Source organism: Balaenoptera physalus (genome assembly GCF_965194825.1).
Source record: "Balaenoptera physalus genome assembly, chromosome: 9".
NCBI lineage: Eukaryota > Metazoa > Chordata > Mammalia > Artiodactyla > Balaenopteridae > Balaenoptera > Balaenoptera physalus.
The window spans coordinates 103334856-103479034 of record NC_138888.1 but is presented as its reverse complement, the minus strand read 5'-3'; positions in this window follow the sequence as shown (position 1 = coordinate 103479034).

Sequence of the window (144179 nt, the reverse complement as noted above, 5' to 3'; positions counted from 1 at the left end):
TGTGTCCCTACCTAGGGGATTTGGTGAGGAGTTTTCCAGCAATGGTTCAAGGGTGGGGTTACTGATAAGGATCAGGATGTGTGCAGGGCCTGCACTCCTTCAATCTGGTCTCAGGTGGTCTCCTGATGAGCTTGCGTGGTTCTAGAGGTTATTAAACTGTGACCTTCTCTCTGGAATGAATAATGCTTCATCAAGTAGTTAACATTTTCCATTTGTTGGGGGTTTTAATTCTGCAGAAGAGCTTAAAGATTTTGTTAAGTGTATCCCTTGAGGTGGAACCAGGACCCTGCTCCAAGGCTGCACTATTGTTTCTTGACTGCTCCTCCCTTGCCTCTGTATCCCCTCCCTTCCCTGGATTAACAAATGTTTGAACCTGCCCTTTGGAACTCAGGGAAGGTCATGGAGGCTGAAGCCTACTTCTTACAAACAAGAAACAGGAGACACAGAAAGGCTTCCATGCCCAGGACTCCCACAGTGCTGTTCAGTTTCATCCGCAGTGCTTTGCAGTGATATATAGTAGATGCTCAATAAATATGTATGACTGAATGAATATATGTCTTATTTATATTTATTTTTAAAATTTGAGTACTGCTTCAGAATTAAATTCAGATTTCACTCTCTTTATTCAGACCCTTTTATGAGTCAGGTAATTTTTAGGTACAGTCACATACCTTTACTCTTTAGGTCTCCCAAATATACTGTATAAGGGAGGGGAAAATTTCCCTACACCTTTCTAGGTCCTTCTGGCTGGTCTCGAAATAAATTGACTTGAGATAGATTAACAGGAGAAAATCAAATAAAAGTTTAATAACATGTATACATGGGAGAGACCCAGAAAACATGAGGAACTCACCAAAATGGCCAAAGCTCTCACATTAAATACCATCTTTAGTTAAAAACAAAAGATGTTGAGGGTGAGGAGAGTCAGATATGGGAGGTGACTAGGAAAATCAGAGTAAACAATGATAAGGTTGTTATGCAGATTTGTCATTGCTTTTTCCGTTGTTAAGAGGAATTTTGTCATCCTCCTCTTCCTGGTATAGAGGGAGACACCCTTACAAATAGAGATTTCCCTTACAAATGCAAATTTTTCTTACAAAAGTGTAACTCCTGCTTGGTATTCAGAATTTTTCCCATATCTGCTCTTAGAAAATAATCAGCTTAAAATAATTAAAATGCCAGATATATTTTGGGGTGGCATATTTTGCTCCCCTACAACTACAAGGAAGGATAATTTTCAGTTTAAGATTAAAAATATGAAGCACAACTATACTATGTGATGACCTCAAGTAGCCATAATCAGGATACAAACCCAGGTTTTTAAAATCAGTGGTTCATAATCAAACCATAATGTCTTCTATAAGGAAGATAGAAAGTCTAGAACAGACACAGATCATTATTTTATTTAATTCTATTGTGGACTGAAAAAAAATGCACAACCTAAAAGCTGAGAATTATGTTCTATTCAACGGACTTTCTGAGGACTTAAGCCCAGAAGGTGGCTTCTCACATCGCTCTGAGGGACTGCTCCAAAAAGGTAAGGGGGGAGCCAGGACATACAGGAGTTTTTGCAACAAAGACCAGGTAGTTGGAACATCAAAAGATGACTGTTACCAAACTTATTCTTGTGCCTGATGCAGTGAGGCCAAACAAACCAAAATGTCAGAGTTTGGAGTAGAAAAAGGTTTATTGCAGAGCCAAGCAAGGAGAACAGGTGACTCATGCTCAAATATCCCAGACTCCCCAGTAGTTTTCAGGGAGAAGTTTTTAAAGGCAAAATTTGGGGTGAGGGCTGCAGAGTGTGTAACTTTCTTCTGATTGGTTGATGGTGAGGTAACAGGGCGGTGCTCCAGCAATCTTGTGCTCAGGCTGAAGTTACCATCCTCCACCTGGGTGGAGGCCTTAATTCCTGAAGAAGAACTCAAAGATATTGTTATGTGTATCCCTTGAGGAGGAACCAGGGCCTTGTCCCAAGGCTGCACTGTTGTTTCTTGACTGTTCCTCCCTCGTTTCTTCATTCCGTCCCTTCCTTGATTAGCAGCTGTTTGAACCTGCCCTTTGGGACTCAGGAAAGATCAAGGAAGCTGAATGAATCCTATTTCCTACAGACACAAAAATGGGGGACACAGAAAAGCTCTTGTGCCCAGGAGGACCCCACAGGGTCCTGCTCAGTTTCATTAATGAAAGAAAAGCAGACGTCTCAAGTTAAGGAATTTAGTGCTTCTCTGTATATGGGAAAATGTAAGAGTCTGGGCTCATTGAAATCATTCCTTTGATACGCACCTTAATTTTCTAGAGCCAATATCCTATTTTTTTCCATCCTGAATCCCCTGAGGGTGCACAATCTGGGAGGCTACAGTGGCTGATGGTGTGATGGCCACAACATCCTTTGTTTCAATACAGTCATCATACTTCCTCCACATTATTAAGGAAGTAATGAAGTAGTGATGCCAAAAGCTCACCTTCTATGTACACTGGTGCTGAATCGAATCTCAGAGACAGAGCTTTGGGTGGAGAAGAAAAGGATGGTTTTATTGCTTTGCCAGGCAAAGGGGGACACAGAGGGCTCCTGCCTCAAAAAACTATATGTCCCAACCCAGGAGGACTTGATGAGGAGTTTTATACCAATAGTTCAAGGGTGGAGTTGCTGACAGGATTAAGGTATGTGCAGGGTCTCAGGTGGTCTCCTAATCTTGATGAGTTTCTCTGGTCTCTTTAATCTTGCCTCAGGTAGTTTCTTGGCTGCTCCTTCCTTGATTAACAACTGTTCCAATCTGCTTTTTGGAACTCAGGGAAGGTCATGGAGGCTGGAGTCTTGTCTACAAGAAATGGGGGACAAAGAAAAGCTTCCATACCAAGAAGCCCCACAGGGTCTTCCTCAGTTTCAATAGTATGGCTAAGTTAGCAAAAGGAGAAAACCTTGATGGGGTTAGGTTTTGAACTGGAGAGAGAGAAGTAAAGTTATGATGACTGCTGTGTGTTGCACTGCATGCTGTGTGAGAACTCCTATAATCTAATACGCTGATAAATTTCACGTTTCAAATTATGACTTTACCATTGCCTAGGGGTTTAAATAGGACACTAGAGAATGTGCCTGGCTCAAATAACCTTATATTATAGTCCTAGCGACCTAAACTTTCAGGCAAAATAAAGGGAGTACCATGAGTATTTCCATCTCCAATAGGGCCTCAGCTTCTCTGCAATGTGGTTGCTTGGCCTGGATGCTATACCTCCAATGTAGGAGAATGTCACAGCATTCAGTGAATAAATCAGGTAGAGATGCATGATGGAAATACTAATGTTAGAGGCAAATAAAGTAAAGGGACTCAGAAACACCATAAAAATTATAAGAGGTAGTAATGAATATCAAGGAATTATTTTATTGTGGTCTTTCAGAACATTATGTAAAATCTTGCCACAAATGCTTCTCCATTTCAGGATCTGAAGCCACTTTAGAAGATTTTTAAAAGTATATTTCTAGGAATTGGCTGACAAATACCTTGTTGCTGTTATAGATTCACAGTTTCTCACAGATAGAAGAACCTACATATGTTGTAACTGACCTGGACAGTCCCATTGTACAACTCTTGTCCTGTTGTCACATCAAGTGTAGAATTTTTTATAGATTCTTTTTTCATGTTTAACAATATACTTTCTTTTATAGTAATAGTTGAGTTTTGTAAACTTCCACTTTGTGCTTCCAACTTCTGCCATGATCCTACTTATAATGTGAGACATTTGTACACTGAACAAAGTTCTTAATTCTACAACCAGTCAAAACTGAAAGATAAACAAAAATTATTGGTTCCACTTTTTCTAACTCTTTCTAGACATAACATAACTAAAACACCTCTCTTTCAAGAATGACAAGAAAGATTCTTACTCATGAAATGATTTCAGCTCAGATGTGAGACACTCAGTACACAGCTAGGGGCTTCTATTCTCCGGGCTAGTGGGAGACGTATTCTCTGCTGTGGCCACTGCAGGAAATGTGCTGTACCAACCAGCAAGTGTATGGCGCCTGACTTGGCATTTGATATACACGAAGCCACCAGGTCCACAGTTGAGAGGGTCGGGGGAAACATGAGGAATTATAGAACAGATGTATATGGAATATATTTGGGAAATATGGCTTCAGTAGTCCTGTCTTTGAATCTCTAAGAACCTAAATACTTAAAACCTGAATACTGTTGCCTCAGGGGTTTTGTCTTTTACTAAATGATATGAGATTACTCATTTATTTCTACTCATTATAAAGATTTTTTTAAATGTTACAATAAACTTGTTAGATAGTAATATTACTAAAAACATGAATATGCAAGTTTAATGAAAAATAACACACGGAGATTTTTTCTTAAAAAATGTTGAAGATAAATGAGTAACTCTCTCCAAATGTATGCTGAAATTTATCGTCCACCATGGGAACCAAAGTGACATCACTGATCACAAGAAGATCACAAGAAATAAAATTCCTAAAGTGAAAATATTAACATCTAATTCCTATTAAACATTATTTTAAGACTACTGTACTCAGGATTTAACACATGCAGCTACAGAAGTTGTATATAGGGAAAGCATAACTTTTCATTGGGAGCCAATGACTGTTCTTCTAAATCAATTCTATATATTTTGATTAACAGTTTTTTAATGAATTGACAAAATGAGAAGCGATGGCTACTAAGTTGTTAGCTTCATGAGCAGCAGAATACTTTTGCAAACAGTTAAATGATGACAGACATATCCATATTATCACATAGTTAAGCAGAAAATTAGTGATTTCTAGTATTGGCTAGATTTTAAATTTTGAAAGTCAATGCAGTTAATAAAACCTTCAGGTATTATTGTGATAATGCAATTGTAAAATAGTTAAATTTGACATTGAAGATAAAAGGATCTTTATAATGATTATATGAAAACACACTTTAGTAAGGTATACTGTACGTAATAGTAAATGCAATGATACTATTGAACTAAGAAACCTCCAGAGCAGAAACGTACTTAAAATTAATAAATAAGTAAATACTCAGATAATATACCATTTTGTGTGTGTGTTTGTATATTATTTTATTTTTATTTATTTATTTTTTTAACATCTTTATTGGAGTATAATTGCTTTACAATGGTGTGCTAGTTTCTACTTTATAACAAAGTGAATCAGCTATACATATACATATAGCCCCATAGCCCCATATCTCCTCCCTCTTGCGTCTCCCTCTCACCTTCCCTATCCCACCCTTCTAGGTGGTCACAAAGCACTGAGCTGATTCCCTGTGCTATGCAGCTGCTTCCCAGTAGCTATCTATTTTACATTTGGTAGTATATATAAGTCCATGCCACTCTCTCACTTCTTCCCAGAATACCCTCCCCCTCCCCATGTCTTCAAGTCCATTCTCTACATCTGTGTCTTTATTCCTGTCCTGCCCCTAGGTTCTTCAAAACAATTTTCTTTTTTTTTTTTTTTTAGATTCCATATGTATGTGTTAGCATACAGTATTTGTTTTTCTCTTTCTGACTTATTCACTCTGTTTGACAGACTCTAGGTCCATCCACCTCACTACAAATAACTCAATTTCATTTCTTTTTATGGCTGACTAATATTCCATTGTATACATGTGCCACATCTTCTTTATTCATTCATCTGTCGATGGACACTTAGGTTGCTTCCATGTCCTGGCTATTGTAAATAGAGCTGCAATAAACACTGTGATACATGACTCTTTTTGCATCATGGTTTTCTAAGGGTATGTATCCAGTAGTGGGATTGCTGGGTGGTATGGTAGTTCTATTTTTAGTTTTTTAAGGAACCTCCATACTGTTCTCCAGAGTGGCTGTACCAATTTACATTTCCACCAACAGTACAAGAGGGTTCCCTTTTCTCCACACCCTCTCCAGCATTTATTGTTTCTAGATTTTTTGATGATGGCCATTCTGACTGGTGAGAGGTGATACCTTATTGTAGCTTTGATTTGCATTTCTCTAATGATTAGTGATGTTGAGCATCCTTTCAGGTGTTTGTTGACAACCTGTATATCTTCTCTGGAGAAACGTTTATTCAGGTCTTCTTCCCATTTTTGGACTGGGTTGTTTGTTTTTTTGATATTGAGCTGAATGAACTGTTTGTATATTTTGGAGATTAATCTTTTGTCAGTTGCTTTGTTTGCAAATATTTTCTCCCATAATGAGGGTTGTCTTTTCGCTTGTTTATGGTTTCCTTTGCTGTGCAAAAGTTTTTAAGTTTCATTAGGTCCCATTTGTTTATTTTGTTTTTATTTCCATTTCTCTAGGAGGTGGGTTAAAAGGGATCTTGCTGTGATTTATGTCATAGAGTGTTCTGCCTATGTATACCTCTAAGAGATTTATAGTGTCTGGCCTTGCATTTAGGTATTTAATCCATTTTGACTTTATTTTTGTGTATCGTGTTAGGAAGTGTTCTAATTTCATTGTTTTACATGTAGCTGTCCAGTTTTCCCAGCACCACTTATTGAAGAGGCTGTGTTTTCTCCGTTGTATATTCTTGTCTCCTTTATCAAAGATAAAGTGACAATATGTGTATGGGTCTATCTCTGGGCTTTCTAACCTGCTTCAGTGATCAATATTTCTGTTTTTGTGCAGGACCATACTGTCTTGATTACTGTAACTTTGTAGTATAGTCTGAAGTCAGGGATCCTGATTCCTCCAGCTCTGTTTTCCTTTCTCAAGATTGCTTTGGCTATTCGGGGTCTTTTGTGTTTCCATACAAATTGTGAAATTTTGTGTTCTAGTTCTGTGAGAAATGCCATTGGTAGTTTGAAGGGGATTTCATTGGATCTGTAGATTGCTTTGGGTAGTAGAGTCATTTTCACAATGTTGATTCTTCCAATCCAAGAACACGGTATATCTCTCCATCTGTTTGTATCGTCTTTAATTTCTTTCATCAGACTCTTATACTTTTCTGCATACAGGTCTTTTGTCTCCTTAGGTAGGTTTCTTCCTAGGTATTTTATTCCTTTTGTTTCAGTGGTAAATGGGAGTGTTTCCTTAATTTCTCTTTCAGATTTTTCATCTTTAGTGTATAGGAATGCAAGTGATTTCTGTGCATTAATTTTGTATCCTACTACTTTACCAAATTCATTGACTCACTCTAGAAGTTTTCTGGTACCATCTTTAGGTTTCTCTATGTATAGTAACATGTCGTCTTCAAACAGTGACAGTTTTACTTCTTCTTTTCCAATTTGGATTACTTTTATTTCTTTTTCTTCTCTGATTGCTGTGGCTAAAACTTCCAAAACTGTGTTGAATAACAGCAGTGACAGTCGGCAACTTTGTTTTCTTCCTGATCTTAGAGGAAATGGTTTCAGTTTTTCACCGTTCAGCATGATGTCAGCTGTGGGTTCGTCATATATGGCCTTTATTATATTGAGGTAGATTCCCTCTATTCCTACTTTCTGGAGATTTTTTATCATAAATGTGTTGAATTTTGTCAAAAACTTTTTCTGCATCTACAGAGATGATCATGTGGTTTTTATCCTTCAGTTTGTTAATATGGCATATCTTCTTAATTTATTTACGTATATAGAAGAATCCTTGCATTCCTGGGATAAACCCCACTTGATCATGGTGTATGATCCTTTTAATGTGCTGTTGGATTCTGTTTGCTAGTATTTTGTTGAAGCTTTTTGCATCTCTGTTCATCAGTGATATTGGACTGCAGTTTTCCTTTTATTTATTTATTTATTTATTTTTATTTTTGGCTGTGTTGGGTCTTCGTTTCTGTGCTAGGGTCTTCTCTAGTTGCGGCGAGCGGGGGCCACTCTTCATCACAGTGCATGCACCTCTCACTATTGTGGCCTCTCTTTTTTCGGAGCACAGGCTCCAGACGCACAGGTTCAGTAGTTGTGGCTCATGGGCCCATTTGCTCCGCGGCAAGTGGGATCCTCCCAGACCAGTGCTTGGACCCGTGTCCCCTGCATTGGCAGGCAGAGTCTCAACCACTGCACCACGAGGGAAGCCCCAGTTTTCCTTTTTTTGTGAAATCTTTGTCTCGTTTTGATATCAGAGTGATGGTGACCTCGTAGAATGAGTTTTGGAGTGTTCCTCCCTCTGCTTTATTTTGGAAGAATTTCAGAAGCATAGGTGTTAGCTCTTCTCTAAACGTTTGATAGAATTCACCTGTGAAGCCACCTGGTCCTGGACTTTTGTGTGTTGGAAGATTTTTAATCACACTTTCAATTTCAGTGCTTGTGATTGGTCTGTTCATATTTTATATTTGTTCCTGGTTCAGTCTCGGAAGGTTGTGCATTTCTAAGAATTTGTCTGTTTCTTCCAGGTTGTCCATTTTATCAGCATATAGTTGCTTGTAGTAATCTCTCATGATCCTTTGTATTTCTGGAGTGTCAGTTGTTACTTCTCCTTTTTCATTTCTAATTCTGTTGATTTGAGTCTTCTCCCTTTTTTTCTTGATGAGTCTGGCTGGTGGTTTATCAATTTTGTTTATCTTCTCAAAGAACCAGCTTTTAGTTTTATTGATCTTTGCCTTTGTTTCCTTCATTTCTTTTTCATTTGTTTCTGAACAGATCTTTATGATTTATTTCCTTCTGCTAACTTTGGGTTTTTTTTGTTCTTCTTTCTCTAATTGCTTTAGGTGTAAGGTTAGGTTGTTTATCTGAGATTTTTCTCGTTTCTTGAGGTAGGTTTGTATTGTTATTAACTTCCCTCTTACAACTGCTTTTGCTGCATCCCATAGGTTTTGAGTCATCGTGTTTTCATTGTCATTTGTTTCTAGGTAATTTTTGATTTCCTCTTTGATTTCTTCAGTGATCTCTTGGATATTTAGTAGGTTATTTAGCCTCCATGTGTTTGTATTTTCTACAGTTTTTTTTTCCTGTAATTGATATCTAGTCTCATAGCATTGTATTTAGAAATGATACTTGATACAATTTCAATTTTTTAAAATTTACCAAGGCTTTATTTGTGACCAAGATATGGTCTATCCTGGAGAATGTTCTACGCGCACTTGAGAAGAAAGCATATTCTTTTGTTTCTGGATGGAATGTTCTACAAATATCAGTTAAGTCCATCTTGTTGAATGTGTCATTTAAAGTTGTGGTCCTTATTTATTTTCATTTTGGGTGATCTGTCCATTAGTGAAAGTGGGGTGTTAAAGTTCCCTACTACAATTTTGTTACTGTCGATTTCCCCTTTTATGGCTGTTAGCATTTGCCCTATGTATTGAGGTGCTCCTATGTTGGGTGCATAAATATTTACGATTGTTATATCTTCTTCTTGGATTGATCCCTTGATCATTATGTAGTGTCCTTTTTTGTCCCTTGTAATAATCTTTATTTTAAAGTCTATTTTGTCTGATATGAGAATTGCTACTCTATCTTTCTTTTGATTTCCATTTGCATGGAATATCTTATTGCATCCCATCACTTTGTTCTCAGTATCTGATGAAGAGCAAAACCTGGGTCTTCTAAATTGGTACCAGGACCTGAGGGTCTGTGTTCACATGCCAACTTATGAGCAGGAGAAAAAGACCAAAGCGTTTTCTTTGCATACCTTGAATCATATTTCTTTCAGGAATGCAAGCAGACCCAACATGTATCAAGTTTACTTCAACATCTGGAACTGCAAAACTATATTTATTCACTTAATCAATGAATCCGCATTGACCAGAGCCAATGTGAAATGATTCTACAATATGGTAAACAAAGCAGACATGGTTCCTGACCTGTAGCTTTCAGTCCAGGCTGGGAGACAGCTAATATGCAGATGAATGAACACAAAAATACCTAGTGACAACTTAGAAAATAAACTGAGTAGAAGGCTAGGAGAGAATGGATGGGCTGGGGACCTACTTTAGCTTGGATGGTCAGAAAGAAAGTCTGAGAGAGAGACATTGAAGTTGATACCGAGGATGGGAAGAGCAAACAATGGTCAAAATGTCAGGGAAGATGCTCCATAAAAGGGGTTGGTCTTCACAAGGTCCTGGAGAAGAAGGAGCTTGGCCTAGTGGAGAATCTGTGTGACTGCAGCAAGTGAGGGAGAGTGGAAGTGATGTGAGAAAAGATCAGAGAGTTGGTAAGGTAAGCTCCTGAGGAGGTTTTGGAGGAAACGCAAATCAATGGAGATTTATTCTAAATTCAATGGAAAGTAATGGACAGTTTTTAAGCACAACCTTCATTAAAAAGACAGGACGTTCTAATTAAAATTCACAAGAATTGTGAGTAGTCAATGTGAAACTTGAAGAGTGACGATAGAAGTGGAAGAGACTTTAGAAAGTATTTTTTATATTTTGATCCCAAGACTTAGTGAAGTACCTTGCAGTATGTATTAAATGAATATGTGGTGAATGAGGTAAAGGAAGGAAGGAAAGGAAGGGAAGGGAAGGGAGAAGGCAGGGAGGGAGGGAGGGAAGTAATAAAAAAGAAGAGTTATTTCTAACCACAGATAGGAAAGAAAAGCTTTAACATAAAAGTTAAATTCAGACAGAGGTAGAGCAATAAGGCAATATATCTTGAGCTATTCACTACTGCAGGAGAGGAATGGAAAAGAGAGAATAAATGTAAATGTAGGCAAAGAAAATCCTGTGTTTGTAAAAGAGATTGAACAGCAGACAGAATATTCATGTCTTGGCTTCAATATGTAACATACATTTGATATTAATGGGAAGTTATTTAACATTGTTGAATATTAGTTTCATCATTTATTAAATAGGATTGATAATAGTACCTACCTCACTGGGTTTATCTGAGTAATAATGGATAATAGCATTTGTAAAGTGGTTAATGTAGTGGTAAACACAAACATTATCATAAAAATAATGAGGATATTAATAAATGTGATAGAAAATGAAACTATCCCTTATTTTTCTATTTAAAGAGATATTCTTTTCACAAAAAGAATGTTTAGTTTGTGTCCTTATGGCATAAAAATTCTAGTCATAATACTAATGCACCTCCTTTTATAGCCTTCTGCTTTGGTTCCTGCACTCATTCAACAAATATTTACCGGACATTTAATAAATGCCAGATACTATGTTGGACATATCCTGTCTTTAAGATGCTTACAACTTGGAAAAGAACCTTATACATACAATAGCTGTTGCAACACTTCTCTACAAAGGACAAATCAATGGCATTATGACTATCATGAAGGAACTGAATGGAGAGGGGAGAATTAGCAACAAAGGTAGGTTCTATGTAGTGAAATGTCAGAAGTCTTAAAGCCACATTCATGTTTTTCTTTTAATCTAAGAGAGAGGATTTAAGAAGTGAAGTAATAACATCACATTTGTTATAACTTCGGCTCTGGGGGTTGCGGGTGGTACTGAAATTCTAGGTGAGAGAGTGAGATACTGATGCTTTGAACTGGGGTGGTGGCCGCGGGGACAGACAAAAGTTAGAGCATCCAGGTGAGGGAGAGGGAGGGTCGTGGTTTTTTCTTGAGCAACCAAGAGGATAAAACGTGCAGAGAAAACAGGTTAAATGGGTGCATGCTTAAATGTGTTGTTTGAGGTACCTAAGAGTAATCCAGGTGGATGCGTCAAGTTTAACACATCAGGAGGATGTCCAAGTAGCAAATATAATTTAGTGAGGTCTCAGCAGAAAAAAATAAAAAGGAAGTTGAAGCCATACCTTGGATTAGACTTACCATAAAGGAAATGTAGAATTAAATGAAATTAGGGTTTAGATCCGGCCCCTGAGACCCATCCGTTTTTCATATTTTCATAGATAAAGTATTAGAATAGTTGAAGCCATAAAAGGACACCCAGAAGAGCTGTAACTGGAATATGAGAAAATGCCAGGGAGCATAAGTTCTTAGACATCCAAATGAAGAAATATTTGTAAGCAGAGATGTGTGGTCCAAAGGGTTAACTGCCACTGAGTAAAAGATAAAGATGTTAATTGGATAGAAATTAGAGAAAAGGAGGGAAAGACATATTGGAATTTTAGATGGATGAAATAACACGTACAACAGCTTAATGATGTACAAGTTACAACATACTTGGTGGTAAAATAGGACCAGAGGAAAGAAGAGCTGGAAAATGAACTGGAGGTGTGGCCAGGAGCCCATGTGCTAGCGCAGTGGCTTTTCTAAACATCAAATATGATGACACTGTTAAAGTTGGGATGTGTCACAATCATACTTGTATTTTAGAAAGATTACTCGGATTATTCAGACAGCATTTTGGAAAATTATGTGCAGTGAGAAAGGGTGAAGGCTAAGTCCATTTCAGTGAATCAGGTGAGTAGTTAAAACAGCAAAAATAAGTCAAACATGAAAGAAACGGTGAGGAGGGGTCAGAGTGGAACGTTAACACTTCTGGACTTGGTGAACGACTGGTTGAGAGAATGAGGCAAAGGAGGCAGGGCTGTCAAGGTTGAGTCTTGCATCTTTCAGTTGGTTCAGGTGAGGATGGAGCGTCAACAAGGCAGTAAGTCAGGAAAGCAGAGAAGAATATTGTCCATTCACTTATTGAGCTGCCACAGTGTTCAAGGTATTGGCAATACAACAGTGAATAAAACAGACAAGATTACTAGCCTCATGTTTACATGCCATAGGCAAGAAGAGAAGTACCATTTTAATTGCCTCATATTGGTAAAATAACATCTCTACTTTGATTAAATCTCAAAATGAAAGGCTCTTTGGGAGAGATTTTTTTTTTTATTTTTATTTTGTTATTTATTTATTTTTGGCTGTGTTGGGTCTTCGTTTCTGTGCGAGGGCTTTCTCTAGTTGCGGCGAGCGGAGGCCACTCTTCATCGCGGTGCACGGGCCTCTCTCTGTCGTGGCCTCTCTTGTTGCAGAGCACAGGCTCCAGACGCGCAGGCTCAGTAGTTGTGGCACACGGGCCCAGTTGCTCCGCGGCATGTGGGATCTTCCCAGACCAGGGCTCGAACCCGTGTCCCCTGCATTGGCAGGCAGATTCTCAACCACTGGGCCACCAGGGAAGCCCTGGGAGAGATTTTTGAGATTGAGGATTTCTCTCACACAGATGAAAATTTTAACATGCAAATCATGTGGAATAATTGCAAGGAAATCAACTTTAAATAATAACTGAAAAATGACAGTTATTATATAATGGAATCACTTTGCTGTACACCTGAAACTAACAAATCATTGTAAATCAACTGTATTTAAATAAAATTTAAAATAAAATAATGATGAACAAGAAATACTTTAACTTCATCATGATATTCATGAGGCCCTCTCCCCTTGCATTTCACTTTCCTCCTGGTTCTTGATACTTAACTTAGTCTCTCATTTTACTTTTGATTCTGCCCATAGAGCATCACATTGGTATTTGCTTTCTATATTTTATTCTCAATGCTTTGCTTCCTGCACAGTTTGAATCAGTTTCACCATTCCAGCTCTTACTATAGTTACAATACCCTAATTCTTCCATTTTAAGGTCAAACCTTAAGAATTCCAAGTTCCACTCTCCTTAATCCTTCACTAAGGAGACTTCAGGCAAGTAGTGTCTGTGTAAATCACAGAAGACATTTTCTTCTTAACTCCAGCACTGGTCAAATATTTCTTAGCATAGTGGGTTTCATTTGACATTTCTAACTGAATCATTATAAAGAGAATTGGGAAAGAGACCAAAGAGGAGTAGTAAAAATGACTAACAACCGGAGAAATGGGCCCGAGGAGAAAAAGCCAAAGAAACTAGGTTAGTGAGGCCTGAAGACAAGAATGTTGGCGCTCAGGGCAGAGAGAGAAGCGCCATCAATAGTGATGGAATATAAGTGTTCTTTCCAGGAAGTACAGTGGGGACAGAATTCATGGCAAGTTGTCTGACCTGAGAAAGGATGCCTTGATTTAATGGATTGTGAGGGTTAGATCTCTTCTTTGTAGCTTCTTAGTGAGACTTTGATCTTTTCCTCATTAGGGCATATATCTCAACAGACAATTCTCAATTCTCTCCTGCAATGTGTAAGGAAAGGCAAAGAGAGATATGGCAAATATTTGTAACCTCTGAGAACACACTAAAAAGGACATTCACAGCCTAGGTATCCATAATATTTCACTGAATAGATGTGTTTTGGCAACTGGTATGAGCAGAAATATTCTCTCAGTAAAAAAAAAATAATGTTTGACTGCTCTTATTTAAATATCTTGGGCTTCAAATCATCTTGAAGTTATTACCCTGCTATAAAGGCCATAAGCTTCATGACTTTAAAATGTCTCTCATGTGTTCTTAACCTTAGGGAAAAATTCAGTTGGGATCAAATGGCAAAATGTTTGAAAAAGGCAATGAAGGACACCTTAAACCTCAAAATTGTCTTTTTTCCTATATAACATTATGAAAAAATATTCAACCTAGTACTTTTCTTGTCTTGACCCTTGGTTTTAAATATGGGAGTTTCATTTACTCAGTGTCTACTTAAAGAAAACATATCAATATACTTGCAATCCCAATCTTAGTGCCACATATTAAAATACCTGAGCAGCAATTTGTGCACAGAGAAGCACAGAATAATATTAAACATTTTACTTATTGATTTTTGAAATTACATTAATTCCATACTCAGCATATTCATGATGCATTTTTGCCATTTATGAACACATAATTACAGCTATTTGCAAATTTTTCTAACAGACCAATTAATATCTATATTTTCTTTACAAAGTATTCCTATGAGGATATTTTATGAATTTTGTCCTAGGTTATAGAATCAGAGATCACATGAGTATTGAGCGTTCATGTAATTCACTCCATGCTCAAATCCACTTTATGACAGTCAAGGTAATGGAACAATACTGAAGGAAGCAACTGCGCAAAACCAGTTAGTTACAGAAATTCTGCTTGATGTTAACAACATCTTTTTCTAGTACCTCTACCCTTATTACCACCATGTAGCAATGCTAGCATTAATCCATTAAGAATGTTAGTCTAGTTGTACAAGAGTCCTGCCACTAAGGAGTTAGAAACAAGTAAGAATCTGTCTCCTCTTAAAGATCTAATACAAATTCTTATAAAATGTAATTTCATAAAACTCTCCAATGCTTAACAATATCAGATTCAAGAAAAATTCTCCTCAATATTACAAAGTTAATTTTCTCTTGCATTAACTTAAATGGAAGATGACAACACCTATTGACATTGGTAAATGTATACTTGGTAGTCATACATATTTTACCCAAGCCACAAAATCCCTGATGTTGTAGTTATCGTTTAGTTATGTTTAGTTAAGGTATGAGTTTTCAGCTGGTAAGTGAATGCTCTTGTAAGCTCTCAGGTTCTCTGTGTCCTTTGTGAACAGACTTTGAATAAGAGGATAACAAGAAGAAACATAAATGGAGACAAATCTACTGAAGAATTATGTATTAAGTGCTTAATATGTAATGATTGGGTTAGTTGATGAGAATAATACAGTGAAAAATGTAAAAATACTACTAAGAGCTTAGACGAGTGTACACAAGTTAGGAAAAGAAAACATGCACAAAATAAGCCATCATTTAGTTTCTAACACCTATTGTGTACAAGGCAGTGTGATAGAGAAATCACCTCCGTTATCTCATTGAATCTTTGCAATAACATTTTGGAGTATTTTTAATCGTTGCCATTTTAAAGATTAACAAGGTTAAGACTAACTTTGTAAGATCACAAAACCGATAATTAGCGGATTAGTTTTTTAAGCCCATTTGTGTCAAGTGCCTGGGCTCTCTTTAGAAGACTACACAGTTCTCCCTTGCCAATTAAGCAATAAACGTCACAGAAATTATAGAAAAGGAAAGGACAATCCTTCCAATAGTAGATGATTCAACTCATCTTACACATGAGTTCTATTTACGTATATGCCTAAGGACAGGATTGTTGCTGGGTGTTCATGAAGTTTCCTTTCATTTCTATAGAATTTAGTAATTCTACAATTCTATGGTCCTCACATAGACCAGATTGAGTGACATTTTATTTCTTAAAGAAGCAAGAGCCAACATGATTCTTGAAGGGTGGGGAGTACTAGGACTGAGTGAGGAAAGACCATGGCATTCTTTTGTGGTTTGGGGGAGAGAAAGGATCCAAGTTCAGCCACTGAATGCATGGGAAAGAGGCACATATACCTTGATCGGCATGTACATGTCAGAGCAGAAGCTGATACAGTCGGCTAGGTAATGTTCAGTCACACTTAAGAAAGGTTTGGAAGCAAGAATGTGGGGTCCTAAGAGCAAACAAAAAATGTGAGTAAGGTGTTTGGCATTCATGTGATCAATAGATATTACAGTCCTCATAGTGAAATGGAGAAGATTTGAGACAATTATTCCTCAGTCAAGTAGAAGGAAGAAGAGGAATCAATATAAGGCCCTTAGATTTCATGTACAGAAATTAGTAGTGACTCAAAGTTATACCTCAGAACTCTGTGCTCTGCATTCTGTTGTACTTGTGTTTTTATGTTTTGCTCAATTTAATAATCGTATATATATATCATAAAATATAACTAGCCTTCCTCCAAAATTCCGTTTCTGATATTATTTTCATCTAAGTTCGGTGCAACCTCTAACCTGTATTTATTGTTCATTTTCCCCCATTGATGCAGATCACTGTTCAAGTTTTCAACAGTGACTTTCACTGTGGAGACTGCCTTTTCCTCAGCCTTCTTCACACATCTTCAGGTGATTTGTAAACTTAACTCATCCTCAGTACTAATGAAAATTCTAACCACTGGTGTTTCACAACTGCCTTCTCTAAATCATATTTTGTTCTATGTCCCCATTGACAGAGATCCTTGAATAAACAGTTGTGATTGTAACTCTGCTTAATCATATACCATCTTAACAGCTGTGTCATTTCAAACTGATAAATGCTGATGTCATCATAAGAGGCAACTGAGCATTTTCCTATGCCAAGATAAATGGATGTCATGTATTAACCATAGCTTATATACAATGACCTCACATCTAAATACAGTTGTTTGAGAACTGCTTCGTATTTTAAATTTGACAATTCACAACTTGTATTTCACTTGTATTTAGGAAAAATAGTTGTTGAATGAAATTTTGTATTTTATGTGCACTTAAGAAAAATATTTTAGTAACTACCAAAATATTTGACATGGTATCTCGTTTTGCACAAATGAATTTCATTTAGACTATGTTTTTCATTATTTTCCTAGATTTTTCAAGTAAGCTTTTAGGATTCTCAGATAATGACAATAGCATGTCACTCTCAATAAACTACTCTTAAAGCAGTTGAGTTCTCTCTTTTATCTTGAGATACTCAGAGCATAAAGCAGAAGGTGTCAGAAATAATTAAAATTAATGACTTTTTATCCAATCAAATAAAATTTATCTTTTGGAATTTTGACATTTTTCTTATGCTGTTCATGATTCTAATAAGAGCAAATCAATTGTACATCCTCTCAACAGGAGTGGAAAGAATCTTAGATATGATAGTTTAGAGTAATTAGTTGCTAAAATAATGTAGGGGTTTCAAATCCTTAACAGCCCCTGTGTAGCAGCTGTTACTCAAAGTTAAAGTTTATGACCCTAGATATTGGCAGTTAGATAATTTTACTAAGTGGAAAAAATTTTCTGTCACTTTTATGAGCACAACACTGAATTCCTCTGAAAAGTAACGTTGTTGAGAAGCAAAAAAAAAAAAAAAAAAAAAAAAAAGTTTTATAATTTAAATTATGTGCTACAGCTATCTACTTGTTGAGGAAATCATACATATGTGTAGTACCTTCAGTCAAAATGATCTAGGTACTTCCAGAGAATAAGTCACTTCATTGACTAGAATAAGTTTATTATCAATATTTTATTGATTGATACGTTTTCTGAAAATGGTTTCCCGTAACTACAGTTTCCAAATATTTAATTTAGCTGTATCATTTACTCATTCATTCAATTCTCCAAAAAAATCAGTTGGTATACATAGCAACATTACTTCAAAGCGTATGTGTTGATATGTATTTAATACAGGATAACCATTTCAAGGTTACCAAGATGGTAATTGTTTTACCCATTCTCAAGATACATCACTAATGCCTTACTATACTCAGAATTTTTAAATTCTTTTAAAATTGAAAAGCTTGTGTGTTCATGTAAGTATTCTAAAGCTGTGTTATCACTCTAATTTGATGTTATCCAGCCCTCTACAAGGTCTAACAATATGCCCTCAGGGAAAAATCTGAATCCTGAGAAGGGGCTACTTTCCAGCAAATAGTGAAGGCAGCCAAACTGTTCTTGGTTTTCTGAATTTCATTTCAAATGATCTCAGCTGTCATGTATAGAAATTACTTTTCCAGTTTCAAGGAAAAAATATTGTGTTTTTATCAGCATAGAAAATTGCACCCTGAGTGCACACCACATTTAGGCAGAATTTGACATGGAGCCCCTGATTCATTTCCCCCAGATTGGTGGCACTTCTCTAATTAGATACATGTGCTCATCAAACACCATTAAACTATGTAATGTATGTATATAATTAGTAGAGCCTAGTCAGAGGAAATATCTAGGGAAGGACTTGACAGGATGGGGAATACACTCTTGCAGCTGCTTTCTGAAATCACAACAAGTCTTCATTTTTAAAAATGTTACAATAGTGCTGGTTTGAGCCACTATTACAATACAGAGAATTTAAATGATGTCAGTAGCATGACTGGTGGTGCTGAGTAACTGAATTTCACTTTCCTGATTTCAGTATGAATTGATGTAACATATCATAGCATTGTGTAAAAAACCCTCTCATAAAAATACATTTGTTCTTCATCACAGCAAGTATTTTAACAATTAGCAATAGGTACACTGCAGAGTTTGGTATCAGACTTAAATTCAATGCCAGCTACTACCTAGTTATGTGACCATAGGAAACATAGTTATTCTCTTTTCTTGTTTCATTGGTTAAATAGCAACTATGTCAAAGTGATATAAGGATTACCTGACTTAATGCTTTACAGTGATCTAGTACAATGCTGGCCACTTCTGAACCACTGAGCAAATCTTAGCTAGGATTATACATATTTGGTCTTGTTCCTCAAAATCCGTTTGCAAGGCTCCTGTTTTCTGGCCTATAATTTTCTATTCCTGATACACATGACTTCAAATTTCTGTTACTTTTAGGGCAGCAGGATTTTGTTATCAAATTTGCCACAAGAGTGTTACAATGAAGATAAACTCATCTCTTTTACTGGACAGGGATGTACAACATATTAACAAAAAAAAAAATTGGTCTAGAATAGTGGTCAGCATACTTTTTCTTTAAAGGTTCTTCCTTACAGTGAATATACTCAGTTTGGGGGGTGGGGTCATGCAGTCTGTGTCACAACTACGCACATCTGACATTGCAATTCAAGTGTAACCATAGACAATGTGCCCATGAAGGAGCACGGCCATAGTGAGACTACAGGCAGTCGTCTGCATACCCCTGGGCTAGAAATAATCTGAGAAATGGAAAAAAAATATATTAAAATTGAGTAAAGAATCCAAATACATTATAAATAAGATGTTTCCAACAACAGTTATCATAACAAAACAAGATGAAATAGCCCAACTCTTCAATTTTTTTAAAATGACTTTACCACCAATCAGACATTTTTTCAGGAAAATAAAATACATTCTCTGTATTTCAAACAGGAGGGGATTTAATACAGGGAGAAAGAGATTTTGAAAGGGTTTGGGAAGTGAAAGCCAAAGTAAAAGGCCCCTGACTTTCCAATAATCCAGGAACGACAGAATCATAAAAGATAATGGTTCCTAATCTCAGCTGCATGCAGCATCTAAGTAGCCTGATTTACAGGGGGATACCTGGGCCAGTGCACAACCTCTTGTCTGCCTTCTGCTGAAATGCATGTATTTGCTTAATTCCTTTCTGCTGCCACCTTCCACATTTTAAGAAAAAGCCTTTCATTAGTAGAATCCAAGCCAGATATCTGCTGCTGAGAGAATATGAGAAATGCAGTTTCAATGATTCTTACTCCTGATGTACGGAGATGATCTTAGAAGTATAAAAATATTATGAAGTAGGGATAGGTAATAGCTAGCCCTATATTAATCACAGGTAAAAGGAAGACAACTGGTTTTGAAGGTAATGGATGCTTTGAAACTGATAAGATAATGGCTTGAGAATTTGAAGCTGGAATGTGTAAACATTAAAAGTCATTTCAAGTTAGATAATCGGAAAATGAAATTATAGCTGAGAACAATACACTTATTTTTTCTGAAAACAAGGAATATATTTGTCATCACCAAGTGGAACCAAAATCCTTTGTTTTTGTATTTAAAATGGCCATGGTTATGAGAAAAATAGATAAAAATATTTAAAGGAATTGTTTCATCTTGTAGACAAAAAGAGTTTTCCAAAGTTAAAAAAAAAAAAAGGTAGATTAAGAGGTCAATAAATTAAAGAGTGTTCTGGGGGGGTGGGGTGGGGGGAAAGATATGAGATTGAGATTAATAGTTTATTTGGAGATGATCCCAGAAAGCTAATGTGAGAAAGCTGGAAAAGTGAGTCAGAGGAGGACAAGTAAGCAATACAAGAGTGCATTTTAAATTTCCCTGCTGTGGGCAACAGGGCAGGACTCAGTCAAAATGTCCTGAAAAGTACAGTGTGCTTTGCAGAACTGTCTGCTTGAAAGACTACATAATCCATCAGTTCCCACCTCCTACTGGTCTAAGACACCCCCAAGGGCAGTAACTCCAGAATCCCCAGGCTCAAGTGCATTTGGGCCAAGTAGGAGAAGGGCCAGAGGCAGAAATACCAGTGCCTGAGGTGTCATGCTGTGAATTCTGGATAAGCCTGCCTTATCTGACTTGCACAGAGCCGTCCACCATGGCTACTGTTGAAATCAGAGGTCCACAAAGGAGATTCGTCTCAGAGATGTAGAGAGAAGATTGTACCATTCACCCCTCACACTGCTCAAATTCACTCATGCGGGAATGTTTACTGTACATACTAGAGGTAGCCAGTTTCTGGATCTGAAAACTGGTGTTGATCTGAAAATTGACTGAAGAATCACAATTTTACACTATGGTATCTGACATCAGTTAATTTTTATCAATATAATACATGAGAAGTAATATCTCAGTGTCGTTTACATTTTATTTCTCTTATTATGAATATAATCTAGAATAAAGGCTAATTTTATATCTGTTCCTGTGAATTTTTTGTTTGTGGCTTTTGCCTGTATTTTAAAATAGACTTTGGGTTCTTTTTGCCAACAAATCATAAGGATTTTTTTTTTTTTTTTTTTATGTTGTAGAGATTGCCACTTTGCCTATGACCTACAACAGCAAATATATTCTCCTAGTTTGTCACCTTTCTTTTGACTGTTTATGGTGTTTTTTGACACAATGCAAACACCTAAAAAATATAAGTAAATTTGTCAGCCTCATTTTTCATTGCATTTGGACTTTGATGCACAGTTTTCCAAGCTTTCCCAATACATTGAATAGTATTTGTGCACTTGACCCATCTTGAGCTGAGTAGTTAAAATCTATTGTTAATGTATTCTGTCAGTTTCTCACTGTACTTCCTATATCATCTGTTTATAAGGAGCATTCTTCTTCGTTTGGCCCACAGATCTTCAAAATCATTATATCCTCTGTAGAGTGGGGCCTTCCACATTCTAAAGTTTCTTTCTTTCTCTTTCATTCATTTTGGCCTCAACTTTGCCCTATATGAAAATAGGATCACAACCTGTGCTATTTTTATTGTCTCCAGTTGCCTGGATGCCTTTACCCACAGAGCAACATCTCTGGCCTGGATTCCTGTAACAGTATCCTAACTGGTCTTTCATGTGCCACCCTCGGCTCCTACAGTTTGCTTCCAACACAGCAGCGGAAGCATCCTTGTAAAAGGTAAATCGCAGTGTGTCATTTCTCTGTTCAAAGGTTTACAATGGCTCCCTGTGTCACTCGGAGTAAAACTCAAATTCCTTACAATGGCTTACAATGTCCTAAGTGCTCTTGACTCCAGTACCTGTAGGGAATCTTCTCTTCTCTCCCTCCTCCATCCACACCAGACATGCTCTCACCTCAGAGTCTTTACACCAGTTATGCCTCTCAGCTGAGATGTCTCTCAAATATCTAAATGGCTAACATCCTTGATAACTCAAGTTCTTTGCTGCAGTATGACATTGGAATCCTTCCCTGGGGACACCAGTTTAGATTACAACATAACCCCCAAGCTCTCTTACCCTGCTCTACACTCACTCATTTATTATGTTTATTGTTAGTGTGCCTTTCCCTACCAGAATGATAGCACCATGAGAACAGGCATCTGGTGTGTCCTAAGAACCTAGGATGATGCCAGCACACAGTATGACCTTCATATATTGTTGAACAAAGGTTTTTGTCTTTCTCTCTCTAATCTTGCATCATACAGATACATTCTCTTCAATAGCGCCAGAGAGATCTTTCAAAATATAATCAAACCACCCTATAAACTTTGCTTAAAGCCTTTTTAGTGACTTCTCAGCTCCTTCAAAATGAAACTTAAACTCCTCTCCCCCCAGGAACAAGGCTCTTCATGCTTTCTTCCCAGACTCTCTAATCTTTCACAATTCCCCTCTCACATCCTGAATTTCAGCAGAGATAAATCGCTTACATTTCCCCAGATATGCTATGGTCACATCTCTGTGTCCCTGCCCTTAGGTAGGGTGGCTATATAATTTATCGTCCAAACGAGAGCACTTCTGAGAGTTAAAGGGGATATTATTAATAGGTGTAAAATGAGACCGTCCCTGATAAACAGGAATGAATGGTCAGTCACTTTATCCTTAGGCTTTCTGCCTGAAATGCCCTTCCTAATTTCCTTGCCTGATTCTTTCAAAACATCTTTCATGTTTCAGTCGCTAATGAAATCCCCAAGTAGGCCTTGTCTTATCCCTGGTCCAGACCGTTTCTCCTTCCTTCATACCTGATGATACCAATCACACCTTTATCCTCATCACCATACTTCTCCGGGTGCCCGAGACTGTGAGGGTACTCACTGAAGCAAGAACCATACTAGTTACGCCTCTATCCCTGGCACTAGGTACACTGTATCCAAATAATAGTTAACAATCGCATAATATTGCAAGATGGTAAACTTAGGAGTTGAGTTTTGGGCTGTGAAGCCAAACCAGTGGGTTTAGATTGTGGCTTTATCAAATACCAGCTGTGTAATCTTAGGCGATTGTGGAGATCAAATGAGTTAGTCCTGAAATGAGAAGTCAAAGTAATGTAAGGACTCAGTAAACCTTAAATAGTCCAGCAGTAATTCAATAAAAAATTCACTGTATGAGGAACTTCCCTGGTGGCTCAATGGTTAAGAATCCACCTGCCAATGCAGGGGACACGGGTTCAAGCCCTGGTCCCGGAAGATCTCACATGCCACGGGCAACTAAGCCCATGCACCGCAACTACTGAGCCTGCGCTCTAGAGCCCGCAAGCCGCAACAACTGAGCCTGCTCTCCACAACTACTGAAGCCTGCACGCCTAGAGCCCATGCTCTGCAACAAGAGAAGGCACCGTAATGAGAAGCTCTGCACTACAATGAAGAGTAGCCTCTGCTCGCCGCAACTAAAGAGGACCTGCACACAGCAACGAAGACCCAACACAGCCAACAATAAATATATTTATAAAAAAGAAAAATTCACTGTATGAATAACTGGCTTACCAAAATAAACATGAATCATACTAATATTATAACTAATATTCTCCCTGGACTCTAAGGTATAAAAATACACATAACATTTTACTTGATTCCTCCCTCCAAGAAACCCATCAGGAAGAAATAGCATATATGTCTCATTGTTCTCAACTTAGAATGAGGAAACTTGTTCACAGGGTTGAATGAGCTGCCCAGAAATGGGAATTTCTATGTGGATTAGATGCAACTCACTCATATGTCTCCACACTTGACCACGTGCTCTCTCTGCTGAAAATCTTCTCCCCGTCCTCCTGCCAATCTCCACAATGCTTCATATGAGACACCACCTCCTCCAGACCTTCTTTGCCAGTTTGCCCCTGCCTCGTCTATAGCCCAGTCAGGTGACCCTCCCCTGGGCAACTCGGTAAGGGGGTTGATTACTTTGCATCACACTCTGCTGGTCTACCTGCTCACCTCTTTACCTGTCAGGACTATGGGCCTCTCCAGGTCAGGAATTCTGTCTCAACAGGATGTGACTTTAGGAACTAAAGTAGGAGCGCACCACCATGCTTGATATATAGCAGCTGCTCAAAAGTATTCCTCAATCCCAAACACAACCCTAAATCTAGTGACTTTCCAATATTCTCAGTGGCTTTTGAAAATCAGCCTTAGAAATTTTTGCTACAAATTAAAACAAAGAAAAAAAAAAGCATGTTGAAACAAAAGCAAACTAGGTTTTAATGAAGAAACATTAATTTGAAAGCTCATACTGGCATTTATTACATGCTTGTTCTGTACCAAGCACTGTGCTAAGGACACCATATCAGATGATTTTCCATTTCTGACTAACAGTAACCCTATGGGCTAAGTTCTAATTCCCATTTTACACAGGAAGAAAATATATTTAGACCATTCTTCATATTTTGTGTGTTGTGTACCTACAAAACTTTAGATCTAGATAATAGAAAATACCAAAAAATGCAGTCCTTATATATATATCTTATAATTATATCTTATATATTTATCTCAGTAAAGTCAACTGATGATACATATAGGAGAATATCAGAATGAAATACAAATCCGTGTTATTCCTAGTTTCTTATTTACATAACGAAAAGGTTTATTTTCTACATAGAACATTACAAAATAAATTCCTCCTCAAATTATTTTATATAGATGGTTCACTCATAGAGTTTTGCTCTCCAAAATTATTTTTTAATATACATTTCCCTAATAACTAGTATCAAATACACAATTTTTCTTTTCAAAGGCATTGTTTTGATCTTTCCATGATTCTTAGTCTACTCCTATAGTTTTATTCTTCTAAGATTTCAAACACCAAATTAAGTTTTCCTCTTTTTTTACAATATAAAACATCTGAGTTCCTGAAAATAGAAACATTATTAATTATATATTAATTGAGCATTTATTTTCACATACATTTCAGCATGGTCCACCTAATACTCTTGGCATGAACAACTTCATGTCTGTTTGTAAGATTTTATGAAATGTGTACATGCCTCAGAACACCCTTAACATGTTTGCCCTCGGCTCACGTGAAATTTGAATCTGCTTAGATAAAGCCATATGGGTTGCTGCCAGCAGATACAGAAGGCTGTAGTAATCATCTTTGCTGAGTACCATGACTATTACTATTACAAGAACCAACTTTTCTTGCATTGCAATTAGTTAAAAATGCTTCTGGAATTTAGTTTGAACTTGACATCTGACTGTTCTTTCTTATATGGATTTAAATTACTTGGAGAGTCTTCCTGGGGCAACAAGTCAGCCTCATAATTTCCTCCTTGGTTTGCTGTGGTTCTCTCTAGCCTTTCCCCACCACCCCACCCCCTTCAATACTGTGAATAAATTTGGGGCTTCCAGGAAAAGGGAAAATTAAATACTAGCATTTCCTATGGCCTCTGTCTCTGTGTCTTTGGTCTCTTAGTTCTTATATTCCAGCAGTTTGATTGTTTAACGATATTTAGAAAACATAAATTAATTTTGAAAATCCAAAGTATTGTCATGGCTTTATAAATCCTTCAGAAATCCAGGACTAATGCTGTAGCTACTGCTGCTGCAAGAACTTCTGACAATTAGAAAATGAGAAAAACAAAGAGGAAAACAAACCCTTTGTTCCAAAACGTAAGAGTGAAGACAGGAAATTCTGTTTTGGTGGTTCTTGAATTTTATGTACTGTGGTTTAGGTACAAATTTATTAAGAAGTTGTAGAAGTTATTATATATATATATATATATATATATATATATATATATATATATAACCTACAAGTATCAATTAACTAACATGCTATATGAAATCTCACAAAAGCATAAATACAAATTATGTGAACATTAATTAAATAGATTTAAAAAGTGTCATTTTTAATCCTTTGAGCACATGTGCATGCCCTTACGTTAGGAAAGACTTAAACCTGTGAAGCTATGTGTGTCTGTGTGTGTGTGTGTATAATTAATTTTGATTTGTTATTCTAAAGGTCCATCTCTGGTCATTGTTTACTAATTAGAAAGTTATGTTGATTATTATTTCTTACTCGGGAGAGGGATCTATTTAAAGGTCCCATCTTCTTATATTTCAGGGAAGAATATTTATAAGAGCATATTTAAATATTTACAAAATGCCAAAACACTATAAAATAAAAGTTATTGCATCTCTATTTGACAGTAATAATATTTAAGTCATACTAAAACTGACTTTCTAACTGTGTATGTGTATGCTACCAGTTTAACTGCCTTATTTTCACTCTTCTATTAAACAATTGTCCAATTCTGTTAACTGGCTTTTAAAATGTCTTTATAAAATTCGACCAATGGGATTACTGAAATGTTCAATGGCTGAGAAAACTTGGTAAAACAATTTTTGTAGCATCACTATACAGTATGATCTCATACTGCATAATAAATTCAGTAGATGAACCTTTCAATGCACATTTCAAAATAATTTTAAGAAACAAAAGAAAGTTAGATTTATCTAGCCAGAAAATGGCAACCATAGAGAAAAACATAATGAGTTTTTTTTTTTTTTTTTATGAAATGGAACCTGCACTTAAAGTGGAGGTTTTGAATATTTCACTCATTCTACAAATGTTAATTAATTATAATCATATTGTTATCATAGTAAAATATTTATTAATGACCCATAGAATAATTTCTTTAATACAAACTGTCTTAGGTAAAAGACCAATCTATAATTCAGATAAAAGCTGGGTGAGTGAAAGGTGGACCGAAGTGGCCCTACATTATAGGGGGTTTCCTCATTCCCAGACACAACTGCACAAAACTCCAAAAAGTCAAAATTTTTAAATCACATGTGAGTCAATATTATTGACCATTGATAAGATCACAGATATTTTCAGTTTTAAATATTAAAAAATGTATAGTCCAAATATGATACAACGTAGACTCCCTTTGACTTGATGTGCAATTTTATACACCTCCTTTTTCTCCAGTAAAATATATTAAAATAGTGCATCATTTAAAATATAAGCATAATTTATTTATCCATCTATCAGGAACTAATCATTTTTAATTAAAGTTAAAACATTTTAAGTGTAAACCTGAATAAATTTGTATTATCAAACACACTCAAATTGTATACAAACTTTTATAGAAACTCACTGTAAAATATTTACTTTTCTGTCACTTGTAAGTGAAAACAATGTAGATAATTACATATAGAAAGATATCACCTTTCTGAGACACAATATTGAGATCACCTGGCATAAATTTTAAAATATTACAAGTCAATAACTGATTGGCATATATGAAAAAAATATTTCATAGTGCAATATTTCCTTGACCACACCTAGATGGATTTGTTCCATAAATATAAAATATTTATTTTTGATATTGCTATCATTTTTGATATTGTGTTTTCATGAGGAAATCTATAATACTATCACATTTAATTTTGCAGGCTTATGAATTTCAAGTTTGTGATGTTGGAAATGGCAAAAGGAAGAGACCTCTGGCTAATTTTGATTTGAATTTATATTAAAAAATATTTCTGGGCTTCCCTGGTGGCGCAGTGGTTGAGAATCTGCCTGCCAACGCAGGGGACACGGGTTCGAGCCCGGGTCTGGGAAGATCCCACATGCCACGGAGCAACTGGGCCCGTGAGCCACAATTACTGAGCCTGCGCGTCTGGAGCCTGTGCTCCACAACAAGAGAGGCCGCGATGGTGAGAGGCCTGCGCACCACGATGAAGAGTGGTCCCCACTTGCCGCAACTAGAGAAAGCCCTCGCACAGAAATGAAGACTCAACACAGTCATAAATAAATAAATAAATAAATAAAAGAACGTGAATTTCTTTTAAAAAAAAATATTTCTAATTGCATATTTACTGTCATTTTTTTTGTGAGATAGAACCTCTCGAATGTCACTGGAGAAAGTAAGCTATATTCTTGGGGGTTTTCAATAGTTCTAAGAAAGAAAAGAAAGGATAAGAGAAGAGAAGGGCTTCCATTCTAGGAAAGAGACAGCAGAGGAAAGAAAGAAAGGGCACAGAAAAAGAAAGAATGAGATTACATTAAGGATGTTTCTTCCTTGCCTCAGATCCCAGGTATATTCAATCTCCTGGGATGCACATGATTAGAACCTTCTTGAAGCATAAAATGAATGCTTGAACATGATCATCAACTTTATGTGAAAAAAGGAAACATTTTTTATAAATAAAAAAATGTAAAGTACTATCCCATTAGGAAAAAAAAATGTCTGACTAATAGACCACATACGAAGTACACAGGAAAAAGTTAAAATGTAGAGAACCCTTCTTCATGGACTAAGATACAGAGAAAGGAACAGTAAAACAACTCAGTGTGAAATTCTTAATTTCCTTTAAAGATGAATGAAAATGTACACTAGTAGGTGTTGGTGGATTGTTAAGTATTAATTCAATGATTTATTTTAATCTTAATGAAATATTATTTTAAGCCACTTGGATTGGCAAGGCTTTTTAAAAGTCAGAAAATATTAACATCGGTGAGTAAATATAGCAGTGGGGAATCTCATACACTGCTAGAGGGAGACTAAATTGATACAACTACTTTGGACAATTTTATGTTATTCTGTAAAGCTCAAAATGAACATACTCAAGATATAACACTAGTAGGTATACATTCAAACAATACGATGGTACAAGTGTACCAAAAGTCCTTTAAAAGATATATATTCACAGGTTTTGAAAATAAAAGTTGTTTGTAATGAACCCCAAGATTAAAAAAAGAGATAATTAAGCAATCTACAAATAGTAGAATGAAAAAACACTTAATGTCAATATTCATACAAGGGGATTTTATACCATAGTGAATATGAACTATGGCTTTATGCCTTACTATGGATGAAGTTCAAAGTGAAAAATCCAATGTACACCATTTACACAGAGCTCAAAAATAGAAAAGAACCTAGTTTTAAAGTGTTTATTTATATACACTTTTATGTCCTAATACTCTATTTAAAATTAAGGAAAGGGTAAACACAAAATACAGAATAATATTTACACTTGTTGGAGGAGGGAAAGGATGATATTGGAGAAGGGTCTACAGGTGTTGTGAACACTCTGTATCTGAAGCTGGATGTTAAGTACAAAGAAGTTCACTTTATATTTTTACCACAAAACATGTTATGCATTTGAATTTGTTCAATACTTCACAATAAGAACAGATTTTTTAAGAGGAACATATTATTTTTTTTTTTAATTTATTGGAGTATAATTGCTTTACAATGTTATGTTAGTTTGTTTTTTTAAAAGTACAGGCATTGAGGAAGCCCAGCTCAATATCTTTCAGTATTTGTATGTTTTGAGGAATGAAAGGTGTGGTTGGACCAGGCTGAGTTAGCAGTCAGCCGCTCTGGTGACTGAAGTTCCTCATCCTAATGGCTCATCCCAATGGTCCAAGGAGTTTTAGGAAGTGCAGATTGCAGGCTCCACTCCAGCCTGCTACATCCTGCACTTCAGAGATAGCCCCAGGGCCAGTATTTCTCAGAAGCTCCCCAAATGATGCATGTCAGCAGTCAGATCTGTAAATTGCTTATTTTTACTACCAAGGTACTGCTTTTACATCTTTAAATTTTACTTGTGTGAATCTGAAATGTGTATAACAGCGTGTTAAATACTACAAAGGAGAGTAGGATGAATTTAGAGTAACACCTTTGTTTGGAAACAAAGGACCCAAAGACAAGTATGAATGTATTCAGGAGTGTTAATGAGTGAGAATAAGATTATTCTTTTTTTTAAGTTTAAACTGTATTATTAACATTTGCCACAGCAATTTCTATTTTTTTTTTTGAGGCCAAGTTGGTATATAACACTACATTAGTTTCAGGTGTACAACATAATAACCACAATAAGTCTAGCTGCTGTCTGTCACCAAACAACTGACCCCCTTCACCCATTTTGCCCACTCTCCAAGCCCCTTAACCTCTGATAACCAATTTGTTCTCTGTATCTAGGAGTTTTGTTTTGTTTTGTTTTGTTTATTGACTTGTTTGGCTTTTTAAATTCCACCTTTAAATGAAATCACATGATATTTATCTTTCTCTGACTTATTTCACTTAGCATTATACCCTCAAGTTCCATCTATATTGTCCCAAATGGCAATATTTCTTTCTTTTTTATGACTGAGTAGTATTCCATTGTGATATACATATATATATATATATATATATGTCACATCTTCTTTACCTATTCATCAATCAGCGGGTACTTAGGTTGTTTCCATATCTTGGCTATTGTAAATAATGCTGCAATGAACATAGCTGTGCATATATCTTTTCAAGTTAGTATTTTTATTTTCTTTGGAAAAATACCAAGTGGAATTGCTGGATAATATGGTATGTTCTCTTTCAAATTTTTAAGGAATCTCCATACTGTTTTCCATAGTTGATGCAGGAATTTACATTCCCACCAACAGTATATGAGGGTTTCCTATTCTCCACACCCTTGCCAACACTTGTTATTTCTTGTCTTTTGATAATAACCATTCTAACAAGTGTGAGGTGATATTTCATTGTGATTTTGATGTGTTTTTCCCTGATTAGTGATGTTGGACATCTTTTCATGTGCCTGTCGGCCATCTGTATGTCTTCTTTAAAAATGTCTGTTTCAAACTTCTGCCCATTTTTTAGTAAGTTTTTTTTTTTTGCTATTGATTTATTTGTATCTTTACATAATTTGGATATCATCCCCTTATCAGATATATAATTCACAAATATTTTCCCCCATTAAGCAGGATGGCTTTTCATTTGTTGGTGGTTTGGTTTGCTATGCAGAAGCTTTTTATTTTTATGTAGTCCAACTGGTTTATTTTTGCTTTAGTTGTGTTTGCTTTGGGGGTCAGATCCAAAAGTTCCACATCAACACCAATGTCAAGGAACTTACTGCCTATTTTTCTTCTAAAAGTTTTATGGTTTCAGGTCTTACATCCAAGTCTTTAATTCATTTTGAGTTAATTTATGCATATGGTGTAAGATAGGTATCCAGTTTCATTCTTTTGCACATGACTATACAGTTTTTCCAATACCATTTATTAAAATATCTATTATCTATCCTTTCCCCATTGTATACTCTTGGTTCTTTGTCATAAATTAATTGACCATATATGTGTGGGTTTATTTCTGGGCTCTCTATTCTGTTTTGTTGATCTATGTGTCTGTTTGTATGCCAGTATCATACTGTTTTGACTACCGTAGTTTTGTAGTATAGTTTGAAATCAGGGAGCATGTTTCCTCCAGCTTTGTACTTCTTTCTCAAAATTGCTTTGGCTATTCAGGGTCTTTTGTGGTTCCATACAAATTTTACAATTATTTGTCCTAGTTCTGTGAAATATGCCATTGATATTTTGGTATGGATTGCATGAAATCTGTAGATTTCTTTGGCTAGTATGAACATTTTAACAATATTAATTGAAATCTATGAATACAGACTACCCTTTCATATATCTGTGTCTTATTCAATTTCCTTTACCAGTGTTTTATAGATTTCAGTATACAGGTCTTCTACCTCCTTGGTTAAAATTATTTCTAGATATTTTATTCTTTTTGATGAAATTGTAAATGAGATTTTTTTCTTAATTTCTCTTTTGATATTTCATTATTAGTATATAGAAAATAAACAGATTTCTGTATGTTTATTTTGTATCCTGCAACTTCACTAAATTCATTTATTAGTTTTAACAGTTTTTTGGTGACATCTTTAAGGTTTTCTACATATTGTATGATGTTATCTACAAATAGTGACAGTTTTCTTTTTTCCTTTCCAATTTGGATGGCCTTTCTTTCTTTCTTCCTTCTTTCTTTCCTTCCTTCCCTCCTTCCTTCCTTCTTTACTTTCTTTCTTTCTCCCTTCCTTCCTCCCTCCCTTCCTTCTTCCTTCCTTCCTTCCTTCCTTTCTTTCTTTCTTTCTTTCTTTCTTTCTTTCTTTCTTTCTTTCTTCCTTCCTTTCTTTCTTTCTTTCTTGTCTAATTTTTGTGGTTAGGATTTCCAATACTATGTTGATTAAAATTGGTGACAGTGGACAGTCTTTTTTTTTTTTTTCCCCTGATATTAGAGGAAAAACTATCAGCTTTTCATTGTTAAATATGATGTTAGCTGTAGCTTTGTCATATATGACTTTTATTACGTTGAGGTATGTTCCTTCTATGCTCACTTTGTTGAGAGTTTTTATCATAAAGGAGATGATCATATGATTTTAATCTTTCATTTTGTTAATGTGGTGTATTGCATTAATTGATTTATTGATGTTGAACCATCCTTGTATCCCTAGGTTATATATCTCACTTGATCATGGTATTTTATCCTTTTAGTATATTGTTGGATTCAATCTGCTAATATTTTGTTGAGGATTTCTGCATCTATTTTCATCAGGTATATTGACCTGTAATTTCCTTTTTTGTGGTGTTCTTGTCTGGTTTTGATAACAGGTTAATGCTGGCCTTATAAAATGAATTTGGAAGTGTTCCCTCCTCTTCAATTTTTTGGTAGAGTTTGAGAAATATAGCTATTAAACCTTCTTTGAATATTAGTAAACTTCACCAGGGAAGCCATCTGTTCCTGGACTTTCATTTGTTGGGAAGTTTTTGGTTCAATACCCTTACCAGTAATTGGTCTATTTAGACTTTCTACTCTATCATGATTCAGTCTTGGAAGATCATATGTCTCTAGGAATTTATCCCTTTCTTTTAAGTTGTCCTATTTGTTGGTGTATGATTGTTCATAGTAGTCTCTTATGATCCTTTGTTTTTCTGTCATGTTAGATGTAATTTTTTTTTCTTTCAATTTTGATTTTATTTGAGCCCTTTCTTTTTTCCTTGGTGAGTCTCACTAAAGGTTTCCCAATTTTTGTTGTCTTTCCAATGAACCAATTCTTAGACTCACTGATCTTTTCTATTGTTTTTTTTCAGTCCCTATCTCATTTATTTCTATTTTGATCTTTATTATTTCCTTCCTTCTACTAACTTTGGGTTTTGTTTTTTTGTTTGTTTGTTTTTTTCTAGTTCCTTTAGGTGTAATGTTAGATTGCTTATTTGAGATTTTTCTTATTTCTTGAGGTAGGGCTGTATTACTATAAACTTTCCCCTTAGAACTGCTTTTACTACATCCCATAGATTTTGGAATGTTTTGTTTCTATTTTCAATTGTCTCAAGGTGTTTTACAACAGCAGGAATGTTCTCTTTCTCTTCTTGATGGATGGTGGGCACCAGACTGCTGGAAAAGCTTCATCTCACACTCTCTTGAGGACTCATTGTGTGAGGACAGAGCACCCCAGGTCTTTTACAGCAATGATCACCTGGCTATGGCTAAACCCTGGGGGTCGTGATGGGAATCAGCTTCTTCTCCTTAGTTTCTCCATTGCATCTTTACCATCCCTAAGATCAAGCCCTGGATGATGGGAGTGTTGGTATCCTGGGTTTGCACTTCAGGATACCACTTTGCACAAATATCTGTAAATGACGCCAAACTCATAAGACAAAAGCAACTAAGAATACATTTGTTTACAGATAGGATAGGGACATAATCTGTCATAATATTCTTGTCCAGCTGTATCCATAAACCCAGATTCACCAGTTTTCCATCTGCTATAACTTTTCCAGAATCATTGTCAAGAAGAGTGGGGATATATTCTCCAGGAAATGCACTGGTTGTGTAACTGATCAGTAGGCAAGTCTTACCTGCAGCTCCAGCCTCCGACCTCCACACACTTCACGGCCTCCCTCGGGGTTGTGGTGGCTGCTGGAGTGCTTGGATGCTGAGGTGAGAAGCGGCAGGCCCTGATGCCGGGACCACTGTCCATGCTGCTTCCCTCTCCAGCTGACATCAGAAAGCCTAAGCTCAGCAGCCACCACCAATCAAATATGGGTAGAATTGTTCTTTAACTGTGAAGAGATAGGTTGCTTATTCAACTAAATAATAAGACTAGCTGTGATCATGGGAGTCACTTAACCTCCCTGAACCTATCTTTCTTCTTATTTAAATGCAGGTATTTTGCTCTATCATTTTTATATTTGAAGATAAAAGCCATATGGTTAAGCAACAGAAGTAAATATAAAGTTCATAGGTTATTGTTCATTTAAATTCCTTATCTTTGTGGAATTTATGGATCTAATTATGACTTTCTAATCTACACTTTCAGAATATTTAGTCTTATTTTTGAAACAAGGTTGTCTAGGAACAGTGTCTTTTTATTTTCTTTAAAAATGGCAAATCTTTACTAGGTTATATATTATTCTGAATAACCACAGTAGACTAAAACACATCATTTCACAATTCACCCAAACACCATATCCTTTGTACTGAGGATTGCTGGAGTGGCTTTTCCAAAAGTTTTAGGATTTTCCAGTCATTTCCATGACAGTATATTCAGTGAAGAAAAACCACAGCCCAAAAATCAAATACAATCAGCCATTAATTTTTGTGAATCAAGTTTTATTGGAACTTACCCATGCCCATTCATTTGGGTAATGCCTATGGTTGCCCTACAGTGGCAGAGTTGATTAGTTAAGATGGAATCTATCTGACATGCCAAGACTAAAATATATGTGGCCTTCTACAGAAAAGTTTTGCTAATCCTGGAATTATCACTGTTCTCATAAACTGATCTGTCAAAAGGTAGTCAGGATTCTCAATCAAATTCTATTACAATTAATAGTGCATTAAACTAAATAAAAACCAGGTACTTAAGAAAAACAGTCTGGGGCTTCCCTGGTGGCGCAGTGGTTGAGAATCTGCCTGTTAATGCAGGGGACTCGGGTTCGAGCCCTGGTCTGGGAAGATCCCACATGCCGCGGAGCAACTAGGCCCGTGAGACACAACTACTGAGCCTGCGCGTCTGGAGCCTGTGCTCCGCAATAAGAGAGGCGGCGATAGTGAGAGGCCCATGCACTGCAATGAAGGGTGGCCCCCACTTGCCGCAACTAGAGGAAGCCCTCACACAGAAACGAAGACCCAACACAGCCAAAAAAAAAATTAAAAATAAATAAATAAATAAATAATAATTAAAGAAAAAAATGTACGCACATCTGTATGATCGACATTTAAAAAAAAAAAAGGAGTCTGCCAAATGCAGTATTTATGATACAATGTGTGAATACTCATCATCATGTGATCTTCATGGAGCCTACTTAAAAAAGTAAATGTAATTTTATATGTTGAAATACCTAAATGATTAAAAAACGTAATTATCTTTGCTTATTCTTAAATGTTTTAGATTTTTTAATTAGGATCTTGATTAAAGGATGTTGATTGATAATTTCAATGACAGAGAAAATAAGTTGAAAATTTTTAATTATTTGAAAAGTTAAGTGGTTTTTATTGGTAGTAGAGACATAAAAAGATCAAAATACTTTCTCCTTTAAAATAGTATTTAAATTTTTGAACATTTTATTAAATTTAACATGTATATAGAAAAGTGCATGAATCAATAAGGTGAATGGATTTTTACAAACTGAACACACCAATGTAACTAACATCCAGATTAAAAACAAGTTTTTTTTGTTTCCCAGTGTATATAAAGTTATGTTTACTTTATACTATACTGTATTAAGTGTGCAATAACATTGTGTCTAAAAAAATCCAATGTACATACCTTAACAAATCCTTTATTGCTAAGAAATCCTAACTGTCATCTGAGCATTCAACAAGTTGTAATAATTTTGCTGGTGGAGAGTCTTGCCTCCATGCTGAGGTCTGCTGATTGATTAAGGTGGTGGTTGCTTCAAGTTGTGGTGGCTGTAGCAATTTCTTAAAATAAGACAACAAAGAAGTTGCCCGCATCAATTGACTCTTCACTTGAACACTTAGAGGCCATTGCAGAGTTATTAATTGGCCTGATTTCAATATTACTGTGTCTCAGGGAATAGGAAGGCCTGAGATAGGGAGAGAGATGGGGAACCACCAGTTGGTGGAGCAGTCAGAACACACAACATTTATCAATTTAAGTTCACCATTTTATATACGTGTGATTCGTGGCATTCCCAAACAATTACAATAGTCACATCAAGATCACTGAATCACAGATCACCATAACAAATATAATAATAATGAAAAGTTTGTAATATTATGAGAATCACCAAAAGGTGACAGGGAGACAAGAAGTGAGCAAATGCTTTTGGATAAATGACCCTGATAGATTTGTTCAATGCAGAACTGCCATAAATCTTTAATTTTTAAAAAACACAATTCTGCAAAGAGTGACAAGGCACAAATTGCAAGATTTCACATTTATGTGAATGTTCACCCTAACCATCAGTCTAACATATAATCAATGTTTCCATCATGCATATGCAGTGATCTTTATTTTTCCACATAGGACAGAAATAAAAACTAAATTCACTTGCCTTTAAATATATTACAAAATTTTTACTTTTACTTTTAAAAGTCAATTTCTACCTTTTTAACTACCCCTGTTTTATGGCTGAATCAAGTGATAAGGTTGCAATCGCATACATTCTGAAAACTTTACACTGACATATTTATAAGCACTCAATAATCCTCTCATTCAGTAGATCCAGCAATAATTTTGTAAAAATTATTAGTTAAAAGTAGAGACTCAACCAAGAACACTTACATAATTATCCCTAACTAAGTCAACCCTATGTTATTGGTTGGATTAGTTTGACACCATTAAAAAAGTGAATAAATAAACAAACAAACAAACTCCCAGTGAGTGGTAAGTAGAATAATCTCTTGGCTAGGTTTATGTTGGTAAAGAAAAATAAAAATAAGAAAAATGTATCCAAATAATTCAGCAAAATAAAATAAAATAAAGAATCCAGTTAGGTCTGAATAGTTATGCAAATATTTCCTAGAAATTCTAAGGAATACCTGGTTTAATGTAAAGGTATTTCAATACCTGCTTACATCTTGCTGTACTTTGAACTTGACCTTGCACATAACCTCAGACATCACACCAGAGCCAAGACTCCCCTATGGACAAGATACTACACTGCATACTGAGGTTCAGACATACTACAGGCAGTGGCAGAGTAATCCTGTCTTTGTCTTAAAGAAAACACTAAATGAATTTCTGATAATCCTAAAGTAACATGTTCCAGAGATTCTCATTCAGAGAAACAAGTCCACTGGTGTTGGGAAAGGTATTATGAATTCCAGGACACAACTTATACAATTATAGGTGAAGAACAATTATTTATACAATAGGGAAACTTCAAAAAGATTGCCTTGCGTGATTCAAATATAATACATAGACTACTGAGACTCAAATGGGAAGGTTTTTTATTTTATTTATTTAATTATTTTATTTTATTTTATTTTTTAATTGAAGTATTGTTGATTTACAATGTTGTATTTGTTTCAGGTATACAGCAAAATGATTCAGTTTCATATATATTATTCCATTATAGGTTATTACAAGATATTGAATATAGTTCCCTATGCTGTACAGTAGGTCCTTACTGTTTATTTTATACATAGTAGTGTGTATAGGTTAATCCCATACTCCTAATTTATCCCCTTCCCACCTTTCCTTTTTGGTAAACATAAGTTTATTTTCTATGTCTGTAACTCTATTTCTGTTTTGTAAATAAATTCATTTGTACCATTTTTTTAAGATTTCATGTTTATGTGATATCATATGATATTTTCTTTCTCCATCTGAATTACTTCACTTAGTATGATAATCTCTAGGACCATCCACATTGATGCAAATGGCATTATTTCATTCTTTTTTATGGGTGAGTAATATTCCATTGAGGTGTATGTATCTTTTCAAATAAATGTTTTTGTCTTTTCCAGATATATACCCAGGAGTGGGATTGTTGGATCATATGGTTATTCTATGTTTAGCTTTTTCTAGGAACCTCCTAGTGTTCTCCATCATGGCTGTACCAATTTATATTCCCACCAACACTGTAGGAGGGTTGCCTTTTCTCCACATCTTCTCCAGCATTTATTATTTATAGACTTTTTGATGATGGCCATTCTGACTGGTTGAGGTGATACCTCATTGTAGTTTTGATTTTCATTTCTCTAATAATTAGCAATGCGGAGCATCTTTTTATGTGTCTGTTGGCCATCTGTATGTCCTATTTGGAGAAATGTCTATTTAAGTCCTCTGCCCATTTTTTTGATTTGGTTGTTTGTTTTTTTTGATATTGAGCTGTATGTGCTGTTTGTATATTTTGGAGATTAATCTCTTATTGCTCACATTGTTTGCAAGTATTTTCTCCCATTCTGTAGGTTGTCTTTTCATTTTGTTTATGGTTCTTTGCTGTGCAAAAGCTCTTAAGTTTAATTAGGTTGCACCAAATGGGAAGTTTTTTAAGAGTACTATTTCAGCATTTCTGAAATGACTGTAGGGAAGTAAACTAGATCTTTATAGTTACTAAAAGAAAGTTTACGTTTTTAAATGTTGCAGAATATTGACCTCCCCCTTGCCAGCTAATTTCTAGATAATTTGTAAACATATCAAAGCAATCAATCAATAGCATTCCAACTAGTCACAGATTAGACATTTGAAAAATCAATATCCTCTGTTATGGTTTTTCAGTGACCATAATTAAATTGCTAATTATGTACAAGAGGATGACAAGGGATTAGAAAAAACAAGAAATAAATATGACAATAGATTTATGAAATATATAATGTAAAGAATATTTAAACTCAAACATGTAAACAGTAATCTTTTCATTTTTTGAAATTTTGAGTCATATTGATTCCCTAAAATCAGGGAAATCACAACAATTGTGTTAAGTGAGATGGAGGAATAAACCCTTCTGGAGGCAACAATTCCCAATACCAGTTGAGTTTTTGTCTTGAGCTGAAGTCATCTTTCTACCTGCCATTCTCTTCAGAGTTCCATGAATTTCTCCTCATAGCAAGACCTGAAAGGGTCACTTTAAACAAGAAATAAAGTCAGACCCAGGATGAATTTTCAAACTGTATAAAAGCCTGGTGTTTTTCCTGATGAAGATATTTTGAAACAATCAAAATCTTATTTAAGTATTTTTGAAGTTAAATATTAATTTCCATGGGTTTACTCAGCTATGGTAATTGAAAATATCAAAGTTTTTTAAATTAAGAAGTTCATGACCAAGAAAACTATATCCAGAATTTGTTTAAACAAGATAAGACTTGAGATAACTAATAGATCTTGCAATCATTTTTATGAACTCAACTTGCAAAAATTGAACTAAAGAAGCACAAAGTTAAAGAAACTGGAGAGGGGAGAAGACAAGGGTATTGCTTTATAAGAACTAAGGAGAAAACAAAGAAGCTGGCTGTTCACTACGCATTCAGATTCTCAAAGGATATTGCTGTCATCTGAGACAAAAGAGATAATTCACACCACACATACTTTTAGAGAACTTTCAGAAAAATTCTGCATTGGAGTTACTATCTGGGTCGCAGAAACAGGAAATAAATTGAAAGTTCAGAATATAAAGCTGAATGGCATAAAGAAGTTATCACAAATACATGCTGAAAGCAATGATGTCTCAACCTAGAAGCTTTATTAAGAAAAAAATAACTACAGAAAATGTCTCCAGATAACTCTTTCTCTGTTTGTTAGTTTGGATCTCTGTGGTGTTACCCTGCCTGGAACTCTGTGTGTGTGTGTGTGTGTGTGCACACGCATGTGTGTGTGCACATGCTTGCACACGTGTACCTGGGCACAGTGCTAACTTATTACATTCATATGCTAATGCAATTTCATATTATAGAAAATAATGTCTGTCTAATCAAGATCTTTCATGCATTTCACTTTATATTTATTATTCTGGGTTTTTTTCTTAAATATCTCAGGCCACCCCTTCCCACCCTCTGTGCAGTGAGTTCTTTACATTTTTCAGTGTAACTGCTCTTCTGGTGTTGACACTTACTATAGTACCTTAAAGAGACTAGTGAAAGAGACTAAAGTGACCCATAAAATGGGAATCTTTGATAGACTGAGCTCAAATCAACTTTGGCCTTTGAAATGTACCTTAGGACATGTCTGCTTATATGAATTTCATCTACAGCCAGCAGCTGAATGTCACCTCACCTGATCACACCTGACCAGAATAATCAGAGAGGGTGGCATGGTTGCCATGTAAGGGTTCCTGACTTATCAAAATTTCTCTAGGCAGAAGTTTTCTCTTTTACCCCTCGATTTGTTGCAGGTAATATATAACAATATACCAAGCTCTCAAACAGCACTTACAAACATCTGAAGTTGTATCAAGCCCTGAGTATACTAACACAATTTAAGTCAAGAAATTGTTTTGTTTTGGGAAAGAAAAAGTTTAATCTAATAATATATGAATCTCACTGGCTAGATGCAAATAAAAATCTCAACGTGTTTTTAGGCACTGCTGCCTACATATAACCAAAGCTAACATAAAAAAATGTTCTAAGATGAAAGTGCTTGGAAATATGTAAAACAATTAATTAATTGACAAGTAAAAACTATTTTTGAAGATAAAAAAGGCAACATAAACATCAGGTTAATTTGTTTAATTTTTCTATTTTAGGCATAATTCATTGTAATAGGGTATCTGGTGTGTGGTGCTATTATAATATTTGGTTCTGTACCATATTTTAGATTTTTTAATTAGTAGTCTTTATTTTTTAGAGAAGTTTTACATTTATGAAAAACTGAGCAGAGTACAGAAAGTTCCAATATAATCCCTGACCCTCACACACACATAGTTTCTCCTATTATTAACATTTTGTATCAGTGTAATATATCTGTTATAATTGGTGAGCTGATATTGATACAGTATTATTAACTAAAGTCCCTAATTTACATTAGTATTCACTCTTTGTGTTGTACATTCTACTAGTTATAACCAAAGTACAATGATATGTATCTATCATTACAGTATCATACAGAATAGGTTCACTGTCCTAAAAATACCCTGTGCTCTGCCAATTTATCCCCACTTCCTTTTCCGCAAGCCCCTGGAAACTGCTGCTCTTTTTATTGTCTCTCTAGTTTTACCTTTTCCAACATTCCATACAGTTGAATCAGACAGCATGTATCCTTTGCAGATTGGCTTTTTTTCATTTAGCAATATGCATTTAAGTGTCCTTTGTGACTTTTTGTGGTTTGATACATGGCTCATTTCTTTTTAGCTGAATAATATTCCATTGTATGGATGTACCTCAATTTGTCCACTCACCAATAAAGGACATCTTGGTTGCTTCCAAATTTTGGCAATTATAAATAAAACTGCTATAAACACTTGCATGCAGGTCTTTGTGTGGGTAGTTGTTTTCAATTCATTAAATACCTGAAGTACAGCTGCTGGATCATATAGGTTTAGTTTTGTAAGACTATGTAAGACTATGTTTAGTTTTGTAAGAAACTGCCAAAGTGCCTTACAAAGTGACCATCCCATTTTGCATTCCCACCAGCAAAGAATGAGAGTTCCTATTGCTCCATATCCTTGCCAACATTTGGTATTGTTTGTGTTTTGGATTTTAGCCATTGTAATAATTGTTATGGTATCTCCCTGTTTTAATTTGCATTTCCCTAATGACATGTGATGTTGACCATCTTTTCATATGTGTGTCAACCATGTGTATATGTTCTTCGGTGAGATGTCTGTTGAGGTCTTTGGCCCACTTTTAAATTCAGATGTTTGCTTTCTCATTGTTGAGTTTTAGGAGTTCTTTGTATATTTGGTCCCAGTCCTTTATCAGCTATGTATTTAGTAAATATTGTCTCACAGTCTGTGGTCTCACAGTCTTTGCATTCTTCTAACAGTGTTTTTGCAGAGCAAAAGTTTTTAATTTTATTGAAGTCCAACTTACATTTATTTTTTTCTTTCATGGGTTGTACTTTTGGTGTTGTATCTAAGAAGACATTGCCAAACCCAAGGTCACCTAAATTTTCCCCTGTGTTATCTTCTAGGAGTTTTATAGTTTTGTGTTTAACACTTAGGTCTATGACACATTTTGAGTTGATTTTTGTGAAGGATGTAAGGTCTATGTTTAGATTCATTTTTACATGTGAGTATACACTTGTTCCAGCACTGTTTGTTGAAAAGACCCTCCTTTCTTCGTTGTGTTGCCTTTGTTCCCTGTCAAAGATCAGTTGACTATATTTATGTGGGTTGGTTTCTGGACTGTCTATTCTGTTCCATTGACTTGTAGCATATTTTAGTTGTTATTATTATTTTTTAAATTTCTGGTTCATTGTATAACATTGTACTATGACAAGCAAAATTTTTCTTTTAAAATTATTTATAGAATATTATATGCATTCTTATATAATTAGTCAGAAATCAAGAACTTCATTTTATTCTTTTTAAATTAAAAACTAATGGGTTTCTTGGGAAAATAATATTTGCTAAACACAAATTGGCTTTATAGAAAATCTTGGAATTGTCTAATCCAAGGACATGTCTATAGATTAAGATATTTATTTGCAGGTACATATACAGTACTATAAAATAATCCAGAATAATGAAAAAAGATTTTAATTAATAGTAGTGATAACAGTAAAGTTTTCAAAATATTATTAGGTATATAAATTTTTTCTAAGATATTTATTTTTTTAATCCCTTAAGAATGCTTTTTAGTTAATGGGTTTTCAACATTTAGAGTCATAGACATTTGATAATAAATTTAAAAATCTCTATTTATATGAAAACATTGAAATTCATTTGAATTGTCTATAAAATTTGAGGAGTTGATGTTTCTTTTGAAACACATCCATGGATCCTAGGATCAGAAACAATCATACCAAGCACTCATAAAGTATATTCTCAGAATTCAACAAAATATTATTAAGCATTAAGTGATTTTTCTGGTTTCTGTAGTCAAATAAATTTTGAAAATTTCAAAATTAATAAAATTCAGCAAAGTTGAGGCTTTTCTAAGGTAGTACCTCTCAGATCCTTAAATATACTAAGGTACATCATGGCTCTTCAAGGGGGGCATAAAGTACATAGCACTTGAAACTAAATTGAAAATGGAATTTTCTCCCTTTCTTTCTTTCCTCAGAGCATCTTGCAGGAATAGTGTCGTCGAGAACACTCTAGAAACACTGAACTAGTCTAATGTTCTGTAACGTCTCTGATGAAAGCTTTGTTTAAAATTACATGATGTGCAATCATCCTATTTGTATTTCTTCTTCCTATAGCCCTTTAGCATTTCTAGAACTACTTTAAGTTCTAATGTATATTAGGGCAATGTGGCATTTGAATTTGATAACCAGGGTTCCAGTGTACCCTGGAGCTGGTGATCCTAAGGATGAGAGATAAGTTTCCAGTCCTAATGCAATACCACTGAGGTAGCCTAGAGTGCGCCCAATACCTCAAAACATTGACTTAGTATCCTTTCCTTACATCCTCAATTCTTTTTTTTTCAGCATTTTATTTATTTATTTATTTTTGGCTGTGCTGGGTCTTCGTTTCTGTGTGAGGGCTTTTTCTAGTTGTGGCGAGCTGAGGCCACTCTTCATCGCGTTGCGCGGGCCTCTCACTATCGCGGCCTCTCTTGTTGCGGAGCACAGGCTCCAGACGCACAGGCTCAGTAGTTGTGGCTCACGGGCCCAGTTGCTCTGCGGCATATGATCCTCCCAGACCAGGGCATGAGCCCGCGTCCCCTGCATCGGCAGGCAGACTCTCAACCACTGCACCACCAGGGAAGCCCCTCAATTCTTATATATGAAAGATAAGCTATCTTATATATGAAATCTTCTCCTGATTCCCCAACATGTACCTCTTCCAACAATCCTTGAATAATTGAGAGTGAATTCATTTTTTCTCCTGTCCTCTATGGACTTCTGTCATTTCTCTCAAGTTGTCCCTTATGGCATACTTTTTCTGTTCTTCTGCATAATATCAATTTAGACACAAAATTAAGTTTTCATTCATTCAATTGTCCCTTGACCTTATTTCATTCAACATCAGTGTTTCAGCTCTGAGATTTTGAGCTCCTAGGCAGAAAGTGTCATAGCAATTTAGCTTGATTTTTAGAGCAGTCAATATTTCAACACACATATTTAAATAATTTATTATGCAAATTATTTTAAAAATCGATGATGCATGTCATGACCCGCCCCAAAATATTACATGAGCTATTAAATTTATTTAGATATCTTTCAATCATTATGGCTAGAAATTATGCTAAGATGATTTTTAAGTTCACAGGGTAGGCACTTGAGAAGTCTTATTTTAAGACCACTTTTTTGGGGGGGTTAGTTTTATATAGGAAATTATTTGGGAAGCTAAGAGGTGGGTCCAGCATTTTACCTGGTGGTAAAATAAAGAGGTGGGAAGAAAAGTTTGTGAAAACAGTTTAAGAATATTAGGCGAAATAAAGACCCATTTCTCCTTCCTACTCTGTATTACATCATCAGGAATACATCAATGTAGCTTAACATGTTTATCTTTTAAAATACACATAATGCCTGAGAGAGAGAAAGAGATTTGTTTTTCATGTGTTTAATGTCTGTTCCTGTTGGTTTACCTGCTTATCTCATCCAATAACTGAACATTCCTTGATGTGTCTTTTGAATCTTTGACTATAAATAACTCAATGCATTCACTGAACAAATGTTTCAGTGAATGAATGAATCCCTGCCAGCTAGTTGAAAGGAAGGTTATTTGAGAATATAAATATTGAGAAGTAGGATAATTTTGACTTGGTTGATATGTACAATGTGAAGCATGAAGGCACTGAAGTCCTCCCCTACCCCACAAAAAAAGCAAGCTATTGCCCTGTCACAGTGGCTTGGACTATTAGCCACTTGGTAAAGCTCAATAAATGTCTTTTAGACTATTTGAGTAGACATGGAAATCTCAAGTTGCTCATATTAAGTTAATAAATATAATTATGGATAGAATAAAATGTAATAGATATGAGGGTCCAAAGGAAACAATGGAAAATTTGTGGGGAGAAGAATTTTAAAAACATAAATTGTTTTGTTTTAAGAGCTTTTGGAGACTTCTGACAGCCTATCATTATGTGAGGGGAGCAGGTGTTTTCATTGTTTCTCCAGCTCTTGCCTTTCGTCATCTTTCAAACTTTAAAAGTGAATTACTTCACTTTAAGCTGTGTAATAAAAACTCCCGTTTGAATGATTAAATAATTAGAAAGAAATATATAATTGGGCAGATCTTGAAAGATATATTCTGAAATAACTCTTAAATTGTACAAAATAATGTCTATAAATGATAAATGCTTTAAAAATGTCTTCAGTATATAAGCAAGTTTCTGGTGATTCCACTAAGGCATCTTGTCAGTCCTCTCAATTTGAACATATTCCAAAAAAAAGTTGGGAAATTAAATCAGGTAGATGCAAAATCAGTATATGAACACAGCTATAAAGGAGCAAAGTGGTGTCTGTCCAAGAAGTTCATCACTCTAAAATTATTCCTTTATTGAAATTACTCAAAACACTAAACCATGGGCTATTAAGTATATTCTGTAGGGTGCTATATAAAAGGCATTCTTATAGTAGGGATAATGCTACCCACAACATACCAGTCTATAAATTCCAACCAAGTTAGCAAACTATTATGTGACTTGGGAAACATGAATTCATGCTGCAATGAATGAGTTATCTCCTTTTTACACTCTTGCCTCGGAAGGAGCAAGTGAAATGTTTGACCATAAGTAAGCAAGTTCAGGACGACGTCATTGAATGAGATGTGCCAGATTTTCTGAGGAATAGAAAATTGCTAATGTAACAAACCAATAAATTCCCTGTAGAGCTTTGTTACATTTTTGTTTTTATAATTTAAGGACAATTATTTCAATAATTTAGACTTTTGTTGAACCTAAAGCTTTTATTCTGGTAATAATTTTTAAAGCATATAAAATAAGTTTATCGTACCTATGTTCAAATGTACCTGGATATTTCATATAAGCACCTTTCTCCTTGTAACATAAATTATAAATTTTTTCTGGTTTGACCACTGGTGTTAAACTTAATTACATGGTAAAGATGTATAAAATGGATTCCAGAATTAGCTGAGTAGACATGGAAAACATATCCTTGTCCCAGTGTTTAATTATTTCACAAATAATCACTAGTATTTAGCCTTTTTTTGTACCTTTTTGAATAGACATTTTGTAAAATTTTTTTTTTTTTTTAATTTTTCACTGAGTTACATTTTTGTTTTATTTCCTGATTTGGAAAAAAAAAGAAAAATGTATTCTTGCAAAGTCTTAAAGCATGAGTTTCCAAAAAGAAAATTCAATCAAAATCTTTGACCATAAGAATCATTAGTAAAAATGGTATAATTTTATATTTAACCACTTTATAGCCTGTTTTAAGCTAAAAAAAAAAGTAAAAAATAAAGCAACCCCCCCGTTTTTTTCTTTTCTTGTTTGTATCTTCTGGCACACCATCTGTTCTTTCCAATGTCCTAGCTTACCGAAAATAGACCAAGATTTTTTGTGTCACATATTCCACATCTATAACATCAGGCATATAGACGAAATTTTTTTAACTGTGTTTGAAGGTCAAGAGAAGATTCATGTTCAGTACACCTATAATATAGTATCACTATACATATAACTGATGGTATCCAAAGGACAAAAGTTTGTCCTTCTCAGTGTCATAAACCTGAGACAATGTCCACTAATGTCAAGTATGCTGTGATGTCTCAAAATATCTAGACCTTCACCTTTAGATTGGCTTCCACATCACATTAAAAACACAAGAAACAGAATCTTATCATTTTAAATATAATTTGTTTATAATATTATTACGTATTTTGACATCACCTCAATACAAGAATTACTTTTGAAAAAATGTTTGCTTCGTGGCAAAAATTAAATCCAGCCCCAAAGAATGAAGAGTTTCTATTTAAAAGCAATTCAGATATATCTTAAACAAAAGTAGTATCAGTGGTTTAAGTAGCTACTTTGACTAATACCTGTTCTAATAAATAAATTCTAATTTGTTTAAATTAAGCCACCTTAAAGATCACTCTTAGAGATTATATTTTGGAATGTAAAATAAAACCAAAGGGAAAAAGACATAGGTTTGGGAAATAAAAAAGGAAGTCTCATAAATATGTGATCAAATAATTTGTATCATTCTTTTGAAAAGTGATCTTTTGTAAAGATCTAAGAGGCAACAGAGTCCAGTGGCTGGGAGAGCAGAGTGAGGCCAGGCTACCTGTGTTTGAATGTGGGCTCTGATAGGTAGTAACTCTATGAACTTGGACAAGTTACCCAAACTATGTGCCTCAGTTTCCTGATCTGTAGTACAATGGATGTACTGATAGCACCTATTTTGTTGTCAGAAGGATTAAATAAGTTAATAATTAAAGCATTTATATATGCTCATATAAGGGCAATTCCTAGCATAAGAGTAATTCTTCTTTTTTCTTTTCCATTATAGTTTATTATAAGATATTGAATATAGTTCCCTGTGATATACAGCAAATCTTTGTTCTTTATATATTTTATATATAGTAGTGTGCACCTGTTAATCCTACACTCCCAATTTATCTCTTCCCCCCGCTTCTTCTTTGGTAACCATAAGTTGTTTTCTATGTCTATGAGTCTGTTTCTGTTTTGTAAATAAGTTCTTTTGTACTATTTTTTAGATTCCACATATAACTGATATCATAATATTTGTCTTTCTCTGTCTGACTTACTTCATTTAGTATTATAATCTCTAGTTCCATCATAAGGGCAATTCTTAGCATGTATTAAGTACTTAATAAATAAATAAAATAGACTTGAACTCATGCTCAGATGCTGATTCTCATAGCCAGATACATAATTTCTCCATCAGTTTGCATGCTTGTTATATGAGGAGATATGATTTGTTGAATCCTATTCCAATTAACCATCTTAAGATTCTTAAAATGTTCATTGAAATGAGATTAGAAAGCAAGGAATCAGGACACAGAAAATAAGGACTGGTTTTTATATGCAAGAACTTCAGAAAGAGAATGAAACCCATTATTCAAGGAAAAGATATTTCTTACTAATCCTGAGTAAATACAGGAGAACAACCCCTAAAAAGAGAAAATAGATTAGGACTTTATTCTTAAATTACCAAATGAGAACTATAACAAGTTCATAGGAAGAAAACTGTATGAATTACCATGAGTCAATGTACACTAGTATCCTTTCTGCTAAGCTACACATGTTGAATTTCTAGGTATAACTACATTCAGGAAAATGATCCTTAATATAAATACCTAAGTTACAGCACTGTGTATTTTTTTTTTTCCTATTAACTGTATCACTATATTAAATGTTATGACCATTAGGAATTGAGGTAATAATGTCATTTATGTTTCTTATTATAATTCTTTTATTTATTATTGGCAATAAACACTAGACACTTGATTTATTATCTCTTATATTAATCCACATATTTGGTTGCAAAATATAAAAGCCAACCCTGGTTAACATAAGCAGAAGAGAAATTCAAAGAATGTATGCTGAGTAACCCATCAAAGTGATGGGGAAGTGAGTAGAGAACAGCTTAGACAACCAGACACTGAAAAATCAGAGCAACAAAGGGAGGTGGAGAAGCAGAAGCCTGGACACTCACTGCCCCTGCTACTCAGGGGCAACCATAGACCTTCAGACTCTGGATGGCAGTGCCTGCCACTGACACAGAGGTAAATTCTGAACTCCCCTTGCTTCTTGTGATATTCAGAGAAGATTGGAAGCTGATGGACCAAATCTAGGTCATGGACCCTGATCTTGTTGTCAAGGGTTATGAAGAACAAGTATCTGAACTTTCCAGCATCCACTGTGCAAGGCAGAACAATACTGTTATTGTATTCCAGAAACATATGTTTAAATGCAGGGTGACCCAAACCAGTAAATATCCACTACACCTGTCATGCTGAGTTGGACAAAAGAGCATGTATTCTGAAATAGACAGGCTGGGTTTGCATTCCAAATGGGAAATTACTACCTGTGAGGTGGTCCACAGCATACTAACATCTTAGGGCTGTTATTTTTGCCACATATAGACCCCCATGTAAACGATATCGCACACCATATGAAAGTTTGTTGTGAGAATTAAATGAGATAATTTATCTAAAGGTGAAAGAGTCAAAGAAGTTACATAATGTGTACTATTTAACATTCCCAATCCACTTCCTTTTGTTTTTACCAAAAAATTAAAATAAAAAAAGTTCTTGATATTGAGAACTCTACATCTGCAACTGATATGGAAACTTTCTATTTTACATAAAGCACATCAAGCTAGTGTGGGTGGATATTCCTTCCTGTTGGATAGAGAACAAAACCTTCAACAGGGAGCAGCTGCAGACAAACACTGGAGAGAAGAAAAGCAGAAAGTGTGGCAAGGCTTAATCATTTAAATCACAAATTAAGCCAACATAATAGCAGAGAAAATGCAGAGTTTTAAAATGTGTGACTACAGTGGAAAAAGCTCACGGGGTCTTTTCATTGGGATCAACAGAGGAAATGAACTAAATGAACACAATTTCATATCTCCTGAGAAAAAATAAAGAAAAGGATTCATAAGTAAATGGTTTATTTTACACTATAAATTTATTAAAATTTTCTTTACATGCAAGCCCTTATACAACAGAATACAAGCATTAACTGCATGAAAAACCAATAATAAGTAATAAAAGCTATTAACTACTAAACTTTCTTGAGATCTCACCATGTACACATCCAAATTAATCCAATTTATAAAAGGCCCTTTTCCCCCCATCATTGAAAAACTAAAGTAGAAAACAAAAGCTAAAAGCTTTAAGGAAGGTGATATTTTCCTCAAAGAATACAATAGTGGGCAAGAAAGCAGGGACCATCATATATCATTTTATACAACTGGGAAGTGGATTGAAGACAATCTTTTGAAACTGAGTTTTTCAAATGCCACCGATTCTGATGTACCAAAAATATAGTAAGTTCACTACTCAGCTGGTGCTACCACAGGCTAATACTACTTTAAAGTTTTCAAGTTAATGGTTCAAAGGATCACAAGCTCTCCATCTGTCAACATGAAGTCAAGCTGCATAGGGTGATGAATATCTGATACCTTGCTGATATAAAAGTTTCATCTGAGACTCTTTCTCACTGGTTAATTAATGCGGTAGGGAATGGAGAGGGCTCTGGAGAGAAACCTTCGCTGTGCATTACAGGAGGGGGTCATCTCTACTTCAAATGAATCAGCCCCTCAGTATTTTTAAAATTTTATTTATGAATGTATGAATGTATGTATGTATTAATTCTTTATTTCCTCCTTTTTTCTAGGAATGATATACTACGCTTGCTTACAGGGCAATGTGATTGAGGGTTTCACCGAAGACAGTCCATTCTGCCACTGTGAAGATATTTTTAAGAACGAATAGTTAGCATTTTCATACCTGTTATAAGCCAAGAGTAATGGAAGTTCCAAGTGATAGATCATTTTATTTTTCAACTTAAGACAAGGATAGAATGGAGGTTATTTTTGTTTATGTTGTTTCACAGCTTCAACTGAGGCAACACTTCAAAATGCTTAGGCTCCTAGAAGATCTGAATCTGTGGCATATTTGGAACACCAGGAGTAAACTTCCTGACAGCATCATCAACCCCACTATTTGGTTTGAATGGAAACATACAGTACATGTTAAAGGAGAAGTTAAGTGTGCAGGTTTGTCTGTGCCTCTTGGACTCCAAAGTTCTGAGCAGAATGCTCAATAAATAGTGCCCAGGACAGGCTTGTAGATTACTTTGTCCTTGAACTAAAACCTCAAAACCAGAGACCTAATGACTCTCAATTTACATTCCAGACTTCATTTTCTTGTATCTGGAAGTCAATGACTTGGTTCACCTGACTTTCTACCTCTTTTCTCGACTGCAGCCTCAGGCTGTCCAAATAGGTTGGAAGAAGACAGACACATGCATCTTGGGCACAGTGTTGGATGTATTTATCACTTCTTAGATACTTAACATATTGAGCAGATATTAACTGAAAATTTATCAGCTAAAATCTGATGTATCTGGAGTGGATAAATCATGGAGTAATTTAACAAAGGTTAACATTTATTAACAACATTTTCTATCAACTTTCTATAAACTCTCTTCTTTATTAAAGTTAAACTTCAGAAGGAACAACACTTTCAATATCATTTTATGAAGTACTATTAACATCGAAGACAAACATTGTAATAGTTGTACTCCAAAAATAATACAAACAAATCTCACGTGTGAAAATAACACATCATGAACCAGATTTATTCTATGAAGACACATGCAGTTGAATAGTGAAAAATCAATTATTATAATGTATCATATTAATAGACCTAAGGAAATAATTACACAATCATATCCAAAATTACTCAAAAACTTTTTGAAAAAAATTTATCAAAACCTTGATTTAAAAATTAAATATACATTTATTGTTATTAAAATAACATGCAAAATAGGTATATGTGCTTGTGTACTTAGTCCTAAATTCAGCATATTACATAAGAGAACTTTTAAGGTCATTTCCACCAATGCCAGGAAAAAGACAAGTTTGACCACTATAGCTAGCATTGTATTGGACATATCTGCAAATGTAATTAAATAAAGCAAATAGAATCATAAAAATTAGAAAAAAAGTAAGATTATTTCTAGGAAAAAATGTAAGACAGACTTTAAAAATAACAATAAGATAATTTAAAAAATAATAGGATATAAAATATTAATAGTTGTCATAAGAACAAATAACAACCAGCTAGATCATATCGTGGATATAAAGATACCATTTAAATAACACAAAATATTTTTAAAATTCTAACACATAAACCTAAAAAGAAATGTAACTACTGAAAAATGACAACGAAAAATAGATTTGAACAAATTGAAAGACACACCACCTCATGGATAAAACATAATTAAACATCCAAAAGCTGCCAATGCTTTCTAAGTTAATTAGAAATGCAATGCAATTGCTCTACAAACAAAAGTAAAGTCCTTTACTTAGTAAGTATAAAATGTTATTTAAAAGTTTCTATGGAATAAAAGAATAAAAAAAAAAATTTCTCAATAAACATTGATCTAAGAAAAGCAAAATATGTGTGTGTGTTTATGTGTGGGTGATAAGGAGGTGACGGTGGAGCTAGTGTGTCAGATATTTAAGCATATTAAGTCTCCATAATTAAATGAACATAGTATTGATGCATGAATATGTACACAGACCAATAAAACTGAATAGAAATTACAGAAATAAATCCATGTATATAATGAAATTCAGTATATGATGAAAATGGCATCTCAAATCTGTAGAGAAAGGATACACTTGCTAACAAATTAGATATTTGAAGAAAAAAGATAAAATTAGATTTGTACTTATGGAATATATTCTATATATCCCAATATAAAAATATTAGTACTCTAAATAGTAAAGAAAAATAAGAAAATAAATAATCTATAAGAGCATTATAGTGCTAATAAAAAATAGAGGAACGTTTGTTTAAAACCTGAGAGTAGGGAGAACATTCCTTTAATAGTTTATAATTTTGTAGGATTGCTGGAACAACCTTATCACAAACTGGGTAGCTTAAAAAATAGAAGTGTATTATCTTTCATTTCTGGAGGCTAGAAGTCCAAAATCAAGGTGTTGGCAAGACTGGGTCCTTCTCAGGGCTGTGAGGAACCACCGGCTCCAGGCTTCTCTCCTTTGATGGCTATCTTCTCCCTGTGTCTCTTCACATCACCTTCTCTCTAGGTGTGTGTCTGTGCTGAAATTTCCCCTTTTGATAAAGGCACCAGTCATACTGGAGCAGGGCCCATCCTAATGACCTCATTTCAACTTGATTACTTCCGTAAAGCCTGTCTCCAAACAGGGTCATATTCTGGGGTCCTGTGGCTTCCGACTCTAACATATCTTATTTCGGAGAGTCAATTAAATCTAAAACAATTCCTAAGAATAACTCAGAAATCCAAAACCATAAAAGAAATACACAATAAAGACTACATAAAACTATAAAAATTCCATGTTTAAACCGTTGTAAAGCAGAGAAGAAATTCCATAGCAAATGGCACATGACAATCAGGAAAATAATCACTAATAAAAGAAAATGGTCCTTAAGAAATGAAAAGAAAAAGATACAACATTGGAAAAATAGCCAAGAATATGGTAAGACAGATTACAGAAGAAAAAAAAAAAAAAAAAGGCTCTTAAGAATATGAGAAGTTAATAATAACTTTTAAAATGTTCTATCATTTCTCACTTATTAAATTTGTCAAAAGTTTGACAGCATTCTTCATGGATGAGGTTGTGGAGGGAAAGGTCACTTTTTACCTTGAATGAGCAAAATGAAAAAGTCAAAGGGATATGGCAGAATAGGTAACCACTCTGTATATCCATTTATCCATTGAGCCAGCAATCACACTCCTAGAAAACTAGCCCCAAAACACAGGGGAAAATATGAAAATTTTTATGCACAAGATTGTTAGTTGTGGCATTATTTGTTAGCAAAAGAATGGAAAGAACCCTAGTATCCATCAGAAATATATTATAAAAACAAATTTAATTAGAAGGAAATCGTGAATTCTACTGAGTAGTCTTATTGGTGAAAATATGGCAAGAAGCTTCACCCCAGCTGCCAGCCTCCTGCCTCAAGTGTAAGTCCACACCTTAGGTCTTCTCCTAAGCAGAATGACTGCAAAACCATCACATCACACTGCCTGGAAGCAATCGTGTGAGTGAGTGTCAAAATCACCAGAAGCAAGCCTCAACTGGAACCCATATCAGGAACCCATGGATACATGCCTCAGTGACCCCATATTTCAATATCATATTGAGTGCATTCTGTACTTTTCAGGTGTCCTGCAGAATCCAGCTCCTTTGCCCACCGCAGCAATGCTGATAATGGCCCTTATTTTGGCTTTTCCTCCTTGCTTATCTCACTTTCCCTTTTCCCCCACTCCTGTTCCCTTAGATTACCTCCCAAATAAACTACCAGAACCCAAATCATTGTCTCAGATTCTGAACTGGAGCTAACCCAAACTAAGATAAGAGGAAAATTTACGATGGAGGGATCAGGCTACGACCGCCTGAATATACTTACTGTATTTACCGTCACTAAATATGAGATGGTCAAATACCAAATATGTGTGATACAATATTCATCTCACATCAATGTCAGTAAGGATTCCTGCCCAATCCACCCCTCCCAAACAAATTACACTTAAGCCTGTAGAGCCGCGGTCTGCAACCTTTTTGGCACCAGGGACCGGTTTCGTGGAAGACAATTTTTCCCCAGATGGTGGGGGGGAATGTGAGCGATGGGGAGCGGAGCGATGGGGGCAGCATATGAAGCTTCTCTCGCTTGCCCGCTGCTTACCTCCTGCTGTGCGGCCCTGTTCCTAACACGGACAGGTACCAGCCTGTGTCCTGGGGGTTGGGGACTCCTGTGTTAGAGCTTATTTCCATATTAGAACAACACAAACAAGACCACAGTGCAAGAAGCCAACAGCTTAATAAGGTGAGACATTCTATAAGGCAGCTGGCCTGACTTCTTCAATGTCATGAAAAAAAGTGGTGACAGACTGCCCTAGATCAAAACAAATTTTAGAGATAACAAAATTCAGTGAGTGAATCATTTCGATTCTCATTCAAACAACCTACAATAAAAAGACATTTTTGAAATAAGGGATGTCTTAGTCTGTTCCAAATGCTATAACAAAATACCACAGACTGGCTAGTTTATAAACGACAGAAACTTATTTCTCACAGTTCTAACAATACAAACAATGGTCCTCTCTTCAAAGAACTTGTATGTGACCAAAATAATAAGAATTTCAAGGAGTTATAAAGGCAAAGAAATAAATTAAATAAGAAACATTATAAAGAGTAAATAAGGTGGAGCAGGCAGCTGGTAGATTTCATCCAGGCTGACCAAGCAAAGGCACTTTGAGGAGTTGTAATTTATATGAAATATGAGAGGTGATAAAACAATCAGGAGAAAATTTGGTGAGAGAATATTCCGAAGAGACAAAAACTAAAAAGAAAAAGAAAAGTTTCTGAAATGGAAGTAAGTTTAGTCTGTTCTAGAAATATGCTGTCCACTAGAAATAATAGAATATGCAAAATAATAGGAATAATGTGACACATAATTTTAAATTTTCTAGAAGCCACATTTAAAAAGTAAAAATAAAGTGGTTAATTACATTATTTAATTTTGCTTTAGTTTACCTAATATATCCAAAATAATAGCATTATGAATATTAGCAATGACAAAATTAATGAGATATTTTACATTAAATTTTATACTCCCGTTGAAATATGGTATGTATTTTACACTTACAGAACAAATGCATTTAGCTTAGAATATGGTAAATATGGTATCATATTTTAAGTGATTGGTAGTCACGTGTGACTGGTAGCTACCATACTGGACAATGCAGCTCTAGTGACTGAAGGGTGACCACTGTCTCTGAAGGTGCCTAAGGAAGAGAATGGATCAAGGTGAATTTAGAGAGAGAGATAATATACAGATCAAATAATGCTTTCTAGACAGTGGCAGGAAATTTGGACCATATCCCAACTACAGTAGGAGTCACTGGGGGGTTTTCAGCAGATTGAGATGATGTGATCACTGCTTGTTCTAGTCTAGCTGGGCTGTTATATCAAAACACCACAGAGTGAGTGGCTTATAAACAACAGAAATTTATCCCCACAGTCTGAAGCTGAAGCCCACGATCATGGTGCCAGCATGGTCAGGTCAGGGCTGTCTTCCCAGTCACAGACATCTCATTGCATCCTCACCTGAGGGAAGAGGGTAGGGAGCTCTGTGGGATCACTTGTTAGAAAAGCACTAATCCCATCAGGAGGGCTCCACCCTCATGATCTAGTGACTTCCCAAAGGCCCCACCTACTACCATCACCTTTGAAGGATAACATTTTAACATGAATTTTGGAAGGACAAAACATTCAGACCACAGCAGAGAGAAAATTTGAATAAGATCTAGACACTGTTAGGTAGGTTACTAGCATTGTGGTTATATAAGAAAATGTTCATGGACTTTGAAGACATTGAAATGTCCATATGTCTCAAAGATGTATACTGAAGTGCATAGGGTATAGTTCTGTGTCGTGGATTTGTTTCAAAGTACTTCAACAAGGTTAAAAACAAACAAGCTAGTAATGAAAGGGTGAGATAGATAAATCAAATATGGCAAAATATTGATATATCCTGGAACATGGGTGATGAGGATAAGGAGTTATATTGTTCTCCTTAATTTTACATTCATTTGAAAATTTTTCATAATAAGGTAAATAAATGTGACGTGCTTGCTTCTGAGAAAGAATAGCCAAGCAGGGATGGGCAGACAACATGAATGGAAAGAAGTCCTACACACCAAGAAGGAAGACCTGCCTTTTCACGTGTACAAGACATGCCAAGAGTGAAGAATAAAAGGAAACTACAGGACTGGTCCAACAGGAGGGCACCAATACACTGTGAGTCTTCCTAGTGGAGGGCCAGAGGTGAAAGCTGTGCTGCAGGGGATTGAAGCTGACAATGTAGTGGAAAAGCAATTTAGAAAATAATAATTCTAATAAATTAGAATGAGAATGCAGTAGGCTGGTTGGTAGCCAGAGTGAGAGGAAAGGACCAAAGAAACATCTTTTAAAAAATGATAATAATACCCATTTCATAGTATTTGAAACATTGAGGACTATATTTACCTTTTTAAAATTCCATAAAATATACTAAAATATCTCTATATTATATATCTATATATCTACACTCTATATTATTTATATCTATATACTAGCGTGTTTTTATATACATATATGTATGATTCTATATATAGTATATAAATACTATAAATACTCTCAGACAAATTTATTTATCCTACCCCTAAATCATTCATCATGTTTTCCATAAAGCAGAGACACATATATGCCTTAGTGAGAAGCACCAGGCTGTGAGCTATGAAAACCGGAGGTTTAAATCAACCAAGAGACCTTAGGAAAATTAATCTTTTTGAGCAGTGATCTTTTTCACTTATAAAATGGACTGGTAGATATAGACAAGATATAGATGTAAAGATGTTGTGTCAATTGTACAGAAATTTCCCTGAAATACAGAAAGTATACAAACAACCCATAGCATCTAAATTTCATCATTATATTATGGATCAGGTAAGGGTAATAAGAATAATAATAAAACTAGTGGTAACAGGTACAATATTCTGAGTAACTTTATATAGATATTTTAATTTGCTATCTAATATACTTTATAACAGCTTGATAAGATGGTACTAAGCTACCGATGGACATTAGTACATTATCATGCTCATAGCATAGCTACTTATGAAATAACTTACCAAATCACCTTGGTACAGCATCTTGCGCAGATGAGTTTTGGCAATCACTTTATTGGTGAACATAGAGAACATGAGCTGCATACACTGAAAGCTGTGCTGAAGATGGTCAGCGTATTGTTCAGGGAAAGTATGTAAATATGTAGGTCTGTATACCTTCAAAGAAACTAGGTCAGACTATTGAGTAATTCTTCCTTTTGAATTTATGATCAGCCTATTGAGTTTGAGAAATGTAGATAAGCACTTTAGGAGATATTGTTATCATTTATTTTACAAAAACGCAGAACAAAATGTTAATTTCTGAAATGTCACATTGATGAAATTAACTTAAAAATTCTGCTTCTAAGAATTTATTATAGGCAAATAATCATTCTTATACAAACATATAGATGCAAGACAGTGAATGGCTGTATTCTTTACGTTGGGGGAAATGTGCAAACATGTAAATATCTCTTATTAATAAGTAATAAGGAACACAAGTTTAAAGATTAGTCCACTTGGGTTCAACTATTGGCTCTGACAATTGCTAGCTAAATGATTTTTGACAATATATGTGATCTTTCTGTGCCTCAGAATCCTCATTATAAAATGTGAAATGGTTTCTTTATATCATAGGGTTGTTGTGAGTATTTGAAAAGTGTTTGGATAATAGAAAGTATTCAGTAAAGACAGTCTCTCATTATTATTCTTTACCACAGAGGGCCGTGACATGGAAATAATGAAGACATTAAAAATAAGCTTGTACATGACAACTAAATGCAAGGTGGAACTTCAGATTTGACTTCGGAAAGGAAAAAGAGTGTTAGTGAGAAAAACTGGTAAAATCTAAAAAAAGCCTGTTGTTTAGTGAATGGTATTGGTCAAGATTAATTCATTAGTATCAATAATTTTACTGTAGCTATACATGATGTTAACATTGAGGAAGTATATATGGGAATTTTCTGTACTACTTTTGCAAATTTTCAGTAAGACAAATATTAGTTAAAAATAAAAATTTCTTAAAATCTAATAGACAAATATATAATGCTATGGAAATATGCTCATGATATAGATTTTTAAATCAATTGGGCAGGTTATAGAATATATATATATGATTATGCTGTATTTGTTTTTTAAAAAAATCTATGTTTTAAAAAGCCAGAAATGAACAGAACAATAGGTTCACAATAGTTCTCTTGATAGCATGGGAGTGTGAGTGATTTTTTTAATTCCTCTTTTTGTCTGTATTTTCAAGGTTTTCTACAATATTTTTTCTTTATAATAAGTAAAAAGTTGTAACTGAAAGTAATTATTTTAACTGATGAGATATCCCTTTCATGAATTTAGTAGAATCATTTGGTTTCAATTTTGTTCCATTCAGATTACATTTGTTTATATGGATAATATATTTTTTAACATCTTTGTTGGAGTATAATTGCTTTACAATGGTGTGTTAGTTTCTGCTTTATAACAAAGTGAATCAGCTATACATATACATATGTCCCCATACCTCTTCCCTCTTGCATCTCCATCCTTCCCAGCCTCCCTATCCCACCCCTCTAGGTGGTCACAAACCACCGAGCTGATCTCCCTGTACTATGTGGCTGCTTCCCACTAGCTATCTATTTTACATTTGGTAGTGTATATATGTCCATGCCACTCTTTCACTTTTCCCCGCTTACCCTTCCTCCTCCCCACATCCTCAACTGCATTCTCTAGTAGGTCTGCATCTTTATTCCCATCTTGCCCCTAGGTTCTTCATGACCCTTTTTTTTTTTTTTTTTTTAGATTCCATATATATGTGTTAGTATATAGTATATGTTTTTCTCTTTCTGACTTACTTCACTCTGTATGACAGTCTCTAGTTTCATTCACCTCACTACAAATAACTCAGTTTCTTTCCTTTTTATGGCTGAGTAATATTCCATTGTATATATGTGCTATATCTTCTTTATCCATTCATCTGTTGATGGGCACTTAGGTTGCTTCCATGTCCTGGCTATTGTAAATAGAGCTGTAATGAACATTTTGGTACATGACTCTTTTTGAATTATGGTTATCCCAGGGTATATGCCCAGTAGTGGGATTGCTGGGTTGTATGGTAGTTCTAGTTTTAGTTTTTCAAGGAACCTCCATACTGTTCTCCACAGTTGCTGTATCAATCCACATTCCCACTGACAGTGCAAGAGTGTTCACTTTTCTCCACACCCTCTCCAGCATTTATTGTTTGTAGATTTTAATGATGACCATTCTGACAGGTGTGAGATGATATCTCATTGTAGTTTTGATTTGATGATTAATGATGTTGAGCATTCTTTCATGTGTCTGTTGGCAATTTGTATATCTTCTTTGGAGAAATGTCTATTTAGGTCTTCTGCCCATTTTTGGACTGGGTTTTTGTTTGTTTAATATTGAGCTGCATTAGCTGCTTGTAAATTTTGCAGATTAATCCTTTGTCAGTTGCTTCATTTGCAAGTATTTTCTCCCATTCTGAGGATTGTCTTTTCGTCTTCTTTATGGTTTCCTTTGCTGTGCAAAAGCTTTTAAATTTCATTAGATCCCATTTGTTTATTCTTGTTTTTATTTCCATTTCTCTAGGAGGTGGGTCAAAAAGGATCTCGCTGTGATTTATCTCATAGAGTGTTCTGCCTATGTTTTCCTCTAAGAGTTTGATGGTGTCTGGCCTTACATTTTGGTCTTTAGTCCATTTTGATTTTTTGTGTGTGTGTATGGTGTTAGGGAGTGTTCTAATTTCATTCTTTTACATGTAGCTGTCCAGTTTTCCCAGCACCATTTATTGGAGAGGCTGTCGTTTCTCCACTGTATATTCTTGCCCCCTTTATCAAAGACAAGGTAACCATATGTGCGTGGGTTTATCTCTGGGTTTCTATCCTGTTCCATTGATCTGTATTTCTGTGCCAGTACCATACTGTCTTGATTACTGTAGCTTTGTAGTATAGTCTGAAGTCAGGGAGCCTGATTCCTCCAGCTCTGTTTTTCTTCCTCAAGATTGCTTTGGCTATTCGGAGTCTTCTGTGTTTCCATACAAATTGTGAAATTTTTTGTTCTAGTTCTGTGAAAAATGCCTGGGGTGGTTTGATAGGGATTGCATTGAATCTGTAGATTGTTTTGGGTAATAGAGTCATTTTCACAATGTTGATTCTTCCAATCCAAGAACATGGTATATCTCTCCATCTATTTGCATTATCTTTAATTTCTTTCATCAGTGTCTTGTAATTTTCTGCGTACAGGTCTTTTGTCTCCTTAGGTAGGTTTATTCCTAGATATTTTATTCTTTTTGTTGCAATGGTAAACGGGAGTGTTTTCTTAATTTCACTTTCAGATTTTTCATCATTGGTGTACAGGAATGCAAGAGATTTCTGTGCATTAATTTTGTATCCTGCTACTTTACCAAGTTGATTGATTAGCTCTAGTAGTTTTCTGGTAGCATCTTTAGGATTCTCTATGTATAGTATCATGTCAACTGAAAACAGTGACAGCTTTACTTCTTCTTTTCCAATTTGGAGTCCCTTTATTTCTTTTTCTTCTCTTATTGCTGTGGCTAAAACTTCCAAAACTATGTTGAATAATAGTGGTGAGAGTGGGCAACCTTGTCTTCTTCCTGATCTTAGTGGAAATGGTTTCTATGTTTCACCATTGAGGATGGTGTTGGCTGTGGGTTTGTCATATATGGCCTTTATTATGTTGTGGAAAGTTCCCTCTATGCCTACCTTCTGGAGGGTTTTTATCATAAATGGGTGTTGAATTTTGTCAAAAGCTTTCTCTGCATCTATTGAGTTGATCATATTGTTTTTCTCCTTCAATTTGTTAATACGGTGTATCACGTTCATTGATTAGTGTATATTGAAGAATCCTTGCATTACTGGGAAAAACCCCACTTGATCAGTGTATGATCCTTTTAATGTGCTGTTGGGTTCTGTTTCCTAGTGTTTTGTTGAGGATTTTTGCATCTAGTTCATCAGTGATATTGGCCTGTAGTTTTCTTTCTTTGTGACTTCTTTGTCTGGTTTTGGTATCAGAGTGATGGTGGCTCGTAGAATGAGTTTGGGAGTGTCCCTCCCTGTGCTATATTTTGGAAGAGTTTGAGAAAGATAGGTGTTAGCTCTTCTCTAAATGTTGGAGAGAATTCGCCTGTGATGCCACCTGGTCCTGGCGTTTTGTTTGTTGGAAGATTTTAAATCACAGTTTCAATTTCACTGCTTGTGATTGGTCTGTTCATATTTTCTATTTCTTCCTGGTTCAGTCTCAGAAGGTTGTGCATTTCTAAGCATTTGTCCGTTTCTTCCACGTTGTCGATTTTATTGGCATAGAGTTGCTTGTAGTAATCTCTCATGATCTTTTGTATTTCTGCAGTGTCAGTGGTTACTTCTCCTTTTTCATTTCTAATTCTATTGATTTGAGTCTTCTCCCTTTTTTTCTTGATGAGTCTGGCTAATGGTTTATCAATTTTGTTTATCTTCTCAAAGAACCAGCTTTTAGTTTTATTGATATTTGCTATTGTTTCCTTTATTTCTTTTTCATTTATTTCTGATCTGATCTTTATGATTTCTTTCCTTCTGCTAACTTTTGGGTTTTTTTGTTCTTCTTTCTCTAATTGCTTGAGGTGTAAGGTTAAGTTGTTTATTTGATATGTTTCTTGTTCCTTAAGGTAGGAATTTATTGCTTTAAACTTCCCTCTTAGAACGACTTTTGCTACACCCCATAGGTTTTGGGTCGTCGTGTTTTCATTGTCATTTGTTTCTAGGTATTTTTTGATTTCCCCTTTGATTCCTTCAGTGATCTCTTGGTTATTAAGTAGTGTATTGTTTAGCCTCCATTTATTTGCATTTCTTACAGAATTTTTCCTGTAATTGGTATCTAGTCTCATAGTGTTGTGGTTGGAAAAGATACTTGATACAACTTCAAATTTCTTAAATTTGCCAACGCTTGATTTCTGACCCAAGATATGATCTATCTTGGAAAATGTTCCATGAGCCCTTGAGAAGAATGTGTATTCTGTTGTTTTTGGATGTAATGTCCTATAAATATCAATTAAGTCCATCTTGTTTAATGTATCATTTAAAGCTTGTGTTTCTTTATTTATTTTCATCTTGGATGATCTATCCAGTGGTGAAAGTGGGGTGTTAAAGTCCCCTACTATGATTGTGTTACAGACAATTTCCCCTTTTATGGCTGTTAGTATTTGCCTTATGCATTAGGTGCTCCTATGTTGGGTGCATAAATATTTACAATTGTTATATCTTTTCTTGGATTGATCCCTTGATCATTATGTAGTATCCTTCTTTGTCACTTATAATAGTCTTTATTTTAAAGTCTATTTTTTCTGATATGAGAATTGCTACTCCAGCTTTCTTTCGATTTCCATTTGCATGGAATATCTTTTTCCATCCCCTCACTTTCAGTCTGTATGTGTCCCTATGTCTGAAGTGGGTCTCTTGTACACAACATATATATGGGTCTTGTTTTTGTATCCATTCAACCAGTCTATGTCTTTTGCTTGGAGCATTTAATCCATTTACATTTAAGGTCTGGTGGGTTTTTGCCTTGCTCCTTCATCTGCTGTGTGTTTCTCTGTCTTATTCTGCTTAACTTACTGTGTTTGGGGTCTCCTTTTCACAGGCTGCAGGTTTGTAGTTCCCGTTGTTTTTGGTGTCTGTACCCAGTGGCTAAGGTTGTTTCAGTGGGTTGTGTAGGCTTCCTGGTGGAGGGGATTAGTGCCTGTGTTCTGGTGGATGAGGCTGGATCTTGTCTTTTTGGTGGGCAGGTCCACGTCTGTTGGTATGTTTTGTGGTGTCTGTTGCCTTATTATGATTTTAGGCAGCCTCTGTGCTAATGGATGGGGCTGTGTTCCTGTCTTGCTAGTTGTTTGGCATAGGGTTTCCAACACAGTAACTTGCTGGTCGTTGAGTGGAGCTGGGTCTTGACGTTGAGATGGAGATCTCTGGGACATTTTCACCGTTTGATATTACTTGGAGCTAGGAGGTCTCTTGTGGACCAGTGTCCTTAACTTGACTCTCCCACCTCAGTGGTACAGCCCTGACGCCTGGCTGGACCACCAAGAGCCTGTCCTCCACACGGCTCAGAATAAAGGGAGGAAAAAAGGAAAGAAAGAAAGAAGAAGATAAAATAAAATATAATAAAGTTATTAAAATAAAAAGTAAAAAGTAATTATTAAGAAAAAAAAATTTTAAGTAATAAAAAAAAAAAGGACAGACAGCACCCTAGGACAAATGGTAAAAGCAAAGCTATACAGACAAAAATCACACACAGAAGCATACACATACACACTCAGAAAAAGAGAAAAAGGGAAAAAATAATATATATATATATCATTGCTCCCAAAGTCCACCTCCTCAAATTGGGAGGATTCATTGTCTATTCAGGTATTCCACAGATGCAGGGTACATCAGGTTGATTGTGGAGATTTAATCTGCTACTCTTGAGGCTGCTGGGAAAGATTTCTCTTTCTCTTCTTTGTTCGCACAGCTCCCGGGGTTCAGCTTTGGATGTGGCCCCGCCTCTGTGTGTAGGTCGCCTGAGGGCATCTGTTCGTCGCTCAGACAGGACGGGGTTAAAGGAGGAGCTGCTTCGGGGGCTCTGGCTCACTCAGGCTGGGGGGAAGGAGGGGTACGGATGCGGGGTGAACCTGCAGCGGCAGAGGCCAGCGTGATGTTGCAGCAGCCTGAGGCGCACCGTGCGTTCTCCTGGGGAAGTTGTCCCTGGATCACGGGAGCCTGGCAGTGGCGGGCTGCACCGGCTCAGGGAGGGGAGGTGTGGAGAGTGACCTGTGCTTGCACACAGGCTTCTTGGTGGCCGCAGCAGCAGTCTTAGCGTCTCATGCCCATCTCTGGGGTCCGTGCAGATAGCCATTTCCTGCGCCCGTCTCTGGAGCTCCTTTAGGCGGCGCTGTTAATCCCCTCTCCTCGCGCACCAGCAAACAAAGAGGCAAGAAAAAGTCTCTTGCCTCTTCAGCAGCTCCAGACCTTTTCCCGGACTCCCTCCCGGCTAGCTGTGGCGCACTAGCCCCCTTCAGGCTGTGTTCACGCCACCAACCCCAGTCCTCTCCCTGCGATCCGACCGAAGCCCGAGCCTCAGCTCCCAGCCCCGCCCACCCCGGCGGGTGAGCAGACAAGCCTCTCGGGCTGGTGAGTGCTGCTCAGCACCAATCATCTGTGTGGGAATCTCTCCGCTCTGCCCTCCGCACACCGGTGGCTGCGCTCTCCTCCGTGGCTCCGAAGCTTCCCCTCTGCCACCCGCTGTCTCCGCCCGTGAAAGGGCTTCCTAGTGTGTGGACACCTTTCCTCCTTCATAGCTCCCTCCCGCTGGTGCAGGTCCTGTCCCTATTCTTTTGTTTCTGTTTTTTCTTTTTTCTTTTGCCCTACCCAGGTACGTGGGGAGTTTCTTGCCTTTTGGGAGGTCTGAGGTCTTCTGCCAGCATTCAGTAGGTGTTCTGTAGGAGTTGTTACACATGTAGATGTATTTCTGATGTATTTGTGGGGAGGAAGGCGATCTCCGCGTCTTACTCTTCTGCCATCTTGAAGCTCCTCTCTATGCATAATATTTTGAACTAAAACTAAAAATTACTGAGTATAGTTTTGTTATTTTATTTCAACTCACGTGTTTTATTTTTTAAAAATTGAGTTATTGCTTAAAATGCTGAAAAATTTAAAAATATATGAATGTCTAAACTACGTACAAGTTTCAGTGTTCATTAAGGTCTAAGAAATAGAAAGGGATCAAGATTCAAGTTATTATTTTAAAATATTGAATATAATTATATAGTTGATTTTGCTCTAAAGTTGAAAGTCTAAATAAGTCCCTTAATAAAAACAATATATTTTGAATCAGTGATAAGCAGTAACCTTTTTGTTTTTTTAATTTTTTAAAATTTTATTTTTATTTTTTTTGGCTGTGCTGGGTCTTTGTTGCTGCCCGCGGGCTTTCTCTATTTGCGGCAAGCGGGGGCTACGTTTTGTTGTGCTGCATGGGCTTCTCATTGTCGTGGCTTCTCTTGTTGTGGAACACGGGCTCTAGGCTTCAGTTGTTTCAGAAAGTGGGCTCAGTAATTTCAGCTTGCAGGCTCTAGAGTGTGTGCTAATTGTTGTGGTGCACGGGCTTAGTTGCCGGTGGCATGTGGGATCTTCCCAGACCAGGGATCCAACCCGTTTTCCCTGCATTGGCAGGTGGATTCTTAACCACTGGACCACCAGGGAAGTCCAGCAATAATATTTTTATCCCACATTTTCTCCTAGAAGAAATTATTCAAAAATGAATAAAATTGATTCCTACTTACAAATAACTCTAATAAAATATATTTCCATGTAAATGAAGAATTAGAAAAGAGGCAAGTGGTGGTAGGAAATGATTCATTTTCCCAGTGTTGTGGGGAGATCAGAAAGAATTTCACAAGTCTCTTGACAACTGAGTTGAATTTTAAAGTATAGATGAAATTTCTTAGGAAAGACAAATAGAATTGCATTCTAGGCAGAGAGCATTACACCCATAAATTCACAGACACAATGGTGCACGAATCATTTAAGAGTCTTTTCAGCTACAAATAACAGAAAGTCTGACTAACAGAAATTTAAATCATGTGGTCATTCATTGTTTGCATAAAGAAGTATAAGCAGTTGTACAGTTGGTTCAGCAACTCCACAAATTTATGGTGTTGGATTAGTATATTTATTGTTTTTTTTGTGTTCCTCTCTTGGTTGTAAGATGGCTACCGTAGCCCCAGACACCATATCCAATTCTTCCCATGAACCTTTGTCTCTTACTAGGAAGTAAACATCTTTCACATAAACCTCAGTAAAGTTCCAATTAAGAGTGCAAAAGGTATCAGGAGTATATTGTTATTTTTAGGTTCAAAGGAATTTAGAAATAAAAATAACTTTTTTTCAGCCTCTAACTAATGATAGTCAGGGAGAAAGAGAAAGATGTTCGTATCATTTCAGAGAGTCTCCCAGCAATGCATTAAGGAAAATTAAATAAATCAGTACTGCTGGGCAATAAACTATGAAGTGGAGAGTATCAGAGGGTGATGTTGGAGAGCTCAATGAATTTCAGTGTTTGAACTTTTCTCAAATGGGGATATCCAAGAAGGAACTTAAAATTATATTATCATATATTAATTTTCAGAGGCACACTGAGATATTAGTGTGAAGAATGAAAACAGAGAAATCAAAGATATTTTAAATAAATGGAAAGCTATTCCATGTTCATGGATAGGAAGACTTAACAATATCATTAAGACATCATTCTTCCCAACTTGATCTGTAGATTCAATGCAACCTCAATCAAAATCTCAGCAAATTACTGTTGATACAGTTTATATGGAAAGGCAAAAGATCCAAAATAGCCAACATGATACTAAAGAACTGTCGGAGGACTGACTCTACCTGATTCCAAGGCTTACTCTAAAGCTACAGTAATTCAGACAGTCAGTGTGGTTACTGGTGAAAGAATAGATCTATGGAACAGAATAAAGAGCATAGAAATAGACTCACACAAATATCTCCAACTGATTTTTGACAAGGAAAGGCAATAAAATGGAAAATGATACTTTTCAAAAAATGTTCCTGGAAAAAAAAAAATGTTTCTGGAACAATTGGGCATCCACATGCAAAAAAATCTAGACACTGACCATATGACTTTCATGATAATTAACTGCAAATGGATCATAAAATTTACTGTAAAATGCAAAACACTGAAACTTCTAGAATATAACGGTTTGGCAACATTGGGTTTGGCAATTTTTTTTTTTAAATACACCAATAGCAAGATCCATATAAGAAACAATTGATAAATGGAACTTCGCTAAACTGAAAAAGTCTGCTCTATAAAAGACACTGTTAAGAGAATGAAAAGACCAGTCACAAACTGTGAATAAATATTTGGTATATCTGATAAAGGGCTTGTATCCAAAATATATAAAGAACACTTAAAACTCAAAATAAGGAAACAAACAAAAAGTGGATAGAAGTCTTAACAAATCTCACCAAAGAAGGTATACAGATAGTCGGTGAACATATGAAATGATACTCAATGTCATACCTCATTAGGGAATCGCAAATTAAAACAATAAGGAGATACTAATACACTGTAATGGCTAATATCCAAAACACTGACAACATGAAAAGCTGATGAGGATGTAGTATATTCATTGCTGGTGGGAATGCAAAATTGGACAGCCAATTTGGAAGACAGCTTGGCAGTTTCTTAACAAACTCAACTTACTATTACCACAGGATCTAACAATCACACTCTAGGTATTTACACAAACTAGCTGAAAGCTTACATTCAAGTAAAGCCTGCACTCAAGCATTTATAGCAGCTTCAATCATAATTGCCAAAACTTGGAAGCAACCAACATGTCCTTCATTGGTGGATAGACAAACAAATAATGGTACATCTGTACAATGGAATATTATTCAGTGCTATAAAGAAAGAAGTTATCAAGTCACAAAACTACATGGAGGAACCTTAAAATGCAAATTGATGAGTCAAAGAAGCCAATCTGAAAAAGCTACATACTTTATGATTTCAACTATATAACATTGTAGAAAAAGCAAAACTATAAAGATAGTAAAAACATCAGTGGTTGCCAGGAAGGGAGAGAGGGAGGGATGAATAAATAGAGCACAGAGGATTTTTAGGTCAGTGAAAATACTCATTAGGATACTGTAATGGAGGATACATGACATTGTGCATTAGTCAAAACCCAAAAAACTTTTCAACACAAAGAGTGAGCACTAACGTTAACTATGGAGTTTAGTTAATAATATGTCAGTATTGGTTCATCAGTTGTATCAAATATGACACAGCAATGCAAGATGTAACCAACAGAGGAAACAAGCCTGGGAGGAGTATATGAGAACTCTGTACTTTTTGCTCAATCTTTTTTTTTTTTTTTTTTTGTGAATCTAAGCCCCCCAAAACAAAGTTTATTAGTAGAAAAAAACTAGAATGTTGGCAAGATTGAAGGACACGATAGCAGTTGGAAGTACTAATGTAAATCAATAATAAAGTGCAAACTAGGACAAAGGTAATGAAAATGGAAAAAGAGGAATGACTTGGAAGATACTTAAATGTAGAGTCAACGTCACTTAGGGTTAGATTGGATCATAAGGTTTGGGGACAATGAGGTAAAGGGAAGAATCTAGACTAACTTTCACAAGTTTGAGTTGGGTGCCTGGGTTATGTCAATCATAGTCTGGAATAGCATATTATTGTGGAGATCAAGTCCTGATTTCATCTTTGACTTCTTGAGTTTTACATGATAGTGGCAAATGATAAAGGAGTTGTCCTATAAAAAATAATATGACCGAAAATTAAAAACTTAAAGATGCTCTCTTGTCGAAGGTTTTGAGGTGCTGTGTTTTTAGAATAGACTTTCTCTCTTTACTAACGTCTATAACTCTGTAAGCCAGTTTTAGAATGGAATGAGAAAAGAAGATTTAAAAACCTGTTTAGACCATGCTAATGAGTGCAAAAGTTAAAGGGGACTGATAGAAAGAGTCAGATACTGTGAAAGAGCAAGTACTAAGAATTATTTCCAAATTATTAGGCAATCCATTTTTGCATGACATCTACTGTGGAGGGAAGCTGACTTAGATATGAAAACACTACAAACCCCTTAGCATGAGAGGCTTCAACTGTGTCTCTGAAAATGTTTTGATTTCTTTGTGTAAGTGCTTCTGCATATCATTGCCTCTAACTACACACTTACTCTGAAAAGTGAGCTGGTAATTTAGATAGCATATCACAACAAGTGTTGCAAAGCAGGAGAATATTAAATGGATATGCAAATTGACTCATGAATATGAATAGCATCTGAAGTGACAGATACTGTCATAGCATCATAAAATTAAAAATAGGATTTTATTATAAAGACTCAGGTTCTGTAGAATAAATTACAAGTGCCTCACTTTCCTTAGGATTCTTAGTTTCTTGAAAGGCAGACAGCATTCTCCTATGCCGTTTTTTTTTTTTTTTTTTGTAAATAAGAAAACGAGGAGTATGCTAAACGCTGATAGAGCAGTCTGAGGTAGAATATAGAGTACTAACTTGGTTTATAATATCTAATATTAGTGTTAATATCTTTATTAGTAATAATATCTAATATTTTTGATAATCTATGTTTTTTCCCAAGAACTTTCATAGAAATGTGTCATGGGCTTCTTGCATGGTAAGTAGAGCAGCTAGTAATCTGTTTATTTATAGAGAAGTAAACTGTGGCTCAGAGAATTTAAGAAAGTTGTTCCAATCAAAAGCTACATTGAGTTCCAAGTCTGGTGACCAAAATCCAGGACATTTTATATCAGATGAGTTTCTTAGAGTCTGCCAGAGTTGAAACACGTGGTTGTCATTTTGGTTTTGTTTATTTTTGTTTCACTGTACGTGAGGAAATCTCTCTAGTGATCTGGAAGAGGGCAAACCACTTTGGAGTCTGAAGTCCCTTCTTTCTGAAGAGGAATTGTAGGCATCCTTGAGGTATTGAGGAGAGCTGCCTAAGGAGAAGTGAGTAGATCTGAACTCATGGGTTGCAATACTTTTTGGGTGCAGAACATGTCAAAGGAGAAGTAGGTACAGTTTCTAGTATGTGCTGTGAGTGAACTCAGTGCCAGCCCCAGCAGAGCATGCTGGAGGTGGTCCACACCAAGCAGGATTTACACAAATAAGTGAAAAGTTTTGTTCTTACAGAAATGTGTAGTGGCATCAACCTAGGACATCCCTGTCCCTTCACAAAAACAGAATTTACAGCCAGCAAGTGATCAAAGGATCATACCATTCCCTAACTCATTTGAGTTATTTAAAATGATTCATGATTATTTTATGAATTTGTTATTTCATTATTAAGAAAATGATTTATCCATAATCACATGTAATTCTAATGTAAATATATGTGAATTCACATATTCTATTTGTTTATTTTATGCCAGAGTAAACTTAGATTTCTTTCTCAATTTTTAGCCATAGAAATGAGTAAGAGTTATCTCAAGTAATTTTTGAAATTGTTTTCAATTATCTCAATAAGTTTGTTTTGCCAGCCAGCTAAGAATTTGACTTTCTGGAGGCTTCTATTTGAGATGAATTGGCTTACCAATGCCTAAGCCTGAAAGATAATACATCAAACCAGATATTTTTTCAAGTTAATGTGGGAAAAAATGACTGCTTCAGCAACGGCAGACAATGAACTTGACAACAGGCAAACTCCTTTATTCCACGGTACAAATTCAATAAACATTTACTGAATAAAAAAGGGCCAAGCCCAGGCAGGTAGGTAATAGCAATACAAGGATGCCTGACATAGTATCTGAACACCAATGAAAATATTGACATTCTCTTCAGCAAGTACAGAATTCTTTATTCCAAGTCTCACGGAGAGGACCCACTGATTTATACGGTTGAGTTGAGATACAACTAAACATGAAGAAGATTTGAACATACCCTGTGGCTAAGAGATACTGTAATTATAACAAAAGCAATACAATTTATTACAGTTGGCTCTAATGATGTCACTGAAACAGCTTTTGCTATTCGTGTTATTAAAGGTAATGCATAGTATTATTCTCCTATTGTGTTAGATCTCCTTGCAGCGTGTAATGTGTTTACCACCTTATCTACCTCAAAACACACTTTAGCTTTTGCACACACTGCCTCAATTTACATTTCTCGTTGTCTCCTCACAGCCTAACTTAGAGGCTCCCCTTCTTCTACTAATAGAGCAGCACATAGTTGTGTGTTGTGGAGTCCAGAATTCAACAGCCTAGGCCTTACACTTCTAGAGTTGCACCCCTTACCACAAGGCAAGGGATGGCAGGAGGGCGAGGGTGGAGTGGGAGGATGAAGAAATAAGAATGACCACCCGGAGCCCATGGCCTCCTTCTAAAACAAATCCCCATAAAGACTCTAGGCAAAAACCAATGGATTTCAGGGGCCTCCCATGTATGGGTTATGCTGCTGTGGTTCTGAGAGGTGGCCAAGGAACAGCTGTTTGGGGTAAAGGGAGATGAACAGACCACATCATTGCAGTCACAGGTGACATCAACACAAAGCAGGGGTAGGAAGGATGTAGACAGAGGTAGAGGACAGATGGGCCATGGGCTTGCTCTCCATCCATACACTTACCTCTGGAATGCACAAGAAACTGGTGAAAGTGGATGCTTCTGAGGAGCTAAATCTCTTCACACACACAAGAAGTAAAACAGACAGACAACGGCCCAGATGATGTCAATAGCAAATTGTACCAAAATTTCAAGAAAAACATAATCACTGTCTTATGACTTTTCCAGAAAATAAGAAAGAGCAGATCATTTATTACTTATTGATTGACTTATTAAACCAATTCACCTATTAGGGCTATTTTGCCTTGATACTAATCCAAACCATTGAAAGTGGAGAAAAATATTACACGCCATTTTCTTTGTGACAAAAAGCCAAAAGCAAATAAAAGTAAACTTGAATCAGCCCTATTTTTTAAATTACCACAACCTGATCAAATAGGCAGGTTTCCAAAATTGTAATAATTGTTACTATTTGCAAGTCTAGTAAAAGAATAAAGAAGAAAGAGTGAGCATCCATAAATAGAAGAAAGATGAGACATGCAGGAAAAAATGACTGGAGAGGCTTTGTTTTTTTAGAGGAGAGTCAATCAATGGATGTGGAAATCCATGAAGAATTATATAATGCTAAATTTTATGATATACACTGTTTTTTTTTACTGAAATGTGACACATAAAATCTTCAAGAAGACTCTTACTACTACTACTGCTAATGCACACACACACACACACATACACACACACACAATCAACTTGTGTAATTTTACATTAAACATTTAATAAGCAAAAAGAATTGAAAAAAAGAAAGGCAAAAAGGAAGAAAGGGAGGAAGAAGCAAGAGAGGGAAAAAGATAAAAAAGTGAGGCAGATTGGAAGGAAAGACAAAGTAAAAATGACAGAGACTCAAAGGATAACATTTAGAATGAATTAATAAAATAGTTTAGCAAGATTGTTGATATATATTAGTATTCAACAGTCAATAGAATCCCTATACAGCAGGAACAATAGGTTGGAAAAAAAATTTTTAATTATTTTATTCCCATCCCGTCAAAGTAGCAAAAATTAAATCCAATATAAGAAAGGCAAGACTGTTAAGAAAAAAAAAAAATATATTTTGAACAAAATTAATGAGGACACCAATAAAAAACAAAGTAAACATTATAATTTATGGGGAAATGTCCCATGATTTATACAAAAATTCAATGAAATTACAACCAAAATTCCACCTAAGTCTTCAAATAATTTAGTAAGTTAATTCTCAATTCATAAGAAAATATAAGAATGAAGAAGAAAAAAAAAATAAAAGAATGAAGAAGAATCAAGGTAATTCTGAAGAAAAATACCAGGGGGAACTTAACCTACAAGATACTAAGCCCTGCAGTTAGGCTACATTCAGTTAAACATTATTAACTAAAACAAACAGTCATGGAACTGAAAAGAGGAACATGAATCCAACTCATGAGTATTTAGGGATCTTGGTGTGTAACATTTTTGGGGTTCTTCTGATTGTGTACTCATGCAGCGTTTACACGTGCTTCTGTGTTCTTTGTATATGACAGCTTGATACAGAGGCTTGAAGGAACTTAGGTTCAACCTCTTTTGCAAGACTTTGGGTAGTTTTATGTTCATTTATCAGGAGACATTTATAATATCTGGTTTTATTCTTTTTTGGAGAACAAGAGATGCTAAGTGTCTGTCTATTCATTGTGGAGAGGGGAGGCAAAATGGTAATATTCTAACTGTATCTTTTTGCTTTCATTTATTGGTTGGAATAATTGTATGGCATGTTCCTTTTCATCTATATTTCTATAAGATTTAGTTCATATAGGGAAGGTAGGATAAATGCTTAATTCTATTCTTTGACTTTCAATATGATGAATTAGTTCCCTCTCATCTCTCAAAGTAACCAATTAATAATTATGAACTCATAGATTTAAATATATTTGTTGCCTTTAATCTATACTAGCGAAATTTTTATACATTTTGAAGCTTAAAATGCCACATCATTGGCAAGCGGGAACCCCTTCAAGTTGGCTCCTGTGTCCTTTACTCATGACCCTGTTGACTGTAATAGCTTTATTTTTCTATCTAGTATGTCAAGAAGCTTCTGGCTTATCTTGTACATTTCTGCAACAGACCTGAGTCAACAATTTCTCTGAAAAGACCTAATAATATATTTTGACAGGAAATGATATTTCATGACCACAATTTGGGCTCTATGAATGTTCATTGTCCTGTTACTCATTAATTCTAGAACTTTTCAGTAGACAAATCCGAGGAGATTATATACATATAAAAATATAGATTATAACATATAAAACTCATGTATATATATATATATGTTTTTTCTAATGAGTTTTAGGCTGATGTTCAAATCCAGGAACATGTAGTTTTTACTTAGCCTCTTCTATAATGTACCTCTATCTCCTTTCTGCCACAAAGATTTCCACAGAAAGTACTGCAGAATTTCCAATAATAGAAGGAATAATGAAAAAGAGAATATCTCTGACTACTCACTTGTTTAATCAGAATTTTTATCTTTTTTTATTCCAAGACCATATCTTGGGATAAAAATACAATACTAGTACCACCACCACCAGTTACAAAAAATCTTTAAATGTTTTGCATGGGCTGCATTTATTCTAACACCTTAATTTTTATGTATGTTTGTATATGTTACAATAAAGACTATATCTATATTTTTGGATCATATATTTTTCTCACAATTTCATAACATTATTTCCTCTTTTTACAAACCATTTTATTTACATATTCCATGAGTCTTTACCATATATTTAATGCTCAACACCAGTCCTTATGTTGGTGTCTCTCTACTCATTTTGGTCATCTGAAATTTTCTCTCTAGTAAATTTTTAAAATGATCTCATAGGAACGATATTGCCTGATAGTACACAGGGAATATGTTTGACAACAGTTTGTACCATTAATAACTGAATGTTGATTCCAGTTCATTTGCTGCATAGAAGATAGATAGATGATAGATAGGTAGATGATAGAAGATAGATAGATAAAACAAGACAAACTTTCATTAAACAATATTTATCTTTCTGATATGTGGTAGAAATTTACATTATTTATTCCATATTCTATTTTGAGATTTTAAAATGTTTGTGAAATGAACTAAATTGATTTCACTATCTACTACTGGGTTAGATTCTGAAAAACACCACATCAAGAAATGAGGTAAATAGGATAACCTTTCTGGACCTGAGAAATCAAGCATACCATGGCAACAAATACTGGTACCCTATCTCTCATCCAATCTACTCCTCTCCCACTCTTCTCTTCCATTCCCACTTCCCTATTCCCATCACCACTCCTAGGCTCCTCCTCCCACTCCTCCAGCACACACACCACTGCCTTGCATTCCCGCATGGCATGGCGTTCCGTGAAAGATAATGTGTTGGGAGACTTAACTCACAGTAAGTACACCCATATCTTCACTTATGACTACAGCAGGCACTTTTCAGAGAAATACTGGAAGACAGCCAGAGAGGGCACAGAGCCTCGAATCTTCTGCTGCTGCAGAATGACCTAAAGCTTCTGTGGTTCAGCCTCACATCCTATTTTCAGGTTAAGAGAACATCATATGAACATTATATAAACCCTTACAAGATTTCTAAGGTTAAGTTCAGTGTGTAGATAATTATTTAATATAATCAAAGTAATTAGAGTTTGCTTATATTCAAAACGGGTTGCAAAATGCATCCTAAGAGACAGAATTAACAATGAGAACCTAAAATTTTCATCTCCTAACTTTCAAGGATTTAAAGTATCAAGGTTAATATCACATTTTAAAAGGTTTTGCATTTATACATGGTAGAATGCCAAAATATATAATCTGTTAACACAGCAATCAATGTTACCTCCTTAAACATGTCATTAGGCCACTGAAGCCATTAAAATGTGTAGACTAAGTACTAAAGCTAAAGCCTCTCTTGGTCCTTTTCATGATCTCACTGGATTTCTATGTACCATTTACCTGCATTTTAGAAACATCTAACCGTGTTCTAAAAGAGTAATAATTGTAAACTTTTTCACCTCAGATTTTCATGTATTCTCTGCAAGTTGTCATCACCACAAACTTGCATTTTCATAGCATTTTCATTTCACATACTTCATAGTGTAACTTCTAGGAGTTAATAACCTTTATGCCCTATAACTGAAAACTTTCTGATAAAAGACATCAGCATGTTGGAGACTTCCCTGGTGGTCTGGTGGTTAGGATTCCACACTTCCACTGCAGAAGGCACAGGTTCAATCCCTGGTAGGGGAACTATGATCCCACATGCTGTGAGGCAGGGCCAAAAAAAAAAAAAAATTGACATGAGCTGGTTCATACTGTCCCAAAAATGCATCCCAATTATCTTCCCTATGACATATAATCAGGGAAAATCAAAAGAACAGTTTTCTTCAGGCAGTGGACAGAGGGGAAAAGATCTCAAAATCATTATGAAATAGTCAAGGGTCACTTACTTGAACTGACCTAGTGTAGCTGCTTCTGTTGTTTCAATGATAAGATGATAAAGATTTTTGGTTTATAAGAAAAACATCTTATACAGAAATATACCTATTTTTTTTTTTTAGAAAACGGTTGAAAAACATGCACTACATAAAATATATGCATAAGAAAACATTACATTTATATTCATATCAGACAAATTAGACATCAAGAAAAGAGTAATGTCAAAAATAAAAAGGACATTTCATAATTATGCAATACTTTATCAAGAAGCTGCAGCTAAAGAAGTTGTAAAATGGAAATTTATCCCATTTTTTATGTTATATTAGGAAAAGTAAAAGGTGTAAAATCAATGACATTTTCCTACATGAAAATGTTAGAAAAACAAAAAGAAAATTTAAACCAACAGAAGTAGAAGACAGGAAATATAAAAATAAAAGCTAAATTATTTGAAATAGTATTGTAAATGGGCAAACAATAGAGAATATCAACAAAATTAAAAATTAGCTTTCAAAAATATTAATGAAATTGATAAACACATAAGAAAATGAATCAAGAAAAAAGGGAGACTCATAAATTACCAGTATTAAGAATAGCAAAGGAGATTTTGCTACACAACCTATAGATACTAAATTAATAATAGCAGCATATAATTAATATGGTAGCCAACTTGAAACTTAGATGAAATAGAATATTTATGACACATGATTTAAAAAATAACAACAAAAAATTAAAAACTTGAAAATCCCTAAATCTATTAAATATAATAAAATTCATTAAAAATCTTAACCCCCACACACATAACACATGCCCCCCATTCACACACACAAACACACACACTTTCACTCACTCCAGACCCAGATAACTTGCTGGTAACTATTTCAATCATTTATTGAAGAAATAATGTCAATATTTTTCAACCTCTTTCAAAACAAAGAATAGTAAACAATTCTAACTCATTTTATGAGGTCAGCAGAACCCTGATACCAAACCAGAAAAACACATCACTCTCACTCAAAAAAAAGTTAACATACCTATAAAAATAACTGCAAAATATTTAAGCAATATTAGAAAATTGAATTCCCCAACATGTTGAAGAAATAATGCTTCATGACCAAGTACAATAAACTTCACCAAAATTAACAACTTATGCTGACCATCATTATTAAGATAATGAATAGAGAAGCCACAGTCTAGGAGAATATATTTGTAATAATAGAGCTGACAAGGATACTTTACCCCTTAAAATCTGAATATTTAAACCTATCTATGTATCTATCCATGTATTTATCCTCTTCAGCAATTTCAATACTAAAAGACAAGAAAGCATACAAAAATCTGGGCAAAAGACTTGCACAGACATTTCGCAAAGAATTACATTCAAATGGCCAATAAACACATGAAAAGATGAAAAAAACCAAAATCTATTATTTCGTTTCAACCAATGGAGTAAGATAAATAAGTGTATTTCCTTTTGCTAGGATCATTCTTCTAGTGAGGTCATATAATGATATCAAATCATATTATATATAAGGGCATATGACTAACTCATATTAGTTATCACAAAAATGAAAATAAACCCCACAAAATGTCATTATTTCTCTCAGAAAGACTTGAAAAAACCTAACAACACAAAAGGTTGCCAAGGAAATGATGTAGACTTCAAAAAATTGTTTAGTGGTTTCTTTTAAATTAAGCACATACATACTATTGACCCCTCAAAATATAATCCTACTTATTTATCCAGAGAAATAAACATAAAAACCTGTATCCATGAAAAAGAGAATCAAACAAGCAAACAAAACATATGCCATGAATAATCACAGAAGCTTTATGCATTGTAGCTCGAAATTGAAAACAACCTAAATTTCCATCAATAGGTAAATGATCAAACAGATTTTGATAATCATTGGAATACTATACAACAAAAGAAAGGAAATAACTAATAATACTACAACATGTAAGAATCTCAAAAATATTTTGTTGAGTAAAGTCACAAAAGAGTACATATTGTGTGACAGTTTTTGTGTAAATGTCCACCTTAAGCAATGTTACAAATGATACCAGAAATCAAAACAGTAAGTGGTTGACAGGGGTTAAGGTACTGCTCAAGAGCTGACAGGGAAAGGGCACTAGAGAAGTATTTGGGGCAATGAGAATATTCTACAATGTTACAGGGATGTGGGTCACCTGCCTGTATACATTTTTTTCAAAACTCATTTGATTTATATTTAAGCTCTGAACATACATTCTATACAAATTATGTCTCAAAAATGGAAATATGCAAACATTATTTATTTATCATTTTTTTGACTGTATGAGCATTGTTTACTGCATAACCATTTGCCTACTTCATTCTAACTCACTGAGAAGACTCGATGATGATGATATTGGTCTCCTCAATTATCCCTGCCTAGAACTACTAGGCAGTACATGTACATGTCACTAAATCAATCCTCTCTCTCTCTCCTATTTTTTTCATATCATCCAGCCCTTGCCCTACATTATGAGACATATTGTCACTTTATCTTAACTCTTATGCTTTAAATTACTATGCTGACAATTATATTTTCAATTCATAGCATATTTTATATTATTTTCTTTTTATAGTAACTTATTCTTATCTTGTGGTTGAAATATCTTCTTGAATTTCTCTGTGAACACTTATAGTAAATCTTTTGGCTTCCTACTGACCCACTGTTCTTGTTATTTTGTTTGCTTTGTTTAACTTGATTGTTCTCTTTCATGTTAGTTTTCCTCATATATCTGTAGATCTTGAGGCTCTTTTCATACTTAAGAAAGAAGGACTACATGGCTTTTTCTCATTTCTTGATTAAGAGTCCTCTGCTATTGTTCTGTTTTACGCTTGGATTTCCACCTGAAAAGAAATGGTGACTGGAATTCTGAGTGGAATTGGTAAGTTTCAGATTTGTCACATTATAAACTTCACTTTATCGTCACTGTTCGGAGAAGGCCCATCTGACTTGAAGTCAACAAAATGTCAGAATAAGGGGAGCCACAGACCCATTAAATAACATGGTTAATAAAAGAACTCCAAGTAATTTTGATTTTGTTTTATTCTTGGTTATAAGTATCAGATTGCTTAGCTCTCTTGGAGGGATGAGAGACAACTGGGAAAACTTCTCTGGAGATAAACTTTCAGTAACTTTATTCCTTTTCTCATGTTTCTCACCAGCTCTTAAACTGTCCCCTTCCCTGATTTCCATCAGGAAGATCAGCTCCAAATTATACTGCAGCCTCTCCTCTTCACAATGCAAGCTACACGTTTCTCTGCTCTACATATCTGTGTATCTGTAGATTTGTTTTCCGTTACTTTCTCACTACTAGAAAACCGCCAACATAGATTTATCTCTCGTCTCATTTTCTTGTGATTCACCACACTATCATCCCAGTGAAGGATGTTGAGAAAAACATATGTGTTCTGTCCACAGTTTTCAAGAAAAAATTAAAAGCCTATTTCACTGCAATAGTGAAAACAATTTTTCTATAATGAAATTACATCAAAATTTATTGAAATTATACTTTTAGATAAATTATTTCATTTATCTCAGCCAATTTTCATATCTCCTAAAGTAGGTAGAAATCATAGTACTTACTTCATTAGAGAGGTTGATAAGATTAGATTAAATGAGACATATGAAGTAATTTAGCATTCTGCCTGGCACTTACTAAGATTTCAATAAGTTTTAAGCATGAATGTTATTACCCCTTACCTCCCTCATCCCTTTGCAAATTCTGTGGGATGCAGCATGCTTTGAAATGCACACTTGACCTATTCCTCAATGACTTCCTTATCCCAATGTATGCATGTGGGCAATAATTCATTGATAATCATGTTGTTGTTTATCTATTCATCTATTCTAAACTTGAAGTCAGTAATCCACTTTAAGGATAGTCCCAATTTAGCAGTGATTCACTGTTTTGTACTGCTCAGCTACTTTGTAATGATTTATCTAATTTGCTATTTCTGGCTCCTGACTGAATTTCAAAATTTGAAGTGAAACATCTTATTATATAACATTGAATTCTCCAAGTACCTCCCATTTGTCCCATCCTAAATACACCCCAAACTTCCTGCTACATAATAAGAATAACTTCCCATGTCATATGCATCATAAGAATAATTTTGTCAATGGTGATTGACTCTCAATTGACAGTCATACTTAAGCTATAATTGAAAACATTCTCCACACTACAATTTGGTTAATTTGCTTGTTCCTGAGTATAATTTATAATTCCTGCTGTATTCCGCTCTTGAAGTATAATCAAGAGGCAAATCTGTTTCCAGTTACTGTAACAAATAGAAGGAATTAAATCAATGTTAAATGGCAAGGATTATGCTAAGTTTTGTGATGAAAATTGTTCTAATATCTGAAATACAAATGTCTTGTCTTCAGTATTTCATAACCTAAACACTGAGCTACCCAAACTGCTGCCATCTGATAACTAACATAAGGCTTGAACTAAAAAATACCCTAGAGATTTTCTAATGGGATTTCATTTTTCTTTTTGCATATAGTATATGCTTGTTAAATATAACGTTGAAAAGCAAAGTAAAATCACTTGTAATTCATTACTGAAAGCAAAAAATTCAAATGAATCAAGTGGAAAAGAAAATAAACTTAATAAAGCTCAATGTAGCATTCCTACTATAACCAATTAGAGACAGACTAGACAAAAAGATTCAATTCACAATAGATAGAAGCCCATAAATAATCTAGCCACAAGAGTATAAATATATAGGACCTTCATGAAAAGAAACAATAATGATTTAATGCACTGAAAGCCATTACAACTTGCTGAATAGAGAATCTTGCCACTCACTTTCATGTTTTTATATTCTGGCAAAGTGTCAGAAAAAGTTTAAATAATGGTGGTAGTAGCCACCCACATTTTGTTTTGATTTCAATAAGAGTTCATCTAAAATTTCCTGTTTTATGTTTGATAACTTTTTGCATGAAAAAACATTTTAACTAATGTTAAGGGACTTATGCGGTTTTTTCTTTAAAAAAAAAATTTGCTGGTGTTCCTGTTAGTTTGCTTTTATTTTAGAAATAGTGTGGTAGACTGTATTATGGTTTCCAGGTATATTCTCTACTTCCTGTTGGAGGATTTGTCCCATCTCCACACCACATGATATTCAATGCTCTTGTGGGAAGGATACACTGCCCCAATAATGATACTCATGGATTTGTGATGTACCAGGTCAATGGTATCTGAGAAAACACGGTGTATGCTACTTATGGGCAAAGCTTTAAAAAATATCACAAATTTCCATCAGTTCTTTCTCTCTCTCTTTTTTTTTTTTCCCCTTCTGCCAAGAGAATGTCCCAAATAGGGCTGCTTCTCCAGCCTGGGTTCTGGGAAAGGGAGACCCAAGGAGCAGATCTGAGCAACCTCTAGTTGTTGACATAAAACATAAAAAGGACAGAGATATTTGTTGTCAGCCCCTAAGATTTCGGAGTGGTTAGTCATCACAGCAGTATGGTATTCATCTTAAGCCTCTTACCAACAATGAAGATGAAAATAAACTTGTATCTTTTCTGAACAATGATCAGCATGATAGTCATCATTTCCTAAATCAAACCACCTTCACATTCCAAGGTTAAATGATAATTTGGCATAATAAAATATTCTTATACGTCAACATTGTTGACTTCAATTTGTTAGTAGTGAGTTTTATTTAGACTCTCCTCACCCCCATAGGTTTTTAATCTGGGTCTATTACTTTTTTTTTAAATAATTATTTATATTTACAATTAATTGCCAGACTTTCCATATTCTTCTCTGTTCCAAGGGAGTTTATACATCTTAATATTGTGCATTAATTAAAGTTTAAAAGAGGTATCCCTAAAAATTATCTTTGCCTTCACTATAGTTAATTTTTCTTAAACTGTTGATAATTCAAAAGTTTGTGTTAGTGATTTTTAAAACTCTTTATAAAAATATACTTTCTAATTTTTAGTGTAGTAGCCTCATAAAATTGTAACCTTATACTCATCTCATGGTGCAAAACTACACTTCTCATTGGCACCCTCCTCTGCAGGTCCTTGTCATTTAACTTTCTTTGTCTACCAGTTCCTTCAGGTGCTTCTCATGGCATAAAAATCTATTTATATCCCCTATCTGCCATTGTCCCTTCTCTAATTCTCCTTATTTATTTTTGTTAGGGGTGGTATATATTTCATTCATTCTTTTCTTATAATTTTACCAAGTATATATAAGTGGGATTAAAAATGTTACACATGTATTCAATTTGCCACATTTACTAACGTTCCTTTCATAAGTTTCTATTCCTCCCTTTCAAGGCTCAGCTTAAATGACACATTTTCTGTGTCAGATCCCTTGAAATTCCAAAGTAGAACAATTACTCCTCCCTCTGTGCTCTTCTAGAACTTTGCTCATCATGCTAATATAGCAATAGTTATATTTCAGCTACATTTGGACATATTTACCCTTTTTATAAACTGTTTTACTTTGTAGCATTTTATTCATTACAGAAAACCATCTGGCATATGGCGGATGCTCAGTCAATTTTTGCTGAATTTAATTGAAATTCAAGAAATTGGCATCCATCATATTCATCCTCCCTAAATTACTAGGTATGAGTTGGCTCCATTTGAAACTCACATGAGTAGAGGGGGTAGGAGAACTTTGGTCAAATTTCCAAGAGTTATTTTTTTTTCTTTTCATTGAAGTGAAGATGTGAATTAATATTTAAGAGCAATGGTTCCCTCTGCTTGGATTTCTGGTTATATAAATGTAAAGCAGATGTCCTATACCAGAATTCAAACTATTAAATAAAGAAAAGTTCTTTGTTTTAAATAATAAAATAGTTCTGCCTACAATCTTAAGAGTGTTTATATTGCGAAGGACTTACATTTCTGAGACCGTGATTCCAATATGTGAAGGTGGAGAAAGAATTGGAGAATCCCAGACCTTATCCAGGCCCTTTTCCTGGGGTGAAGGTAAGAGGGAGGTGAGCAAGTTGTCCTTGGTAACAAGTGTCCAGGCTTAATTAGGAAGGGTTACTGCAAAGGACCTTATGCTATGTACTTTTGGGGTAGTCATATATATTATGCCTTTCCCCCTTTCTGCATTGTTTTTCCCTACTGTTAACCCCATGCCTTCTGTAAAGCTTGGTTAAATGTCACTTGGCTTGGGAAATGAAAGGATACAGTAAGACCCCAGGGGAATAGGGACAGTGGCAGCCAACTGGAGATGACTGTAAGATATCATTCATTTAATCAATCAATCAAAAATATTTATCTAGCACCTAATATGAGCCAGGCAATGGAGATAGGGCAGTGAACCAGACAGACATGATTCCTATTTACAATATACTGCAACAAATAGAAATTAAACATGTAGGGTCAATATCTAATATTTTTTCCAATTTTTAAGGTTTTCTTTTACTAATGCAACTCATGAGTCAGTATGCTGCTGCTATTGGGATTGCTATAACTTTAGTACACAAATTGTCATAAAATACAGAATTGAATTCTAAAATAAGATACCTTGCCAAACTCCTGTAACCCTAGATTTATGCGACACTTAAAATAAATACCTATGAATGAAGTTAATCGTTTTACTTCCTTTTGGGACCAGCTTTTATATTGGAGGTATTCTCTTGATGGTTATGGCACACACCTTCTGACTTTGCACTCTACTACGATCACCTGCCCAAGCCCTGAATGTGCCTCAGTGACAGCCCTTCAGAAATTAGGGAGCTAGCCACTTACCAACACTCAGCAAATATTAAGACTAGCACTTGAAATGAGTGAGAGAATACAATATAAAAGACAAATTTCTGAGAAGATAAGTAAGTAATTTCCCATGAGGTTTATCATACAAAGAAGGAGAAAGAGACAGAGAAAAAGGACAGAAGAGGGAGGTATGAGAAATATTAAATACAACTACAAATGTATAACTTGGAATCTAAGGAAACCATTGCAAATCAAAATAAAGGGAAAATAATGTTTGCTGTTGTTTGTTTTGCATTTTTCATGTATAAAACTTCCAAATGTGAAAGCTGACATTATTAGTTTACCAAAAATGTACTAACATCAGACTTATGACTGTTCCTCTATTCCATAGACAAGTACACATGTAGTTCAATGGAATTACTCACTGTTGTATTTTTAATCTTAATCCCTGATAATATATTTCTTTCTTGAGCTTCATGTTTACCACTGTCTGACTCATCACCATGTTGAAACTTCAAGTTCTTTCCAACTTAATTAAAATGAAAACAGTGAGGAAATTTTTATAACTCCATGAGATTACTGATTCAACACCTGGTATTTTGCCCTAGGTAACAGAGACTAAAAATGGAGATTATCCAGAGGGACAGAATGACTCAGGAGAGTACCTCTCACTTCTGTGTCAGTAGCTAAAATCCAGTGCAAAGCTGTAGTGACTAAACTGCTTCCACCTGGGTGCCCACAGAAGCCGGTAAGAAAATGAGGGAAGGGGCTTCTCAAGGTTTGATAACACTTGTTGACTGGTAAGTCCCTCTGGCAGTCCCTGACAGGATGGTTGATGCAGGAGCTACACAGGGGAGACGGATGAGGCAAGACTAGCCTTCCTCCATGCGGCTCTTCCTTCCAGATGTGGAGAAATCATTTCCATGTTTTTTAATACCTGATATAAGAATTGTCTCAATGTTATTTGGCAAGATTAAAATTGCTTTGTACTTTCAAAAAGAGAAAGTATTTTAGAATCTCCTTCAGATATAGTTCAAATGATGAGAGTCAAGGAAAGCCCAATGGATGTTAGTTGAGTTTACATTGTCCACAATCTATAAAACACAGATAAAGATGAAGTGAGATGTTTAGCTTCTTCTATTTGGAAGTCAATGAATGAACCCATTCTGTACATCTGAAATATCTTTATAAATAGGATATCTCTCATTATTTAAAATTAAATGGATAATTCAGAACTGTTCTCTTACATTTATATTCTTAAGTAAAAGGTAATCCAGTAAACCAGTATTTTTTTTTTTTTAATAAAGAACATGAGATACAGGGAATAAAAATGGGTTTTCCTAGTCATATTTTACTTGAATTTTATAACCTTTGTATTTTTAAATTTTAATTTATTTTCTACAAAATCTTATTATAGTAAATTCAAATGGGAGAACATGACACACTCCTGTGATCATTGCCACTTCAACTATATGTATATAACATACACATATACATACATACATGCATTAAATAGTGAATGTAAATAAATAAATGCAGTTTTCTAAGCCATATTTTTGACCTAGCCTTTTAAGCAATCAGCATCTCCAATTATTTTTGATTCTTAATAATCTGCTTTTTTAATAAGCACTCTTAGAGAATGTGAGAGAAGTAAGAAATAACCAAGATCACCTCAGTTTTCAAATGAGAAAATTAAATGTCAGAAGGCTTCAGTGAGGTTCTCAAAAGCAGATAGGTGGGTAGATAGCTGACAGAAGATAGATGATAGACAGATAGATAGATGATAGATAGATAGATAGATAGATAGATAGATAGATAGATAGATAGATAGATGATAGATAGATAATAGATAGATAGGTCGATAGATGTAGAGATATTTCTTCTGACTCCAACTTAAATGTATTTTTGCCACACAGGGTTGTATGGTTGTGTTTGCTAAGGTCCTTCTGGTTAACACTCACTCTAGAAGGCATAAGCAAAATAAACTTATTGAAAGTTTCCTTGGGAAGCCCGGGGAAAGAAGCAAAGTGAAACATATAGTTCTTGGTGAGGACAAGAGCCAGAGCAGGACTGAGACCTCAGCCGCAAGAGTTTACAGGAATTATCTCTAAGGTGTCAACTTATCTCTAAGGTCTTAGATCCCAAGAGTCCCAATCCTTCCATCGCTGGTCAAGTTTCAAATTCTGGAAAAGAAAATCTGATTTGCCTAAACTGGATCGGGTTATATTCCCTTGGTTGGAAACCATGGCCAAGGAAATAGGTCTTAGAGCATAGCTATAACCCCTGGAGAAACTTATGTGTATTGAAACATTTTCCAACAAAGGAGGAATTATTTTGAATGGTGACACCCAATGCTAACATTGTGGACAGAATTTTGGATCTTCAAGGACAATTGAGATAGAATATCCCACCTTAGGAGGCCAATATAGAACAATCCAATAATGAGATTAAGTCAGAAATACTTAGAAAACATATATGATATAGCTGAACAGAAAGAACCAAATCCAAAATTCTTTACAAAAACAAAGGATAGAGGTGAGGTCAAATGTGCCACAAATTCAAGCTTCAGGATCTGAACTAAAATGGAAGGGCAGTGAGACATGACATCGGATGGAGGATATGGGATGATTGCTGTAAGTGGAATGAAAGTATCTTAGGTTTGATTTATTGGATGTAACTGCCCTATGCTTGAATGGATCCTGCTGGTTTAAATGTGTTTGCAGAACAAGATTTCTAAACAACTTAGATTGTAAGAAAGTTGTTAGCCCCAGTGATGACTAGAGTTTTTATCCCAGAGAATATGCATGATGAATATCAAAAAAATCTTGCAGTCTCACTTCCTGCTAAAGCTTCATATTTTCATTTCCCTTTGTTATCTCATGACACTACTGATTCTACTAAACCGGGAACTAAAACATTTTCTCCAAAATGTTCTCTTTTCCTTCTCACATTCATAGTTCATAGTTCATTAATAGCATCACACTATTTGTCACCTAGGGGTTCAAATATATATCAAATTGACTTTATCAGAAATTCTTCTACATGCAAGTTCATCTCACCAACAACCTACACAGGTAATCTGGGGATTTTCTTTCTAGTTTATCATTGTAATTCAGACAGTCTTGCTCTTAGGCTTTGTCTTGATTACTAAACTTTATAGAAACAGTAAAGTTCTCACTACCGTTAATATTTCATCTGGCCTGTTGCCCAGCTCACTTCTTTGACTGTTGCATGTGCCTTAGAGCTTGCATTTTATATGCTCCACTCTGAGGAATCTCTCTTATATTTTATACCAAACAAACCCTGTGCTCTCTCCCTCTCTTTGATCATGTACAACTGTGTACTCTCAGAGAGTATGTGACAAATTAAATCTACTTAAAAACATTTTTGCTTTAGGATAGATATTAATTCTTCCCCAAAGATCCAAGTCCCATTAAATACAATTGTGGCAGGCAATAAGACTATTTTTAAACTTGTTTCTGGGTCTTTGGATGAAAAACATCAAGAGACAGAATTATAGAAGTGGAATGCCTTTTATAGATTATTTACCATTCATTTTTGCAAATAAGAAAGAAAAACCTAGGGCAGTCATTTGATTTTCCCAAAGACACACTATTAGCTGATACCAGAACTGGAATGTTTTTCTTCAGGCTTCCAGTGTATTGTTGTTTTTTTTTACTATATTGCAACTCACATCAACCTGTGTAAACTTAATAAGTGCTTAATTTAATTATTAATAGTTGTTCATATTATCACATACTTTGCACATATAATGGATTAATGAGGTCTTACAGCAATTGATCAATCTTTCCTCTAAAATAAAAGTAGATTGTGCAAAAGTCTTAGTCTGAAAATTATTTTCTTAGGCTATATTTGGAAATGAAGTGGAAAAGTCAAACAATTTTAACACCTTAAGAAACTTCGTTCATATTACCCATTTTCTTTCTAATACAGTATCAATGTACTCTTGCATAATTATTTTATTAGAGAGATATTCTTACCAAACCAAGGTGAACACTGAGTATTATATTTTTTTTAATCTTTGCTAATTTTATGAGAGAACAATGAGGTATTATTTCAATAAAATAATATAATTTTCTAATAATATCAATAAATACCCTAAGATTGTGCTGAACAATATGGTAACCACTAGCCATAAGACCATATAAATTTAAATGAAATGAAGTTAAGAATTCAGTTCTTCAGTAGCACTAGTCACACCTAAAGTATTCAATAATCCCATCTGCATATTGGCTACTGTATCAGACAGGGCTGATACAGAATATTTCCAACATCACAGAAAATTGTATTGAGCAATGATATTCTAAGTTATTATTAACCTTAATTTACAGAGGAAGAAACTGGGGCTTATCCACACATCCATCCTCCTATATGTAATAAGTGGAGAAGTCATGTTTTGCATAAAGCATCTAATTCTGTATAACTTTTGTGTTTAATATATTTACCCTTGAAGAATATTTTTTTTACTACTAGTGAAGGTAAACATAGACCTTTATTCAGTCATTCGTATTTCCTGTGTTTTAAATTGTTCATTTGCATGCAATAGTCTACTGAGTAAATGAACACCCCTTAAAAATTTCTATCATCATTTTAGTAGTCTTTGTATTTTGTTTTTAGACTAATTCTACATTATTTCAAAGCAAATACAGTATCATATAAAATTGGATAAAATTATATTAACATTGTCCCTACTGTTTTCTCTTCCATTATCCACTAAGGAGGATTTCGTGTTGACCCATTCATTTCTTCTCTTCTGTAAGGTTCTTCCCTGCCAAACCAGTCTTTGATCTTCTGGGGAAAAAAAAAAAAAAGATAATAGAGAAGTAATATGAGAGAGTAATAATGGAAAGAAGACATCAGAGGTGTTTGTTCCAAAGTTCACAATAAAATGTGCACAGAATCAGCAGAAGAGCTATAGTGTTTAAAGATACTTGAAGAGGGATAAAATTTGAAGGGTTTAAAAGAATTGCTGTAGCTTAGGTTTACCTTCACATTGTCCTTTAAAAATAGGTGGTGAAAAATTGAGTGACACTGAATGTCAGTTTTGGGATTTTGGGTGCTAAATTGTGCTTGACTACAGTTGGAGACTGGTTACTTTGGATAATGGTGTTTTAATTTCTAAGCATGGTGATATACTTTGACAATGGAAAATTTACAAAAAATACTATACTGCCACATATATGCCACACTTAACTGAAAGAGCAAGGAAGTATGATGTGAAATATTTTATTTCATTAGTGTTAGTGTCTTAGTGTTTTTATTAACAGGAGCATTTTTTTTTTCTTTTTTGGTCACGCTGCGTGGCATGTGGGATCTTAATTCCCTGACCAGAGATCGAACCCGCATCCCCTGCATTGGAAGAACGGAGTCTTAACCACTGGACTGTCAGGGAAGTCCAACAGGAGCATTTTTTTTTTTTTTTCTTTTTCATTTCTAAGAAATCCATGTATCTGAGGGATTTAGGACTCCACAGAGTCATATTTTTCTTTTTAGAAAACCACAAATATTATTAGTGATTAATAACATTTGTGCAATAAAAGATATATCTAGATAGATAGATAAATAGGTAGTAACCATTAGGAATTTGTCAAAAGAATGGTAGATTAGAACTCTCTGATTAAGAATATATATGTGTGCGTGTGTAAAGATACTCTCCTTCTAACTTAAATGAGTGATTTCACATTATAACAGTGACAGCAAATACAAACAAGTTTCTTAAATAAAACTTTATTTTAATTAAAATTTAAAAGTCCCATTTTGGGACTTCCCTGGTGGTGCCGTGGTTAAGAATCCGCCTGCCAATGCAGGGTACACAGGTTCCATCCCTGGTCTGGGAAGATCCCACATGCCACGGAGCAACTAAGCCCATGCGTCACAGCTACTGAAGTCTGCACACCTAGAGCCTGTGTTCTGCAGCACCGCAATGAAGAGTGGCCCCCAGCTCACCACAACTAGAGAAAGCCCACGCACAGCAACAAAACCCAATGCAGCAAAAAAAAAAAAAAAGTCCCATTTTAAAATACAAATTCCCAGTGACTATTTTCATGAGATACATTATATCCTTTTGCTTCCTTTCCCATATTTTAGTTGGTTGTGCTTGGAGCTCTATGGTAGCCTTGACAAGATAATTATCCAGGGAGTAACTTCTAAATGTCATTAATTATATTAAAATGACACAACAAAAGGTTGTTAAACATCAAGAGGTTCTTGGCGTCTTGCTTCTTCTGATTAATATTTACATCTTAACAAATGGAAATAGAGTCTTTTTATCTCATAAAGTTCCATTCTTTTCCCGCATGCCTCCTTCCCAGCACAGATTTTATATTTAAATTCATTAAAACAGAATTTATAGGAATTTGAAAAGTTAGAAGAAGCTCAAGGCAAAGTTGCCGGAAATGTTGTTGTTAATTTAGTCCTGAAGCAAGGCCGTGTTGCACATGTGTATTTCTGTACCTCGTAAAAATCTATGGTTTTGTTTGAACAGAAGAGTAGATAGACAAAAGTGTACAACCCTCCTTTGCAGACAATTTACTGAAAATCTCTTTTGACTTGCATAGTTGATGCGTACTTAGGGCAGGTATACTTCCAAGTTGAAATTCTCCAGAGATTAACAGCTAACAACTGCCTCGAGGTGTTCCTGGCTCCATTTCACCACTTCGCCATCTGGGTAGACATATGAGGATCAGTTCAGCAGATTTTGGAAATGATTATCATGGAATTTATTCTTTTTAGCAGATGATTTTTTGTTTTGACGCTCCCACATAAATGTAAAACAGGAACTATGTTCTCAGCAGAGACAAATATGAAGCATGCATATTTCAACTTTCCTCTCCATCAGATAAAACCACTGCAAACTGAGCTTGACAATGTCCAGCTGCCTGAAGGGTAACTTTGAAACTGAGTGTGCATTAATGTGATATATTGTTCTTTTTGCCCCCCAAATAAATTACCTTCTTTCAAGATAAATGTAAATATGAGAACAAGCTGTAATGTGACTTGATAATTTAATTCTCCTTCAGTGTATCCTTGAAACTTGTAACAAAGCAGTAAAATGTTTTAGAAGGAATTAAAGCATAAAGTATCAAAGTACTCCAAGATTCAAAAAGGTTTTCAAAATTAGACAAGCATTCATTCTAAAACATTTTTAAGTTAATGTTCTTTGTTAACATTTCCTTTGTGCATGGAAGTAACACTATGCAATGTGCAGATGTCTCTAGCCTTTACAATTCTAATACAGAGTGTGAACTTTATTGTTATATAGTTTATACCCTTCTTTGCAGATTATTAATCACTACACAATTATTGCAGACTTCTCATGAATTTAAGTAGAATTTTCAAAGTATAAGAATATGATAATTGCTTTGATCTTATCCTTCTATACACATTTTATTAAATAAATCATCATACTTCTCAAGTTGGACTCTGGCCATAGAAGAAAAAATATATTTAAACAATATAGCAAAATATAAAATTGAAATTATATTACATGTTTACAAAAGATCTGTGTATGCCTAATCAGAGTTTCCACAAGTTTCTTTTATTGGATTATTTCCTCTAAGCAGTGGTTCTTAGCTGGAGGCATTTTATCCCCCATGGAACATTTGGCAATGTCTGGGGAAGTATTTAGTTTTCACAACAAAGAGGTTGGCTACAACTGGTATCTACGGGTAGAGTCCAGGATGTGGCTAAACATCCCCACAACAAAGATTTATGTAGTCCACAATATTGAGGACCCTGCACCAAAGCATAGGTAAAGATCTACATACTACCAAAATTTGACAAGTAAATGCAATAAATTATGTACAGATAAATATTGTAGAATCTCAAAATCTTAGGAAAATGGGCCATCTGCTATGACTGGTTTGCACACACACACACAATCATGACATGCATACATTGTACATATGTATCATATGTATTTATATGTGTGTGTATATATATATAGTCAAACACACATATGTCAACTGGTGCTCAAATTATGTTTGTCTCTGAATAACGCTTTGGAACAATTGCTCTTTTCCTTAGTTACTAAGTTGCTCTCCAGTCTAGATTCTTTATATATCAAGTGATCAAAGACACAATTTTGAGTAGGCATAGACTTTCTCCTCCTGGCTGTTCCAGCAACTATATAGGAGCAGGGCTTTTCTACTGTGGGGCTCATATTTAGAAAACCATCTCTTTTTGTGTCTATCCAATCTCTGGTTTGTTGATGTCCAGCCTCTCTGACAGATTAATCTTCTAAGTTAGACATTTTTCATCTTCAAGATGAAATGTTATGTTCAATCACTTACTAAAATATGATTGTTGCTCTTGATATAACTCAATATATATTCAATCTGATTATCTAAACTGTGACTAAGAGACTGAGCTATCATGATTTTGGAGAGGGAAGAGAATTATGGTCCCTGTCTTCTTCTTCACTCCAATTCCTGCCTCTACATAGAAAAGAGGCAAAACTCCATAGCTCAGTTCCTGCATTTGGAAGGAAGCAAATATACCCTGAACACTAGTCAGCCAGTCAAACAAAATTTCCTAATTGAAGACTGAAAATAATTCAATTTCTATCTTGAAGATCCTCCGAAAATTCTCACTGGTGGGTAGCACCTAGACACCTGGAGGGAAATTTAAGGAGATTCCTCTCCCATTTATATAATGCAAAGTGGGTTATACTTAGCTGCTGAAGCTAAGGAAGTACAATAGACTAAGATTGGTCCTTAGTCGCGGAGCAACTAAGCCCGTGCGCCACAACAACTGAGACTGCGCTCTAGAACCCACGAGCCACAACTACTGAGCCCGTGTGCCACACCTACTGAAACCTGCACGCCTAGAGCCCGTGCTCCGCAACAAGAGAAGCCACTGCAATGAGAAGCCCGTGCACGCAGTGAAGAGTAGCTCCTGCTCGCCACAACTACAGAAAGCCGGCACTCAGCAACGAAGACCCAACGCAGCCAAAAATAAATAAATAAATTCTAAAATAAATAAATTATGCCTGTTAGCATAAGGATTATTTTAGGCTGATTATTTTTAAAAGTAGCAGACATGAGAGAAGTTCTGAAAGCCAAGTCGAAGTTACCTTTTTATTAAAAAAAAATTGCTTTTGCAAGAAAAATCTCCATTTTTAAGGATGTCTCCCTCTCTGTACCAGGAAGAGAAGGATGACTCTAAAGCTCTAGAAATTCTTATCAATGGAGGAGACAGTGACTTAAATCTGCATAACAACCTCACCCTTGTCTACCCTTGTGCATTTCCTGGCAACCTCCAGTAACTTCCTCCCAACCACCCCCCCCCCCCCACTATTGCCAAACAACTTTTGTCTTTATCTGGAGATGTTATTTAGGTGGTAGTGAGGCAGGAGATATACAGCCAGCCTCCTGTGTATACTTCCAGATAAAAATAACAACAGGAGCAGGGTAAAGAGCTGGACTTTGCCTTCAGTGGACACTTTAAGATAACAGCAATGGCAGAGAGGAGCTGAGCCCTGCTCAGACAAAAGATGAAGAGACCACACATTCCTCATTCTCAAGGTCAAGGAGACCTCCCCGACTACACATGTGCAGAAAGGCTCCTCGGCGGTCAAAAGGGAGGGGGGCACCACTCCATAGTAGGTGATGCCAACCTACCCTTAGGCCTCTTTGCTAGGATCCATCTTGGCTAAGGGATGCATGCATACACAAGGGAGGACCCTGAGTAAACCAAATACTGGCTCAGAACCAGGCAAAGCAAGGTGATTGGCCAAAGGAAACCTGGAAGAAATGCCCCATAAAAGTGATTCAAACTACCACAAGGGCACGACTCTCTCCCTGAGACCACTTATGTGTCTATCCACACGTACTCTTTTTTCCTACTAACAAACACTTTAGTTGTTTCACTACTTTCCTTTTCTTTGTGGGAATTCATTTCTCCAAAACTAATGGGCCAGGGCCTTCTCACTGACCAATGGTCTAGTGGCTAAGATTCAGGGCTCACATTGCTGCGGCCTGACTTCAGTCTCTGGCCAGGGAACCCCAATCCTGCTTCAAGCCGCTGCAGGCTGAGGCCGTCTGGGCCATTTTGGGGAGATACTCAGTTTTCCTGGGTCTCTCCCATGTATACAGGAGGTATACATGTTATTAAACTTGTTTGTTTTTCTCCTGTTAATCTGTCTTTTTTATTATAGGAGTGTTTCAGCCAAGAACCCAAAAAAGAGGAGGGTGTAAAAAATTTAATAAACAGAAACCTCAGTTAGACTTGGGAAACCAGAAGGGGGCGCTCTCACACCCTGTGATGATATAAGAGCCCAACAGGAAGGAGAAAGACTCCTATTCTTTCATGGTAAGGACTCAGCCAAGGAAAAGCCATGGACTCCTTCCTCACTAAAGGCCCCCCTGCCCCCAACTTCCTCTTCCCCTCTATAAAGGTGTTCTTCCTTTGTCATGTGAGAACTTACACATGGCTCACCATGATGGTAGACCCCAAATTTCAATTTCTGAATAAACTCATCTTTGCTGGGGAAATATCTGACAGTGTATTTGTTTTAGGTCAACATTTTGGTGGTCTGTGTGGAGACCAGAGAGGTCCTGGAAGGCTCTGGGGCTGGTGAGCAAACAGGTGTTGCACCCAAAATTGAGCCCATTGTCACTCACTTGAATTATTACAATAAAATATTATTGAATGATATAAAATTAGATCTGAAAAAATTATAAAACATGAACTATTCCTGGAATGTAACACTCTCAAAATTAATATATAAATTGATTAAACTTTAATGGGCTTTCCAGGGTGATGAAGATAAAGTCATAGCAAAGTTCATATGGATATACAAATCACTGACAATAGCCAATAAAATTTGGAACATTACAAAAGAGAAAAAAAAATGGGAAGGAGAATTTGTCAGCCAGATAATAAAATACATTATAAAGCCTCTTTAATTAAATGATTAAAACACAACCCTAGAAAGAGAAAATATACCAATGAATACTGAATTCCAAACTATGTTTTAGTATATATGTAAATGTAGTATACTGCAACAGAGTCATTTTATTCAATTTGGAAAAGGGTAGTTAATTTAATAGATGATGCCAGCACAAATAACTAGCCAATGAGGAATAAAATGAGGCCAGAACCCTACCTTCACTATATACAAAAATAAATTTCAAGTAGATTAAATGTTTAAATATAATTGTTGATGTTGATAACTCAATATGTATTAAATCTGATTGACAGATCTGATAAAAAAATAAATTTAAAATGTATAATATAATTTTGGGGACCACATGTACACTCTTAAGGTTCAGATGCATCAGTTTTAGTAAAGGGAAATTGAAGATACTATTATGGGGAAGATTGGCAGAGCTGACTCTTTAAAAATGAAAACTGCTCAGTCAAGATATCAGAAAGTCAAGAGAATACATTAAATATACATATATATTTATATATATAAATGACAAATTGTACAAACTAAAATAAATACAGAATTTCTTTAGAAAGATGATAAAATATATTATTGGATATTTAAAAAAAAAATCTACATCTTTTAATATCCAATAATATAATTAGGAAGAGAAAACAAAATAAAAATCAATAGGCCTAATCAGCGTTTTTAAAAAATGGATTGTGGAATTGGGCCAAAGATTAAAAAGGCAGCTAAATGAGATTTGCATGGACATGTACGAAGAACAGTGTTTTCTCAAAGTCACATGTACATGTTGAAGAGAAAGTAAAAACACAGAAGTTTTTTGATAGCAAGGGAAGTAGGAAAGCAATGATTCTTAAGATTTACTGTGCATCAGACTTCCCTGGAGGTTGTACAGGAAAATACAGATTGCTGGGCCCTGTCCCCAGAGTTTCAGATTCAGGGGGTCTGGGATGGGCCTATGTGTATCTCTAAAAATGACCTTCAATCCTGCTGCATACTAGAGTCATATGAGGAGATATTTAAGAATACTAATGCCTGGCCACTATGTCAGACCCATCTCCACAGATAAACTAGAGTTGGGATTTTTTTCAGTCTTCCCATGTCATTCTAATGAGCACACAAAGTTGAGAACTATTGTAGTAAAGAAAACCTCAAGTGGAATGGCACTGGTTATTCAATAAAGGTATCTGCTGGGGGAAAAGAGGGCTTGAGGTCACACTGATGTTGTTTAACATTTCAGCATGACTTGAGACTCCTACTAAGTTTTGCAATCTCATGTATAGGATTGGTTCTTTAGAATAGCTAGAGTCCAATAGAAATTTCTGCATTGATGAAAATCTTCCACATTTGTGCTGTCCAGTGCAATAGCCACTAGTCACACGAAGCTCTTGAGCACTTGAAATGTGGCTAGTGCAAGTGCGGAAATGAATTTTTAATTTTACTTCATTTTAATTAATTTAAACAGCCACACATAACTAGTAACTGTATATTGGACTGTGCAGCTTTAAAATTTCAACAAATACCAAGTTGATCTCCCTGTGCTATGTGGCTGCTTCCCATCAGCATGGTGCTTTGTGACCACTTAGAGGGGTGGGATAGGGAGGGTGGGAGGGAGACGCAAGAGGGAGGAGATATGGGGATATATGTATATGTATAGCTGATTCACTTTGTTATAAAGCAGAAACCAACACACCATGTTAAAGCAATCATACTGCAATAAAGATGTTAAAAAAATTTTTTCAGCAAATAACTTAGCCACAAACTATCTTCCAAAGGAAGTAACTGAAAACAACACAGAAGCCTAGTTGTCCTGATGTACTGCTGCCTAGACAGACAAAATACAGAAGACTGGTTCCACTGCAAATTAACATCCAGAAAAGAGACTGAATACTTCTCTCTGACCTGAAGTATTTGGTTGTCCTGACATGCCTGCACAGTGCAATTGTGGCTTCTTTGTTTTTCCTAGATTGGCATTTTTCCTCAACTAATTCTGGAAGAGAACTCTCCCTCCTCCAGCATGTTTCCTAAGACACAAGAAGTTTTTCTAATCCAGTTCCTTTCTCTAACCAAATCTGAAACTGTGTACCCTTCCTGCTTAACTGACTGAGATATTGCTGTTCTCGAATTTTATTTTCTCCAACTGAATTTGAAGGAGTGCACATTTCTTAACTTTTTATATAACTTAAGTTCTTATACTACTGAAACAAACTCCTAAGTAATTTTTCCCCTGAATTTGAACCAGCATCTTTCATAACTTTCTTTGCTTAATTCCCAGTAGAGCAATACTTAGGTCCATATTTCTCTGCAACTAGCATTCTTGTAGAGATACAACCAGTATCTCTAGAATTATAGAATATAATTGGTATTCTAAATTAATTTTTGAATAATATATTCAAATGTCTCAAAAATTAGAAATTATGAAAAGAAATGATAGTACAATGTCCCACTCCCATTGCTATATCCTATACAACTAGTACAACTCAACACGTATGAGTTTTATTTGTATGATTCTTGCTTTAAATATGTTTAATATTTAAATATAAATAGACACAGGAAAATGTATATGCACATTATATTTTACACTTAACAGGATATATAGAAAATCTTTCAAATTAGCAATAGAATTTCAGTTGGAATTGTATCCACTATCTAGATAAACTTGGGGAAAGTTGACATCTTAATACTATTGAAACTTCCAACGTATAAGTATAGCATCTTTCTCCATTTCCTAAGGTCTTATTTTAATTTCCCTTAGCTATCTTTTGTAGTTTCCATTGTAGAGGCTTTCCACCTCTTTTGTTCAATGTTTTTCTAAGTAATCGATTGTTTTCACATGATCATATGCTGTTTATTTTTATTGTGATCAATAATTGTACACCATAAAATCCACCCTTTGAAAAATTGTTGGTGTGAAGTACAGTATTGTTAACTATACCTGCATTGTTGTCCAGCAGGTATCTAGAACTTTTTCATCTTGCCTGAGTGAAAGCCTATGTCCACTTTCACAGCAATCTTCTGTTGCCCTCTCCCCAGAAGCCCAAGCAACCACCATTCTACTTTCCATCTCTGTAATTTTAGCTACTTTAGATATCTAAACTAGATATCTGTAACTTCTGTAACTAGTTTATTTCACTTAGTATAATGTCCTCAAAACTCATCCATGTAGTAGCATATGGCAGGACTTCCTTCCTTTTAAAAAACAAATAATATTCCATTTTATGTGTATAACACATTTTCTTTATTCATTCACCTGTTGATGGACATATAGATTGTTTCTAACTCTTGGCTCTTGTGAACAATGATGCAATAAACATGGGAGTCGAAATATCTCCTATTCTTTTAGATAAATACTCAGAAGTGGGATTGCTGACTCTTCTGATAGTTCTATTTATAATTTTGGTGGGAATCTCCATACTGTTCTCCACAGCAGCTTCACAAATTTACATTCCCACCAACAGTGCACAAGTGTTCCAATATCTCCACATCTTCACCAACACTTGTTATCTCTTGTCTTTTTGATGATAGCCATCATAACAGGCGTGAAGTTATATTTCATTGTGGTTTTCATTTGCATTTTGGGATGATTAGTGATGTTGAGCATCCTTTCATAGGCCTGTTGTCCAATTGCCATTTGTATATCTTCTTTGGAGAGAGGTCTACTCAAGTCCTTAGCTCATTTTTAAACCAGGTTATATGTTGCCATTGTTGTTGTTTGTTATTGAATTGTTATAATTTCTTATATATTTTGAATATTAGCCCCTTATAAGAATTATGATATGCAAACATTCTCTACAATTCCATAGGTTGCCTTTTCACTCTGTTCATTTTTTTCTTTCCTACATAAAGCTTTTTCATTTGATGCAGTTCCATATTTCTATTTTTGCTTTAGTTGATGGTATATCTGATGTCATATCCAAGAAATAATTGTCAAAACAAATGTCCTGAAGAAATTCCTCTATGTTTTCTTCTAAGAGGTTTATAGTTTCAGGTCTTATGTTTAAGTTTTTAATCCACTTGTGTTGATTTTTGTTTGTGGTATAAGATAAGGATCCAATGTAATTCTTTTGCATTTGAATATCTAGTTTTACCAACACATTTGTTGAAGGAACAATCCTTTCACCTTTGTGTGGTCTTGGCACCCTTGTCAAGATCATTTGACCATATATGGCAGGATTTATTTCTGGGCTTTATCACTGTTCCATTGGACTATGTGCTTGTCTTTATTCCAGGACCATACTGTTTTGATTACTGTACTATGGTGATATGTCTTCAAGTCAAGAAGTGTGAGGTTGTGCTTTGTTCTTCTTTCTCAAGATTGTTTTGGTTGTTTAGGGTCCTTTATTTATTCCATATAAATATTAGATTTTTTTCTGTTTCTGCAAAAATTATCATTAAAATTTTGACAGGCATTGCATTGAATCTGATGATTACTTTGGGTAATATAGACGTCTTAATAATATTAAGTTTTCTAATTCAGGGACATGAGATATCTTGTCATGTATTTCTTTCTTCTTTCTTTTCTTTCAGCAATGTTTTGTAGTTTTCAGTGTATAAGTCTTTCATCATCTTGGTTAAGTTTATCCCCTAGTATTTTTGTTGTTGTTGTTGCTATTGTAACTGGGATAGTTTTCCTAATGTCTTTTTCAGATTGTTTGTTGTTAGTGTATAGAAAGGCAACTGATATATTTATGTTGATTTTGTGTCCTGCATCTTTGCTGAATTTGTTTATTAGTTCTAAAAGTCATGTGTGCATGTGTTTGTGCATGTGTGCGTGTATAATATTTTGGGATTTTGTATAATATTTCTATGTATAGGATTATGTCATCCTCCACAAACAGAGATAATTTCACATCTTTCTTTCCAATTTGGGTGCCTTCTTTTTCTCTTTTTTTTTGCCTGATTGCTAGGCTAATACTTTCAGTACCATGTTGACTAGAAGTGGCAAGAGAGGACATCCATCCCTTTTTCCAGGTGTTAGTGGAAAAACTTTCAGTTTTTCACCATTGAGGATGCAGATAGCTGTGAACTTTTTATATATGAACTTTATTATGAGTGGGTCTCTTTTAGATGATATATAGTTAGATATTGTTTATTGATCCATTCAGTCATTTCATGTCCTTCAGTTAGAGAGTTTAAACCATTTCCCTCCAAAGTAATTACCAATAAGTAAAGACATACTATTGCCATTTTCTTCATTATTTTTCCAGCTTATAGCTTTTTTGTCTTTCTTTTCCTTTCTTGCTGTCTTTCTTTTTGTTGTATTGTTTTTGCTTTGTTTTGTTTTGTTTTTTTAATGACATGCTTTAATTCCTTTCTCTTTTATTCTGTGTGTATCTTCTATAGGTATTTTCTTTATTGTTACCACATGGGTTACTTAAAATTTATTATATTTATAACCTATTTTTAATTGATAACTTTATTTCATTTGGACACAAAAATCTACTCTTTTACTACTCGTTGCACACATACTTTATATTATTGATGTGAAAAACACATCATTTTATATTTATATTTAATGTACCCATTCATATTTCTATATCTTTAATGTTTATATTATAATAATATACTTATAGTTATTTTTAATACTCTGTCTTTTAAATTCTATATTAGAGTTAAAGTGATTTATTTACAGTGTTACACTATTCTGTATTTGTCTATACATTTACATATATCAGTCAGCTTTATACTTTCATATGGTTTTGTTTTGCTATCTAGTGCTATCTTTTATTTCAACTTGAAGGACTCACTTTCACATTTCTTCTAAGGCAGGTCTAATGGTGATGAACTCCATGAGCTCTTGTTCATCTAGGAAAGTCTTTTTCTCCTTCCTTTTGAAGGACATTTTTGCTAGATATAGTATTCTTCATTAGCAGTATTGTTTGTTTGTTTATTTTTTCTTTCAGCACAGATGTTTTATTTGTGGTTGCTATAATGACTCCATAAAACATCTTAAAAATATTACATTCTATTTTAAGCTATTAACAACTTAACTTGAATTGCATACAAACACTTTACACTTTAACTTCTCCTCTCCACACATTTTTGTTATATGGGTTATGTCACAATTTATATCTTTTATATATGTTGTGTCTATTCACACATTGTAGCTATAGTTATTTTAATACTTCTGTCTTTTAACTTTTATACCAGTTAAAAGTGATTTACATACCACCCGTACAGTATTAAAGTATTCTGAATTTGACAATATTCTCACCTTTACAGTGAGTTTTATACTTTTATAAGTTTTCAAATTATTTCAACTTGAAGAACTATCTTTTGCATTTCTTGTAAGGCATGTCTAGTGGTTACAAACTCCCATTGCTTTTTTTTTTTTTTTTTTTTCCCCTCAGAAAAGTGTTAATCTCCTCTTCATTTCTGAAGAACATCCTTGTGGGGAAAATTATTATTGGTTGGCAGTATTGGGTTTTTTTGTTTGTTTTGTTTGTTTGTTATGTTTTGTTTTGTTTTCCCCAGGATTTTGTATATATCAAATATATTATCTTACTCTTTCCTTGCCTGTAAGAATTTTGCTGAGAAGTCTGTTGATAAACTTATGGGGCTCCTTTTTATGTGAGGAATTATTTTATCTTGCTGCTTTAAAATATTTATTTTTGTCTTTGATTTTAGACAGTTTTAATGCATCATGAAGAGGATCTTTTTAGATCGAATATTTTGGGAGATATATGAGCTTAATGAACTTAAATTTCTAGACCTTTTCTTATATTTGGGAAGTTCTTAACGATTCTTTATTTAAATAAGCTTTCTGCCCCTCTTTCCCTCTCTTTTCCTCTGGGGGTTCGAATAATGAATAGATTATTTCTCTTAATTCACATAGGCTTTCTTCATTGTTTTTCTTTTTTTCCTTTTTTTTTTTTTGTTGTTGTTATTGATCCTCTGGCTGGATATTAAATGACCTATTTATGAGCTCACTGTTTCTATTTTTCTTTGAGTCTGTTGTTGAAGTTCTCTACTGAATTATTCAGTTCAATCATTGTGTTCTTCAATTCTAGAATTTCTATTTCTTGTTTTTTTATGGTCCCTTGGTCCATGGAGACAAGACTGGAGCCTGAGTCCACTGGAGGAGGCCTGAGTTTTGAATCTGTGGGTGAGCTTGGTACTTGAGTCCAAGGTGGCAGGCCTGGAACCAGAGTATGCAAGGGCAGGCCTAGATCCTGTGTCACTGGGGGCTGACCAGATGCCAGGTACTCCTGGGGTAAACCTGGTTACTGGGTCTTTAGAGGCCAGCATGGCACTGGGTTGGTCCAGCCTGGAGTCTGGAGTCTAACCTGATACAGGGATGGGCCAGGAGACTGGGTCCATGGGAGCCCACCTGGAGCTTGAGCCACAGAGGCTGGCCTGGCACTGGTGCAGCTCTGTGCTAGAGTCTGCAATAACGTTGGTTACTCACTTTACTCTCCCCGCCACAGGGAAAGTGTCTCTCTCCACGCAAGGGGTGGGAAGAAAGTGGATAATCTGAAACTGTCTTTCCTACTCTCTTCAATGTGCCTTCTCTTATTTCTGTGCTTCTCCCTGCAGTCATTTACCTGGAATTCATAGCTTCTGTGAAGGTATTTCTGTACATGGATAGTTGTTCAAATTGATGTTTCCTCAAGGAGATGATCACTAGAAACTCTTATTCTACAAACTTGCTGAAGTTACTTGCCTCTCCATCCTTTGTTTTAAAAATTACATACAATATAATATAAATACAATAAACACATAGGTCATTATTATATTAACCAATCAAAAAATAATTGTTTCAAATTTTAATCTGTTTATTAACCATTCCAATCACAGCTATGTGTTATAGAACAGAGAAAGTCCTACAATAATTTATCTGATCAGTTTTATTCTTCCTATATGAATGTTGGGATGTGGCATTCTTCTTTTACTGGGTTACAATGAGTATACCAGAAATAAATAATTTATTTGGAAAGAGAAAAATTAGGTGAAAGATACTAAAAATTGGGGGGGGGATTACATTAAAAATAATCTGGACCAGTTTATAAGTTTAGCATGACATCCGGCCAACAGTCCCTGATACAAATGTTCCAACTTCATATAAAATGTCTTTATAGACAGCAAAGAAGAAATAAACACAATTATTTAAAATTAAGGTATTAATCTACAATTTTCCTCATACTGATGGAATATTTGTTAACTATATTTTATCTAGAACACCACGGGTTTGAATTGTGTGGGTCCACTTATAGATAGATTTTTTTTCCCAAAGTAAATACTACAGCACTACATGATTCACTGTTGGTTGAATCATGGATGTGAAACCTCCCATATGGAGGAACTGCATATTTGGAGGGCTGACTATAAGTTGTGCAAATTTTCAGCTGTAGAGGATCAGTACCCCACACTTCATATTGCTCAAAGTTCAGATGTACAATGAGAAAGACAATGTTTGGCTTATCCATATATATCAATTATCAATTTATTGCCCCTCAAAATTCACCTTTCAGCATCTGGTCTCTAAAATTGTACTGGACTCCTTAAGCACTTCTTCTTTACAGTGAGCACAGTGTTAAGCTTTATCTACAGAGTGTACTAGAAGGATATAGTAGAAGGAAGCGTGTTTTTATTGCTCATTATGGTGTGTTGTGGGGTTTTTTAATTAATTAATTTTCTACTCCTGCTGCACAGTCAGAGGTGCAGCTATGTGGAGACATCTAGTGGTGACCTGTCCCAGCTGCATGCCCAAAGCACACAGTCCCGCAACAATAGACCACCCAAATCTGGATTCAATGACCACCTTCCCAACTCTTCCCCAAGCAGACACTGCCAACTCCAGTCCTCTCGTATGAAACAGTGCCCCAGTTCATTTTAGGCAACGGCACACCAGCCTTGGCTTGTTTGTACCCTAGACGGTTATTTCCTACTTGACTGACTATAGTAGACCAGCTCTAGCTCATGAAACCCAGAAAATATCTATGCTATCCAGTGACTGCACCACACCTTCTCCAATGAGGTTCTAAGTCCAGCTTTGAGAAGAGAAGGCTTCCCTTTTTCAGATTTTTCTCCCTCGGGTATGCTCCTTCAGATGTAGTGTGGATTTTAGACATAAATTTGATATCTTAATAGTTAATCTCCTCTTTAACATAATCATTCTTTATATCCCTTTGAAATAACGCTGTAGGTTGTCTCCTGATTAGACTCAGGCTTATACATCATGCAATTCTTTTTGAAAGAAGAGGTTGACCCATTTCAAAAAAGATAAAGTTTTTATTTTTGTTTTTGGGTTTTTTTAACCAAACTGACTCAGGTTCCAAACCAGATAAGAATAGAAATTAGGGGTCCTCGGGAAGATGGCGGAAGAGTAAGACGCGGAGATCACCTTCCTTCCCACAGATACAGTAGAAATACATCTACACGTGGAACTGCTCCTACAGAACACCCACTGAACGCTGGTAGAAGACGTCCGACCTCCAAAAAGGCAAGAAACTCCCCCCGTACTTGGGTAGGGCAAAAGAAAAAAGAAATAACAGAGACAAAAGAATAGGGACGGCACCTGCACGAGTGGGAGGGAGCCGTGAAAGAGGAAAGATTTCCACGCACTAGGAAGCCCCTTCGCGGGCGGAGACTGCGGGTGGCAGAGGGGGGAAGCTTCGGAGCCACGGAGGAGAGCGCAGCCACAGGGGTGCGGAGGGCAAAGCGGAGAGGTTCCCGCACGGAGGCTCGGCGCCGAGCATCACTCTCCAGCCCGAGAGGCTTGTCTGCTCACCCGCCGGGGCGGGCGGGGCTGGGAGCTGAGGCTCGGGCTTCGGTCGGATCGCAGGGAGAGGACTGGGGTTGGCGGCGTGAACACAGCCTGAAGGCGTTAGTGCACCACAGCTAGCCAAGAGGGAGTCCGGGAAAAAGTCTGCAGCTGCCGAAGAGGCAAGAGACTTTTTCTTCCCTCTTTGTTTCCTGGTGCGCGAGGAGAGGGGATTCAGAGCGCTGCCTAAACGAACTTCAGAGAAGGGCGCGAGCCGCAGCTACCAGCGCGGATCCCACAGCAACAGGGGCGCAGAGGGAAAAACGGAGAGATTCCCGCACAGAGGCTCGGCGCCGAGCAGCACTCTCCAGCCCGAGAGGCTTGTCTGCTCCCCCGCCGGGGCGGGCGGGGCTGAGAGCTGAGGCTCGGCTTCGGTCGGATTGCAGGGAGAGGACTGAGGCTGGCGGCGTGAACACAGCCTGAAGGGATTAGCGCACAACAGCTGGCTGGGAGGGAGACCGGGAAAAAGTCTGCAGCTGCCGAAGAGGCAAGAAACTTTTTCTTGCCTCTTTGTTTCGCGGCGCGCAAGGAGAGGGGATTCAGAGCGCCGCCTAAACGAACTCCAGAGAAGGGCGCGAGCCGCGGCGATCACCGCAGACCCCACAGCAACAGGGGCGCAGAGGAAAAAAACGGAGAGACTCCCGCACAGAGGCTCGGCGCGGAGCAGCACTCACCAGCCCGAGAGGCTTGTCTGCTCGGCGGGCGGGGCTGGGAGCTGAGGCTCGGGTTTCGGTTTCGGTTGGATCGCAGGGAGAGGACTGGGGCTGGCGGCGTGAACACAGCCTGAAGGGGTTAGCGCACCACAGCTGGCTGGTAGGGAGTCCGGGAAAAAGTCTGCAGCTGCCGAAGAGGCAAGAGACTTTTTCTTGCCTCTTTGTTTCGCGGCGCGCAAGGAGAGGGGATTCAGAGTGCCGCCTAAACGAACTCCAGAGAAAGGCGTGAGCCGCGGCGATCAGCACGGACCCCAGAGACGGGCGTGAGACGCTGGGGCTGCTGCTGCCGCCTCCAAAAAGCCTGTGTGTGAGCACAAGTCACACTCCACATCGCCCCTCCCGGGAGCCTGTGCAGCCCGCCACTGCCAGGGTCCCGTGATCCGGGGACAAGTTCCCCGGGAGAACGCACTGCCCGCCTCAGGCTGGTGCAACGTCACGCCGGCCTCGGCCGCCGCAGGCTCACCCCGCCTCCTCTGTACACCTCCCTCCCCGCGGCCTGGGTGAGCCAGAGCCCCCGAAGCAGCTGCTCCTTTAACCCCGTCCTGTCTGGGCAGGGAATAGACGCCCTCAGGCGACCTACACGCAGAGGCGGGTCCAAATCCAAAGCTGAACCCCAGGAACTGTGCAAACAGGGAAGATAAGGGGAAATCTCTCCCAGCAACCTTAGAAGCAGCGGATTAAAACTCCACAAACAACTTGATGGGCCTGCAGCTGGTGAATACCTGAATAGACAACGAATCATCCCAAATTCAGGAGGTGGACTTTGGGAGCAGGATATATTAATTTTTCCCCTTTTCCTTTATTTGTGAGTGTATATGTATATGCTTCTGGGTGCGATTTTGTCTGTATAGCTTTGCTTTACAATAGCTTTATTTTACTTCACTATATTATAGCCTCTTTCTTTCTTTCTGTCTTTCTTTCTATTTTTTCTCCCTTTTACTCTGAGCCGTGTGGACGAAAGGCTCTTGGTGCTCCAGCCAGGCATCAGGGCCGTGCCTCTGAGGTGGGAGAGCCAACTTCAGGACACTGGTCCACAAGAGACCTCCCAGCTTCACGTAATACCAAACGGCAAAAATCTCTCAGAGATCTCTATCTCAACATCAAGACCCAGCTTCACTCAACGACCAATAAGCTACAGTGCTGGACACCATATGCCAAACAACTAGCAAGACAGGAACACAGCCCCATCCATTAGCAGAGAGGCTGCCTAAAATCATAATAAGGCCACAGACACCCCAAAATATACCTCCAGACGTGGACGTGCCCACCAGAAAGACAAGAGCCAACCTCATCCACCAGAGCTCAGGCACTAGTTCCCTCCACCAGGAAGCCTACACAACCCACTGAACCAACCTTAGCCACTGGGGACAGATACCAAAAACAACAGGAACTACGAACCTGCAGCCTGTGAAAAGGAGACCCCAAACACAGTAAGATAAGCAAAATGAGACGACAGAAAAACACACAGCAGATGAAGGAGCAGGGTCAAAACACACCAGACCTAACAAATGAAGAGGAAATAGGTAGTCTACCTGAAAAAGAATTCAGAATAATGATAGTAAGGATGATCCAAAATCTTGGAAATAGAATAGACAAAATGCAAGAAACATTTAACAAGGACGTAGAAGAACTAAAGAGGAACCAAGCAATGATGAAAACCACAATAAATGAAATTAAAAATACTCTAGATGGGATCAATAGCAGAATAACTGAGGCAGAAGAAAGGATAAGTGACCTGGAAGATAAAATGGTGGAAATAACTACTGCAGAGCAGGATAAAGAAAAAAGAATGAAAAGAACTGAGGACAGTCTCAGAGACCTCTGGGACAACATTAAACGTGCCAACATTCGAATTATAGGGGTCCCAGAAGAAGAAGAGAAAAAGAAAGGGACTGAGAAGATATTTGAAGAGATTATAGTTGAAAACTTCCCTAATATGGGAAAGGAAATAGTTAATCAAGTCCTGGAAGCACAGAGAGTCCCATACAGGATAAACCCAAGGAGAAACACACCAAGACACATATTAATCAAACTGTCAAAAATTAAATATAAGGAAAACATATTAAAGGCAGCAAGGGAAAAAAAACAAATAACACACAAGGGAATCCCCATAAGGTTAACATCTGATCTTTCAGCAGAAACTCTGCAAGCCAGAAGGGAGTGGCAGGATATACTTAAAGTGATGAAGGAGAAAAACCTGCAACCAAGATTACACTACCCAGCAAGGATCTCATTCAGATTCGATGGAGAAATTAAAACCTTTACAGACAAGCAAAAGCTGAGAGAGTTCAGCACCACCAAACCAGCTTTACAACAAATGCTAAAGGAACTTCTCTAGGCAAGAAACACAAGAGAAGGAAAACACCTACAATAACAAACCCAAAACATTTAAGAAAATGGGAATAGGAACATACATATCGATAATTACCTTGAATGTAAATGGATTAAATGCTCCCACCAAAAGACACAGGCTGGCTGAATGGATACAAAAACAAGACCCATATATATGCTGTCTACAAGAGACCCACTTCAGACCTAGAGACACATATAGACTGAAAGTGAGGGGATGGAAAAAGATATTCCATGCAAATGGAAATCAAAAGAAAGCTGGAGTAGCAATTCTCATATCAGACAAAATAGACTTTAAAATAAAGACTATTACAAGAGACAAAGAAGGACACTATATAATGATCAAGGGATCGATACAAGAGGAAGGTATAACAATTGTAAATATTTATGCACCCAACATAGGAGCACCTCAATACATAAGGCAAATACTAACAGCCATAAAAGGGGAAATCGACAGCAACACAATCATAGTAGGGGACTTTAACACCCCACTCTCACCAATGGACAGATCATCCAAAATGAAAATAAATAAGGAAACACAAGCTTTAAATGATACATTAAACAAGATTGACTTAATTGATATTTATAGGACATTCCATCCAAAAACAACAGAATACACATTTTTCTCAAGTGCTCATGGAACATTCTCCAGGATAGATCATATCTTGGGTCACAAATCAAGCCTTGGTAAATTTAAGAAAATTGAAATCGTATCAAGTATCTTTTCCGACCACAACGCTATGAGACTAGATATCAATTACAGGAAAAGACCTGTAAAAAATACAAACACATGGAGGCTACACAATACATTACTTAATAACGAAGTGATCACTGAAGAAATCAAAGGGGAAATCAAAAAATACCTAGAAACAAATGACAATGGAGATACGACGACCCAAAACCTATGGGACGCAGCAAAAGCAGTGCTAAGAGGGAAGTTTATAGCAATACAAGCCTACCTCAAGAAACAGGAAACATCTCGAATAAACAACCTAACCTTGCACCTAAAGCAATTAGAGAAAGAAGAACAAAAAAACCCCAAAGCCAGCAGAAGGAAAGAAATTATAAAGATCAGGTCAGAAATAAATGAAAAAGAAATGAAGGAAACAATAGCAAAAATCAATGAAACTAAAAGCTGGTTCTTTGAGAAGATAAACAAAATTGATAAACCATTAGCCAGACTCATCAAGAGAAAAAGGGAGAAGACTCAGATCAATAGAATTAGAAATGAAAAAGGAGAAGTAACCACTGACACTGCAGAAATACAAAAGATCATGAGAGATTACTACAAGCAACTCTATGCCAATAAAATGGACAACCTGGAAGAAATGGACAGATTCTTAGAAAGGCACAAACTGCCGAGACTGAACCAGGAAGAAATAGAAAATATGAACAGACCAATCACAAGCACTGAAATTGAAACTGTGATTAAAAACCTTCCAACAAACAAAAGCCCAGGACCAGATGGCTTCACAGGTGAATTCTATCAAACATTTAGAGAAGAGCTAACACCTATCCTTCTCAAACTCTTCCAAAATATTGCAGAGGGAGGAACACTCCCAAACTCATTCTACGAGGCCACCATCACCCTGATACCAAAACCAGACAAAGATGTCACAAAGAAAGAAAACTACAGGCCAATATCACTGATGAACATAGATGCAAAAATCCTCAACAAAATACTAGCAAACAGAATCCAACAGCACATTAAAAGGATCATACACCATGATCAAGTGGGGTTTATCCCAGGAATGCAAGGATTCTTCAATATACGCAAATCAATCAATGTGATACATCATATTAACAAACTGAAGGAGAAAAACCATATGATCATCTCAATAGATGAAGAGAAAGCTTTTGACAAAATTCAACACCCATTTATGATAAAAGCCCTGCAGAAAGTAGGCATAGAGGGAACTTTCCTCAACATAATAAAGGCCATATATGACAAACCCACAGCCAACATTGTCCTCAATGGTGAAAAACTGAAACCATTTCCACTAAGATCAGGAACAAGACAAGGTTGCCCACTCTCACCACTATTATTCAACATAGTTTTGGAAGTGTTAGCCACAGCAATCAGAGAAGACAAAGAAATAAAAGGAATCCAAATCGGAAAAGAAGAAGTAAAGCTGTCACTATTTGCAGATGACATGATACTATACATAGAGAATCCTAAAGATGCTACCAGAAAACTCCTAGAGCTAATCAATGAATTTGGTAAAGTAGCAGGATACAAAATTAATGCACAGAAATCTCTTGCATTTCTATACACTAATGACGAAAAATCTGAAAGTGAAATTAAGAAAACACTCCCATTTACCATTGCAACAAAAAGAATAAAATATCTAGGAATAAACCTACCTAAGGAGACAAAAGACCTGTATGCAGAAAATTATAAGACACTGATGAAAGAAATTAAAGATGATACAAATAGATGGAGAGATATACCATGTTCCTGGATTGGAAGAATCAACATTGTGAAAATGACTCTACTACCCAAAGCAATCTACAGATTCAATGCAATCCCTATCAAACTACCACTGGCATTTTTCACAGAACTAGAACAAAAAATTTCACAATTTGTATGGAAACACAAAAGACCCCGAATAGCCAAAGCAATCTTGAGAACGAAAAATGGAGCTGGGGGAATCAGGCTCCCTGACTTCAGACTATATTACAAAGCTTCAGTAATCAAGACAGTTTGGTACTGGCACAAAAACAGAAATATAGATCAATGGAACAGGATAGAAAGCCCAGACATAAACCCACACACATATGGGCACCTTATTTTTGATAAAGGAGGCAAGCATATACAGTGGAGAAAAGACAGCCTCTTCAATAAGTGGTGCTGGGAAAATTGGACAGGTACATGTAAAAGTATGAAAATAGAACACTCCCTGACACCATGCACAAAAATAAACTCAAAATGGATTAAAGACCTAAGTGTAAGGGCAGACACTATCAAACTCTTAGAGGAAAACATAGGCAGAACACTCTATGACATACATCACAGCAAGATTCTTTTTGACCCAGCTCCCAGAGAAATGGAAATAAGAACACAAATAAACAAATGGGACCTAATGAAACTTAAAAGCTTTTGCACAGCAAAGGAAACCATAAACAAGACCAAAAGACAACCATCAGAATGGGAGAAAATATTTGCAAATGAAGCAACTGACAAAGGATTAATCTCCAAGATTTACAAGCAGCTCATGCAGCTCAATAACAAAAAAACGAACAACCCAATCCAAAAATGGGCAGAAGACCTAAATAGACATTTCTCCAAAGAAGATATACAGATGGCCTACAGACACATGAAAGAATGCTCAACATCATTAATCATTAGAGAAATGCAAATCAAAACTACAATGAGATATCATCTCACACCGGTCAGAATGGCCATCATCAAAAAATCTAGAAACAATAAATGCTGGAGAGGGTGTGGAGGAAAGGGAACACTCTTGCACTGTTGGTGGGAATGTAAATTGATACAGCCACTATGGAGAACAGTATGGAGGTTCCTTAAAAAACTACAAATAGAACTACCATACGACCCAGCAATCCCACTACTGGGCATATACCCTGAGAAAACCATAGGTCAAAAAGAGTCATGTACCAAAATGTTCATTGCAGCTCTATTTACAATAGCCAGGACATGGAAGCAATCTAAATGTCCATCGACAGATGAATGGATAAAGAAGATGTGGCACATATATACAATGGAATATTACTCAGCCATAAAAAGAAATGAAATGGAGGTATTTGTAATGAGGTGGATGGAGTTAGAGTCTGTCATACAGAGTGAAGTAAGTCAGAAAGAGAAAAACAAATACAGTATGCTAACACATATATACGGAATCTAAGGGGAAAAAAAAAAAAAAAAAAAAAAAAAAAAAAAAAAAAAAAGGCCATGAAGAACCTAGTGGCAAGACGGGAATAAAGACACAGACCTACTAGAGAATGGACTTGAGGATATGGGGAGGGGGTGGGGTGAGATGTGACAGGGTAAGAGAGTGTCATGGACATATATACACTACCAAATGTAAAATAGATAACTAGTGGGAAGCAGCCGCATAGCACAGGGAGATCAGCTCGGTGCTTTGTGACCATCTAGAGGGATGGGATGGGGAGGGTGGGAGGGAGGGAGATGCAAGAGGGAAGAGAAATGGGAACATATTGTATATGTATAACTGATTCACTTTGTTATAAAGCAGAAGCTAACACACCATTGTAAGGCAATTATACTTCAATAAAGATGTTAAAAAAAAAAAAAAAAAAAAAAAAAAAGAATAGAAATTAGGCCACACCCCTGACCCTGCTGACACCATTTTTGATGAAGGAAAGTTTGTGTGATAAGAATAATAATCTTTCTTCACCCTACCATTGTTTTATATTTTTATTTAAATTTCCAGAGGGGTGGGGTAGAAAATGAGACTAGATAAGTGTTAAAATGTCATGGTGTATTGTGAAAATTGTAATCCATGTTAGTAAACTGTAAAATAATTAGACAAACAAAAACAATATATAGAGCAAGAAAGACATTTGTCCCAAGGATGTATAAGACCAAATTGGGAACAAAGATTTTGGCTTAGGAATTACTTAAACTTTGATACGCCTACTTATTCCTCTTATCTGGAGAATACAGTAGGAAAAGTATGTATTTGGAAGAGGACATACAACTCACTTCTGATTCTTGACTTTATCTCTGATGAAGAAAAAAGCTTGTTTACTCAAAAGGTTTAGGGAACTTTGGATAAGATTTATGAGTCTTTGGAAAGATATATCACAGACAATCTATGACACATGGATTTCTGTGGTAAAGGTGGTCATTAATTGCTACATTTTAGTGTGGCTTGCTTCATATATTGATCTACTCATTTGGATATAACCTTGATTTTCAGAGATACAAGAAGTATAGACCCTCTGCTCTAACCCAGCTCTTAGGATGGACATTTCCACCCATCAACTTAGATACCTGGGTTCCCTGCTTTGATAAATTATTTTTCTTAGAATCATAGATTTTACTATACATATAAAATATATCTGAACCCCCAACTTACATTTACAAGTTTTATTATATAAAATCATCTTCTGTGATATAATCTTAAGCTCTCTAGACTTATAAAATTATACTACATGTGTTTTCACTAACACTATAAAACTGGTAGTGTTTGTGTCGGGGTTGCCACAAACATTCAGTTTGTAAAAATGCAATATCTGCAAAGTGCAATAAAGTAAAATGCAATAAAATGAGGCATGCCTGTACACTCTTAGGCTGAAAATTATATCTTCAGAGGTTCTAGACAGAAAATATAAGAAGAGCAGAAGAGTGTGCAAGTCCTCTAAAACTTGAGAAATTTCCCCCATCCCATTTCTATTACATTTGAAATTTTTAATTTTAATGTACTAAATCCTTTCTGAGTATCTATTAAAGAGTGGAGGAAGAAAAAGGTGTAACCTCTCCAACAGGGACTGCTCTAGATCAAGGGTTGGTAAACTATGGTGTATGAGCCAAATCTGGCCTATTGCCTGGTTTTGTAAACAAAGTTTTATTGGAACAGAATCATGTGTATTTATGTGCATTTACATGTTGTCTATTTGCTTACATATTGATGTCACTGAATTTTATAGTTGGAGAGGACCATAAAGATCATTCATTATTATTCTCCCATTTTATAGATGAAGAACCTGAGGTTTAAGGGAGTTATGTGACCAGTCCAGAATAATACCAGTAGCCAATTATGTAACAAGAGCCATAAATAATCCACAGATCTTTTCACTTTGTTGCTACATCTGCTACCTTTATTTTCTAGCACAGGGGTCCCCAACCCCCGGGCCATGGACCGGTACTGGTCCACGGCCTGTTAAGAACTAGGCTGCATAGCACGACGTGAGCAGTGAGTGAGTGAGCGAAGCTTCTTCTGTATTTACAGATGCTCCCCATTGCTCGCATTACCACCTGAGCTTCTCCTCCTGTGAGATCAGTGGCGGCATTAGATTCTCATAGGAGCACCAACCCTACCGTGAACTGCGCATGCAAGGGATCTAGGTTGCATGCTCCTTATGAGAATCTAATGCCTGATGATCTGAGGTGGAGCTGATGTGGTGATGCGAGCGCTGGGGAGCAGCTGCAAATACAGATTGTCATTAGCTGAGAGGTTTGACTGCACAGAGACCATAATAAATCAATTGCTCGCAGACTCATATCAAAACCTTATCAGTGAATAGCAAGTGAAAGCAAGCTCAGGGCCCCCACTGATTCTTCATTATGGTGAGTTGTATAATTATTTCATTATATATTACAATGTAATAATAATAGAAATAAAGTGCACAACAAATGTAATGTGCTTGAATCATCCTGAAACCATCCCCCCACCCCCCCAGTCAGTGGAAAAATTTTTTTCAATGAAACCAGTCCCTAGTGCCAAAAAGGTTGGGGACCACTGTTCTATCACACTTAGAGGTAGGCTAGGGCATTGTTAGCTTGGGTCACTGGTCTGTCTTGATACTGACATGTGTCACTCCAAGGGAAGTAGAGAATACTCCATCTGTCTTTTTCCCTGTTATTGTGACCAGGGAGGCCATATAGTATACTAGGAGCCTCCAACAGCCCTGGTCCCTAAATGTCTCCATATAGTAGAACTCCATTTGACTGGTTGGGGAATATGGCATGAATTTGAAATAAATTGTACTTTGAGGAGTGGTCAAAGATGGTGATGTAGGAAGTCCCTGGGTTTACCTCCTCCAACAGAGACAATGAATCTATACCTACATATAGAATGATTTCTCTTGAAGACCTGAGGGCTGATTGTACAGGTAGTGTACACAGAAGGACCACATAGAAAAGATGGAAAAACAGTATCCATGTTAACCCCATCCTCTATGTGGCAATCTGTAGTAGGAAGGGATATTGCTGAGGGTCATGAGCACAGACTTGCCCACCCAAGGTCACAATGAAAAATCAGTAGTTTAAAGGGCACCAAGACTATACGAGAAGTGAATTCATTTACTAACTCTAGGGATTCTGCCAAACAGGCAGAGAACTGCTGGAGTTCTCTCCAGGGTCAGAGACACCAGCAAGCACCATTGTTTGAGTTCCCCTTGGACTCCTCCTGGCCCATGCCTGCCTCAGCCCCAGCCAGATCACCAAGTTGGCCTTGGCCCAGGAACTGACCCCAGCCAGGGTCTGCTATAGCCCCAACCAGGCTGCCAAAGTTTCCAGGTGCAAGCACTCTACCCACTGCCACTCCTTCAAGACCATGAGAAATAACTGTTTAACCTAATTCATAACAAAAAGTTAAACAAAATGAGGAGACAGATGAATATGATCCAAATGAAAAGCAAATAAAACCACAGGAAACAAGCCTTAATCAAATGAAGATAAGTAATTTACCTGACAGAATTCAAAGAAACAGTCATAAGGCAGCTCACCAAACTTGGGAGATGAATGGAGAAACTCAGCAAGAATCAGCAAAGGCTTAGAGAATATAAAAAATAACCAGTCAGAAAAATACAAAATATGATATAAAAAGTACAATAGAAGGAATCACCAGCAGATTAGATGATACAGAAGAATGAATAAGCAATCTGGAAGATAGACTAGTGGAAATCATCAATTCAGAGCAGCAAAAAGAAAAAAAATTAAAATAAGGATAGTTTAAGGGACTGCTAGATCAAGCATACTAACATTTGCACTATAGAGGTCCCAGAACGATGAGAAAGAGAAAAAGAAACAGAAAACTTATTTGAAAAAACAGTGACAAGAAACTTCTCTAACCTGGAAAAGGAAACCAGGCCTATAGGTCCAGGAAACACAGAGAGTCCCAAACAAGATGAATCCCCAAATATCTACACTTAGACATATAATAATTAAAATAGCAAAAGTTAAATATAAAGAGAGAATTTTTAAGGCAACAAGAGAAAAAAAACTAGTCACATACAAAATGAAACCTCACAAGACTATCAGCTGATTTTCAGCAGAAACTTTACAGGACAAAAAGGAGTGGCAAGATACATCTAAAGAGCTGAAAGAAAGAAAAAAAAAAAAAACCTAGAATATTTTATTAGGCAAGATTATCATTTAGAATTGCGGGAGAGGTAAAGAGTTTTCCATGAAAGCAAAAACTAAAGGAATTCATCACCACTAGACTGACCTTACAAGAAATGTTAATGATTCTTCTTTAAGCCAAAAAGAAAATGCCACAACTGGAAACAAGAAAATATATGAAAGGAAAAATCTCACTGATAAAGGCAAATATATAGTAAAGGCAGTGGATCAGCCACTTAAAAAGTTAGTATGAAAGTTAAAAGAAAAAAGTAAGAAAATAAACTATAACTACAGTAAGTAGTTAAGGGATACAAAAAATAAAAAAATGTAAAATACAACAACAAAAACATAAAGCATGGAGGATTAAAACTACAGTGCTTTTAGAATGCCTTTGGACTTATGCAACTATCAGCTTCAAAAGAATATATATATATATATATATATATATATATATATATATATATATACACATATGTATATATATATATATATATATATATATACCTCATGATAACCAAAAACCATCATCAAACCACAGGGAAGAAACCAAGAGAAAAAGACAAGAACAGAAAAGAACTACAAAACAACCAGAAAACAATCAAAAAAATGGCAATAAGTACATACCTGCCAATAATTATTTTAAAGGTAAATGGACTAAATGCTCTAATCAAAAGACATAGGGTAAATAAATGGATTAAAAGAGAGACCCCATCTATATGCTGCCTATAAGTGACTTACCTCAGATCTAAAGACATGCATACTGAAAGTGAAGGGATGGTAAAGAAATATTCCACACAAATGGAAAAGAAAGAAAAGCTGTGGTAGCAATACTCATATCAGACAAAATAGACTTTAAAACAAAGACCATAAGAAAAGGCAAGGAAGGGCATTATGCAATGATAAAGGGGTCAATCCAACAAAAAAATGTAATATTTGTAAATATTTATGCACACAACATAGGAGCACCTAAATATATAAAGAAAATATTAACAGACATAAAAGGAGGAATAGCAATACAATTAATAGTAAGAGACGTTAATAGCCCAATTACAATACCAGATAGATTTATCCAGACAGAAAATCCATAAGGAAACACAGGCCTTAAGCAACACATTATATCAGATAGTTGTAATACATATATACAGAATATTCCATCCAAAAGCAGCAGAATATATATTCTTTTGAAGTGCACAGGAAACATTCTCCAGGATAGATCACAAGTTAGGCCACAGAACATATCTAAATAAATGTAAGAAGATTGAAATAATATTAAGCATCTTTTATGACCACGATGGTATGAAACTAGAAGAAAACTGGAAAAACACCAACATGTAGAGACTGAACAGCATACTACAAAACAACCAATAAGTCAACAAAGAAATCATAGAGGAAAATCGAAAACTACATGAGATAAATAAAAATGAAACACAACTCTTCAAAATCTATGAGACACAGCAAAAGCGTTCTAAGTGGAAAGTTCATGCCAATACCGGCCTACCTTAAGAAATAAGGAAACTCTCAAATAAACAATGTAAATGTACATTTAAAGAAACTACAAAAAGAAAAACAAACAAAGCCAAAAGTTAGTAGAAGGAAGGAAATAATAAAAAGCAGAGCAGAAATAAATGAAATAGAGAAAAAAAAAAGCAATAGAAAAGATCAGTGAGACTAAGAGTTGGTTCATTGAAAAGGTAAGCAAAATTGATAAACTTGTACCCAGACTCATCAGTAAAAAGAGGGAGCCCAAATAAATAAAGTTAGAGATGAAAGAGGAGGAATTACAACCAATACCACAGAAATAAAAATGGTCATAGGAGAATATTAAACCACCAACATATTAGACCACCTAGAAAATTAATAAATTCTTATAAAGATACAATCTGCCAAGACTGAGTATGGAAAAATAGAAAATCTGAATAGACCCATTACTTGTAACAAAATTCTAAGAACTCCCCAAAACAAAAGTCCATGTTCAGATAGCTTCATAGGTAAATTCTACCAAACGTTTAAAAAGAGTTATTCCAAAAAATTGAAAAGAGGGAAACACTTCTAAATTCATTTTATAAGGCCAGCATTTCCTCAATACCAAAAAAACATTTTAAAAAGAAGAAAATTACATGCCAATATCCTTGATAACATAGAAGCAGAAATCCTTAACAAAATATTAGCAAACTGAATTCAACAATACATTAAAAGGATCATACACCATTATCAACTGGGTTTCATTCCACGGTTGCAAGGATGAATTAACACCCATAAATCAATCAATGTGATACACTACATTAACAAATTGAAGGATGAACATCATATAATCATATCAATAGAGGCAGAGAAAGCTTTTGACAAAATTCAACATCCATTTATGATAAAAACTCTCACCACAGTGGGTACAGAGGGAAGATACTGCAAAATAATAAAGGCCATGTATGACAAACCCACAGTTAACATCATACTCAATGGTGAAATGCTGAAAGATTTTCCTCTAAGATCAGTAACAAGGCAAGCATGCCTACTCTCACCACTTTATTATACATATTTTCAAAAGTCCTAGCCACAGCAATTAGACAAGAAAAATAAATAAAATACATCCAAATTGGAAAGGATGATATAAAACTGTCACTATTTGCAGATGACATAAAACTATATTTCTCTCCTTATATATAGAAAACATAAAGACTCCACCAAAAACTTATTAGAACTAGTAAATTAATTCAATAACTTTGCAGGATAAAAATTTAATATACAGAAATTAGTTGCATTTCTATACACTAATACAGAAATATCAGAAAAAGAAATAAAGAAGACAATCTCATCAACAATTGCATCAAAAAGAATAAAATACCTAGGCATAAATTTAACTAAGGAGATGAAAGACTGGTACTCTGAAATTTGTAAGACACTGATGAAAGAAATTGAAGAAGACACTAATAAATTGAAAGTTATTCTGTGCTCACGGATTGGAAGAATCAATATCATTAAAATATTCTTCTTACATGTAGCAATCTACAGATTCAATGCAATCTCTATCAAAATACAAATTTTTCTTTGAACTACTACAAATAATCCTAAAATTTGTTTGGAAACACAAAAGACCCCAAATAGCCAAGGCAGCGTTGAGGAAAATAATACAGCAGGAGACAACATGCTCCCAGACTTGGAATTATACTACAAAGCTATAATTTACATATACAAAGTAATCAAAACCAATATGGTACAGAGAAATATCAGACACACAGATTAATGGAACAGAATAAAAGTCCAGAAATAAACCCATGCTCATGTGGTCAATTAATCTAAAACCAAAGAGAAAGAATGTAGAACAGGGAAAAGACAGTTTCTTCCAAAAATCATGTTGGGAAAAATGGATAGTTATATGCAAAAGAATCAATCTGTACCACCTTCTTTGACCATATACAAAAATAAACTCAAAGTGTATTAAAAACTTACATGTAAGACCTGAAACCATAAAACTCCTAGAAGAAAACCAAGGCAGTATGCTCTTTGACATAGGTCTTAGCAATATTTTTTTGGATATGTCTCCTCAGGCAGAAGCAACAAAAGCAAAAATAAACAAATGGGAGTACATCAAACTAAAAACTTTTGCACAGGGAAGAAAACTATCAATGAAATGAAAAGGCAACCTACTGAATAGGAAAATATATTAACAAATTATACATCTGATAAGGGAGTGAAATCCAAAATATATAAAGAACTCATACAACTCAGTATCAAAAAACCAAACATTTCAATTAAGAAGTGGGCAAAGGCCCTGAATAGACTTTTCTTTTCCCAAATGAGACATACAGATGGCCAATAGGCACATAAAAAGGTGCTCAACATCACTAATAATTAGGGAAATGCAAATCAAAATCACAGTGATATACTAACTCACACTTGTTAGAATGGCTATTATCAAAAAGATAAGAAATAAGTTTGTCAAAGATGTGAAGAAAAGGGACCTCTCATGTACTATAGGTGGAAATATAAATTGGTGCACCCATTATGGAAAACAGTATGAAGTTTTTCAAAGAACCATAAATAGAACTACTATAATAGCCTTAACCCTAAGCCTAACCCTAACCCTGACATATATATATATATACATACATACATATATGGAATATTGCTCACCCATTAAAAATAATGAAATCTTGTCATTTGCAGCAATATGGATGGACCTGGAGTGTATTATGCTAAGTGAGATAAGTCAGACAGAGAAAAACAAATAATGTAAGATTTCACTTAAATGTAGAATCTAAAAAACAAAACAAATGAACAAGCAAAACAAAACAGAAGCAGAATCACAGATACAGAGAACAAACAGGTGGCTGCCAGAAGGGAGGAGTGTGGGGAGATGGATGAAATGGGTGAGGGGAATTAAGAGGAAAAAATAATCACGGGGATAAAATGTCCACATAGGGACTATAGTCAGTAATATTGTAACAACTATGTGTGATGATGGAAGGTAACTGGTCTTATTTCAGTGATCATGTCATAATGTATAAAAATGTCAAATCACTATGTTATACATCTGAAACTAAAACAATATTGAGTTAATTATAACTCAATGAAAAAACATAAAAGACATTTCTGGGATATTTAAGATTACTATTATTTGGCAATTAACAACATAGATAAAACAAATATCATTAATGCATTGTCGTATACAAATACCCACTCCCTGCCAAAAAAAAAAAAAAAATTACCTTATATTAAGCCACCAAGATTTAGGGAGTTTTCCTACATCAAATATTGTCTATCATGATCAATACACTGCCTTTCCAAGACTATGAATTCTAGACTGGTAAATATTTTCAAATATGAAATTAATTCTAACATTTTAAATTAAAATGGTTTGCTATAATATATAGAATTCACTGTAGCATATTATTCCACATAGAATTCTGCCTTTTTAAATATTATTGCATGTATTTAATATTGATCATAGCTTTATAATAGGTATCTTCTGATGGCATGTCTATTCAGGTTGGAGAGAATTTACATAGGATATATTAAAGGTGACATAAATAAAACACTTTGTAAAGCTGGAAATAAAAGGACCATTTGTAATTTAAATCCTTTATATACAACTTCTTGTTTAAAAGACCAAGTCCACTGAAGCAATTATGCAGTGCAATGCTTGTGAACCATTAACACGCTCTATAACAAAGTACCATAAATTGAAGCCATACATTTTAAATTGTTTCGAACTTCCTTTGAACTATTTAGTTCATTTGTCTTGTATTTTTTACTTTTATGCTATTTTGGTTTACATAATTTGATGTTATCAACTTAAAATGTATACTATGATTTTTGTTTATGCATTGCCTGCATCTAGAAATTTTATGGTGGACACAATTTTAACACTTTTAAAATAAATTAATATCTTTAAAGAGAGATATTTTTCAGTGAGAGCTCATCAACTTCCTTGTAAATGTTTCTATTAAAGCTTTTCTATCAGCTTTACTTTTCTCTATAAACATGCATGAAGAGTGGCATATAAATGAATAAAAGTTGAATTACATAAATACTGAAAAGGCCCTCAGTTTTATTAGATATAACTATCATCTTCATTTCATTTGTGTTATTGTTTCAATTTGCTATTAAAATTAAATGTCCATGTTCTTTACTGATTTGTATTTCTTAAAGTGTTTGATTATTCTCTTTTGTCCTCAAGTTAATCTTATTGTCTCATGGTCTTAATTATTGTGTCCATTGCCTTACATGTATACCTTATTTTGTTTACCTCTATTTAATGTATAACTAATTTGACTTAAATAATAGGATTTGTAATTATATGAATCACTTTATTGAATTTTCTTAGATTATTATTTTTATTTCCCATCCATTGGGAAATACAGATTTTAATCAGATAAATATAGATTTATTTTACATTTTAATATTTAAACTTTTAATCAGAATATTTATTAAAAGACCTATATAAGATTACAAATTATAATTAGGAGCTCTTATCTATTCTCATTTAATCTGATTTTCACCTATAATTAAGATGCCCAGACATCAAAATTTTGCTTGGGATAGGCCCCATTTATACCTATTACCCCGGCACTATGGTTGCTAACATTTTCCTTTCATTGTTAAGTGTGGGAATTGTACAATGAATTATATGATCACCCTACCAATAATCATTTTGATAACATTTTTCTTCCCAACACTACATGTAGTAGAATAAATGATACAACCATCTTCTAGCCCTGACATCCCATTTTTGAAAGGAATTTAAGGAGAGATAGGCATCAGGATGGTCATATTAGAAATCATCATCTCCAGAATTTCTATGGATAAGAAAATGTCTTAGAATGAAAGTGTTTTGAATCCTATCTACAGCTTCTCACTGGCTTTTTCTCATATTCTCATGATCTTACCAATTTCCACCTAATGCGAAAATACAGTTCCACAATTTAAAAGAGAAGCCTCTGAAAGATTCTGCAAGAGTTGCCATCAAGAGTAAGGACTGATTTTTCTATAATTTACTGTAGACTCTTACAACATAGTGAGATGCACAGATATGTATAAATTAGCTGGAATTTATGTCCTAGAAGCAGACAGTTAACATTTAAATTAGCACAATTAAAAGCCCACAATCCAGGAATATTATGTAGTATTTTAATGAACTTAATCAAAAATCTACCATGGAAAGGAGGATTCCACAACCTTCAAATATTGCTATCTAAAGGTACACTATAAGCTCTGTTAGTTAAAATAAAAATGATAGAAAAACTGATGAAATATGTGGCAGTATGTGTAGGTTACCTAGCTAGATTGTGTAGACACCTCTAACTTGGCCTAAATGTTACATTATAATCACATGAACCCATGAGCTAGTGCCCTTCCAAGTGATTTCTAGGCTGTGACTCAATTTCTGTGTCCTGTCTCTCACTTAGGGATCCCATCATATGACATGACCAGACGTTTAGCTGATTCTAACATTAGACTTAGCCTATCTGACTGAAGTACACTTTGCATGCAGTGAATTCACAAAAAGAGTTTGTATAACTATTCTGTCTGTTTGTGGATAAATATTTGAGAGAAATTTCAGTTATTTTAATTAAAACATGAGTCCTGGCAACAAGGTTTTTGGTAAGAAACTCATAGCCCTCCTCTACCTTTAACTATTGGACCTAGCTTTATGAAAGGCCAAATTGGATGAGGATGATAGCACACACCTATATGGTTGTTGTTTTTTTCATGGTCAATGCAACAAGGGATTCCTTTCTTTCAAGAGTCATGCCTGTTGTCTGTGAGTAGGACTTGAAAGCCATGGTTGTTTGTACAAAGCATCAAGTCAGTTGTCCATTCATTACTTACCTATGTTTTCACAATGCTAATAAGCAGGGAACTGTACAACCCTAGGGTAGCAAGGAGACAAACAAACAGGCTAACTTATAAAATTGAGTAATCAGTTCCTAGATAACCAGGTTACTACACAGATTTCATTTTGGACTGGTACTGTTTTCTAATTTTCTCTTTAGTGCAAATTTTGTTAAACCCTTTCATTCTCTGGCCTTTCAAAATCTATTTTACAATAAATACTTCTCCTCTCCTTGAGACTAGTTTAAATGAGTTGCCTGACAGATCATTTAGCACCGTTTCCTCTGCTTTGTCAAACTTTTCAAGTAGAGAGGTTACCTCACATTGATTCAGTTTTTTTATTATCAACTCAGTCTCTAGCAATTCCCAATCTGAATTTAGGAGGGAACTGCTGTCATATGATTCCCTTCCTATTCAAAGAATCTCACTGGGTTCACATTGAAAGGAACTAGACAAACCTCCACTTCCAAATTTTCATGGGAAACAAAGGAATACCTATGGCTAAAATAGTTTTTTCTAAGCCACAATTAACTGTAAGCACAAAAGTGTAGACATCAATGTACCCTAATTCAATATAACTAATTTGCTGTAGCTGAGTGCTATAGAGTATAACAGAATTACCCCATTGGCCGTCTAGATCCACTCATAAAAACCAGAAAGGTATTGCTAGTGGTTAGGGCATACCATTAATGATGAAACGAATTCTCTCCTACTCTGTAGATTTATGCAGATGGCAGGGTGAATGTCCAGGTACATCCGCCTTCTCAAGCTCTTTCTCTCCAACCTGCTTCATGTGAAAAGAAAATGCTGTATGTGCCACTTCATACTCATATATTCAATTGTTGAGATATGCACATTCTGAAAAACCTCTGTATTAACTATAACAGTCCCAGAGCTGTCAGTCCCATGGCTTAGAAACTCCATGGGTCAAGGGTAAAGGAAGTTTAATTCATTTCACTGTGTGTTGTTAGAAATAGTAAATATATAAGAATTGTACTGATATTTTGCTTAATATGAATATTTCCTTTACAGTATTTTAGTTTGATAACTTAGGGAAATTGAGCTTTATAATTTTTTATAACTTTATGAAGATTTTGTTATACATTTCTGACATTAAAAACATAATTTATTGAGGTGAAATCACATAACATAAAATTAACCATTATAATGTGAACAAGTCAGTGGCATTTGGTGGCTTCACGATGTTGTGCAACCGACCACCTCTATCTAGTTCCAAGACATCACCCTCACTCCAAAGCAAAACCTCTTACTAAGCAATTTCTATCCATTCCCTCCTTCTAGCCCCTGGCAACGTCCAATCTGCATCCTATCTGTATGCATTTATCTATTCTGGATGTTTCTTGTTGATGGAATCATACAGTATATGATCTTTTGTGTCTGCCTTCTTTCACACAGAAGGATGTTTTGGAGGTTCATCCTAGTTTTAGCGTGCATCAGTACTTCATTCCTTTTGTAGTTGGGTAATGTTTCATTGCATGTATACACCACAATTTGTTTATACATTTATCACATGATGGACATTTGGGCTATCTCCACCTTTTGGCTACTGTGAATTGTGTTGCTATGAACGTGCATGTACATGTACTTGTTTGAGTACTTGTTTTCAGTTACTTTGAGTACACAGTTGACACTTGAACAACAAGAGGGTTAGGGATGTTGATCCTCTGCAAAGTTGAAAATTCACGTATAACTTTAGAGTCCACCCTTAGTATCTGTCACATCCACAGATTCAACCAACTGTGGATCTTGTAGTACTGTATTTACCATTGAAAAAATCCACATATAAGTGGACTTGCACAGTTCAAATCCATGTTGTTCAAGGGTCAACTGTACATCTAGGAGTGGAACTTCTGGGTCATATGGTAATTCTATGTTTAAATTATGGAGAACTGTCAAACTTTTTCCTATAGCTTCTGAAACATTTTGTATTCTCACCAATAATGTACAGGGTACCCATTTCTCCACATCCTCATCAGCACTTATTATTTTCTATTTTTTATATGCATCCTAATAGATATGAAGTAGAATATCACTGGGGTTTTGATTTGTTTGCACTTCTATTCCTAGTTCTCTGAGTGTTTTTACCATGAAAGTGTGCTAGAATTTGTTAAATTCTTTTTTTCTGTGTTAATTGATATGACCATTTTTCTCCCTTCTTTTTATTGATGTGCTGTATTACATAGGTTGATTTTATCAATTAACCACCCTTGCATTTGGAGTAAATTACACTTTTCATACTGTATAATCCTTTTAGTTTGCTGTTAAATTCAGCTTACAAGTATATTGTTGAGGATTTTAGCATTTACGTATAAGGGGTAATGAACTGTAATTTTCTTTTTTTGTGATGTCTTTATCTACCTTTGGTATTAGTGTACATTAGCATCATGGAATGAGTTAGGAAATGTCCCTGCCATTTCTATTATTTTTAAAATGAGCTCGAGATGAATTGGCGTTTATTCTTTAAGGTTTGGTAAAATTTATGAGTGAAGTAATCTGGTCCTGGGCTTTTCTTTGTTAGGAAGTTTATGATTATTATATTACTACTGTTTCATTTTTTACTTGTTAAGAGTCCTTGTAGGTTATCTATTCCTTTGGAGTAATTTTTAATACTTGCATGTTTCTAGGAATTTTTCCATTTCATGTAATTTATTTAATTTGTTGGCATACAAATTCAATTTGTTCATAGTAGTCCCTTCTAAGCCTTTTAATTTCTCTATGGTAGGAATTAATATCCCCACTTTCATTTTTAATTTTAGGTATTTTGTCTCTTCTCTCATTTTTCCTTGTCAGTTTTGTTAAACGTTTCTCAATTTTGTTAATATTTTCAAAGAACAAATATTTTGTTTCATTGAATTTCTCTATTGATTTTCTTTTCTCTAATTCATTTACCTCTATTCAAATCTTTATAATTTCTTCTGTTTTGTCAGTTTTGTGGGGGATTTTTAACATCTTTATTGGAGTATAATTGCTTTTCAATTGTGTGTTAGTTTCTGCTTTATAACAAAGTGAATCAGCTACACATATACATATATCCCCATACCTCTCTCTCTTGCGTGTCCCTCCCACCTTCCCTATCCCACCTCTCTTGGTGGTCACAAAGCACAGAGCTGATCACCCTGTGCTAAATGGCTGCTTCCCACTATCTATTTTACATTTGGTAGTGTATATATTAGTCCATGTCACTCTCTCACTTCATCCCACCTTACACTTCACCCCTCCCCGTGTCCTCAAGTGCGTTCTCTAAGTCTGCATCTTTATTCCTGTCTTGCCCCTAGGTTCTTCAGAACCATTTTTTTTTTTTTTTTTTTTTTTTTTTAGATTCCATATATATGTGTTAGCATACGGTTTTTGTTTTTCTCTTTCTGACTTACTTCACTCTGTATGACAGACTCTAGGTCCATCCACCTCACTACAAATAACTCAATTTCCTTTCTTTTTGTGGCAGAGTAATATTCCATTGTATATATGGCCTACATCTTCTTTATCCATTCATCTCTCGATGGACACTTGGGTTGCTTCTATGTCCTGGTCATTGTAAACAGAGCTGCAATGAACATTGTGGCACATGACTCTTTTTGAACTATGGCTTTCTCAGGGTATATGCCCAGTAGTGGGATTGCTGGGTCATATGGTAGTCCTATTTTTAGTTTTTAAGGACCCTCTGTACAGTTCTCCATAGTGGCTATATCAATTTACATCCCCATGAACAGTGCAAAAGGGTTCCCTTTTCTCCACACCCTCTCCAGCAATTATTATTTGTAGAATTTTTGATCATGGCCACTCTGACCAGTGTGAGGTGATACCTCATTGTACTTTTGATTTGCATTTCTCTAATGATTAATGATGTTGAGCATCCTTTCATGTGTTTGTTGGCAATCTGTATATCTCTTTGGAGAAATGTCTATTTAGGTCTTCTGCCCACTTTTGGATTAGGTTGTTCGTTTTTTTGATATTGAGCTGCATGAGCTGCTTGTAAATTTTGAAGTTTAGTCCTTTGTAAGTTGCTTCATTTGCAAATATTTTCTCCCATTCTGAGGGTTGTCTTTTCCTATTTTCATCTTGTTTATGTTTTCCTTTGTTATGCAAAAGCTTTTAAGTTTCATTAGGTACCATTTGTTTTTATTTTCATTTCTCTAGGAGGTGGGTCAAAAAGGATCTTGCTGTGATTTATGTCAAAGAGTGTTCTGCCTATGTTTTCCTCTAAGAGTTTTAGAGTGTCTGGCCTTACATTTAGGTCTTTAATCCATTTTGAGTTTATTTTTGTGTATGGTGTTAGGGAGTGTTCTAGTTTCATTCTTTTACATGTAGCTGTTCAGGTTTTCCAGCACCACTTATTGAAGAGGCTGTCGTTTCTCCATTGTATATTCTTGCCTTCTTTATCAAAGATAAGGTGACCATATGTGCGTGGGTTTATCTCTGGGTTTTCTATCCTGTTCCATTGATCTATATTTCTGATTTTGTGCTAGTACCATACTGTCTTCATTACTGTATCTTTGTAGTATAGTCTGATGTCAGGGAGCCTGATTCCCCCAGCTCCGTTTTTCTTTCTCAAGATTGCTTTGGCTATTTGGGTTCTTTTTTTTTTTTTTTAATTTTATTTATTTATTTATGGCTGTGTTGGGTCTTCGTTTCTGTGTGAGGGCTTTCTCTAGTTGTGGCAAGTGGGGGCCACTCTTCATCGCGGTGCGCGGGCCTCTCACTATCGCGGCCTCTCTTGTTGCAGAGCACAGGCTCCAGACGCGCAGGCTCAGTAATTGTGGCTCACGGGCCTAGTTGCTCCGCGGCATGTGGGATCTTCCCAGACCAGGGCTCGAACCCATGTCCCCTGCATTGGCAGGCAGATTCTCAACCCCTGTGACACCAGGGAAGCCCTATTTGGGTTCTTTTGCGTTTCCATACAAATTGTGAAAATTTTTGTTCTAGTTCTGTGAAAAATGCCAGTGCTAGTTTGATAGGGATTTCATTGAATCTGTAGATTGCTTTGGGTAGTATAGTCATTTTCGCAATGTTGATTCTTCCAATCCAAGAACATGGTATATCTCTCCATCTGTTTGTATCATCTTTAATTTCTTTCATCAGTGTCTCATAGTTTTCTGCATACAGTTCTTTTGTCTCCTTAGGTAGGTTTATTCCTATATTCCATGCAAATGGAAATCAAAAGAAAGCTGGGGTAGCAATTCTCATATCAGACAAAATGGACTTTAAAATAAAGACTATTACAAGAGACCAAGAAGGACACTACATAATGATCAAGGGATCAATCCAAGAAGAAGATATAAAAATTGTAAATATTTATGCACCCAATATAGGAGCACTTCAATACATACGGCAAATGCTAACAGCCATAAAACGGGAAATCGACAGTAACACAATCATTGTACAGGACTTTAACACCCCACTTTAACCAATGGACAGATCCTCCAAAATGAAAGTAAATAAGGAAACACAGCTTTAAATGACACATTAAACAAGATGGACTTAATTAATATTTATAGAACATTCCATCCCAAAACAACAGAATACACTTTCTTCTCAAGTGCTCATGGAACATTCTCCAGGAGAGATCATATCTTGTGTCACAAATCAAGCCTTGGTAAATTTAAGAAAATTGGAGTCGTATCAAGTATCTTTTCTGACCACAATGCTATGAGACTAGATACCAATTACAGGAAAAATTCTGTAAAAAATACAAATAATTGGAGGCTAAACAATACACTACTTATTAACCAAGAGATCACTGAAGAAATCAAAGAGGAAATCAAAAAATACCTAGAAACAAATGAAAGTGAAAACACGGTGACCCAGAGCTTATGGGATGCAGCAAAAGCAGTTCTAAGATGGAAGTTTATAGCAATACAACCTTACCTCAAGAAACAAGAAAAATCTCAAATAAACAACCTAACTTTACACCTAAAGCAATTAGAGAAAGAAGAACAAAAAAACCCCAAAGTTAGCAGAAGGATAGAAATCATAAAGATCAGATCAGAAATAAATGAAAAAGAAATGAAGAAAACAATAGCAAAGATCAATAAAACTAAAAGCTGGTTCTTTGAGAAGATAAACAAAATTGATAAACCATTAGCCAGACTCATCAAGAAAAAAAAGGAGAAGACTCAGATCAATAGAATTAGAAATGAAAAAGGAGAAGTAACAACTGACACTGCAGAAATACAAAGGATAATGAGAGATTACTACAAGCAACTATATGCCAGTAAAATGGACAACCTGGAAGAAATGGACACATTCTTAGAAAAGCACAACTTTCTGAGACTGACCCAGGAAGAAATAGAAAATATAAACAGACTAATCACAAGCACTGAAATTGAGACTGTGATTAAAAACCTTGCAACAAACAAAAGCCCAGGACCAGATGGCTTCACAGGCGAATTCTATCAAACATATAGAGAAGAGTTAACACCTATCTTTCTCACCCTTTTCCAAAATATAGCAGAGGGAGGAACACTCCTAAACTCTTTCTAATAGGCCACCATCACCCTGATACCAAAACCAGACAAACATGTTCACAAAGAAAGAAAACTATAGGCCAATATCACTGATGAACATAGATGCAAAAATCCTCAACAGTTTTGTGTTTTGATTGCTCTTCCTTTTCTAGTTCCTTAAGGTGTATTGTTAATTTGAGCTCTTTATCCTTTTTCAATATAGACATTTACTGCTACAAATTTTCTGCTTAGTACTGCTTTTACTGTGTCCCATAAGTTTTGGAATGTTGTGTTTTTGTACTCATTTGTCTCAGAGAGCTTTTAGTTTCTCTTGTGGTTTCTTTTTTGTCTCATTAGCTAAGAGTTTGTTAACTAATATATATTTGTCAATTTTCCAGTTTCTCCTCTTTTATTAATTTCCAGTTTCTTTCCAGTACAGTTGGAGGAGATATTTTGTATGATAGCAACATTTTCAAATTCATTGAGACTTGTTTTTTGGCACTAACATATCATCTACCCTGCAGAATGTTCCATACGCCCTTGAGAAGAATATGTATTCTGCTATTGTTGGCTGTAGTATTTTATATATATTAGATCTGATGTTTACTTTTGTAGTTACCTTTACCAGAGATCTTTACTTCTTTGTACAGCCTTGAGTTACTGTCTAGTGTCTTCTTTTGTAATGATAAATTATTTATTACTTAGGCATCATATGTATATTTGATGTATTTAATGACAAATATGTGTAAACTTAAAATTATGAGCAAATTATAGTATTCATATAACTAGGAATTCAAAATTTTTTTTGTAAGGATAAAGACTGCAAATTAATAACATTCAAATCAATGGAATATAATCTTTCTGATATATATATGTAATGTTGAATTTTTTAGAGCAGATTTAGGTTCCCAGCAAAATTGATTGAGTGGAAGGTACAGAGAGTGTTCATATACCCCATGACCCCACATGTGAATACTCTACCTCATTATCAACATCCCCCAACACAGTGGTATATTTGTTAAAATTGTTGAGCTTACATTGACACATCATAATCACTCACAGTACAGAGTTTATATTAGAGTTAACCCACACTTTTTTATATTCTAGAGCTTGGTATAAATATTTAATGATATTTGTCCATCATCATATCATACAGAGTATTTTCACTGCCCTAATAAACCTCTGTGCTCTGTCCCTTCATTGCCCCCACCAAACCCTTGACAACCACTGATCTTTCTCAGCCGCCATAATTTTGTCTTTTCCAGGGTGTCATATAGTTGGAATAGTACAGTATGTGGCCTTTTCAGATTGGCTTATTTCACTTCGTATTATGCATTTAAAGTTCCTTCATATATTTTCATGGCTTTATGATTCATTTTGTTTTAGCACAGAATAATATTCCATTGTCTGAATGTACCACAGTTTATTTGTCCATTCACCTACTGAAGGACAACTTGGTTGCTTCCAAGTTTTGGCAATAATGAATAAAGTTGCTACAGACATCTATATACAAACTTTTGTGTGGACATAAGTTTTCAATTTCTTTGGGTAGATACCAAGGAGTGCAATTGGAGGATCATATGATAAGAATATCTTTACTTTTGTAAGAAACCACCAAACTGTCTTCCAAAGTGGTTGTACCATTCTGCATTCCCATCAGTAATAAATGAGAATTCCTGGTGTTCCACATTCTTGCCAGCATTTGGTGTTGTCACTGTTCTGCGTTTTGGCTATTATAATAGATGTGTATTGTTGTTTTAATTTGCATTTCCCTGATGAGATATGTGAAACATCTTTTCTTATACTTATTTGCCATCTGTATATCTTGTCTGATGAGGTATCTGTTATGGTCATTGGCCCAGTTTTTAAATTGGGTTGTTTGTTTTCTTATTTTTTTAGTCAATAGTTCTTTCTTTATTTTCTATAACAGTCTTTTATAAGATGTGTCTTTTGCACATATTTTCTCCCAGTCTGTTGATTGTCTTCTATTGACATTGTTTTTACAATTTTTTTTTTAATTTTAATGAAGTCCAGCTTATCAATTATTTCTTTCATGTATCTAAATTTCATCACCATACCCAAGGTCATACAGGTGGTCTCCCATATTATTTTCTGGGACTTTTATAGGTTTGTATTTTACATTTTGGTCTACAATTCATTTTGAGTCAATTTTTGTGAAAGATATAAGGTCTGTGTCTAGATTTATTTATTTTGCATGTGGACATCCAGTTATTCCGGGACCATTTGCTGTAAAGACTGCTTTTGCTCCATTGTACTGCCTTTGCTCTTTTGTCAAAGGTTAGTTGACTATATTTATGTGGGTCTATTTCTGGGCTCTCTGTTTTGTTTCATTGAGCTATTTGTTTATTCCTTTGCCAGTACTACACTGTCTTGACTACTGTAGCTTTATAGTAAATCTTGATGTCAGTCCTACAACTTTGTTCTACTTCAATATTGTGCTGGCTATTCTGGGTCTTGTGCCTCTTCATTTAAAGTTATTATCTCAGTACTCTGATTTATCACCTCAGCAAAGTAGAACTAAAATGACTGGCAAGTTCTGTCTTCCATGATACTAAAACTTTAATATTTCCTATCATACTTGTGGTCAACTGTTATGTGCAGTTAACAATATAAAGATTCTAATTGTTAAGAACAGACCTGTATACACACTTATTAAATTACTCAGCATACCTTCCATTGGATTCTCTATTCCTTTAGAATAAAATCTGTAGATTCCGTGCACATCCCCATAATCTTGACTATTTTATCTCTTTCAACTAAACTTGTGTCATCAGTTCTGTCATATTGCAATAATTGTTACCATTTGCAAATTGTGTGGTTTTGGACTAACTACCTCTTGGCTCAAACTGATAGCCCCTCTTTATTTTTATGCCTACCTCCTCCTTAACATTCATCAATGTGAAACTTCACCTCAATCAGGTAGTCTCTGCAAACTGAATTAGCTTCCCCCTCATTTGATTCTACACAACATCACAAACTGAACTCAGTCATACTTTTCATTCCATTTTATTCCACTGGTTTATTTGGTTAATTATTAAGAGGATGGACTGTGGTGCTAAACTTCCTGGATTGGAATTCTGACTTTACCACTCACTAGCATTGGAAACTTAGTCTCTCTGTGCTTCAGTTCTCTCAACCATAAAATAGTCAATAATACTAGTACCCACCTTATATATTTTTAAGAAGATTAAAATTAGTTAATATATAGTAGAGACTACAGAGATGTCATCTAAAATAATATGGTAATATTATATGTGTTAAATATCAATAATAATAACCACAACGGCATATCATAATCATCATCGTCATCATCATCATCATCTGGAGAGGTCCTTGAGGAAAAATATGATGTTTTTCATCTCTGTAGATTTGGAACCAAGTCAAAAGTCATTCATAAAGTAATTTCTCAATAAATATCATGAGAGTGCTAAACAATTGAAGTTTAAGTTGTACCCTAAAACCCTAAAGTGACCTTCACTCGTTTCTGAATCAATTATTCACACAAACACCAATTCTTCAAATTAAATATGGACAAAATTTATGGAAGATGGTACAGACAACCTCTTTTTCTTAAGCAGCATATTTAAGTAGTGTTGAGTCCTGAGAAACCACACCTACTTTTGCTTCAAACCTATTCTATTACTCTTATCTTGAATTGGAAGAATATGACCTCTTGGACCAAAGATTTCCTCACTATGTGGATCTTTGCACACTCTTCTCTTTTACTCTGTCTCCAGTCTTGTTCTGATTTATGTGTCTTCCACACATCTACAACCTATATATTCTAAAATCTTCCCAACTTAATGGAATTATGTACCCTTCTTCTGTGATGCATTGGCTCCCTTGTTGTTCTACTACACTTATTACACTGTGAGAATTTATCTGTGCATAAGTTTTACTAGTCAGTGAACTTCTTGAGAAAATAGATAGATAATAGATAGATAAATGACAGCTATTGAAATAAATATTATTCATCTTTATTTTACCATAATTGTGCATTGGCTTGACCTAAAGTAGATGCAGAATACATGGTTACTGAGTTGAAGTGTTAAGACATGAACCAATGTCCCTCTTGATAATGAGTCAGTAATTTCTAGCTCTGTTCAACTACATGCTACTGTAGGACTTAAAATTCTATGTTGTATATGATATTGTCTATTACTTTTCATTTTCCAGTTTGCAAGGAAAATAGTAAACAGATGCTCATCATGGTGCATTATATTATTATGAACTGTTATTCTCTTGACTTTCTGCCTTAGCTATGATTATCATAAAGTGGAAAATGAAATATTAATAAATATGATATATTTGGGCTTTTTGAAAAAAAAATAGTGTTCCTTTAAATACCATTTTATTCTAATACCAATGGAACCTTGCCCACAAGATAGTTTTTTGAGATACCTATTCTTTTTTTTTTTTTTTCGATACCTATTCTTACAGAATATATCTCTTAGAGGAATAACAAGCACAGTTCACAAACATTATAGGTCATATTTATAAAATTTATGGCTGCATTTTTAAATACTCTCTTGTAATTTTAACACCTTTGTACTATATTGAACTGTTAAAAAGAGAACAGACAGTACAAATCTGTGAGATTCTATCATGTTTTACATTCCTTGCATAAGAAAATAAATTTAACCAGTAGGATTCCTGTATGTTCTTCTTAAATGGTTATCAGATAGATATTGAAATATAGGCTTAAAATATATAAATATAAGCTTAAAGCTTATATAAGCTTTTCTATAAAAATATAAGCTTGTACTTAGAAGCATATTTAAAACAGTAATTTTAACTAATAATAATTTCATTTATTACAAGAAAATGACCCTTCATTTCTTACCCTCTATTTTATGAGTAATACACCCATTTTAGAAAATAGCTTCAATCTATTTTTGCTAAGAACTTTCTCCAAGAAATGTTTTTAATATAGCCACGTGTTTTACTTAAAAGTTAATTGTTTTGAAAGTCATAGCTCCTTGAGGCTACCATTTAAAGGTTAGAAATATATATTCTTAACATAAGAAATAACATATTCTTAACAAACAAAAAAAGCAAAGATATTTTTTAGTGTGTGAGACCTAAATAGCCACTATCTTTTTTTTTTAATTAATTAATTAATGTATTTATTTATGGCTGTGTTGGGTCTTCGTTTCTGTGCGAGGGCTTTCTCTAGTTGCGGCAAGTGGGGGCCACTCTTCATCGTGGTGCGCTGGCCTCTCATTATCGCGGCCTCTCTTGTTGCGGAGCACAGGCTCCAGACACGCAGGCTCAGTAGTTGTGGCTCACGGGCCTAGTTGCTCCGCGGCATGTGGGACCTTCCCAGACCAGGGCACGAACCTGTGTCCCCTGCATTGGCAGGCAGACTCTCAAACACTGTGCCACCAGGGAAGCCCCGCCACTATCTTTTAATAGGACCCATTTTACAAGGTTTTACAAGGTGTTGACAAAGAAAAAAAAAAGGAATTTTAATTTATTTGACTCTAAAAGTGGTTAGCTTTTATTGAATTTTTCACCATATTTTTAAAAAGAAGAAACAATTACTTGTCATCTCAAGCAAACATATATTTAATGGAGAAAATCTCAATAATTCTATTTATTTATGTAGTGGCTTAGTTGGAGAAAACAAAAGTGATGAAGGTGAGTTACTTAAGATGTCCTCATCATAATTTCCACCACTCGTAATATTTTATGGACCTTCTTAAAAAAAAAAGATGAAGGAAATATCTGGAAACTCTATTAAAATAAACAAAAATACTGTCAAAAATTTATCTTCAATAAACAATTATAATTACTAAAAAAAAAGAATTATCTTCCAATATAGTGAAATTTAAACCAAAACATTGGAGGATATAGAGAACATGAACCAACATCCTTAAATCTTGGGAAAGCTGTAAATTTCTCTGAAAGTTTAAGACTCATGAAATGTCCATTGACAAATCCCTTAAAGAGACTTAATCTAGGGATTTGGGTGATCTAAATGAGAATAAACAATGTTCTTATTTCGACCCGGATCCATGTCACAAGGTAGAGAAGTTGGAGCTAAAGGAAAAATTATGTAAATGTGCCATCTTCATCACCTGTGACATACCTCTAATCTGAAGGAAATTGCCAAAGGTGAGCTGTGGCACATGGTGAGCATGAATGAAGAGAGACATTCACATGATCAACAAAGCTGTACAAAGGTATAAAGGCTGACAATAGAGTGGAACAGGGCAGGACACCAGAGAACACAGTAGTATTGCTAGCAAGATCTTAAGGTGAAAAACTAGAACTGAAAATGCTGGCTGCTCCATCTTGTCTCCTCCAACCCCACCCTCATTTTCAAAATAAGACAAAATAAAAATCAAACAAGCAAAACAAAAACAGCAACAAAAAAACACAACAAGGTAGAATAACCCTCACTTAAAATTGAATAACAACTACTTATGAATTGACAGGGGATGCTTAGAGTAGGAAGAAATGCTAGTGTCTATATTTGTCAATCTCCCAAATAAGAAGTAAAAATTTATTATATAAAATTCAAATACTAGATAAAATGTTTTTTTTTTAATTTTAAAAACTTTGTTTTTTGCAGCAGCAGCAGCAGCAATTTACGTTAACAACAAAACTGAGGTAAAGATACAGAGAGTTTTCCTGTAATCTCCCTGCCCCAACACATGCATAACTTCTCTTATAATCAACATTTCCAACAAAGTGGTACATTTTTTACCAAGGATAAGTCTACATTAATATATCATAATCACCCAAATTTATAGTTTACCTTTAGGGTTTATTCTTGATGTTGTAAATTCTATGGGTTGGCACAAATGTGTAATGACATGTATCCATCATTATAATGTATAGAGTGTTTTCACTGCCTTAAAAAACCTCTGTGCTCTACCGATTCATCTCTCTCCCTACTACCCCTGGAAACCACTGATCTGTTTAACTGTATCCATATTTTTGCCTTTTCCAGAATGTCACATAGTTGCAATCATATAGTATGTAGCCTTCTCAGATTGGCTTTCACTTTGTATCAATAATATGAAATTAAGTTTCTCCATGTCTTTTCATGGCTTGAAAAGACATGGAGAAAACTTTTTTTAGCACAGAATATTCTTTGTCTGGATGTATCACAATTTATTTAACCATGAACCTATTGAAGGATATCTCTGGGGTTTCCAAGTTTTGGCAATTATGAATAAAACTGCTATAAGGAGTTTTTGTGTGGATTAAGTTTTCAACTCCTTTGTGTAAATACCATGGAGAATGATTGTTGGATTAAATGATAAGATTATATTCAGTTTTGTAAGATAGCTCCAGACAGTCTTCCAAATGGCTGTATCATTTTGTATTCCCACTGGTAACGTATAGAAGTTTCTGTTGCTGAAAATAAATAGTTTTAACTTAATTTAGTTTCTATTAATATTGGCGTGTGTGTGTGCTTGTGTGTAAGTGTGACTTTGAGGATGTATAAGGGATATTTTCAAAAATTATCTAAATTCCAACAGTTGTAGTTTTATTTTATCCCCTTCAGGTCCTTTTACCTCTTTCAAAATCAAGTAAAATTAATTTTTTAAATAAAAATGGCCCCATTGTTTTAATATAATTTATAGTTATATATCTTTCTCTCTGTATATATGCAAACATAAATTCTTGAGATTATGTTCAGTAGATATATTAATGATAATTATGGAGGTAAAATTTGGAGTGAATTCTTGTTTCTTTACACTTTGTACCCAATTCCCTATTATAATCTTATAAGTGTACAAGAGACAATGCAGTTTCCCTCTGGATTTTACCTTGATGAACCTGTTTTGTTCTTCCCCCATACTGTCTTCATTTTGACAATTTCCCCATCCTTCTGGCATCCAACACTCTTGGTAGCGCTCTCTAATCCTACCAAGTTGTTTTTGTCATATTTTCTTAGCTTCCTTTACCTCATCACATCACCCAAAGGTTCTGATCTCTGACAAAACAGTGAAAATTAAAGGACATAAGACATAGACTGGGAACACTGAAGGGCAACCATGTAGCCAAAGAAGAGATTGGAGAGCACAGGGTGAAAGCTCTACTCCTGGAGGAGAGACAGAAACACTTGATAGGGTCACACCCTTGAGTCAAAGGCCCACTGTATACTCTTAAAACTGAGACTTAATCAAAAGATTAGAGAACACCCTGTCCAAAGCCTACCATCAAGTTAATAAACTTTCAGTAATAATAACAGTGGTTATAGCTCAGGAATCTGTAAGAGACAGCACAAAGGGAAGCCCCAGAGCTAAAATGAGAGACAAAAGCAAGGTCACCAGACCAATCTGAAACCTCTGGTGTCCATAGATACAAGAAATGTCAAACACAACCCAGCGCAGTTCCTGACCAGTTTAACATAATCCTCATACTGAAGCCCAATTTTCCTCAATAGTCATTATTCTACACATGTCTGTTTTTCAACCAAAAATTATAATTATGCCAAAGCACAGTCTCAAGAGATAAAGCAATAATCAGAACACATTTGGATAGGACATAAAATTTGGAATTATCAAAGAATTGTAAATAACTATAAATAATATAAAAAAGTTTCTAGTTAAAAAGGTATACAATATGCACTATATGATATTGGGTATGTATCTGCACAGAAATAAAAACTATATAAAAGAATATATAAAAATACATAAAATAATCAAAAGAAAAAGCTATAAATCAAAAGCATAGTAAAAGAAATGAAGAATGCCTTCAAAGGCTAATCAGTAGACTCAATACAGCCAAGGAAAAATTCAGTGAAATTTTTTTGGAAATAGGTCAATATATAAATTGTCCAAATGGAAGCATAACAAGAAAAAAAAAAAATGAATGAAAAAAAAGCCCATGTCAGTACATACAAGAACTGTGGAACAGTATCAAATTGTGTAGCTTACATGTAATTGGAAAGTCAACTGGAGAGGAGAAAATGAGACAGAATAAATATTTTGAGTACTAGTGGCTGAGAATTTTCCAACACTAATGAGAAAAACCAGACCACAAATCTAAGAAGCTTAGAGAATACCAAGAAGGATAAATACCACCTCACACACACACACACACACTCACAACTAAACTAATAAACAATAACAATAAAAAAGAATGCTTAAGCCTTTCGAACTGCAGAAACAAAAGACAAAGAGAAATTCTTGAAGGTATCTAAAGGAGGAAATAAAACTCACATCTACAGAGAAACAAGAATACAAATTTCAGTGAATTTCTCAGAATCCATGCAAACAAGAAGAGAGTGGAGTGAAATATTTAACATCTTTAAAGAGAAAGAAAAGGAAAGGAAAGGAGAGGAGAGGAAAGAAAGGAGAGGAAAGGAAAGGAAAGGAAACCCTTCCCACCCAGAATGCTATACTCAGTGAAAATATTCTTTAAAAAAATGAGAAATAGAGATTTCTGGCAAATCATCAGTACTGCAACACATTATTACAAACAGTGGCTAAAAGAAGGAATTTATTCTCTTAAATTTCTGATGGTCAGTTAAGTTTAAAATTAAGAGTGTCAGCAGGGTTGGATTACTTCTCAAGCCTTGAGGAGAAAATTCATTCCCTTGCCTTTTCCAGTTTCTAGGCACTGCCTGCATTCCTTGGCTTATGGTCTATTTCTCCATCTTCAAAGCCAGCAACACAACATCTTCTCTCCTCTCTGACTTTCTGCCTCCTCTTATAAGAACTCTAATGATTACCTTTTGCACACCCAGATAACCCAGGATTATTTCCCCATCTCGACTTGATCACAACTGCTAAATTATTTTCCCATCTAAGGTAACATATTCACAGGTTCTAGGAATTAAGACATAAACATCGTTGGGAAGAACATTTTCCAACCTACCACCCTCAACAAACAAAAACTAAGGGAATTCATTGCCAATAGGCTTGTTGCATAATAAATGTTAAAACAAGTTCTTCAGGCAGAAGGAAAATGATATGTGTCAGAAACTTGAATTTACATAAAGAAATGAAGAGTGTCCAAAAAGGAATAAATAAAGATAATAAATATTTTTTTTTAGTTTTGTAATTAATTGCTCTAAAAGAGTTAAATGTTTGAAAAATGTTTGTAACTGATAAAATAAAATTTATACTTTAAGGCAGGGCAAGAAAATTTAAACATAAAATTCTCTCTGTGTCCATTTGGGCCTCCTACTTCCCTCCTTAATGTGCAGTGTACATCTGCATCACACATTAACTAGAGCTTCTCAAAGATGGGAGTGTCTGCTCAACTGTAAAGATCAATTTTATTTTCCTTTTTCTGAGGCTAGAAATGTAAGTTCTTAAAAGATTAGCATTCCTTCCAAACTATATAGGGGGTCAGAGTGACTTACTGCTCACTTTGTATGTACTTACCTAGACTATGTATCTTTGGTTAACTTTATGTAAAATATTAGTATGTCATTTTTGGTCCTTTGTCGCAAAAATGTGTAGGACTATGCCTTTGACTTGTAACAGGTGGAACAGTTCTTAGAACTTTCTGAATGTGTATAATCCTCAGTTTTGCTCAAATAACATTCTCTTTTTTCTTCTTGATTGTTAACTAATTTTTCATCTATATAGCATATGTAAAAATGAAATAAATGGCAATATCACAAAGTACAGAAGGGAGGAATAGGGACTATTTTTCCATAAGGCACCTGTACTACAAGTGAAATGTTGTACATTATTTGAAGGTGGAGATAGTCTATTTAAAAATGTATATTGTAAACTTGAGGGAAGTCACCTCAAGACTTAAAAGAAAACATAAATGACAAATAAAGAGAGGGCATAAAATAGAATGATTAAAAATGATCACTTAAAACCAGAGATAACAAAAATGGAAAAAAAAATTAAACAATGATAAAATGCATGGATATAAAACTGTTAGAGATATAGATGACTTTCACCCAACTATATCAGTAGTTACTTTAAATATGAATGGTCTAAACACACCAGTTAAAAGAGAGAATTTTAGGATGGATTTAAAAAGTAATACTGAACTATATGCAAGAAACTCACTGTAAATACTAAGACTCAGGTAATTTAAAAATAAAGTGATGGAGAAAGATATATCACGAATTACTAATCAAACGAAATTTGTTGTAGCTATATTAATTTCAGACAAAGCCAGTTTTGGAACAAGGAAGAGTAAATGTGATGGTGGAACCTTACATAATAATAAAGTGTTCATTTCTACAAGAAGATGTAATGTCGAGTCACACACAACATTAGGGACATTATTATTTCATGTAAAGCCAATATTTGGGAGTAAATCATCATTTTTATGACATCCATAATATTTGTCTACAAAAGATCTGTTGATTGATTCATTGTTTTAATATTTGTTGAGACATTTTTATGGACTTGGTAATATTAATAAGCATTTGGAAAATGTAGTATAGTAATGTGTAGTAGAGTATAAGAGAAAAAATAGGAACAAAAACAATGACAAAACAAAATTTACCTGGAATAATAACAGTGTGTCAACTTTCTTTAGGAGTATGTTTTGATTGCATTACATTACTTTTAAACCTTCCTCCAAGGTGTGTCATATCTGTTCTATTTCATACTTTGCATCTACAATTCTAGAAAACAACAACAACTTCTATATTCTATATTGTTGGTCTCCTCCAGTCCCTCACTGGCTCCTCTGACCTGGGAATGTCCTCATATTTTTGGACTAACAAAATAAAAAAATATAGAATTATTCTAGATGGTGTCTTTATCATTTACAGTAGAGAGTATTTTCTTTTCCTCAAATTGAGCCATAAATAAAGGTTACTCTGTTTTACATGCCAAAGCCATACATAGAGGAATAAGTGTTTACTAAAATAGAAATTAGTTTGACTGAGCTGGTGTCAAGTTTCAAAATAAATATGATTTAGTGATGCATTTTGTAGACAGAATTTTTTTACTGTTCTATATAAGGCTGTATATAACTTCTATTTAAAAATATATTATACTTTTTAATAGAAATGTCCATCTAATATTCTAGTATTTTTCAAATATTATATTTCATAGAAATAAAAGATAAGATCATTAGATATGAAAATACTATTACTATGAATTTTGTAAACTAAATTTTATATCAATTACCAGTATTTAGGTATGAATTAAGAAATTGTTGAATCATGTGACACTAGCTATTTTCATCTTCTTGTATTTGAAAATAATGTCTTGAGTGTCATGGTAAATCAAATTCAATTCAGTTAAATTTTATTTTAAAAAATTTTGGATTTCCTACTAAATGCTACTCTTTGGAGATATCTTGTATGCAACACAAACATGTTTCCCATTTTCCTGGATGTCATAGGCAGCCTCTAATATGGCTCTCAATCATGTCCCCACCTGGTGTTGATGACTTTGTACAATTCTCTCTAATTCAATACAGCCTGAACATAGTGACTCACTTCTAAAGAACAGGATTCAGAAAAGTGATGGAATGTAACTTCTGATAGAGAAGAAGTTGCAAAAAGAATGTGGTTTTTGTCTTGGGTGCCCTTTCTTGCCCTCTCTCTGGCTCACTCTGAAAGAAGCCACCTATCATGTTGGGAAACGCCAGAGAGGAACTGAGGCCCTTAGCTGAATGGTTTCTTAGGAATCAAATCCTTCAAACAACCACATGATTGAATTTGGAAAAAGATCCTCTCTATCAGTTGACTTTTCAGATGAGACTGCAGTCCTGGCTAAAAGTCTGAACACAACATCATGAGAAACCTTTAACCAGAGGCACCCAACTAGGTCCTACCCCACAGAAACTGTGAGATAATAAATGCTTGTTGTTTTAAGTGGCCACATGTTGAGTTATTTTGTTTTGCAGCAACAGATAGTTAATATAATGGAATGTAAAATCCACAAGAGTAATGAAACATTAAGTAAGCAATATTGCTACAAAGCCAATAATTTTACCTACCCTGTCCAATTGTGGAAAGACTCCATAAAATTGACTTCTAACTTGGATTTTGTAGGAAAAGTATAACATTGGGTCAGAGAACAAGAACTCTTATTTAATAATATGTGCACCTAATTATTAACATAATGGGAAAAATTAGGTGTAATAGTTCTCTTCATTATTTGAAGTTCATAGAGCACAAATGACTGGCATATAGAAAAAAAGTTGAAACGAATGGTCTAGTCTAGTCTTTGTCATATTGAGTCTGCTTCTGTCTCAAGCTCTTTGGGGATCAAGTGCCTGGTGGGTGGGGAATGAATGATGTGCTCTTTCCAGCATCTACCCTGCTTTCCTCTTCCAGCCTTTCCATAAGGGGTCAAGTGTGGGGCGAACTCTCCCCACTCTTTATGTTCTCACCACCTACAAGGCAGGGGCCCCTCCCACCTCAGGGATGTAGGCAGCTTGTGTTTTGGCCTCAAACTTCCATCTCTGTTTGTCTTGTTGCCTGTCCTGGTGCTAAAATTCTACACAAAATTCATTATTTAGAATATATGTATTCTGGGGACTTCCTTGGCAGTCCAGCAGTTAAGACTTCACCTTCCAATGCAGGGGGTGCAGGTTCAATCTCTGGTTGGGGAGCTAAGATCACACATGCTCGTGGCCAAAACAACAAAAACATAGAACAGAAGCAATATTGTAACAAATTCAATAAAGACTTTAAAAATTGTCCACGTCAAAAAAAAAAAATCTTAAAAAAAAGAATATATATATTCTGAAATAATTTATAGTTAAACCAAATATATTGTGGAGTTTATTGATACATTTAGGCAAGCATTCTGCTTCAGGAAACCACTTTTACAGACAGCTTGGAATATCCTGTATTAGAAAATGTTGTAAGAACTTACATTATTATATTTCCTAAACGTGAACAATTGCATTTACTACATAGAGATCTTTTTTTAATAGCTACTATTTATTGAAGGCTTTCTATATCAGAGGTTTCATAATTTTTTTCCTTTCCTAGAGGACGTAACATTAGTACAACATTGTGTTGACTAAAATAAATGTGTGAGTTGTGAGTTGTTTTATTTGGGGCTTACTGAGGACTGTAGCCCAGGAGACAGCCTCTTAGATAGCTTTGAGGAATTGCTCCAGAGAAGCAGGGAAGGAAGGTCTGTATTACACATGACTAGTGAAAGAGGATACATGCAGTCAACACACATTTTGGCAGAAGATTGTTGCTAGTCATGAGGAGTAGAAATCCCCATTAGTGAGTTTAGTGCTTTTATAGACATCAGAAGATGCAAGAAATTGGGCTCATAAAATCTTCTCCTGAAAATACCTAACTATCTGAAGGCCTGTTCTGCCAGTTTTTCCCAGAGCACAGAGTGCCTCATTCCTGATCTCCACCCTGAATTCCTTTCAGGGGTGTTGAAGGTCAGCAGCTGCAGTGGCTAATGATTTCATCCTTATAGAACCAGATGGCGAGTGACATTCTTTAGTTTGCAATTGGTACTATTATAATTTTTAAGTTTAAAGAAACTTAGGCTCAGTATGGTTATTACCTAAAATTACAAATTTATTTGAAGAGGTAGGATTTACACCCAGATCTCTTTTCTCTAAAGCTTGAAATATTTTCTCAGTACCACTGAAAAGAAAATAGAACAAGACAAAATATCATTTAGAGATTCAGTCTATAATGTCAGGATTTGCAATACTATGATTATGTTTTAATATATGAAGAAATTTAGAGAATATAGGAAATGAGAGAGTGAAACTAAGTTATTTTCTCATTTTAAGGATATCTGTGTTTAATTTAAGAAGTTGAACCAATTGTAATGTATTCAGTATTTCTTCTTCATGGATGATTTCTTTGTGATTGTAGACAAGAGGATCATCCCTGAACAAACATGAAGACTTAAAGGTGAGAAAACTAGTTTGCATGTGTGTGTCACCATTCCTGGTACCCTGGTGAGGTGGTAGCTGCCACTTCAGAATAAAGGGCCACACCCCTTGGAGAGGAAATGTATCTTACTCATTCAAATTGCTGTTGTTTATGTGACTTGGTCTATTGAATGGAATTTGTGGAGGTTTTGTTTGTTCTTTCCAGAAGTGGAGAGGTGAGAGTTGAGTGATAGCTAGAGCCCATA